This window comes from Lepidochelys kempii, chromosome 24 (assembly GCF_965140265.1).
Source record: "Lepidochelys kempii isolate rLepKem1 chromosome 24, rLepKem1.hap2, whole genome shotgun sequence".
In the NCBI taxonomy this organism is placed as follows: domain Eukaryota; kingdom Metazoa; phylum Chordata; order Testudines; family Cheloniidae; genus Lepidochelys; species Lepidochelys kempii.
The window spans coordinates 645,265-779,004 of record NC_133279.1 but is presented as its reverse complement, the minus strand read 5'-3'; the positions used below and the strand labels follow the sequence as shown (position 1 = coordinate 779,004).

The 133,740-nt window shown below is 63.5% G+C and overlaps 7 protein-coding genes across 14 annotated transcripts; 4 read left to right on the top strand and 3 right to left on the bottom strand.

Annotated features, from left to right (window-relative positions):
* The first annotated feature begins 28,043 nt into the window (after positions 1-28,043).
* Positions 28,044-49,698, top strand: EFNA3 (ephrin A3). Its single transcript, XM_073322941.1, has 5 exons — positions 28,044-28,263; positions 46,643-46,932; positions 47,288-47,353; positions 47,586-47,663; positions 48,595-49,698. Exons 1-5 carry the CDS (start codon positions 28,148-28,150, stop codon positions 48,714-48,716), a joined length of 672 nt encoding a protein of 223 aa, XP_073179042.1. The 5' UTR covers positions 28,044-28,147; the 3' UTR covers positions 48,717-49,698.
* An 8,324-nt stretch (positions 49,699-58,022) lies between these two features.
* EFNA1 (ephrin A1) lies at positions 58,023-63,949 on the top strand. Its single transcript, XM_073322943.1, has 5 exons — positions 58,023-58,157; positions 60,712-61,007; positions 61,570-61,635; positions 62,024-62,074; positions 62,513-63,949. Exons 1-5 carry the CDS (start codon positions 58,066-58,068, stop codon positions 62,626-62,628), a joined length of 621 nt encoding a protein of 206 aa, XP_073179044.1. The 5' UTR covers positions 58,023-58,065; the 3' UTR covers positions 62,629-63,949.
* Positions 63,950-67,617: 3,668 nt separating this feature from the next.
* On the top strand, positions 67,618-72,370 carry SLC50A1 (solute carrier family 50 member 1). 2 transcript variants are annotated; one of them, XM_073322940.1, is made up of 6 exons: positions 67,618-67,725; positions 69,303-69,380; positions 70,372-70,495; positions 70,686-70,847; positions 71,196-71,315; positions 71,656-72,370. In XM_073322940.1, the coding sequence occupies exons 1-6, from the start codon at positions 67,652-67,654 to the stop codon at positions 71,755-71,757; spliced, it is 660 nt and encodes a 219-aa protein (XP_073179041.1). In that variant the 5' UTR covers positions 67,618-67,651; the 3' UTR covers positions 71,758-72,370. The 2 variants fall into 2 exon arrangements, with proteins under 2 accessions (XP_073179041.1, XP_073179040.1); XM_073322939.1 differs by lacking the exon at positions 67,618-67,725 and adding an exon at positions 68,502-68,977.
* Positions 72,371-74,374: 2,004 nt separating this feature from the next.
* Positions 74,375-76,803, bottom strand: DPM3 (dolichyl-phosphate mannosyltransferase subunit 3, regulatory). 3 transcript variants are annotated; one of them, XM_073322946.1, is made up of 3 exons: positions 76,546-76,622; positions 75,383-75,465; positions 74,375-74,769 (listed from the first exon to the last, which is right to left on the bottom strand). In XM_073322946.1, the coding sequence occupies exon 3, from the start codon at positions 74,734-74,736 to the stop codon at positions 74,458-74,460; it is 279 nt and encodes a 92-aa protein (XP_073179047.1). In that variant the 5' UTR covers positions 74,737-74,769; positions 75,383-75,465; positions 76,546-76,622; the 3' UTR covers positions 74,375-74,457. The 3 variants fall into 3 exon arrangements, with proteins under 3 accessions (XP_073179047.1, XP_073179046.1, XP_073179048.1); XM_073322945.1 differs by lacking the exon at positions 75,383-75,465 and having other exon boundaries at positions 76,546-76,803; XM_073322947.1 differs by lacking the exon at positions 76,546-76,622 and having other exon boundaries at positions 75,383-75,502.
* Positions 76,578-101,478, top strand: TRIM46 (tripartite motif containing 46). 5 transcript variants are annotated; one of them, XM_073322892.1, is made up of 11 exons: positions 87,890-88,028; positions 89,746-90,001; positions 90,645-90,988; positions 91,502-91,645; positions 92,535-92,630; positions 92,830-93,083; positions 93,424-93,545; positions 95,957-96,256; positions 98,963-99,260; positions 99,633-99,831; positions 100,485-101,478. In XM_073322892.1, the coding sequence occupies exons 1-11, from the start codon at positions 87,966-87,968 to the stop codon at positions 100,602-100,604; spliced, it is 2,196 nt and encodes a 731-aa protein (XP_073178993.1). In that variant the 5' UTR covers positions 87,890-87,965; the 3' UTR covers positions 100,605-101,478. The 5 variants fall into 5 exon arrangements, with proteins under 5 accessions (XP_073178994.1, XP_073178995.1, XP_073178996.1 ...); XM_073322893.1 differs by lacking the exon at positions 87,890-88,028 and adding an exon at positions 76,578-76,661 and having other exon boundaries at positions 99,633-100,578; XM_073322894.1 differs by lacking the exon at positions 87,890-88,028 and adding an exon at positions 85,831-86,007 and having other exon boundaries at positions 99,633-100,578.
* Positions 83,114-85,957, bottom strand: KRTCAP2 (keratinocyte associated protein 2). The gene is made up of 5 exons (XM_073322948.1): positions 85,847-85,957; positions 84,501-84,655; positions 84,323-84,386; positions 83,815-83,881; positions 83,114-83,310 (listed from the first exon to the last, which is right to left on the bottom strand). Exons 1-5 carry the CDS (start codon positions 85,848-85,850, stop codon positions 83,190-83,192), a joined length of 411 nt encoding a protein of 136 aa, XP_073179049.1. The 5' UTR covers positions 85,851-85,957; the 3' UTR covers positions 83,114-83,189.
* A 16,391-nt stretch (positions 101,479-117,869) lies between the features above and the next one.
* On the bottom strand, positions 117,870-129,244 carry LOC140902877 (mucin-1-like). Its single transcript, XM_073323468.1, has 7 exons — positions 129,178-129,244; positions 125,919-126,151; positions 125,329-125,402; positions 124,175-124,320; positions 123,551-123,675; positions 123,321-123,429; positions 117,870-118,422 (listed from the first exon to the last, which is right to left on the bottom strand). The coding sequence occupies exons 1-6, from the start codon at positions 129,242-129,244 to the stop codon at positions 123,346-123,348; spliced, it is 729 nt and encodes a 242-aa protein (XP_073179569.1). The 3' UTR covers positions 117,870-118,422; positions 123,321-123,345.
* Between the last annotated feature and the right edge of the window lie 4,496 nt (positions 129,245-133,740).

Here is a 133,740-nt window from a genome sequence, read left to right as displayed (position 1 = left end):
GCTCTGAACCGAGCCCCCATTTCCCCCCCCCCAAGTCTGCCTGCCAGAACCCCAGAGCCTTGGCCCCATGCTGGGAGTGTATGTCAAAGGCCTCAGGCATCGGGGGGGGGGGGGGCGCTCTACTGAGGATGTGGGGGGGAATCTCCCAGGACCAAGGACAGGGCCCCAGCACTGGGGGAGGGCCTGTGAGCTGGGGCAGGTTTCGAAGCAGGGATGGGCCCAGCACTGGGACACTATTTGCCAAGGCAGAACCCCAGGCCGTAGCCGGTCCTGCCCCAGCCTCTGGGCATTTCCCGTCTGTGACACCCCCGGGCTCAGCTGGCGCTGGGTGAGGATGCCCGTCCCTCTGCCATGTCCCAGGCCCTGGCACAGGGCCCACTCTGCCACCTCCCCACCCCCTCTCGTCTAACCACCCCTTGTCTGTCTGTCTGTCTGGAGCCTGTGGCGGAGGCTCTCGGGCAGTGATGTGGGAGTCAGGGTCCCCAGACCCTGCAGGCACCTGGTCCTAGGGGGAGGTCTCCTGGCTACCCCAGCCTCTCCCAGCAGGGGGCGCTGTGGGGGGGGGCAGGGCAGGAGCCCCAGCTGTGGGGGGCTTTCCCAGCTACTCCAGCCCTGGCCTCTCCCAGCAGGGGGTGCTGTGTGGGGGGGGGCAGGGCAGGAGCCCCAGCTGTGGGGGGCTTTCCCAGCTGCTCCAGCCCTGGCCTCTCCCAGCAGGGGGCGCTGTGGGGAGTGGGGCAGGAGCCCCGGCTGCGGGAGCACTCGCAGCTCCTCGCCTCTCCCAGCTGCGTGGCACAGGATGAGAACAGCCCCGGGCTGTGAATGGAGACGGGGCAGAGCCGACTGGCGCAGTCCCTGCTGGAGGTTCTCACGCCCACACAGCCGCTCACTCCTGGGTGTCCCTGATACCCTCAGCCCAGGCTGTGCCAGGCGGTGTCCCCAGCCCCATCTCCGCTCGGGGCCCCACAGATGCTAACTGCGGCCTGGTCTCTGCGCGGCTGGAGCGGTAATGCCGCCTGTCATCCACTGTCGGATTAACCCTCACTTAGGCGCCGGCGCCGGGCAGCTCACAGAGCTACAGACTGGCACGGAGCAGGGCTCATGGCACAGCTGGGGCTCCAACTCTGCAGGGCTTGCTGGGGGTAGGGGCTCTGTGTTACAAGAGGCAGGGCTCAGTGTCTGGCCCCCCTTGGAGTTGGTGTCTGGGGGGACTGGTCTGCAGACACCTGCTGCGGTGCTGTGCTCACAGCTGTGTCCGCACAAGAGCCTGAAGCATGTTCCCAGAGTCCCCAGCCCTGCTGGCAGCCTGAGTCCCCCGCCCGAGTGCTAGCAGGGGCTTGGTGGTTCATGGAAAACTGTGTTAAAATTACAGGCAATTCCCCTTAAATTGTAAGGGGATTCCTGGTCCTGCTTGCAGGCTAGGGTGCTCGTAGGGAAGCCCTGGGCTGGGGCAGTCTGCAGAGGGCCAGCCTGGAGCGAGCTGGGGCGAGTTGGGAGCAGCCTGCTTTGTCTCTCTCTGTTGGCCTTGTGAATTCTCGATCTGGATAAAGACAGATTCTGTTGCCACCTTCAAGCAGAGCATGTGGGGATTTTTTTGTAATTGCTGTTTGTACGCAGTGCACAAAACAGGCTTGAGACCAGGAGTCCCCCAGCTCTTCTTGTCCTTTGTGTCAGATCTACCCTCAATCCTGACCTGCTGACCCCTGCTACGCTACCCCAGCCCTGCCACTGCCCCTCAGTCCTGCCCCGCAGCCCCCTGCTGCCCAGCATGGCTGCCCCTGGATGCTAGTCCAGAGACGCCCCGCTCTCTCAGTCACTCCTTGCTGGGCTCTGCAGCGGGAGGGTGATAGTCTGGGAGCTGGTTATGTGTCAGAGAGGGAGGGCAGCTCTCAGGGCACCTGCCAGGCAGCTCCGGACTCTTTCCCTCACTCTTCCTGGCAAGCCCAGCCGAGTCCCTGCGGCTTCTCCAGCGTGGGTGCTGAGGGAAGCTCCGGCTGCGGCTCCATCACTCTTCACACCTTGCCTGGCATTTCCTTGGAAGCGCTCACAGCTGTGTCCGCCCGGCACCTGGCCCTGCGCCTCCCCACCCCTCCTGATGCCTGCTTCAGCTTCAATCTCATGCTTGTGGGGCGGTACCCACCAGAGACAGTGCGGGGGCGCTGGCCCTGGGGGACACCAAGCTCTGATCCGGCTGGAGCAGGGGAAGGATCCGTCTTGTATCTGGGTGTCATGGAGTCCCCAGGCGATGCTCTGGACCTGCTCCCTACGAACCCAGGCAGGACTCTGGGGAAGTCTCCTCTCTGGGAGCAGCCTGTCTGCAGGGCAAAAAGCTCACCCAGCTTCCACCTTCCTGGGTCTGACCTCGGAGCATTCAGCCTCCTCTGCCCCTCCGTGCGCTTCCCACAGCGAGTCCGCCCAGGCGGGGTCCTGGGGAAGCCAGAGGGTCCTGTCCCCCAACTCTGCAGTCAGACGTGACTCTCAGCCAGCCAGTAACACAGAGGGTTTATTAGACGACAGGAACAGGGTCTAAACCAGAGCTTGTAGGTGCAGAGAACAGGACCCCTCAGCTGGGTCCATTTTGGGGGGCAGTGAGCCAGACAAGCACGTCTGCCCTTCACTCCATGTCCCAGCCAGCCTCAAAACTGAAACTCCCTCCAGCCCCTCCTCCTCTGGGCTTTGTCCCTTTCCCAGGCCAGGAGGTCACCTGAGTCCTTTGTTCTCCGACCATTTAGCTCTCACCTTGCAGGGTGGAAGGGCCCAGGCCATCAGTTGCCAGGAAACAGGGTGTGGACCATTCTCTGTGTCCAGACTTGTGCACACCCCTGCCCTCTAGGGCTCTGCAATGATCATACACCCTTATCCCACCCCCTAGATACTTAAGAACTGCCTAGGGGAAACTGAGGCACCCCCACACTGTTCAGAGGAAACATTAAGAACAGTCCCGCTTCGTCACACTGGGATACCCCTGCTCCCACCATGTGGCCTCGTACAAGTCAGGACTCCTGATTCCATTCCTGGTGCTGCTGGACTTGGCCTGGGACCTCAGGCACATTTCTCCCCCTCCCCCCCAGCCTCTCCATCCCAACCCCTCCAGCTGGGGGGCGGCAGGACGATGAGCTGGAGGGCCTGGGGCCCGCACGGGGAGGAGGCGAGACTCCAAAGGGCCTGGGCCTCTGTCACGGAGTCCCTGGGCGATGCTCTGGAACTGCTCCCTATGAAGCCAGTCAGGACTCTGGGGTAGTCGCCTTTCTGTGAGCAGCCTGTCTGCAGGACACACAGCTCACACAGCTTCCACCTTCCCGGGTCTGACCTCGGAGCATTCAGCATCCTCTGCCCCTCCGTGCGCTTCCCCCCAGCGAGTCCACTCAGGTGGGGCTCCTGGGGAAGCCAGAGGGTCCTGCACCCCAACTCCGCAGTCAGACGTGACTCTCAGCCAGCCAGTAAAACAGAAGGTTTATTAGACGACAGGAACATGGTCTAAAACAGAGCTTGCAGGTGCAGAGAACGGGACCCCTCAGCTGGGTCCATTTTGGGGGCAGTGAGCCAGACAACCACATCTGCACTTCACTCCATGTCCCAGCCAGCCCCAAACTGAAACTCCCTCCAGCCCCTCCTCCTCTGGGCTTTGTCCCTTTCCCGGGCCAGGTGGTCACCTGATTCCTTTGTTCTCCAACCCTTTAGCTCTCACCTGGCAGGGGGGAAGGGCCCAGGCCATCAGTTGCCAGGAAACAGGGTGTCGGCCATTCTCTGTGTCCAGACTCCTGCACACACCGGCCCTCTAGGGCTCTGCAATGATCATACACCCTTACCCCACCACCTAGATACTTAAGAACTGCCTAGGGGAAACTGAGGCACCCCCACACTATTCAGAGGAAACATTAAGAAGAGTCCCACTTCGTCACAAGGGGAAACTGAGGCACCCCCACAATATTCGGAGGAAACATTAAGAACAGGACCACTTCGTCACATCTCTCCCCCCTTCGAGATCGAACTGAGCGGGGTCACTTTACCCGGTGACCTGGGGAAGTTCGAAGCCACCAATGTTCCCATGGATGCCCCAGCATCTCTCCCATTCCTTGGTAGGAGTTACACCAGGCCCTTCCAGTTTCACGCCCTCCCTTAGGTCGGGGGTGGTCGATAGCACTAGCAGGCTGCATGTGGGAAGGTTTCTGCAGCCCATGCCCTTTGGCCACCCCAAAACCCCAGGGGGTCAAACTGGGATTGGGTTTTCTCCCAGAGCTCCAGTCTGGAGGGCTGCAATTCGGGCTCTCTTGGTTAAGGGCCCCCATCTTGACCTGGGCCACATACTGTTCACTTACAGAACTAGAATGGAGACATCCCTTTCTCCACAACCTTGTCTCCCCCACAAGCTGGCCAAACACAGCCACTTGGTTATAGGACGGTATACCTTTCTTAACAGCTTTCACTCCATCTGAGACCTTCTCAAAGCTATCCACACTGGATCTTTCAACAGGAAAGTCAGTGGATCCATTCACAACAGAAAATTTCTGGCTGTTAGGAACTGAAACTTTCTTGATTAAATCATTTTCACACCCTTCAGTTGCAGTAAACTGCTTGCAAAGACTCCATGAGGATTCCTTTCCCTAGGGCTTTTCTATGCAACAATTCACCCCTCACAGAAATTCTGCTCTTACCCTCTTTACCTAGGGCTTGCTCTAGGGGAACACTTTCCTGAGCAACAACAGACTCTTTCTGGGTCTCCCTTACATCCAGAATCACCTCTGGCCCATCCAGTGGATTCCTAAACAATCCCCTTTCAGGCAAACTTACAGACTTCCTAGATAAAAGGTTAGAAGCATTCTCCTTCCCTTTGCCACACACAAGTTCAGGAATCTTTTCCTCCTTGCTACAGGTTTCCACACCCTCAGTAGGTAACACAATCACACACCTTCATGCTCTCCTTGTGCCCTGGCTAGGATCTCACCCTGATTAGACAGAGTTGCTCCACCCTTTCCAACAACACACTAGCAACAGGCAAAATACAAGCACCAGAATTGTCTGGTCTCGGGGATTTTACATAGACCCTAACTGGATGCGACCTAGTTACAGGGCCATTCTCCCGAGCAGACACAAACTTAGGACCCTTCCCTTCCTGGGCTTTAGCTGAATCCAGAACCAGCTCTGAGACAACTGCACGACCCTCAACCATCACAGGCTGAAAGGCCCCTTCTGTCTGCTCCCCAGACCAAGAAGAGCCGGACACACTTTCTCCTTTACCAGACACACAGGTTGGGATCTCATTCCCTTTGTCCCAGCACACAAGGCTGGTCACAGACAACTGCTTGGAGATCAGGGTAGCTCCCTCCATAGGCAAGTCAATACCCCTGACAGACAGAGACCCATTTCCTTCACTGTCCCAATTCTCCACCCAGCTAACAGGTAAGGTCCAGGGACTCTCATCTTCCACTCTCCTCGCCTTCCCACCCTGCTGATTGGACACAGCCATCAGATCACAAGGCTGCCTAGGCTCATCCAAACTTTCCTTACCAAGCACCTTGCCACTCCCCACAGATCCCGTGCCCTGCCTGTGTCTCCCCCCACTCAGCTGGGGTCTCAGCTCCCACTGTGCTCAGCACTGCCCTTGCTGTCCCAGTGGGAGCAGGCCACTGCTTTCCTCAATGTATCAGAGCCAGCGAGAGTCCCCACTCTGGTGTGCAAGGGGGCAGGGAGCATCTCTCTGTCCCACCCAGCCCCAGGGGTCTGGTTACAGGCAGGCAGGTAGCCTGAGCCTAGCGGCTCCTCCCTGCTGCCAGCCAGGTCATCTGCATTTTCACTGACCATTTCCCTCTCCACCGATTGGTTCCCTGGATTCAAATTCAAACCCTTGGCAGTTACAGGAACAGGGCCTGGATCGTGTCCCAAAGAGACACAGTCACCCCACAACAGGGTCTCGCAGCTGGTGTCCTGGGGCACCCCAACGACCAGCCAGCCCCACTCCTCCTGGGTCTGCACAGGGATCTGGGCCATAGGCAGGGCGAGGGGCTTCGTCCCTGGGACCCTCACCCAGCTCACACAGCCCCTCAGCATCTGAGGCTGCACCACCCAGGGCCTGACACCAGTTCTCTCTGTCCCAGGATCTCGCCACCCCAGGAATGTCTCCCCATTGACCATCACCTTCCGCTCCCACTGGGGGTCCGAGGGGCCTGGCCCCAGGAGACTCCACACAGACATATAGGTTGGGGTCAGGAGTGGGAGCCTGTCCACCTCCCCACCCATCTGGCTGAGGGAGTCTGTGGCCTTGGGACCCAGCAAGGGAGCTAGACACCGGGGCTTTTCCGCAGGGTCCCCTTGGTTCAAATCGCCAGCCTGCTCAAAGGCAGTGAGGTGGGCATCCACCCCCCCACTCCTTAACCAGGGGCAGCAATTTAGTCTCGAGGTTCCCTGCGGAACTGGCCCCCCCAGGATCTATCCCCACTCACCCCGGGGAGGTCCCCTAGGCCTCTCCGCTCCCCCACCGCCAGTTCATGCTGCTGCTGCTGCTTCTGCAGCTCTTTCTCGGGCTCTCGCTGTCTCTCACAGTCCTCTTGCTCCCTCGGACTCAGCTCCAATCCCGTCCGTCTCGATCCCCCGATGGGGAACCCGATCGTGAAGACCCCCGTCTGGTCGGGGACAGGAGTCTTGGCGATGCCTGGCTACCACTCCAGCTGCTCCCAGATCCTGCGATAGCCCCATTTGGGGTCAGGAATCTGTTCCTTAGAGCGATCATCCTCCTCCAGCTGCACGATTAACTCTGCTTTGGTGAACTTTCCAACGCTCAAACCTCTCTTTTTGCACAGGGTTACAATGTCCTTCTTAAGGAGACGGGGACAGGCCATCACTCCGCTCCTCCCAAGTTGTTGTGGACTCACAGGCCCTTGTGTTCTCAGCTCCCCACGGTTTCCAGGGAGAACCCCTAGTGTGCCAGCCCTTCTCGAGGTCACCACCTCTTTGCCAGGGTCGAGCTGCAGACTCCTCCGCCCCTTGGACTGCTTGCTGCAATCCCCAGGGGAACCCTGTTACTGCAAAAGTCCTTCTCTCTCCCCGCACCAAGCTGCAGGCTCCTCCGCCCCTGAGACTGCTCACTGCAGTCCCCAGGGGGACCCCATTACTGCACAGTCCTTCTCGCTGGTCACACACTCCCAGGGGTTAACCGCCCCCCGAAACCGCTCCTCTCTGACCCTTCAGCAGGCCTGGTCCTCGGCGATCCCCCTTCGTGTTACTGCTCCCCAGTCACTTACTGCAGGAAGCGCCATCCACGGGGTGCAGTACATCCCACCGCTGCCACCAGTTGTCACGGAGTCCCTGGGCGATGCTCTGGAACTGCTCCCCATGAAGCCAGTCAGGACTCTGGGGTAGTCGCCTTTCTGTGAGCAGCCTGTCTTCAGGACACACAGCTCACACAGCTTCCACCTTCCCGGGTCTGACCTCGGAGCATTCAGCATCCTCTGCCCCTCCGTGCGCTTCCCCCCAGCGAGTCCACTCAGGTGGGGCTCCTGGGGAAGCCAGAGGGTCCTGCACCCCAACTCCGCAGTCAGACGTGACTCTCAGCCAGCCAGTAAAACAGAAGGTTTATTAGACGACAGGAACATGGTCTAAAACAGAGCTTGCAGGTGCAGAGAACGGGACCCCTCAGCTGGGTCCATTTTGGGGGCAGTGAGCCAGACAACCACATCTGCACTTCACTCCATGTCCCAGCCAGCCCCAAACTGAAACTCCCTCCAGCCCCTCCTCCTCTGGGCTTTGTCCCTTTCCCGGGCCAGGTGGTCACCTGATTCCTTTGCTCTCCAACCCTTTAGCTCTCACCTGGCAGGGGGGAAGGGCCCAGGCCATCAGTTGCCAGGAAACAGGGTGTCGGCCATTCTCTGTGTCCAGACTCCTGCACACACCGGCCCTCTAGGGCTCTGCAATGATCATACACCCTTACCCCACCACCTAGATACTTAAGAACTGCCTAGGGGAAACTGAGGCACCCCCACACTATTCAGAGGAAACATTAAGAAGAGTCCCACTTCGTCACAAGGGGAAACTGAGGCACCCCCACAATATTCGGAGGAAACATTAAGAACAGGACCACTTCGTCACAGCCTCCCAGGGCAAAGATCCCCCCAGAGTTCGGGCTCAGCAGAGCACGGCCATTACTGGCCGCAGGCCCCGGCCAGTGTGTGGAGGTGGCAGGGGGAGGTCTGGGGGGGCCCTGGATGGATGTACCTGGGACAGGGATAGGTCTAAGGGCAGGGTCCTGAGGGGGCGCAGGTCGGGGGGGGAAGGTCTGGGGTGGCCCTGGATGGATGTACCTGGGGTGGGGATAGGTCTAGGGGCAGGGTCCTGAGGGGGCGCAGGTCGGGGGGGGGAAGGTCTGGGAGAGCCCTGGATGGATGTACCTGGGACGGGGATAGGTCTAGGGGCGGGGTCCTGAGGGGGTGCAGGTCGGGGGGGAAGGTCTGGGAGAGCCCTGGATGGATGTACCTGGGACGGGGATAGGTCTAGGGGCAGGGTCCTGAGGGGGCGCAGGTCGGGGGGGAAGGTCTGGGGGGGCCCTGGATGGATGTACCTGGGACGGGGATAGGTCTAGGGGCGGGGTCCTGAGGGGGCGCAGGTCGGGGGGGAAGGTCTGGGGGGGCCCTGGATGGATGTACCTGGGACAGGGATAGGTCTAGGGGTGGGGTCCTGAGGGGGTGCAGGTCAGGGAGGGGGAAGGTCTGGGGGTGCAGTCCTTGTCTGGGGGGGCAGGGTTGCAAACAGTCACCTTCCCCGTCTGGCAGTAGTGGGCATAGAGCTGACTCAGCCAGGTGCTGCAGGGGGATCGGGGGGTGGGGGGTAGAAGCTGGGGTGGGGGTGTCAAGGACTGATCTGGCCCAACCCCACTGAGCCAGGGATTTCCCTCCCCTCTCCCCCGCGACCTGTAGCATGAGCATGGGGGGCAGCTGGGGCCCCAGCCTGGGCTCCCCTCCCTCAGGCGTCCCCCAGCCCGGGCTGTGCAGAGCCGCTGCAGGGCTGGGGGGCCCCGGCCTGGCTGTGAACTAGCTGCTCCTGCGCCCGGGGCTGCGGGAAAGCCGCAGGGCCGTGCGAGGCGCATGCTGCTCTCGCTGTGCCGTGTTTATGGCTGCTCCTGGCCCAGCTGCGCGGTGCCCAGCCCCGGCAATCCGTCACTGCTCGATCCACCGCCAGCCCCGCTCCTGCGAGACGGCCTAATTGGCTCCTGAGTGCTGAGCCCTGGCAAACACCCCACTCGTGGCCTTGCCCTGCTGGGGGCCGTGCAATGTGGGACAGGGCGGGTGGTGTCCTGCCCTCTCTGCAGGGGGCGCTGGCTGCCCTCCCAGCCCCTGGCAGCATTGGGTCACCCACCGCCCGGGTGCTAAGCCTGCCCCACCCAGGCCCTGTCCGCAGCACCCCAACCCTCACGTGATCCTCCACTGCGGCTCCCCTGCCCAGGCCTGGGGACGTCAGGCTGAATGGCCGGAGGAGAGGGGGTGGCAATCGCTGTGCCAATGGGGCAGGAAGGGGTGGTCGAGCTGGGGCCGTGGGGGCTGCGCTGGGCCTGCTGCGTGGGGTGTACACGCACAAATAGAGTGACGATGAAATACATGCCTCCTCCCTTTGACCCCCATCCGCCCCACAGCTCCCTCCGTCTGTCTGTCTCGCCCCTGTTCACCCCCTATGCCAGGCCTCTCCCATCACACCCACGTCCTGTGCGGGGCAGTGCCCTGTGGCCATGGCGTGCCCATGCTGGGGGGGCAGTGCCCTGCGGCCGTGGTGTGTCTGTGCTGGGAGGGGCAGTGCCCTGTGTCTGTGCTGGGGGGGCAGTGCCCTGCGGCCGTGGTGTGTCTGTGCTGGGAGGGGCAGTGCCCTGTGTCTGTGCTGGGGGGGCAGTGCCCTGCGGCCGTGGTGTGTCTGTGCTGGGGGGGGCAGTGCCCTGTGTCTGTGCTGGGGGGGGGCAGTGCCCTGCGGCCGTGCTGTGTCTGTGCTGGGGGGGGGCAGTGCCCTGTGTCTGTGCTGGGGGGGGCAGTGCCCTGTGGCCGTGGTGTGTCTGTGCTGGGGGGGGCAGTGCCCTGTGTCTCTGCTGGGGGGGGCAGTGCCCTGCGGCCGTGGTGTGTCTCTGCTGGGGGGGGGCAGTGCCCTGCGGCCGTGGTGTGTCTGTGCTGGGGGGGGGCAGTGCCCTGTGTCTGTGCTGGGGGGGGCAGTGCCCTGTGGCCGTGGTGTGTCTGTGCTGGGGGGGGGGCAGTGCCCTGTGTCTGTGCTGGGGGGGGCAGTGCCCTGTGGCCGTGGTGTGTCTGTGCTGGGGGGGGGCAGTGCTCTGTGTCTCTGCTGGGGGGGGCAGTGCCCCCCTGCACGGCTGTCTGTGGTGGGGGCGACGCTCCCAGCCGGCGGCGCGGCTGATAATCATCTCACACGCGCTCCCTTCCCGGACCTGTAATTTAGGGCTGTTGTCAAAAATCAAATTAGCAGCAGCAGCTGCTCGTGTTGCGGGGACAGGCTGGAGCCGGGCGCCGTGTTCTCCGCTCTGACAAGGCCCCGCACCCCCCCTCATCCATCACCCGCCTCCCCCCCGCCCTTCGCCGCTTAAAGGGGCCGCGCTGCCCTGCCCACCCCGTGCCCCCCAGGCTGTCTGGCGCAGGGCGTGTGCGAGCCTGGTCCGTATTGCAGGAAGAGCCCACGTGCGATGAGCACTGATGCGGACGCAGTGCGGGGCAGGCTGGGCAGCGGGGGATAGTGGGGGCCGAAGGGGGACGGAAGGGATAATGGAGTTAGCAGGGGGGAGTGAACTCTGTGCCCCCCTCTGTCCCCCTCATCCCCTGCCCCCCTGGAGCTGGGTCGGTTCATGTCCCTTTCTCCATGTGCCCCAGCTCTGCTCCTTGCCAGCCATGCATGGCACTGCCGGCGGGACTGGGTGGGCGGAGATGGGCCGGGCGGGCACGGTGTAGCAGGGCGTGCAGGAGTGGCTGGGTGGAGCCGGGTGGGTAGGGTGGAGCCAGGCAGGGCTGGGGGCTGGGGGCTCAGCGGGGATGGGGCTGCCAGTGGATGATAATGGGGCTGGGCCGGAGGAAGCAGCCACTGCCCGTGTACCAGACGGGCTGAGCTGGCTGAGGCCCGGGCGCTCCTGGCAGGTGGCCACAGGCCACAGGCCCGTGCGCTGCCAGGGAGGAGGGACATGCTGAGAGAGGGCCGGGCACTCTGCCTGCAGAGCCAGCCACCCACAGGCCTCCACGCCTGCATGGCTAGCCCTCGCCAGTCCGGGGCCACTGCACTTGTGGGCAGGGCAATCCCAGCCTCCCCCCCAGGCATAGCCAGGAACATACTGCCAGGCAGCTGCCAGGTGTATAGTGTTTTTCTTGCCCCCAGCTGGGGTCCACCACGGACAGCCCCTGCCCCAAGGCGCTTGCAGTCCCAGTAGCAAGGGAGAGGGACACATGCACAGGGCTTGTGATTGGTCCTGGAGCATGATGACCTGTGACTGGCTCTGCCCAAGGGCCTGGTGGCCTGTGATTGGCTAGTCCTGGGGGCGTGGTGGTCTGCGATTGGTTATAACTACAGTGATTGTGGGGTTGATGGTGTTGGCTTGGGGGCTCCTGCCCCTGTGACATGGGCACAGGCCCCTGCCATGCAGAGGCTCCTCCCAGCCCTCGTCCCCAAAGCATTGGTGTGAGCAGTCTGGGGGGGCTGGCTGAGTGGGGTGTGTTGGGACGGAAGCCCCTGAGCGGGCCGCACTGGGTTCTTCAGGGCTGTTACCTTGGGTGAGATGGTGCCAAGGGGCCACTGGAGCCAGGTTACCCCCATCCATGCTCCAAGGCTGGGGATGGGGCTCTTAGTGCATGGGGCAGGTGCACTAGTGAAAGGATCCCTGCGCACAAGTGGCTCATGCTGCCCTGGCCTCCCAGCTGCAGCGCCTCTCCCCCCTGAGGAAACAGAAGTGGCTAGATCCTGGTGAAGAACCTCCCGGCTCTGCAGCGATTCTGGAGTCAGGAAAATATGCATGATTGACTCCCAGAGCCCTGGCGGAGACTGATCTCCTCTGACAGGCCGGCACGCTGGCTGCTCTGCCACCCGACAAAGGCAGCGCTCGCATGATGGGTGCAAAACCGGCAGGGCCGTTGGTAGCTTTTTTGCATCATTAATTAACCCTCCTCTGTGATTCTGCACCATTAAACTCCCCATCAATTAAGTCAAATCAGCGAGACGCTAATTAAGAAATCAACCCGGCTTTTTCTCCAGGAGCAAAGCTCACCTACAGCCCGACCCACATACCCAGCCCCACCAGGCAAAGCCGGCTTCTCCCTCTGCTCAGCAGAGCTGGCCTGCACATGGCAGGTCACAGCCTGTCAGAGCTGGGGGGCAGGCTCCTGCCTGCAGCCCCCGTGGGGAAAAGAGCCGTTTCCCATGCACTGCTGGGTCAGCTGGACGTGGCCCCCAGTCCACAGGGACACATACCCAGGTGCTGGGTGCTGCTCGGTGACACTGCGGTGGGGCCTATGTGAACCCCCCTCCTGCTGGCCCCACACACGTCCTGCAGAGGGTCTCGAATTCGGTGCAAGGGGCATTAGTGACAGGGCAGGCCGGCACGGCCAAGGTGCAATGGCCCCAAATCCTCTGCGTGGGGCCTGGGTCTGTGGGGCTGGTGCCTTGAGGCTGTGTGTGAGTAGCATCCATCCCTCAGCCAATGGCGGGGCCCTCTCTTGTAGCCTCCCAGCCCTGGCGGTACCTAGGGCTTCTCCTGGCTTCTGCAGATCGGCGAGCACCCTGCCCTGGTCAGGCTTCAGCCCCTGTGGACAGACAGACGGACACCTCTGCAGAGTCTCCGTGCCTCCCGCTCGCTCTCCAGAACCGTCGCTGCCCTCTTGAGTCTGCAGGCAGCTCCCGAGGTGCGAGTGGCTCCTGCCCACTCTCCGGAGCATTACGCTGCACAAGTCAACCCAGAAATACCCCCCAGCCCCTCGCCGGGGTCCCCACATCTGAGCTGTGCCAGTGCCCCAAGACATCGCACCCCCAGCTCAGCGCCCCGCCAGGGTTCCCGCTGTCACGGCGTCCCCGGGCGGGCGACGCTCTGGGACTGCTCCCCATGAAGCCAGGCAGGACTCTGGGGCAGTCGCCTTTCTGGGAGCAGCCTGTCTGCTGGACACACAGCTCACCCGGCTTCCACCTTCCTGGGTCTGACCTCGGAGCATTCAGCATCCTCTGCCCCTCCCTGCGCTTCCCCCAGCGAGTCCGCCCAGGCGGGGTCTTGGGGAAGCCAGAGGGTCCTGCCCCCCAACTCCGCAGTCAGACGTGACTCTCAGCCAGCCAGTAACACAGAAGGTTTATTAGACAACAGGAACATGGTCTAACACAGAGCTTGTAGGTGCAGAGAACGGGACCCCTCAGCCGGGTCCATTTTGCGGGGCCGTGAGCCAGACAACCACGTCTGCACTTCACTCCTCGTCCCCAGCCAGCCCCAAACTGACTCCCCCTCCAGCCCCTCCTCCTCTGGGCTTTGTCCCTTTCCCGGGCCAGGAGGTCACCGGATTCCTTTGTTCTCCAACCCTTCAGCTCTCACCTTGCAGGGGGGAAGGGCCCAGGCCATCAGTTGCCAGGAGACAGAGTGCCGGCCATTTTTGTACACTGGCCCTTTGTTCTGGAACAATTACCCCCCTTATCCCACCCCCTAGAGACATAAGAAATACCTAGGGGAAACTGAGGCACCCCTACGGTATTCAGAGGAAATATTAAGAACAGTCCCACTTCGTCACACCCACACCTGTGCTGTGGCAGTGCCCCCCCCACTGCTCCCCCCAGCCCAGCCCCTTGCCCGGGTCCCCAGCCCCACACAGTGCTGTGTCCCCTACGCACTGTCCACACCTGCTGGGGCCTTCCCCTCCCCTCCAGTTTGCATCTGGTGTCTGTCAGGAAATGGCTCTGCTGTCTGGGCTTGCACGCTGCGCCGGGCGCGGGGCTAATGGAGCGTTCTGGATGGAGCTGACGTGCTCAGAGATTTCAGATGCTTCCTGATTTGCATTCTCGCTAAATCGCTCTGCAAAAACGTCCCTGCCAGGTGAGGGTGGTGCCTGTGGAGGGAGCGGAGGCGGCAGGGCTGGACTTTGGGGACCCAGGTCAGAGCTGCCGACACCACATGGTCACCTGGCGAGTCTCCATGCAGCCCCATGCGCCCAGCGGCCTTGTCCAGCCACCCCATCTCTCCTTCAGCCTGGCATGGCCCCACCCCCACCCAGCCCAGCCCCCGGAGCCCAGCTGGGCCGGCACAAATGCCCTGGTGCCCTCGGAGCACCCCAGTGCCCTGGGTTTGGAGGTGCTCCTGCCTCGTGCCCTCCGTCTCTGGGGCAGGCAGCGAGCAGGTCAGGCGGGGCGGGTGTGTGTGTGTGACCAGAGCTGCAGAAATGTGAGGGGAGGCTGCAGCTGGGCACTGGGTCCCACTGGCTGGGTTGTGAAGTGGCAGAGCTCCAGGCTCCTCTGGTCAGCTCCGGAGCTCCCGGCCCTCCGCGGGCAGCTGCATCGCTGCCGAGAGTGTGTGCGCGGAGGAGTCGGCACCGGTTCAAGGTGCAGCCAGGATGGGGCAGCGCTGGGCTCCGAGTGGGTCTGCGCTGCCCTGGGCCGGGAGCAGCATCATGTCCCCAGCCACCAGGGTCCCACACAGAGCGCTCGCCCAGCACTCGCATGCAGCCACCTCTGGGGTGCAGCATGGGAGCTTACCAGGTGCTGAGATGCAGCCATGTCTGGGGTGTGGCATGGACTGGGGTTCATGAGGGACTGGCTTTGCTCTAGAGTCCCAAGCTCTGGGGCTGTCAGGGGGCTGGGAATAGCCCTGGCTCATCCTGGGCCCCTGGGGATCCAGAGGGCTCCTGGATAAGGGGTCCACCCCACAGGGGTCCCAGGGCAGAGTCTGCAATGGGCTTACGGGTAGGAGGGCTCATGCGGCCCAGGACAGCCTCTGCAGGCCTGAGCTCATAAGTAACGGGACAGCTCAGCTCTAGAAGCCTGCATGTCCCTTGTGAACCTTGCACAACTGCCTCTCGCACGCTCTCCTTGCACACCTGTGCCAGGCGTCTCTGGCTCTGGTTGGACCTGTGCTGGGGAGTCTGAAAGGTGCCTGAGTGGCTGGGCTCAGGGTGTTCAGCCCTTGCCGTGCTCAGGAGCAGGGGCCCCGTGGCCTTGAAGCCCTTGTGAGACGCCTGCCTGGGGGAGTGACCAGGAGGTTCCTTTACCCCGCGTAGCTCATGAATGCTCTGAATTGACCTCAGCGATTTGCTCTCTGGGGGCTATCGATTGCGCCCCTGCCAGCGGCTGCAGCTCAGGGCTTGGCTCCGCTCCGGTGGCCTCTGCAGATAAATGCTCCCCTCCGCCCGCCTCCGTTCTGGACTCACGGCCACAGGCCGGATGGGAGTTGAATGTCCCAGGCCTGCACGTGGGGCCCAGGGAACGAGCCACCCTCACCCCAGCGCTTCTGGTTCTGCCAACGCACTCCCAGTGTCCCTCGCTCCAAAACATCCTGCCCGGGCTTCCCCAGGCTGGGCACCACCCCTCCCAGCCCTGTGCTCTCCCTCGCCGAGCCTGCCACGCTGCTGCTTGGGGAGCTCTGTGGCCACAGCGCCACCTCGCCCAGGAACTTCTCAAATGGGGGCTGGCGCCAGCTGCTTTGGAGGAAAGTGCCAGAAAGGTGGGGATGGGATACCCTCCCCTGGGGAAAGTTCCCACCCACCAGTGCTGGCTCTGGCCCCTTCCAATAGGCCTGGGTCACTTTCACCCTTGCCATTCCCCTTTCCCTTAGAAAGGTTTGAGCCTTGTTTTGAGTCCTGCTGAGCTCTTGGCCTCCATAAACCCTGTGGTCATGAGTTCCACAGGTCAATTGTGGGCCAAGTGATGAAATCTTCCGTTTCGCGGCGCTGTGCTGGGTGTCTCTCCATGGGAACATTCCCGTTGCTGCTCCTTGCACCAGCGTTCACCACTCTCTTGGGTTTTCACCGGGGGGGGGGGGGGGGCTGGGCCAGCCCCAGGGTTTGCTCCTGCATTAAAGGTACCTCCTGTGGAAGCTCCTTGCAGAGAATGCTACTGACCCGGCCCTGCTCCCCACAGCACAGCGCCCCCTAGTGCCGCACTGGGGTCGGCACTGACTGCCAGGGGAGAGCGCCCCCTGCTGACCCGGTGCTGTACCTTGCAGTACTGTAGCTGCTCTTGCAGATCTCGAGGGGAAGCAGCAGGGCCCAGAGACCCTCTTTAGCCCCACCCCACGAGGGGTCTGCCTCTGTCCATCTCACCCTCAGAGCCCCTAGCTCCGGGCTGTGCCCCCGCCCTCCTCCCACGTGCTGGTGGGTCGGGGTGCTTGCAGGAGGGGCCGGGGGTGGGGCTGAGTGGGAGCAAGCTGCGATGGGCTTAGCTCTGGGGAGGAGCGGTGCCCTTGTGGCTCTGTTCAGTGTGCCAGGCTGGGCGCTCCTGATGCTGAGGAGCTCTGTGTGGCGTTATGTGTGTGCCGCGCTCCCTCTCTAATAACTAACCCCATTGAGATGCAGATTCCCTGGGCGCGCTCTCAATGCTCTGGCTATTGAAAGAGAACAGAGGAGCTGGGGCACCCCAACGGCCCCTGGGACATAATCCCCGACCTCTGCTCTGCTTTCCATAATCCCCTTTGATTGCTGGGCTCGGTCGGGGTGGCGCTTGGCTCAGCTTTCTCAGGACAGCCTGTGAATCCCCGCGGCCAGGCTGTGGGGTTGCGGGGAGCGAGCCCAGCTGGGCAGGGTGCACGGGACTGCGGACTCCCCATCCCATGCCCGTGCAGCGGGCTGTGTGCTCCCACGCTCTCAGCTGGCCTGGTGCAGAGATGCCCGGCTCCTCCCAGACCCAGCAGTGACAGGGACATGGGAGAGCAGTTGCTAAAGCAGGGGTGCTATATAAAAAACAGAGATGGGTGTGGTCAGGACTCCTGGGTCCTAGCTCCGGCTGTGCGGGGAGGGAGCATCGGTTAGCATGGGGGTGTGGGGGGGAGACGGGATCATGGGTGCTGCTGTCCGCAGCTGTGGAAGGGAGTCTCAGGACGTTCCCAGGCCTGAGGACTTGGTGGCCGGGGTCCATTCCCCTTTGCCAGGTGTTGGAGAGAGCCAAGCCCCCAGTGCTTTGGCTGCTGGCCCGCCGGCCAGCTCTGAGACGCAGATGCAGCACGACCAGCCGTGAGGCACATGGAGAAAAAAGGGCCCAGGAAGTGTGGAGGTGTGACGAAGTGGGCCTGTTCTTAATGTTTCCTCCGAATATTGTGGGGGTGCCTCAGTTTCCCCTATGCAGTTCTTAAGTATCTAGGGGGTGGGGTAAGGGTGTATGATCCTTGCAAAGCCCTAGAGGGCAGGTGTGTGCAGGGGTCTGGACACAGAGAATGGCCAACACCCTGTTTCCTGGCAACTGATGGCCTGGGCCCTTCCCCCCCTGCAAGGTGAGAGCTGAAGGGTTGGAGAACAAAGGAATCAGGTGACCTCCTGGCCCGGGAAAGGAACAAAGCCCAGAGGAGGAGGGGCTGGAGGGAGTTTCAGTTTGGGGCTGGCTGGGACATGGAGTGAAGTGCAGACGTGGTTGTCTGGCTCACTGCCCCCCAAAATGGACCCAGCTGAGGGGTCCCGTTCTCTGCACCTGCAAGCTCTGTTTTAGACCATGTTCCTGTCATCTAATAAACCTTCTGTTTTACTGGCTGGCTGAGAGTCACGTCTGACTGCGGAGTTGGGGTGCAGGACCCTCTGGCTTCCCCAGGAGCCCCACCTGAGTGGACTCGCTGGGGGGAAGCGCACGGAGGGGCAGAGGATGCTGAATGCTCCGAGGTCAGACCCAGGAAGGTGGAAGCTGTGTGAGCTGTGTGTCCTGAAGACAGGCTGCTCACAGAAAGGCGACTGCCCCAGAGTCCTGACTGGCTTCATGGGGAGCAGTTCCAGAGCATTGCCCAGGGACTCCGTGACAACTGGTGGCAGCGGTGGGATGTTCTGCACCCCGTGGATGGCGCTTCCTGCAGTAAGTGACTGGGGAGCAGTAACACGAAGGGGGATCGCCGAGGACCAGGCCTGCTGAAGGCTCAGAGAGGAGCGGTTTCGGGGGGCGGTTAACCCCTGGGAGTGTGTGACCAGCGAGAAGGACTGTGCAGTAATGGGGTCCCCCTGGGGACTGCAGTGAGCAGTCTCAGGGGCGGAGGAGCCTGCAGCTTGGCGCGGGGAGAGAGAAGGACTTTTGCAGTAACAGGGTCCCCTGGGGATTGCAGCGAGCAGTCCAAGGGGCGGAGGAGTCTGAAGCTCGACCCTGGCAAAGAGGGGGTGACCTCGAGAAGGGCTGGCACACTAGGGGTTCTCCCTGGAAACCATGGGGGGCTGAGAACACACGGGCCTCTGAGTCCACAACAACTTGGGAAGAGCGGAGTGACGGCCTGTCCCCGTCTCCTTAAGAAGGACATTGTAACCCTGTGCAGAAAGAGAGGGTTGAGCGTTGGAAAGTTCACCAAAGCAGAGTTAACCGTGCAGCTGGAGGAGGATGACCGCTCTAAGGAACAGATTCCTGACCCCCAATGGGGCTATAGCAGGATCTGGGAGCAGCTGGAGTGGGAGCCAGGCATCCCCAAGACTCCTGTCCCCGACCAGACGGGGGTCTTCACGATCGGGTTCCCCATCGGGGGATCGGAGACAGACGGGATTGGAGCTGAGTCCGAGAGAGCAAGAGGACCGTGAGAGACAGCGAGAGCCCGAGAAAGAGCTGCAGAAGCAGCAGCAGCATGAACTGGCGGTGGTGGGGTGGAGAGGCCTAGGGGACCTCCCCGGGGTGAGTGGGGATAGATCCCGGGGGGCCAGTTCCGCAGGGAACCTCGAGACTAAATTGCTGCCCCTAGTTAAGGGGGGCGGGGTGGATGCCCACCTCACTGCCTTTGAGCAGGCTGGAGATTTGAACCAGGGGGACCCTGCGGAAAAGCCCCGGTGTCTAGCTCCCTTGCTGGGTCCCAAGGCCACAGACTCCATCAGCCAGATGGGTGGGGAGGTGGACAGGTTCCCACTCCTGACCCCAACCTATATGTCTGTGTGGAGTTTCCTGGGGCCAGGCCCCTCGGACCCCCAGTGGGAGCGGAAGGTGATGGTCAATGGGGAGACATTCCTGGGGTGGCGAGATCCTGGGACAGAGAGAACTGGTGTCAGACCCTGGGTGGTGCAGCCTCAGATGCTGAGGGGCTGTGTGAGCTGGGTGAGGGTCCCAGGGACGAAGCCCCTCGCCTTCCCTATGGCCCAGATCCCTGTGCAGACCCAGGAGGAGTGGGGCTGGCTGGTCGTTGGGGTGCCCCAGGACACCAGCTGCGAGACCCTGTTGTGGGGTGACTGTGTCTCTTTGGGACAGGATCCAGGCCCTGTTCCTGTAACTGCCAAGGGTTTGAATTTGAATCCAGGGAACCAATCGGCGGAGAGGGAAATGGTCAGTGAAAATGCAGATGACCTGGCTGGCAGCAGGGAGGAGCCGTTAGGCTCAGGCTACCTGCCTGCCTGTAACCAGACCCCTGGGGCTGGGTGGGACAGAGAGATGCTCCCTGCCCCCTTGCACACAAGAGTGGGGACTCTCGCTGGCTCTGATGCATTGAGGAAAGCAGTGGCCTGCCCCACTGGGACAGCAAGGGCAGTGCTGAGCTGAGACCCCAGCTGAGTGGGGGGAGACACAGGCAGGGCAGGGGATCTGTGGGGAGTGGCAAGGTGCTTGGTAAGGAAAGTTTGGATGAGCCTAGGCAGCCTTGTGATCTGATGGCTGTGTCCAGTCAGCAGGGTGCAAAGGCGAGGAGAGTGGAAGATGAGAGTCCCGGGACCTTACCTGTTAGCTGGGTGGAGAATTGGGACAGTGAAGGAAATGGGTCTCTGTCTGTCAGGGGTATTGACTTGCCTATGGAGGGAGCTACCCTGGTCTCCAAGCAGTTGTCTGTGACCAGCCTTGTGTGCTGGGACAAAGGGAATGAGATCCCAACCTGTGTGTCTGGTAAAGGAGAAAGTGTGTCCGGCTCTTCTTGGTCTGTGGAGCAGACAGAAGGGGCCTTTCAGCCTGTGATGGTTGAGGGTCCTGCAGTTGTCTCAGAGCTGGTTCTGGACTCAGCTAAAGCCCAGGAAGGGAAGGGTCCTAAGTTTCTGTCTGCTCGGGAGAATGGCCCTGTAACTAGGTCGCATCCAGTTAGGGTCTATGTAAAATCCCAGAGACCAGACAATTCTGGTGCTTGTATTTTGCCTGTTGCTAGTGTGTTGTTGGAAAGGGTGGAGCAACTCTGTCTAATCAGGGTGAGATCCTAGCCAGGGCACAAGGAGAGCATGAAGGTGTGTGATTGTGTTACCTACTGAGGGTGTGGAAACCTGTAGCAAGGAGGAAAAGATTCCTGAACTTGTGTGTGGCAAAGGGAAGGAGAATGCTTCTAACCTTTTATCTAGGAAGTCTGTAAGTTTGCCTGAAAGGGGATTGTGTAGGAATCCGCCTGATGGGCCAGAGGTGATTCTGGATGTAAGGGAGACCCAGAAAGAGTCTGTTGTTGCTCAGGAAAGTGTTCCCCTAGAGCAAGCCCTAGGTAAAGAGGGTAAGAGCAGAATTTCTGGGAGGGGTGAATTGTTGCATAGAAAAGCCCTTGGGAAAGGAATCCTCATGGAGTCTTTGCAAGCAGTTTACTGCAACTGAAGGGTGTGAAAGTGATTTAATCAAGAAAGTTTCAGTTCCTAATAGCCAGAAATTTTCTGTTGTGAATGGATCCACTGACTTTCCTGTTGAAAGATCCAGTGTGGATAGCTTTGAGAAGGTCTCAGATGGAGTGAAAGCTGTTAAGAAAGGTATACCGTCCTATAACCAAGTGGCTGTGTTTGGCCAGCTTGTTGGGGAGCCAAGGTTGTGGAGAAAGGGATGTCTCCATGCTAGTTCTGTAAGTGAACAGTATGTGGCCCAGGTCAAGATGGGGGCCCTTAACCAAGAGAGCCCGAATTGCAGCCCTCCAGACTGGAGCTCTGGGAGAAAACCCAATCCCAGTTTGACCCCCTGGGGTTTTGGGGTGGCCAAAGGGCATGGGCCGCATAAACCTTCCCATATGCGGCATGCGAGTGCTATCGACCACCCCCGACCTAAGGGAGGGCGTGAAACTGGAAGGGCCTGGTGTAACTCCTACCAAGGAATGGGAGAGACGCTGGGGCATCCATGGGAACATTGGTGGCTTCGAACTTCCCCAGGTCACCGGGTAAAGTGATCCCGCTCAGTTCGATCTCGAAGGGGGGAGAGATGTGACGAAGTGGGCCTGTTCTTAATGTTTCCTCCGAATATTGTGGGGGTGCCTCAGTTTCCCCTATGCAGTTCTTAAGTATCTAGGGGGTGGGGTAAGGGTGTATGATCCTTGCAAAGCCCTAGAGGGCAGGTGTGTGCAGGGGTCTGGACACAGAGAATGGCCAACACCCTGTTTCCTGGCAACTGATGGCCTGGGCCCTTCCCCCCCTGCAAGGTGAGAGCTGAAGGGTTGGAGAACAAAGGAATCAGGTGACCTCCTGGCCCGGGAAAGGAACAAAGCCCAGAGGAGGAGGGGCTGGAGGGAGTTTCAGTTTGGGGCTGGCTGGGACATGGAGTGAAGTGCAGACGTGGTTGTCTGGCTCACTGCCCCCCAAAATGGACCCAGCTGAGGGGTCCCGTTCTCTGCACCTGCAAGCTCTGTTTTAGACCATGTTCCTGTCATCTAATAAACCTTCTGTTTTACTGGCTGGCTGAGAGTCACGTCTGACTGCGGAGTTGGGGTGCAGGACCCTCTGGCTTCCCCAGGAGCCCCACCTGAGTGGACTCGCTGGGGGGAAGCGCACGGAGGGGCAGAGGATGCTGAATGCTCCGAGGTCAGACCCAGGAAGGTGGAAGCTGTGTGAGCTGTGTGTCCTGAAGACAGGCTGCTCACAGAAAGGCGACTGCCCCAGAGTCCTGACTGGCTTCATGGGGAGCAGTTCCAGAGCATTGCCCAGGGACTCCGTGACAGGAGGCCACTGAGCCCAGAGTGCTGGGTTCAAAGGGGACTGCAGGACAGCTAGGGTGTGGGGAGGAATGGGGCGGTGGGATTCAGGTCCCACTGCAATGGCTGGGTTCCCTGGTCCTGCTGTCACTGCAGCAGTGCAGTGTGGGAAAGGCTTCTGGGTCTCCCTCTGACAGTGTGGCGGGGAGGGGGGCGTCTCACCCCGCAAGAGGGGGACCTGGGGTCTGACACACCCAGGGTAGCTCCTTGCAGCCTCTGTTGGTGGATGGGCCGTGTGTCTGAGCATGTCATCCAGCATGCGTGCCTTCTGTGGGATGGCGGCGTGCACGCATGTTGTGGCATGCCCGTATGCATGTGTTTTCATGTTGCTGGTGTGACTGCACATTTGCACACGAGTCTTGGTCCTGGGTGTCTGCGTGTGTTGTGTCTACCTGCATGTGAGTGGCCAGGCGTGTGTCTCGACATGTTTGCACGTTATTTTCATGATGCTCTTGTGTCGGTGCGTGACCCCCTGTCCAAGCCTGCTTGGAGTGCCCTCCCCCCGGCCTGTAACTAGCATGTTTCCCCGTGTCCTGCTGGACACGCCCTGGCAGGCTGGAAAGGCCGAGCTCAGCATGTTCTGGGATTTGTGGGCGTGGCTGGTGAATATTTCATGCCCCCATTTACTGAGCCTGGTCTTGGTTACACTCCTACCTTCTCCTCTCGCGTTCGCTCCATGTTTATTTATTTAATGAATTATTTATCCCCTCTTGCTCCGCTGCTCCTGATCGCGGCACAGCCAGCTCCTCTGGCAGCCCCCCCGCTCCTCGGGACCAGCGCGATGATTTATTGAACGCTGTCTCTGCTTTGCCGTTGCAATCGTCTGTCACTGGAAGCTGTGGTTAAATATTAACCAGGGCAGGCGCTGGCAGCTCCCTCGAGGGCAGCATCTCCCAGGTGTGAGGGGGCATCCTGGCACGGAGGTGCCGCAGCTCCAGCCCCGCTGTGGTAATGCCAGGGCAGCCTGTGCCAGGCAGGGGACTCCCCTCTCACCCCACAACGCCAAGAGCTGAGAATCTGCCACGCGGGGGGCCAGTGGGGCCCTGCGGCCAACAGGGGACCGCTGAGCCGGGCCCAGGGCTGCTGGCCCCTCTGCATCCTCGGGCGCGTCTGCCCCCTGCTCCCGCCTGGGACTCACTCTGGCCTTGCCTGACACGGACGACGGTGCGAGCCAGGCCTGGCGCAGGCAGGAGCGGGGCCGAGTGCGGCACAGGGATGGGGGGGCAGGGCAGGGCCCTGTGGCCATGCGATGGGCTCCGGCAAGCCAAGAAGCCACACAGCTTGTTGGGTCGCCCGGCAACCCAGCTCCCCACGGGGCCAATTTGGGAGCGAATGCCACAGAGAAACAGCCTCTAATGAGGGGCTTGGAGGAGCACTCTAAGGACCCTGGCCCAGGGCTCTGTGCCTTTCTATGGCTGCCCTGGGAGATGCGGCCTCCTGGGGTGGGTGGCAGGATCTTGGCTCCGGGCCGCAGGTGGGAGGGGAAGCCCCAGGATGCAGCAGCCCCAGCACAGGGTCTCGCCCAGCCCCACCCCACCCCGAGTCCCATGTGCCCTGCCGTGTGCGGGGTGGGCCCAGTGATGAGGAGTGGGGAGAGGTTTTCTGACATCACTGACTGGCAGTGCGGGGAGCGGGGGGGGGGGAAATAGGGGAGGCTGGGAGGAAAGGAGGCAGAGGGGGAGGAGAGAGAGCCGCATTCCAAGCAGGGGGGACCCCAGAGGGCGGGCAGGAGGGGTATCCAAGGTCACCATCCAGTGGGGATGGGGAAGCCCCGTGGCTCATATGGAGAAACCGCAACCCCACGGGGCCCTGGCAGCAGCCCCTTCCCTCTGCCCCAGCTCCTCCCCAGGGCTGGACGAACTAGGGGCTGCAGGGCCCGAGGGCATGGCCAGCGAGGGGCACGCCAGAGGCTGGCGCTGGGAGCTCTCCCGCAGGAGAGGGAGCCAGGGACAGCGCCTGGAAACCCTCCCTGCACGTGGGAACGGGAGCCGCCTGCCACAGACGTGGGGAAGTGACTCAGCGCTGAGTGAGAAACAGCCTCCCCCTCACGCTGAGGCCAGACACATGGGCACCCGGGCTTCCTCCCCACTAGGTGCCAGCCGCTCCGCCCCGACCTGCAGGGACCCACCCAGGCAGTGCCCAGACGCCTCCTGCAGCCTGCCAGGGGGTGTGCTGGGCAGCGGGCAGGGGGCAGGGCTGGCCCTGTTGCCAGTGGACGTGTTTGTGGTTGGCCAGGCCTAGGGGTGCACGTGTTGTGGTGTGTGGTTGGCTTGTGTGTTGCTCTGGGTGGAGGGTGCAAGTTTGTGTGTGTGTGTGTTTCCGGTGTAGGTGTGCTTTTGCTGGCTCTCTCTCTGTGTAGGTGTGAGCGCGTCTGAGTGTGTGTGAGCCAGGAGAGCGAGTGATTTCTGTACAGACAGGCGTGTTTGTGTGTCTCTGTGCAGAGGCATGTGCAGTGCTGTGTGGGGGCGTTTCCCTGTGTGTTGCCATGCAGGGGGTTCCATGGGGAGTCGTGTTGCTCAGTGTTTGTGGCGTTTCCTTGGGGAGGCATGTGCGTCGCCATACGTGTGGGGTGTTTCTACATGGAAACACTGCACACAACAGTTCCCAGCCCCTGACTGCCAGAGGCTGGGACTGGACGATGGGATGGATCACGCAGTAACAACCCTGTTCGGTTCATTCCCTCTGCAGCCTCTGGCACTGGCCACTGCCGGACGCAGGGCACTGGGCTAGCTGGACCGTGGCTTTGACCCAGTGTGGCTGTTATGTTCTTAAGCATGTTTCTTAAGCACGTGAGTTGCCTTGTTGGGGTTGCATGCTGCTGAGTTTCCATCTATCCTGGAGTAAACATCACAGCTCCCAGAGCCTGCTTTGTGGCTGGGTGGCGAAGGCCCCCGGGTGGTGGTTCCAAGCCCCAATAACTCTGCTGCAGAGACCCCTGGGTGGAGAGTTCCTGGAGCCAGCCCCGGTCCTGCTGTCAGCCAAAGCGTTTCCGGGTACAGCTGCCATGCAGCGTAAGCCCGGGGTTAGTAGAACTCAAGTTAGCAGCCCCTGGGTTTGTTAACTAAGGGGATGTCTCCAATGCATGTCCTGGCCCGCTGCCTTGGGCTCACGGGGCACAGGCTAAAGATCTGTGCAATTGTGGCATCGATCTTCGGGCTCGGGCAGCAGTTCTGGGACCCTCCCACCGCATCTACACGCATTCGTAACCCAGGTCAGGAGTTGTTCAATCCTGGGGCCCCAGCATCTGCACTGTGATAACATGGGCCTGAGTCCAGCCCCCCATAGCCCCGACTTCCTAGCACCCTCCCAAAATGCAGTTGCTCCAGCCCTTTGTGAGAAAACTTGACTGTCCAGAGGACAAAGAAAGTTTGCCTGTGGCATTTTGGGATACTTTTGGTGGACTCTCGGAGCAGGAGTCCAGTGGGGCTGCATCTTCACAGCAAAGCAAGAGGGCTTGAACCCTGGGTTCCAGCTTGACTCAGGCTCAGACCTTCCACCCCCCGGGCCCTGGGACCCTGTGTTTAACCCTCTGTTAGCACGATTTGTGTGTAGATGGAAGGGGCTAGGCTTGAGCCTGAGTGCGACCCTGGGGCTTACATTGCAGTGTAGACGTACTCTCAGCATTCCAATTCCCAGTGCGCATGCAGGGGGAGGGCCCCTCCACCCCGTCCTGCCTGGTACCCCGTGGAGAGAGGTGGCATCGGAAGCTTCCTACCGTCACACTGCTCTCAACGAAACACCTGCCCGGCCTCCTTCATCCCCCTCCCCCAGCATCCCCACCCTGCGGGCAGACTGGAGCCAGGTCCCCCCTCCTCATGGGAAAGGTGCCCTGTCCCATCCCAGCCCCACTGAGCCAGCCAGTCCCCCTGCCCTGGGGCCAGATGGGAGCCAGAGCCCTCTACAGGGGGCCATGCAGCTGCTCCTCCCCTGACCCAGGCCCTGTTTCACAGTGTGGATCAGCGACTGCAGAGAACAGGAAGAGTCATGGGAGGTGGCGCTCCTGGGCTGGGAGCAGGAATGGCTCAGCACCCCTGGGGGCTTGGCCCAGCTGGGGCAGCCCAGACACCCTCACCCATTCCCTCCTCTCTGCCCCCTCTCTCTGCCCCATGCTCCCCACTCCCATCCCTTTGCCTTCCCTCCCGCCCCCTCCCCCCACGGCCATTGGGAGCCTCTTTGCACGTGGTATATTTTCTTCACTTCACTTCTTCAGATGAATAATTAATAGAGGCTTTTTTGGTCTTTCTTGTTGTTTCACCACCGCCCGGTGGGGGCTCCTGCCAGCACCTCACCCCTCCCCACGCCGGAGGTGGTGTGCCCTTCTCCGCTCGTGGGCTGGGGGCTCCGAGGGCTGGGGACAGAGCTGGGCTTGTGGCTCTCAGCTGCTGGAGGAAGAGGTGGCCCTGGCTCTGAACGGCCGGCCATGGCACCAGCAGGAGGGTACGTCTCTCCCAGTGCGGCATGACTGACAGAGCCTGCCGGGCACCCGTGGCACAGAGTGGGGAACTGGGGCTAGGAGAAAGGCAGGGACTCGGAGGGCAGCGGAGCTGGGAACTGGGTCCGAGAGGCCCAGCAGGTGCATTCGGAAGGAAGAGCCCAACACTGGGGAGTCAAGGAACCGGCCCCACGGGGCAGCCACCCACTCCCTCGCTTGCCTGCAGCCCCATTAGACTGGGGGAGGGGGATGCAGCATCTGTTCAGCCTGGTTTCCAGGGCTCTGAGCCCCTGCGGCGCCCCGGACTCTGAATGGACTCGACTGCCCAGCACGGCACAGAACCAGGCCCCTTTGCAGTGTCCCAGGCTGGGCAGCCCAGACCAGGGAGCACTGTGGGGCAGCCTCCCCTTGGAATGGGCACAATGCACTGTGGGGGGCTGGGAAATCGCATTGGCCTTCTCAGCTGCCAGCCACTCCCCAGGGTTATGGCCTGTCAGTTGCCAATCCAGCGCTGGCCCGGGGCCAGGAAGCCTTCCTGTTGTAAAGAGGTGTCGTAACCAGGCGCGATGGGCAGCAAAGGAGGGCGGGAGAGCCAGGCACCCGGAGGAGTAAAGTGCTGAAGTTTACTTCTCCCAGTTCCACTGCCTGGCGTTCCAGGGAGCCACCGCTCCTGGGGCTCGCTGGCTGGCTCCGGAGCTGCCCACGGCCACGCAGGGCTTGGATCCTTCAGCAGCAAAGGGGCTTATTACCTTGACATTAGTTTTTGAAGCCGGGATTTGCAGCCTGTGATGGAGCCTGGGACAAGGGATTGGGGGAAAGAGGCAGCCTGAGCCATTGGGCAGGGAACTGGTCTGGGACTCAGGACACCTGGGTTCTAGTTCTGCCACTGCCCTGCTGGATGCCTGGGGAAATCACCTCCCACTCTGGGCCGCCCCTCAGCCGTCTGTCTGTTCGGGTAGAGGGTGAGCTCTTAGGGGCAGTGGCTGGCTCCCCTCTGCCTGCAGCAGCCAGCACGATGGAGCCTTGGAGCCGCTGCATGACAGATGATTAAGAATAAAGTGTTGCAAACGAAGCCGTTATGGAATCGGGCACAAACCTGGCCAGGAGGGAAATGTGTGAAGACAAACAAATGCCTCTCTCTCCTCTCTCCTGTCCCGCAAGGGAAAGCACCTGTGGGAGCTGCAGTGGGATGTGGGGAAAGCAGTGAAGAAGACTAGAACCCAGAGCATCCTGGTGACCTGCTGCGGCCCAGGGACCATCCCTGTTTTACAGATGGGGAAACTGAGGCAGTGGGAGGGGCCATGGTTCACCCAAGGCACAGCTCAGGCCATCAGCTGCTGCAGGCCACGGCCCAGAGCAGGGGGCTCAGAGGGACCCTGAGGTGGGGGGCCAGGAGGGTGCAGTCAGCATGCCCAGCAGCTGGCCCCACGCTGAGCCAGGCCCTCAGGCTCCGTCCCAAGGGGCGCCCCATGGGGGGGGAGAAGGCAGAACTGTGTGAAGAAGGCGCCCCGCTCTAGGGGGGAGGGGGCAGCACAGACCAGCGCGCGCGGGGGCCCCCCGCCCGTGAACGCGCCACGGGAGCGCGCAGGGAAGGGGCGGGCCCGGGAGCGCGCGGGGGGGCGGAGCTCGGCGCGGGGCTCGCGAGCTGGCGGCTCCGGCTCGGTTCCGTGCATTGGGTCGCGCTGGGCTCCGCGGAGCAGGCGGGGGTTGAGCGCCGCTGCAGGGGCAGGATGGCTGCTCGCCTGGCCGCGCTCCTGTCTCTGCTCCCGCTGCTCCTCCTCAGCCAGGGGCCGGCGGGGACCGTCTGCAACCGGCACGCCGTGCACTGGAACAGCTCCAACCCGCAGTGAGTCCCGGGGGCCGGGGCGGCTGCAGCGCGGGGCTCTGGGGGGGACCGCGCTGGAAGGGTCCTGCTCCGAGGGCGTTGCTGGGGTCCGTGCGCTGGGGGGTGGCGGCTCTTGGGGGCGCGTTATTTGGGGAGTGGCTGTTGGGCACGCCGGGGGGCTCCGGGACCCCCCCTCCGGTGGAGCTGGTAGCAGGATGGGGGGAGCCGTCGGGCTGGGGGGAAGCCTCGGGGTGCCCGGAGTCGCCCCCTGTCCCTGGCTGGCCCCTGCCCTGCCTCCCCCCCCCCCCGTTGCTCTTAATACTGCCCCCCTCCCTCCTATGAAGGGGCCGGAGCCCGGGGTGGTGGGGGCCGTGCGCGGAGAGGCAGGAGGCGGCCCCGCAGCGCCCGGGCACGGTGCGTGGCGCGCCCCCCCCCTCCCCCGAGGCTATGGGCTTGTGTCCCCCACCCGGGCCTCGACGTGAACTGTCCGGGCAGGGGGCGTGGGGGGCTGGTCTGGGGCGCCCCCCGCGGGCGGGAGGAGGGGGCCCGGCGGCGCCGGTGGGTTTAGTCGCCGCCTGTTCTCCGCGGTGCTCGGGGGCGGGGGGGGTGTTTATTGCAAACGGAAGGTGTCTGGGGAGCCGGTGCCAGAGGGCCCGGAGCATCCGCGGTGTCTGGGGAGCGCGGGGTGTCACTAAACGGCCTCGCTTCCCAGGGGTGAGCTGGGGCTGGACTCGCTGCCCCCTGGCTCTGGCCGTGCTGGGTGGACCTGTCCTGAGCCGTTCCCCTGGCTGGGATAGAGCCCAGGGCCGGGGGTCCCCTCCGCTGGGCTGTCACTGAGCCCTGCCTAGCATGGATGGCCCTGTCTGAACATGCCCCGCGAGGCTGGGCTGCGTGGATCCCACAGGTGAGTCAAAGCCACGCGCCAGCCCACGCCTGCCTGGGGGAGTCTCTGCGCCCGTGGCCGGCCGCCTGCCCCCTGTGCGCACAGACAGAAGGCGTCTCGCTCCCTGACTGTCTGGGGCGGGCGCGGGGGGCGACACCCACTGGCTGCAGGCGGCCTGGGAAGGGGCCGGGGTGCCCACTGGCCTGTTTGCCCTGCGGGCCGGGCAGGGCACTGGAGGGGTCCTGGCCTCCACAGGGCTGCTGGCGTGGCCCCCGGGTAGCGTAGGCAACACCACTAGGGCGAGACCCTGGAAGCGAGCTGTCCGCAGACACCAGCTGCTGGAATGGGGCCTGGGGGCCGCCCCCACTCTCAGCTGCTCTGGGCTGTGCTGAGGCTGGCTGCTTCCCTCTGCCCTGCACAGGTGACCTTTAGGCTCGACTCCTGGGGCCCAGCTGCCCTGTCCCCCAGACGTGGCTCCGTGGGGCGGGGTGCAGGCGGCCCGGGCGGCTGGAGAGGTCATGAAGCCAGCGCTTCAGAACAGTCAATAGGGTTTGTAAGTGAAGATCTGACGATTGTTGGTGTGTTCGGAGCTTCAGGGAGCCCAGCTGATCGATGGCCAGGAGCGAAGCAAACCCCCCCCCCCCCCGCGGTATGGTTCACGCCCTGTCGCTCGGGGCTGGTGGGCAGCTGGCAGGTTGCAACAGGGAAAGCCCGGGTCCAGCACTCCCATGGTAGAGCCAGTGGCTAGTCCAGGCCCAGTGGTGCAGGGATGGGCAGTGCAGCGGGGGCTTTGATGGAGATGTGAAATGGGCACAGGCTGGCTGGGCGTTTGGGGTGTCCCACCAGCCTGGCCAGGGAAGGGGCTGGAGGTGCACAGACCCAGCCACCTTGCTCTGCACTGGGGGGGCAGGAGGGGACACTGGCTCTTAGCGAAACGCACCCTCCGCCATCCTGGTTCCCTTTGCAGGGGGACTCGACAATGAACGGGAGAGGGATCCGGGTCCAGCCGGAACGTCTCTCTGCTGTGCCGGTTCTGGGGGTGCGCCCCCCCCCCCCGTCTGTCTGGCACTCCCCCGCTCTCTGTGTCTCTTTGTCCGAGGAGGGAGCGTTCCCTGGGTAGCGCCTTCCCTTCCCATTCAGATTGTGTCGTGAGGCGGAAGCGCAGGCCCCATAAATTGCGCGTGTGTGTGAGACGTGCAGAGCTGAGGAGCAGCACAATGGCGAAGTGGCTGGCTCACACCGGCACGGGCGCCTTTCACAGGGACCTTCCCGCTAGCCCCTCCCTTAGCCAGGCCCCTGTGAGCCAGCCCCGGGGCTAATGCCAGGGCGCCCAGCACCAGATTTCCCAGCTCTGCCCGTCTGATGTCCCTGGAAGTTCCCTTGCTGTGACAGGCTCAGCCTGGGGCATCCTCGGTGGGGCTGTGCCCGTGGGTTTCTCCCTGTCTCTCAGCTGCCTGGGCTGGAGGGATCTGGGCTGTCCACCTCGGTGATGACATGCCTGCCAGGAGAGAGAGCGCTGGTCCTTCTGCCCCTCCGAGCCCCGGGGGAGGGGGAGGAAGGAACCCCAAAGCGAGCTGGTCAGCCCCTCTCTCTCAACACCTGCACCCCATAGGACCCAGCGTGGGGCACGACAGGAGCCAGCTCCCAGGCTGGGGTGGCTGCGGCAGGCCCATCCCTGGGCGTGTTGAAGCACTGATATTTATGGCCAGGCAGTGCAGCCAGTTGGGCTTGGTTACCACTGTGCGGCAAAGCATCAGGATTAGAGAGAAATAATGGGGGGCGTTTGGCTGCCTGGGCTGCAGTGCACAAACCCTGGCACCCCCGGTGGGATCAGCTCCTTGGGGGCCTGCAAGCCCCTCCTTCCAGGGGAGCGTGCCAGCCGCAGATGGTGCCCTGCTATCCTTCCAGCCCCCTGGTCCTGGCGCACCAGGGCTGCCGCGGCTCCTGCATCCCGGGTTGCCGAGGGGGTGAGCTGTGGGGTGTGACTCCCCGAATGCAGCACTCGTCCCATCCCGAGGCTCCTGGCTTTTCAGATCACCAGCAGCTGTGTTTGTGTGTCCTTTGGGGGGGGTTTACTCCCTCTGCTCCTCCCCCTGCCCCCCAGGCTGGAGTGTCTCCCTCCACAGGGGCACGAGGGGGTTATCAGTTTCAGCATCCAATGCCCTGCCCTGCCCCCATCCTCAGCAGCATCTCAGGCCCCCGGGGCATCAGCTGCTCCCTTCGGGTCCTGACCACGCCCGCTCTCAGCGGGACCAATTGCTCATACCCCGCTGGGCGCCTGCAGCCCTCTCCTCTGCTCACCCACTGGATCCAGGTCCAGGAGTGGCCAAGCCAGAATCCAGCTGCTCTCGGCTCCTGGGCAGGGCGGGCTCTGCTCTGCCTGGTCCCTCTGCTGGGGCTGCCCACCTCAAGGGCCCACCCCTCAGAGCCCCCAAGGGAGAGGGGCTGACTCCTCACTGCACTTCCCCCCAGCCGCCTCAGAGCCTTAGCAAACAACGCTGGGGACCCCGCGACAGGGTTTGGCTTGTCTGTCCCCCACCCTCCCCGGGCAGAGGCGCAGTGCTGGGCAGGCTGTGACTGCAGGTGCAGAACGAGCCTGGAAGCTGTGGGGCCACTCCTGAGTGTGGAGGGAAGGCCTTGCGGGGGAGGGGGGATGCGCACCCCTGCCCCCCCCCCCCGGCCATCATGCCAGCCCGGTCCTCGCGGACACAGGTTCCCACCCTGTTGCCTCTGCTGGGGGTTGAACCCATCGTGGGGGGTGGAGTTGGCCCCTGGGGGCTCCTCCTTTTGCAGCGTTTCTGGGGTCCTTGGTGCAGAGCAGTGGGGAAGAGCTGCGCGTCACGCAGCGGCTGGGTCGGACCCGGCTCTGCCACGTGGGGAGCGGGGTGCGGCTGCCTGGGGGCTCTGTCTCTGGCCAAGGCAGGTGTATGCTCCCGGGGGCAGTGGTCAGGGCCAGGCAGGGGATAAACGCAGCTGAACCCTGTGAGCGGCCGGACCGTGGGGGGCTCGATCCCAGTGCAGGGAGCAGACACCCCCCCCCAGGCCCCGAGCAGGCACCAGATGGAGCTGGATGAACTGGAGAGTGTAATGGGAGCCCCTGGGGACTAAAGGCCGAGCCCCAGCCAGCCGAGGGGGGCAGCCCATGCTAGACACAAATATTGGGGTGTGGGGATTCCAGCCACTGGGGGGCTGGGCTGCGGGAGGCATCTCTCAGGACACAGGAACCCCAGTGCTGTGGGCTGGGGCTGAGCTGGGGGAGTGGGTTCCCAGGGTTTGCGATGCAGGGATGGCGGGCTCTGGCACATAAGGGTGGGTGTCTCTCTTGCTGGTGTCCTAGAGGACCCCAAAAGGCCATTGAGTGCAGCTTCCGCGCTGAGCAGGGCCACGGAAACCTGGAGCATCCCTGGCAGGGCTTTGTCTGGGGGTTGGGGGGGGTGTCCCCAGCCTCCCTGCTCCAGAGCATAATTCGCCTTCGAGCCTGATGCCTGCCCTGCATCTCCTTGGCTGCTGGTCAGCACCTCCCTGGCATGTCCTAGCTCTTCCGAGTGATAGCCCTTCCTGGATCTGCAGGCTGCCCACCCATCCCCCCCCCCCCCAGCCTGCCCCATTTTCTTGTCAAGGGCCCGGGCCATTGGGCCCATCTGTCAGCCTCGCTCCCTGCCTCAGGCGTGTGTGGGGGGTGGGGGGTGGTGCTGTCATAGGCAGAGCAATGGGGCAAAGGTGGCCATTGGGGTCGGCCTGTGGGGTTCTGGGAAGGGGACAAGCTGTGCTGCCAGGAGAAGGGGGGCACTGCCCCAGCAGGCTGGGGGGTGCCCTAGCTAGGAGTACATGGCATGCCCGGAGCCCAGAGGCTTCCCCGGGTGCGTCTGGGTCAGCCGAGTTGCTGTCTCTCTCACCTCCTGGCACCCCTGGCTCTGGCCATTGGGACACACCCCTCTCCTCCCCCGGGTGCAGCCCCTGCCTGCCCCATACTTGCTTGGGGGGTCGCTGTGGGGCTCTCCCAGCCCCGCCCCGCAGTGAGAGCACAGGCAGCCTGCGTCCAAGGCAGCTGTCCTGGAGTGGGTGCTGTGCAGGACTGGGGGTCCCTCTGCTCCAGGGTGCTCCTGAGAGCAGGGCTGGGCCAGCCCCAGAGCCAAGCTTTAGTCTCCCCTTGTCTAGGCTGCCAGACGTGGCTGCATCCGCCCCACAGACAGGGCTCGGGGGAGTCAGTGGACAGCCCGTCTGCACCCCCCCAATATTTCCATCATTTCACCCCCTTGGGGGAGGGGAACCAAGCTCACCCCAAATGGCCACTCGGGGGGGAGGCCTGGTGCAGGCAGGGACTGTCCCCATCTCCCTGTGCAGCCGGGTCCCTGGGGCTCCCCACCCCAGCCGGCTGCGTGGAGCCCCCTGACAGCAAAGCAGCCTCTCCTGCCCGTGTCTGTCTGTCTGGGCTGTTCGTACCCCTGCAGTGACCGCTCCCCCATCTGCATGGTGCCCTGGGCAGACTCCTCCCCTCCCCCATCTGCATGGTGCCCTGGGCAGATGCCCCGAGTGCTGGGAGGCAGCAGTGCATGGCGGGTGTCGATCCCGCCATCCCGAGGCCCATGTGAGAATGGGGGATGGGGATCTAGCTGCGCAGGGCCAGGGGGCAGACACATGGAGGGGGAGAGCCCAGTGACCCTGGGTATCCAAGTGTCGGGTGGCTTGAGCTGAGCAGGAGGCTGGTCGTGGAGTCCTGCCAGGCAGGGGGGGGCGGGGGAGGGCTTGGGCCTTGTGTGCAGCCCCCCAGCAGCTGTTCAAGGCAGCTTCTCTCTGGCTGGTTCTGTGCTGAAGGCAATAGGAGCGAGCGAGGGAGACCCAGAGAGAGCCCTTGAGAGCAGCAGCCTCTCTGCCCTGGGGGTGGGAGGGGGCTGTGCTCCCTGCTAGCCCCCTGGCAGCACTGTGCCCGCTGGGGGCAGGGGGGCTCCTCTACTTGGAAATGGAGCTCGTGGGTCAGACCAGTGACCCGGGAGCCAGGACTCCTGGATTCTATTCCCCAGCTTGGAGGAGGACGTGGGGTCAGGGGACTCCTGGGTCCAATGAAGGTGCAAAGCATCCTCCAGCCTGAGCCCCCAGCAGATTGGGTTGGCCAGTGGCTCCAGCCTGGAGACCGTCCCAGCGGTGGAGGACAGGCGCCGGGGAAGGGCCAGTGAGCGGATCCCTTCCCGGTGGAGGGGCACGGGCAGGCAGCCAGAGTTACCGTCACAGTGGCTGGCCATGCACCCTGCATCACAGGGACCCCTGTGGCCCTAGGGGGGAACTAGGGGTGCCAGGGGGCTGCTGCACCCCCTGGCTGGAGTGAGAGACCCTCTGCCCCTTCCTGGGCGCCGGCCTGCCCTATACTCCAACCCAGCGCCACAGATCACTGCCCTGTGTAGCACCAAGGGATGTGGGGACAGCTATGGGGGGAGCTCCTGGCTACTCCAGGGTTGGCCTTTCCAAGTGGGGAGTTGGGTGGAGGTGCTGGCTGTTGGGGGGAGCTGTCAGGAGAGGACCTGCTGGGCAGCAGAGTGTCCTGGCTGTGGGGTGGCTGTTCCCAGCCGTGGGTCCTGTGGGGCGGGGTACTAGATGTGGGGTGTGCTCCAGCAGGGGAGGGGGGGCTGTGGGGCACACTCTAGTGGGGGAAGCCTGTGGGGAGATGGCTGTGGGATGTCTGCCAGTGGGGGGGGCTGTAGGGAGTGCTCCAGCAGGGGGAGTGGGGGGGCTGTGGGGCGTGCTCCAGTCGGGGGGAGCTGTGGGGCGTGCTCCAGTCGGGGGGGGGGCTGTGGGGAAAACTCCAGTGGGATGCTGTGAGGTGCTGGCTGTGGGGCATGCTCCAGTGCGGCAGGGGAGGACTCTAGTGGTGTGGGGGCTGGCTGTGGGGCACGTTCTAGCAGGGGGGCACTGGCTGTGGGGTACGCTCCGGCGGGGAGGGGGGCTGTGGGGTGCTGCTGTGCAGCCCCAGGCAGGGGCGGGTGGTGATTTCCACGTTACAGCCTGTAATTACCTTGCCTGGCCTGGCCGCGCGGCCCATCCCTGGGATCCCACGCACGGTGGGTGTGGCTCGGTCCTTGACTCAGGGCAGCTCCGGCATGGAGCCAGGCTCCTTTCCCTTCCCGGGCTCCCACAGCTTGGAGAGGACCGAACGGCGCTTGGCGTAGTGGGCAGCTCTGAGCAGCCTTATGCTGGCATCCCTGTGGGGCACAGATCCCTTCCTGAGGCAGCCTGAGTGCTCCCTCCCGTGGCCGGATCCAGGGGCCGTGGGGCCCTGGCTGCTCTGGTGCTGCCTGGCCTGACAGGTGGGAGTGGGGGTGTGCTGGGTGCCAGGCTCTGGGAGGAGCTGGTGCCCCTGGGGTTAAGGGTGTTCACCGAAAGTGCCCAGTGAGTCACGGCATGTTTGCAGGGCTTGGTGGGGGGAGAAGGTTGCTGCTGCATGGCAGGGGGTGGGGTCCGAGACCAGGGCAGGCTGCAGGCTGATGACCCCTGGGGTTGGGGGCATCTTATGCTTGGGACTGGTGGGGAGGGGCTGGTGTCACACCTGGGAGGGACGTCCTTGCCTCGTTTGGCGGGGTGCAGTGGGCGTGGGGCAAGCCGTGAGGGGGCACATGGTGCCAGGATGCTGTGGGCATGGGGTGGGTTGCGAGGGGGCGCACTGTGCCAGGATGCCATGGGCAGGTTGCAAGGGCGCCTGTGCCAGAGTGCCATGGGTGTGGGGTGGGTTGCAAGGGGGCAAGTCGTGCCAGGGTGCCATAGGCATGGGGCTGCTTGGGAGAGGGTGCACAGTGCCAGGGTGCCATGGGCGTGGGGCGGGTTGTGAAGGGGCACGTGGTGCCGGGGTGCCATGGGCCTGGGGCGGGTTGTGAAGGGGCACGTGGTGCCGGGGTGCCATGGGCCTGGGGCGGGTTGTGAAGGGGCACGCGGTGCCAGGGTGCCATGGGCGTGGGGCGGGTTGTGTAGGGGCACGCGGTGCCAGGTGCCATGGGCCTGGGGCGGGTTGTGAAGGGGCACGCGGTGCCAGGTGCCATGGGCCTGGGGCGGGCTGTGAAGGGGCACGCGGTGCCAGGTGCCATGGGCCTGGGGCGGGTTGTGAAGGGGCACGCGGTGCCGGGGTGCCATGGGCGTGGGGCGGGTTGTGTAGGGGCACGCGGTGCCGGGGTGCCATGGGCGTGGGGCGGGCTGTGGAGGGGGCACGCGGTGCCGGGGTGCCATGGGCGTGGGGCGGGCTGTGTAGGGGCACGCGGTGCCAGGGTGCCATGGGCCTGGGGCGGGTTGTGAAGGGGCACGCGGTGCCGGGGTGCCATGGGCCTGGGGCGGGTTGTGAAGGGGCACGCGGTGCCAGGGTGCCATGGGCCTGGGGCGGGTTGTGAAGGGGCACGCGGTGCCGGGGTGCCATGGGCCTGGGGCGGGTTGTGAAGGGGCACGCGGTGCCAGGGTGCCATGGGCGTGGGGCGGGTTGTGAAGGGGCACGCGGTGCCGGGGTGCCATGGGCGTGGGGCGGGTTGTGTAGGGGCACGCGGTGCCGGGGTGCCATGGGCGTGGGGCGGGTTGTGGAGGGGGCACGCGGTGCCGGGGTGCCATGGGCGTGGGGCGGGTTGTGGAGGGGGCACGCGGTGCCAGGTGCCATGGGCCTGGGGTGTGTTGTGAAGGGGCACGCGGTGCCAGGTGCCATGGGTGTGGGGCGGGTTGTGGAGGGGGCACGCGGTGCCAGGGTGCCATGGGCGTGGGGCGGGTTGTGTAGGGGCACGCGGTGCCAGGGTGCCATGGGCGTGGGGCGGGTTGTGGAGGGGGCACGCGGTGCCAGGGTGCTATGGGCGTGGGGCGGGTTGTGAAGGGGCACGCGGTGCCAGGGTGCCATGGGCGTGGGGCGGGTTGTGAAGGGGCACGCGGTGCCAGGGTGCCATGGGCGTGGGGCGGGTTGTGTAGGGGCACGCGGTGCCGGGGTGCCATGGGCGTGGGGCGGGTTGTGGAGGGGCACGCGGTGCCAGGTGCCATGGGCGTGGGGCGGGTTGTGAAGGGGCACGCGGTGCCAGGGTGCCATGGGCGTGGGGCGGGTTGTGGAGGGGCACGCGGTGCCAGGTGCCATGGGCGGGTTGTGGAGGGGCACGCGGTGCCAGGGTGCCATGGGCGTGGGGCGGGTTGTGGAGGGGCACGCGGTGCCGGGGTGCCATGGGCGTGGGGCGGGTTGTGTAGGGGCACGCGGTGCCAGGGTGCTATGGGCGTGGGGCGGGCTGTGAAGGGGGCACGCGGTGCCGGGGTGCCATGGGCGGGTTGTGGAGGGGCACGCGGTGCCAGGTGCCATGGGCGTGGGGCGGGTTGTGGAGGGGCACGCGGTGCCAGGTGCCATGGGCGTGGGGCGGGTTGTGGAGGGGCACGCGGTGCCAGGGTGCCATGGGCGGGTTGTGGAGGGGCACGCGGTGCCAGGGTGCCATGGGCGGGTTGTGGAGGGGCACGCGGTGCCAGGTGCCATGGGCGGGTTGTGGAGGGGCACGCGGTGCCAGGTGCCATGGGCGTGGGGCGGGTTGTGGAGGGGCACGCGGTGCCAGGGTGCCATGGGCGGGTTGTGGAGGGGCACGCGGTGCCAGGGTGCCATGGGCGGGTTGTGGAGGGGCACGCGGTGCCAGGTGCCATGGGCGTGGGGCGGGTTGTGGAGGGGCACGCGGTGCCAGGGTGCCATGGGCGTGGGGCGGGTTGTGGAGGGGCACGCGGTGCCAGGGTGCCATGGGCGGGTTGTGGAGGGGGCACGCGGTGCCAGGGTGCCATGGGCGGGTTGTGGAGGGGCACGCGGTGCCAGGTGCCATGGGCGTGGGGCGGGTTGTGAAGGGGCACGCGGTGCCGGGGTGCCATGGGTGTGGGGCGGGTTGTGGAGGGGGCACGCGGTGCCAGGGTGCCATGGGCGGGTTGTGGAGGGGGCACGCGGTGCCAGGTGCCATGGGCCTGGGGTGTGTTGTGAAGGGGCACGCGGTGCCAGGTGCCATGGGCGTGGGGCGGGTTGTGGAGGGGCACGCGGTGCCAGGTGCCATGGGCGTGGGGCGGGTTGTGGAGGGGGCACGCGGTGCCAGGGTGCCATGGGCGGGTTGTGGAGGGGGCACGCGGTGCCAGGGTGCCATGGGCGGGTTGTGGAGGGGCACGCGGTGCCAGGTGCCATGGGCGTGGGGCGGGTTGTGAAGGGGCACGCGGTGCCGGGGTGCCATGGGTGTGGGGCGGGTTGTGGAGGGGGCACGCGGTGCCAGGGTGCCATGGGCGGGTTGTGGAGGGGCACGCGGTGCCAGGGTGGATCCGCTTGCTCCTGTCCAGGCCAGTAATTGAGTCGCTGCCTGTGGATTGATCGTTTAATTAAAACCCAATTAAAAAGCTCATTGATCTTGTTAGCGAAGCCGGGAAGGTTTGGGCTTTACCAGAGATTAAAAGGATTGTAGGGCCATGGGGGAGGAGGTGCGGGGAGCTGGGGGAACCGGTGGGCTCTGGGGAGCTGGGTGGGCGGGCGGCGCTGCTCTCTTCACACCCAGCCTTGACCCCCCACCCCCAGCACCTCGGCCAAGTGTCGGGGAAGCCTGGGATGTGGCGGCCGGGGGCCCCGGGGGGGCCTCGCCGTTCATGGTGTGCATGCGCGGGGCGTGTGACTTGCAGATGGGCCAGGAGCGTGTCCGTGCGCTCGCGGGGGGCTCTGCATGTGCACGGCTCTGCGGTGACAACGCGTGTTGCACGCACAGCGTGTCTGGAGCACCGTGCGCGTGTGGGGCTCTGCCTGCCCCGGGTGTGTGGGCAGAGGGCTGTCTGGGGGGGCTGCTCCCACGGCCAGGGCGGGGCGGGCTGCTGGCGACGGTCTGGGCGGCACTCCCCGGTGCGGGGTGTCTCTCCGGCTGTCTGGCCGCTGCCGGCTTCACCTGGCCCTGTCGGTCGCTGCGGCTTTGCCTCTGGCTGCCGCAGGACACGGCTGAAAGGGGCACGGAAATCAGTGGCACGTCTTTGTTCACCAGCCAATCGATGAGCCCTGGCTGCAGCGGCAGGGCCCGGCTCCCAGGGCCGGACAAAGGGGCCGCCTGGCTGGGGAGGAGCCGCCCGGTGTCTCCAAGGGGCCTGAGCTGGGCCCTGTGAGAGGGGGGCGCCCGGGGTCTCCTGTGCCACCCAGGCCCCCTCCTAGCTGTGCTGCTGCTCCTTGGCTTCAGTGAGTAGCCGCCACCGGGATGAGACACCAGGGCCAGCGGGGTGCGTGGGGCTGGCCCGGTGCCCGGGCTGGTCCCGCTGGGGTGGCCTGGCTGCGGGGAGCCCTGCGCTGCCCGCGTTGATTGCGGCGGATGGGAGCGGAGCAGCCGCCAGGCTGCGGCTTGCTGGGTAGCCAGTGTCCTGTCAGGGCCGGGCCGGGAAGGGTCCACCAGGGGAATCCACCTGCCCGGCTCCGACGGTGACGGAGGGCTCCGCTGCCTCGCAAAGCTCTGGTCTAGAAACGCAGCCGTGCAGAAGGGATGCAGCCCATTCCGCTCCTGCGCTTAACCCTGTGGGAGCCACGCTCTGGGAGCTGGCAGAGCCCGCGCTGCCTGCAGCTCGGCCAAGGTCGATCATGGCCTGGGGGGCAGGCCCTGGAATGGCAGCCGTGGTTCGTGCAGTGTCTGGGGCTGCCCGCCCCGAGGGTGGGGGTCCTGTGTGGGAAGGGGCTGGGGCACCTTAATCCCGTAAATTCCACACCAGGCCAGGAGCCGGAGCAGGATGGGGCTGAAAGTGGAGCCTGTGGAAGCTGCCTTCTCGGATTGGGGCACCCTAGGCCCTTGGCTGCCAGGGCTGGGCCAGGCTCTTGCTGAGTGTGTCTGTCTGTCCCATGCGCTCCCCAGTCGTGCTGTGGGTGCAAAGTCTGAGAGCAAGTAGGGGAGAGCTCGCCGCTGCTGGGGCAGCTCACAGAGCCTGCTCGTCCCAGATTCCCGACCAGCTGGTTCTGCTTCTGGCCACTCGCCTGCTGGGGCTCAGGGCGCGGGGAGATGGACCAGTGCGGGAGGGGGGCGAGTCCCCTGGTGGGACCTGTGGTTCCAGGGACGTAGGGCTGTGGAGTCGGAGCCCAGCTGGGGCTGCTGCGTTCGTGGGGGCAGACGGTGGCTGGGGCAGCAGCAGCTTCTCAGCGTCTGTGCAACGTGCCCGGGATGCGTCACCGAATGTGGTCCCAGGCCGGGTGCTGGCGGGGAGCGTGACGTGCCCCCTAGTCCGTGCCCCCAGCAGGAACAGCAGCCTTAGTGTGAGCCACTCAGCGCCAAAAGACTGACCCAGAACGTGGGGCAGGGGAGATCCGGGCTAGCCGAGCCCTTCCCAGCAGAGGGCGCTGTGGGGAACGGGGTGGGGTGCGTGGCTGCAGGGGGCGATCCCAGCCCTACCCAGCAGGGGGTGCTGTGGGGAACGGGGGGGGGGCGTGCTGGCTGCAGGGGGCGATCCCAGCCACTCCCAGCAGGGGGTGCTGTGGGGAACGGGGGGGGGGGGCGTGCTGGCTGCAGGGGGCGATCCCAGCCACTCCCAGCAGGGGGTGCTGTGGGGAACGGGGGGGGGCGTGCTGGCTGCAGGGGGCGATCCCAGCCACTCCCAGCAGGGGGTGCTGTGGGGAACGGGGGGAGATCCCACTGCCTCCATTGTGTGCAGGAGCTCTCACCCTTGCTGCCCCATTGAACCCCAGCGGACACTCCCCAGCCCGGTGAGGGGCTTGGCCACGGGGAGGACCACGCCGTGCCGGGGCGCTTGGAAGCTCCCCAGCCTCGCGCCGGTGCACCATAGCGGTGTTGTCAGCACGGAGCCAGTGGGACGCCCGCCCCCCCACGCCTGGCAGCCCGTCTCTCCAGCAGCCTCAGCACCCGGGAAATGCCCCCTCCCCCTCCAGGGGCTAGCGGAGGGGCTCCTTAACGAGGCTGTTTATCAGGAGCTGGCTCTAATGGGCCCCTGTGGGAGAGGCTGGGCTGGTGTGGTGCCATCCCCCCGGGGCAGCCCAAGATGAAGGCGGCTGTTCCTGCTCACAGTGGCTCCGTCCTGGGCTGTGGGGCCCTGGGGGCTTGTTCCACGGCGGGGCCCAGGCAGGGGCCCTGGGCCCTGGGGGCCGCCAGCCAAGACGTGCAGTGAACCCTGTGGGGAGCGGGGCTCCGTGAGCCAGGTGGTGTCAGCCCAGGGGGCTGATCCAGCAGGACCCCCGGCCGGTCAGTTGGGCTCCCGCCTGCTGCCCCGGGTCCCACGCGGAGTTAATGACACGATTTGCTCCGGGCTCGGGGCTGTTTCTTTAATAAGGAGCCTTTTTCTCTCCTTTCACACCACATCAAAGGCAGCACTTGAAAGGTCTCTGGCTCCACGCTGGGGCGTCACCTCGCTGGCTGGCTGGCGCTGGGGGAGGAATTACCCGTCCGCCTGGCTTCGGGCCCTCGCTCAGTGGGACTGGCAGGGTTGTACAGGCAGTGTGCGGGCGGGGCTGTGGGGTCTTTGCACCGTGTGGCGTTCACAGGGCCAGGCCCTGCTACCCAGCCACCCCCTGGTCCCTATTGCTTCGCTAGGGACTGCCCCGCTGCTGGGCCAGATGGGGTCGCACCGGGTAAGCCGAAGCCCCCCTGGTCCCCCCCGCCCGATAACTGCTGCCTGCCGCAGTGCCCCCTGCTGGCCACCTTCCCTGGAATGAGCCGCTTCTGCTGGGGACGGGGGGATCTGCCTGAGCCCCGGAGGGGAGCCCCCAGGGTAACCAGGCACTGCCATGGGAGCTAGGGGAGATGGGTGATCGATGACGGGGGGGGGGCGTTGCTTGGGAAGTTGGAGGGGGGTACAGCTGGGTCACTGTGTCTCCCCAGAGCTCCGGTGTGTCTGGGGCAGGGCACCCATCCAGCGATGTTGGCATGAGTCTGGCCTCCACAGGCCATGGCTTGCTACTGAACACACAGGATTCCTGGCTTCTCCTAATGCCTCCTGTGCTGGGGGGGTGTTCACCATCTGCCCCCTTATATCTGTAGTGGCTTGGGGCCCGCATGAGATCTGGGATGGGGGAGGGGATCCAGCCTGGTGCCTGTCTCGGGGTGTCAGGCCCCAGCTCTGGGCTGTGCAGCCCATGGGGCGTGGCTCCCAGCTAGGCCACTCCATAGCAGTCAGCATCCAGCATGCTGGGTTTCGGGGAGCAGAGATGGGCAGGGATTGCAGGGGATGGAGCCATCAGTTTGGCACTTGGCATTGCTGCTCAGAGAGACTTTCTTCCCCACTCCCTTCACGGGCTCAGGGAGATGAGATAACGGCCATCCTGGGTCCAGCTAACTCCGGGTTCTGTCTCTGACAGCGGCCGGTGCCAGATGGTTCCCAGGAGTGAACAGAACAGGGCATTATCCAGTGATCCATCCCTTATCGTCCAGTCCCAGCCTCTGGCAGTCCCAAGTTGAGGGACTCCCAGAGCATGGGGGTGCGTCCCTGACTGTCTTGGCTAACAGCCATTCATTGTCCTCCAGGAACTTGTCCAGTCTTTTCTGAACCGAGTTGTACTTTAAGGCCTACACAACATCCCCTGGCAATGAGTTCCGCAGGTGCGTTGTGTGAAGTACTTCCTTGTGTGTTTTAAACCTGCTGCCTGTTAATTTCATTGGATGACCCCTGGTTCTCATGTTAGGTGAAGGGGTAATTAACACTTCCCTCTTCGCTTTCCCCACACCAGTCGTGATTTACAGCCCTCTGTCATATCCCCCTTAGTCGGCTCTTTTCCAAGATGAACCAATCCCAGATTTAATCTCTGCTCATACGGAAGCTGTTCCATCCCCCTGATGGTTTTTTGTGGCCCTTCTCTGCACCTTTTCCCATTCTAATGCATTGTTCTGTGATGGGATGTGCCTTCAGGGCATGGAGAAGGGCTCCAGGTGGGCTTGGCCCGGGTGTTCCTGGGAGGGGATGAGCTGGCGGTTCGAGGTGGGGACCTGCCTTGATGTCCATTGCAAAGCGCCAGACCCTGGCACTGTGATACAGTGATCGCCCTGGGGATCAAGGGGGTGAGGGCAGTTCTGCCAGGGCCAGAGGCAGCTGGTCTGTTGGGGGGGGGCAGAGAGGAAGGAGCATGAGGGGTGTTTGGGAGCCACTGCCCCGTGCCAGCTGGGCATGGGGTATGGAGGTTCAGCCCCTTTTGTTTGAGCTGCTAGGGGCCTGTGTGCATGTCCCTGTCGATGGCCAAGCTGCGTGGAGGGTTCTCCCCATCTCTCAGTGGGGCACGGGGACCTGGGCAGGGGCTGGCAGAAGCATGGAACCCCTGGGTGCTGCTGGGCTCAGTGCCCTGCCTGCAGCCAGCCTGCGCCTCCAGATGGCAGGCCTTGGCCGCGGGAGGAGAGTGAAGTGAGAGGGGCTGGAAGCATGTGCAGCGGGGCTGGCCGTCCAGGCTGAGCAAAGCCCTGCACCCCCGTCTCCATGGCAGGGCAGAGCGGAGCTGGGGAATGGGGAGCCCTGGCCCTGCACGGCTCCGCGTGGGGTAGGCGGTGGATGCACCGTGGCTCCTGGGACGAAGTGGGAGGGCGGAGGGGGAGGCTTGCAGGGACCCGGGGGCCGTTTGCAGCAGCCAGATTGACAGCTCCGGTGTCCCACTCCTCTCTGCTCCGTGCGCCCGGGGAGCAGCAGGAGCAGGGAATGGAGGGGTGGGGACACAATGGGTGAACCAAGGGTAGGGCTCTGACCATACGCTGGGCACGCCACCTGGCAACACCTCCAGGAACAGCCAGCCTGGCCCCCTGCTTGCATGTGCAGAGCAGGGACACACGGCTAGACGCTGGCCGGCTGGACACACCCTGCTTTGTGCCCAGTGCTGCCTAGAATATTCCCGTTCCTTTCCAGCCATCTCGCTAGCAGGGCGACAGAGACAGAGTGGGAGGCGCTGCGATAAGAGCCAGGGCTAGAGCGATCCCACGCCGGGGTGGTGAAGAACCCAGGAGCTGCCCTGAGCTAGACACCGGCTTGGGCCGATGGTCAGAGTCCCTGTGAGCTGCGGGGGGCCCGGTGCTGGGTGGGATGAGACGTAATTCTGGCGGTACCGGGGGGCATAGCCTGGGCAGGACGCGAAGGAGCTGCTTGGAATGGGGAGAGCGTGGGGGTTGTGCCAGCATCTCCTCGCCTGGCCAGGAAGCCTCACCAGCAATCCAAGCCCTGGAGCAGGGCCCTGCTCCGTGGGGCAGCATTGAGGATGGGGGCATCTGTGCCCCCCAGGATCTGGGCTTTGTGGACTCGGTCCCCTCTATCCTTGCCCCATTTCTGGCAGCCCCTACTCTCAGCTGGGCCGGGTGGTGCCCGGCCATGCGCCAGCCTGCAGGAGCAGATTGCCGTGTACTGGGGGTCAGTGCCTGTCAGAGAGATGCGGAGCCGTGACGGGTGGATTTGAAATTCCATTGCACGGCCTGGCTCTGTTTGGGACTTGGATGCAGCCGGGACAGAGCGCGGGATGGGAGTGAGCGGGTGGGGGGCAGGGGGAGGCAAGCAGCAAATGCTCCAGTGTCCCCAGATGGGCCCCAGGGCAGTCAGGGCCGTGGTGTAAATGAACCGGCCCTCGGCCCCATTGGCCGTGCTCCCAGGCTCCTGCCGGGACTCAGCCAGCATGCGCTGCAGGACTGCGGGGTTCCAGCCGTCTGGCCCCCGCTCAGCCCAGAGCAGGGAGCGGGATCGTGGCCTGAGCCCAGTGCCATGGCTCCCGTCGGTGTGCGGAGCCGGCACCTCGCATCGCCTGTGGCGGGTCAGCGGGTTGGCTGGGAGGATTATCACCGGCCGGGGTTTCAGTCAGGCCTGGATTAGGAGTGCCGGAGTCTCTCCTGAGTGGATCTGAGGGGATTGCCGCTGTAATCGATGTAAATGAGGCTCCCGCAGGGCCACCCTTTACGGGATTAACACAGTAACAGGATTAGCTGGAACAGGGTGAAAAATCCTTTCTCTGAGCCGTGGCGTGTGGCAGGGCCCGGGAAACACCCCCCCCCCCGCACCGTGCTGCACTCCAGAGTGGGGGCTGGCAGCCGGGGGCCACCCTCCACGCCTCACCAGCTCTTGGGAGTGGAGGTGCTGGGGGAGGGCAGGAGAGGTCTGGGGTGTAGCCCGGTGGGCTAACGTCCCTTTATGTTCCCTGCTTTGCATTCTGTTCGGGCTTGGTTTGGTTCTGTTCAGTAGTGATGCAAGGCACCTCCAGGCCTGGCTCCTGGCCGCATCAGTTAGCCCCAGGCACGAGGCCTGTACGGCCCAACAGACACCCCAAGTAGTGGGGAGCTGGGAACAGAGGGTGTCATTCCTCCGTCATCCATAGACTGGGCTCCAGGGTAAATGGAGGGGGCAGCCCCAGGCAGGGGCAGGGGTGGGGGCAGCGGTGCCTGCTGGGGGACACTGAGCTGGGGCTGGATGGGCCAGGGGCTTTGGGGGGCTTTGATACCCCTGCCCATGACTAGGTGGGCAGATGCTGCCTGGGGGTGTCCCCTGGGCACAGACAGAACCTCCTCCCCAGAGAGCCCAGCTCCATTCCCATCCCTCGGCACCTGCTGCAGGGGGCTGAGGACCCTCCAGCCTGGGCGGGGGCTGGGAGACGGGGGGCTGGATGGAGCCTGCACTGTGGGGTCTGTGCAAAGGACTGGGGGGCCTGGGAGGTCATGGCATTGGGGGAGGGGATCACTTCTGGCACCGGTGCCCAGCGTCCCTCCCTCACGTGGTGCTGGGCCGCGTTAATCTCTCTTCCGGGGCAGCCTGCAGCGAGACCCCGGTAGCCGGGGCACCACGGAGGCAGCCCCTGTCGGTCTGGTGGGGGCGGGAGGGGGGCTGTGTGTGGATTTGCCTGGGGGAGTGGCCTGGTAGCTGCTTTAGTGTGGGGGGAGCCTCACCGAGACCTTGGTCTTCTGCTGTCAGAGCCGATGCAGGGGGGCAGGGAGGGATTGTACAAACTCAACCCCCGCCAGTCTCTGGCTGCCGGTGCCCCTCGATTCCGACCCCGGCTCCCCTCGACAGCTCTGCCGGTGCCCCTCAATCCCAGCCCGCAGCCCCTCTCCTGAGTCCCCGCTCAGACGGCTCATGGTAGTTTTGAGGCTGATTGTGATTCAGTGTCTGGAGGGGCAGGCAGGGGCCCGAGCCGCTGCCCCCCCTTTGCTTGGGGGGGGCTGGGGGGGCGTTTCTCAGCTCCATGAATGTGAGGATCGGTGCTGCCTCCCGTGGCAGCTGGGAAAATGGCCCCCATGCAGGCCCCCCCCTTCTCCACCCTGCCCTGTGGCCAGGCCCGGACACGGGAAGGGCGAAGCCCTGGCCTGGGAGAAACCCCTGGGGCCTTGTGCAAAGCCAGGGGTCTGGGCAGCTGCAGTTCCCAGCTGGGTCACTGCCCCCCGTCTGAGGTCTGTCTGGGCGGAGGTGGTTTGTACAGACTGCGGGCGGGGGGCACAGGGATGTGGCTGAGGGTCCCTTCCCTGCAGGTGTGGGGCAGGGCCCAGGGCGGCGCACCTGGAAGCGAGGCCAGGGGCCCTGGGGGGGGGGCAGTATGGCAGGGTGGGGGTCCTGAGGGGTCCTGCCCGCCCCCTGACGCTGACGCTCTCCCCCCAGCCTGCACCGGGAGGGCTACACGGTGCAGGTGAACGTCAACGACTACCTGGACATCTACTGCCCGCACTACAATGGCTCGGTGCCCGTGCGCAGGACGGAGCAGTACGTGCTCTACATGGTGAACGCGGAGGGCTACCACGCCTGCAACACCAGCCGGGGCTTCAAGCGCTGGGAGTGCAACCGCCCCCACGCGCCCCACAGCCCCATCAAGTTCTCCGAGAAGTTCCAGCGCTACAGTGCCTTCTCGCTGGGCTACGAGTTCCACGCCGGCCAGGAGTACTACTACGTCTGTACGTGGGGCCGGGCTCGGGCGGGGGGCCGGGGCCGGGGCCGGCCCTGCAGCCCACAGGGCAGGGGGGTCCCCTGGGCAGCCGCAAGCCCAGAGCTGCCTCTGCAAAGCAACGGGGTCTGCATGTTATTCAGCGCTCCCTCCCCAGCCTCAGCCTGCAGCCCCAGGGCACCGGGGGGGCGGCCCCTGAGGGTGGGAGCGAATCCACAGCTGCGGTGTGGCCCCGTGGCACCCCGGCAGCCTCCCTAAAGCCCTGCCAGGCTCCCCCTGGGGGCAGCAGCCCCCTGCCCTGGCTGGGGGGGGGCCCTCGGGGTGGGGGAGCAGGTGTGATCTCAGGGCTCCTCGTTCTCTTGCAGCAACCCCGACGCACAATCACCGCCGGGCCTGTCTGAAGATGAAGGTGTTTGTGTGCTGTGCCTCCAGTGAGTACAGCCTTGCACGTGCGTGTGCGAATGCCCAGGGGGGTGGGGGCGGGTGAAGGGGCAGCGTGTCCGTGCCCAGCAGGGGCTCTTGGGAGGGGGTTTCGGGAGTGGGGGCGGCCCCAGGGGCAGCGGCTCCCCTGGCTCGTTAGTGTAGGGGCTGGGGGTGGGCCCCTGAAAGCTCCCGGGGTGTCCCCCTGGGCTGTGACCCATCTCCTCTCTCTCCTGCCTGCAGCCTCGCACTCCGGGGAGAAGTTGGTGCCCACCCTCCCGCAGTTCACCATGGGGCCCGAGGTGAAGATTGAGGACTTGGGTGAGTGCAGGGCACCAGCGCAGCGGGACAGCACAGGGCATTGCCCCCCAGAGCCAGCACCCCCGGGCCACCTAGGGGGTGAGGCCAGGACTGGAGTAGTCAGGAGCTCCCCCAGCCATGGCTCACACCCTGTCTCCCATACAGCGTTACACACACACACACACACACAGATCCAGTGCTCACACCCGTCCCCAGTGCAGCGTCTCACACACACACACACACACACACCCACGCAGCCAGTGCTCACACCCTGTCCCCGGTGCAGCGTTACACACACACCCACGCAGCCAGTGCTCACACCCTGTCCCCGGTACAGCGTTACACACACACACACACTTACACACACACACACAGCCAGTGCTCACACCCTGTCCCCGGTGCAGCGTTACACACACACACACACACACACACACAGCCAGTGCTCACACCCTGTCCCCGGTACAGCGTTACACACACACACACACTTACACACACACACGCAGCCGGTGCTCACACCCTGTCCCTGGTGCAGCGTTACACACACACACACACACACACACACACACAGCCAGTGCTCACACCCTGTCCCCGGTGCAGCGTTACACACACACACACACACACACACACACACAGCCAGTGCTCACACCCTGTCCCCGGTACAGCGTTACACACACACACACACTTACACACACACACACACCCAGTGCTCACACCCTGTCCCTGGTGCAGCGTTACGCGCACACACACACACACACACACACACACACACACACACACACACACACACACACACCCTGAACTCCCTTGTAGGGTCCCAGGCCCGGTGGGAACTCGTCCACGCTGCGCGGAGCTCGGCTCTGCATCCTGCCAGCTGCGGGGGGTGGGGGGGGGTTGACTGCCCCATCCTGTGTGGCCCCTGCCACCCCCCCTCACTCTCTCTCTCTTTTCACAGATAACTTTAACCCTGAGAACCCCAAGCTGGAGAAGAGCATCAGCGGCACCAGCCCCAAGCGGGAACACCTGCCGCTGGCCGTGGCCGCTGCGTTTTTCCTCATGTCGCTCTTGGCCTCCTAGCCTGGTGTCGGCCGGCCTGGGGGCCTGGGCGCGGCTCCGCACAGCAGCTGCCCTGGCCCCTGGCGCTGGGACTCTGGCAGCGGCCGTTTGGAAAAGACAGAAGGGGGCAAGTCGGGGGGGAAGCGGGCCCCGCACCGCCTGGGCACGGAACCGTGGGCCCTGCTGCAGCCAGAGAGCCACGAGAGCCCCCCACCATGCGGGGATGCAGCAGCAGACACCAGCCTGGGTGCCGGAGGGATGTAGCCTGGCCTGGGAGCTGCTGCGTGAGGACAAGGAGGGAGCCTGCCCTGCCTCCTGAGCACGGGATCTGCCCCCGGACTCTAGCGACTGGCTCCTGTGGAGACTCAACTCGGCCCTTCCGGGAGTCGGGCACCCTGCATGGCACTGTCCTCCAGCACCGAGCCTCCGTGACACAGCCCCCACCGCGTGCACCGTGCCCTGGCTGCCTCCTGCCCCAATGGCAAATGCACGGGGCGTCTGTGCCCACAGCCCTGTTGAGCCGTCCCATCGCCTGGTAGCTCCACGCGGCTGGGCCGGGGGCTCTATGGTGCCAGCAGGCCCCGGACGTGGTTCAGGAGCGCCCATGCTACGGGCTCCCTCCAGACGCTGGGCCTGGTCTACGTAGCCAGCCATGGGCAATGGACGAGCAGCGCTGGCCCCAGGGCGTGGGCTGTGGGGGTCAGGGCTCCCCAGGCCTGGGGGTGTACATACCTATATAGAGATATATACATCCTGTACAGAGAGCGGCTATCAAGAGAGATCTGTCTATAAGGCCCGTAGGCAGCAGCGCGGGCCCTGGACCGGCCTGTACATAGTCAGAAAGTGTTGGATTCTCCTTGTCTTCTGTGAAGACCCAACCTATGCAAACGCACAGACACTTTTTGGGGCACAAAAAAGCAACTTGCCCTTTTTTCAAGTGCTTTGGCTGGTGATTTTCATATTCTGCTCTTAGTCTATAAAAAATAAAAGGATAAAAAACCCATCCCTGGGCTGCTTGGATTGGGGCCGCAGGGTCAGGCGCCCTTGGGCGCAGCTGGCAAGGGCCTTTGTCAAGCACTGCCAACTTCCTAGACCCAAGGCATGCCCACCCCCCTGGCTGGGCCCTCTCACCTCTACAGCTCCCCTGGCACACTTGTGTGTGACAGCCCTGGGCACGTGCCCTCCTAGTGCCTCTGCCAGGCCCTCCCAGCTTGCTTGGGGCTCAGAGCTGGGTCTGACCCCTGGCACTCCAGGGTCTGGATGCCCTGAAGTCTGAATGGGTCCAGGAGGTGCTATTGCCCCCCAGCCCTCTGGGGGCTCTTGCTGGCTGCATTCCCTGGGCCCTGCCAGGGGGAGCAGGTTCAGTCCAGGGGAGGGCTCTCCCTGTGCAAACAGCAGCTCAAAGGGCTGCCCACCTGCTTTGTCTGTGCACAAAGGGGCCATTCATGCCCCTGCACTCTGTGCTGGGCGCCTGGGGCTGGCTGGCAGCGGGAGGTGACTCCACCGCCCCGGTACCTGCTCTGCTCCTTGCTGTGCGGGGGGCGGGGGGCGCGTGCCTACTCCAGCTGCCTGACCCCCTTGGCTCCTCCCCAGTGCAGGGGCTGGGGGTGTCTCCAGGCCTGGGGAAGGCAGGAGTGGGGGCTGCCCTGGGCTCCTGTGGGCGGGGGCTGGGCTGGCTTGGGGCAGAGTGGGCTTGGGGCAGGGCACTCATACCAAGCGCCCAGGGTCTCCTGTCACCAGGGACTTGGCGATTCCCGGCCCAGGAGCCCAGAGTCCAGCATGGGAGCACCAGCCTCAGGTAATGCTGGGGGGCAGGGAAGGTGGGGCTGGCCCCCCAGGTAATGGGGAGGGAGGCATAGGGTGTGGGTGGGGGCTGGGATGGTGACCCACGGCACCTCCATAGGGCCCGTGCTCCATCCTCATTACCCCAGATCCTGACATGTGGCAGGGGTGCTGGCTGGTTGCAGGGTACAGCAGCCTGGGTGGGACTGGCCCCGGTGCCCCAGGACAGAGCTCCCTTGAGCCGTGCGGCTGGTGCCAGGCCGGGTGCCATGCGTTGTGGGTGGGGCTGGCTGATAATGGCAGAGCTGGGGCCCAGGCAAACCAGGCCCTTCGAGTCCAGCCCCCCAGCCCCTGGCCTGGAGAGCTGGGGGGAGGGGAGGGGCAAAGCCAGCCTAAGACCTGCCCCCCTGCGGGGGGGGGGGGGCGCAGTCCCATGGCAAACACAGTGGGCGGAGTCCTGGTTAGCCCCTGGGTATGTAAGTGCTGACACGGGGGGGGCGGGGGGTGCTGCAACCCCGGCTTGAAGCGGTTCCCATCGTATCCAGGGTTCCTTTGGTTCAGTGGCTCTCAGCGCCCCTGGCTAGCTATGTCCGTGCGTGTGGCCACTCATCTGGCTCTGCGTGTGAGCATTATGTTGTCATGCAGAAGAGCATGTGTGTGATTGCGTGTCCCTGCACAGGACCAGTGCTCTCCCTCATCCAACCCCCTCCAGGGACCCCAGGCCTGGCAGAGGCAGGAGACACCCCCTCTGGATAAGAGCTGGCACCTGGGGGTGCCCCCAGGTAAGTGGCCCCCCCACCCCAGAGGGGCTCAGCCCAGCTGGGGTTGAGGGAATGCACCAGGCACCTCCTCCCGCTGTGTTTGGGGGTCCTGGTGCTGGCAGTCCCATGGCAGAGGTGCCCAGGTGCTGACTCGCAGCTGCATGCCTGCTGTACCTGGCACCCCTCGCTGGGGCCAGTTGGGTCCCATGGGGAATCCCAAACTCGCCACCAGCCCCCCCACCCCCGCTGGCCACAGTCCCTGTCTGGGCCGGTCTGTTGAGCTCCGGGGGGGGTCTTGCTCCTCCCTGGGTCTGGGCAGCAGCATTCTCCCCATGCCCCAGCTTTTCCCCGATTTCCTGCTAGCACAGGGCCCCCTGCAGTCAAGGGACCTCTGAGTAAGACATGCTCAGCCTGGCCAGGGCTCCCTACCTCCTGGGGGGGCGGGGGCAGGAATGGGAGGGCAGGGAATGGATCTGGGTTTATAGTTTGCAACCCAAATCCCTCTTCTTGCTCTTTGCCTGGCCAGTGTGTGTGGGGATGGCACGGGGGGGAGCTGCCACCATGCTCCCCTTCAGAATGGCTTGGGCAGGAGGGGGATTGGGCCAGGTCCTGCACACCTGGCCCTGCTGCCCCAGCTGTCTCCCTTCGGGACTTAGCACCAGCTTGGTCCAACCTGTTTAAACTCCCCCCTTGAATGCAGATGAGGCCTGGAGGGGCGGGGGCAGGGTTCAACCCCTGGGGGAGCCCTGGACCCCCAGTGCAGGCCCCCATTCCCAGCTGCAGCTCTAGGGGCTCCCAGCCAGCTGCCTTGGCCAGCCCCACAGCTCTGACACCCTCCCCTGTGCAGGGCAAGGGCATTCGAGGGACAGCAGCTGCTGGGGGCATGGCGGGAGATTCCCTAGTTTGCAAAAGCCTCTGCTGGGAAGTTCAATCCAACCCCAGGGTCTGAGCCCTGCCCCCCACAGCACCCCCTGCTGGGAGAGGTGATGGCTGGAGGAGGCGGGGGCTGTGGCTAATGTGTCCTGACACTGTTCCCCAGTAACACAGTAACCTTGTGGGAGGAATCTCACATCACACCACTGGCTGACACAGACCTGGCAGGATGCTGGGCCCCTGCTCCTGTGCCGAGCCCCCTGCAGCCCCCTCCACGGGCTGACAGACCCTGGAGGGATGCAGGGCCCTGGCCCAGGGTTGAGCCCCCAGCAGTCCCCTTGGGCAAAGAAACTCGGTCAGAGCAGCAGATGGGGGCGGGGGAATCTGGTTCCAGGATCCCAGCTCCTGCAGTTGGTAATTCACTGAGACTACAAAACCATTACTGCATCCAACCAGCGCCTGGCTGGCATGGGGGCAGTGCTGGCCTGGCTCGATCCCAGCTGGTATCTTGGGGCAGAGGGTGCCCAAGTGCTGTCATGGGTGCCCCGTGCTGCCCAGTGGGCTGTGCTCTCTGGATCCTGCCACCCCATAGCTCCCCTAGCTCCCCACCTGCAGCAGCTGGGTGTGCAGGCAGCTGCCTCCATGGAGCTGGTCTAGGCTTGTCTGGGGCGTGGGGAGGAGCCAGCAAACCTGCCAGACAGGTCCTGCGGGCGGGTGCTCCAGCCACGAATGGAGTTTACCTCTGGCTCAGCTGGGGAGCAGTGGCGTTTACTCACACCTGGCTGCATGGCCACCCCGCTTGCCCTGGGCCTCCTGGACTGGCTCGGCCTTGCAGCCGGCGCAGGCCTTGTGGCCTGTAAAAACCTGCACCCAGCGAGGAGGTGCTGCGTCAGGCCTGGCTCGCCTGACGCGTTTGCCAGCCATAAAGCACAAGGAGTTTGTTGTCTGCACCTTTACATACTAGCCTGACCCAATTCCCAGTTAGGGGGTCTCTGCATCTTGGTGCTGGCCAGGCCTGGAACCGCACAAACGTCTTTCCCACCCCTGGCTCCTCCAGCGAGTAGGCGCTGAGCGTTGCTGGGGCCTATGAGTGTGGGGCACACCCCAGCCTTGCTATGGGGCTGGGGGCTTTGCTGCCCCTGTTGCTCCAGTGAGCCTAACCCCGTCCCTGCCCAGAAGCGCCCCCTCCCGCAAGCAGGCTAGCCCTACTGCTCCCTGCCCCGTGACAGGGAGAGCCTTGTGCCTGGGAGCTTAGTTATAGCTGGGGGGTGCCCAGTGCTCAGCAGGGGAGCAGCCTGTTGAGGGTTCAGAAGACCCGTCTTCCCCTGGAAGCAGAGTCAAAGGAGCAAGTGTGGCCCCAGGACCCCCCAAGCCAGCCCGTTACCCAAGCCAGGCTGGGCATGCAGCCATGTGTCCGTCCACGGGCCAGGCTGGGAGCTGCTGACGTAACTGGGGGGTCATTTCACAAAGGAGAGGCAAGCGCTCTCCTCCCTGCTGCCGGCCTCTCGGCCTCCGCCATTCTCTGCTTCCCGTCTGTCCGTCCCACCCTCCTCCTGGCTGGCATGGGGCTCCCCTTCCCTATTCCCACCTGGCCTGCGGTGGAGAGGCCTCCCAGGGGGAAAAGCCAGGCGATTTGCAGTGTGTGTGTGTGGGGGGGTTGCCTTGGTGCTGGGGGGTGGGGGGAGGTGAGTCACAGGCCCTGGGAGGAGTAGCAGCTCCACTTGCAAAATCCCTTTTGCAACATGCCTGGAACTTGGCTCCTTTCCCCAGCCTGGCCTGGCCCAGAGTCCCCCAGCCATGGGGCAGCCCCATGCGCTCTGCAGGACTCGGGACTCCAGGGCAGGTTCCTGGTAGGGCCAGTGGTAGGGCCCTGCTGGGCTCCGTGGCCTCCAGGAATTCAGTGGGACTGCACCCCTTGTATGGGTATGAGCTGGGTATGGAGAGCGCTGGCCCTTCCAGACCAGGGGCTGCATGGGAACTCCAAGGAGTCACCGCCCTAAATGCTGCGCCCACTGGGAGAGGCCCAGTGGGGCCCTGAGGAGCTCTGAGCCCCCATGGCACCATGCTGGCACCGTGCACACATGCCCAAGCCTTGCTCTCATGGGGAGGGGCAGCCCTTGGCTGGAACCTGCCGTACCTGGAGCCTGAGAGAAGAGCTGGGGGGAGGGGGCCTTGGGAAGCTGGTCCCAGGTTCCTCTCTGGTTGTGGGGGCAGGAAGCCACAGACCCACCCAGCCTGGGACCCTGGCAGGGGATGAGGAAAGTTTTGCACAAGGGCCTCGCTGGTACCAGGCTGGCAGCAGGGCCTGTAGGGCAGCTCGGGCACCAAGCCGCCTCTTAAACCTCCGGCACGCCAAGGAGCCTGTCCCCGCCCCGGGCCCCCTGCCTCCCTGGGCCCGCCCCTTGCACAGGCTTCCCTGTGGTGCCACCCCCAGGTCTCAGCTACCTGCCTGGCTGCACGGATCACACAGCAGCCCTGGCCTTTGCTCCCGAATTAGGCGCTGGGCCAGCCGCCCCCGCCATGTTCCCCAGACCCAGTCACGTCACCGCTGGCAGGGGCCAGCTCCCACCTGGGCACTCTACTCTACCTGCTCAGCCATAAATAGCCTGCAAGGTGTGGGTCCTGGCCCCTTGGGCACCGCCCACTGCGTGCGCCACCCACCGTGTTTGTCTCGCACCATGTTTACACCTTGCACGCTCACCTTTGTCCTGCACACGTCGCCTAGCATGTGAAGGGAGAGTCATGCCTGAGTGGGCATTGCCCTGCCCTGGCACTGACCTCACCCCTACCCCTTGCCCTCACCTCACCCCCCAGCCGGGTCGGGCCCCCAGCGCAGGGGTGACCCCAAACCAACCCTACCCCCAGACCTGCCCTGCTCCTGTGCTTTGCCCAGCACGGCTTCTGCCCTGCCAGCACCGTGGAGAGGCACCCCTGCCCTGCCAGCACCTAGACTCCTGGCCCCTAGATTGGGGGGAGCTCATCATGCACCCCAAACCTCACCTGTATTGGAAATCCAGGGGCTGACAATACGATCACCCCCTTGATCTGCCAGCTATGGGGCACGGGCCTCGCCATGAGGCCCTGAGCTCCCACCCCATATGGCCATCCCAACTTCACTTGGGGCTTTGTCCCTCCACCCCCAGCCCTGAATCCTTCATCCCCACAGAGCAAATGCCGAGGCCCCTGGGTCGCCAGCTCCCCCACCGCCACCTCCAGCAAGCGTGCACGGGGTGATGTCCTTGGAGTGAAATCATAGCCATAAATCCTGTTATCACCAGGCTACTGCTGGCCATGGGGGAAGGTCGCCCCAGCGCAATTGGGGGAGGGACAGCTGGGAACCAGCAGGGCTCTGCCTAGCCTCAGCTCACCCGTTGGTTGTACCTGTGCTGGTGGGGGCCTGGCTGCTCCTTGTCCCAGAAATGGGGTGTCCCGGGGGCCTTCAGGCGGGAAGGGGCCTGTCCTGGCTTGGTGTGTCTGGCTCTTTCCTGGGGCAGAGGCCCAGGGAGCTGGGCAAAGGCTGGCATGACGGGTCGTCTCACAACTCCCTTTGCCCACTGCTTCAATTCCTGCCAGGCTCGGCAACTCTGGAGCCTGGGGCGGGGGGGGTCTCTGAAGGTGCCTCATGAGCTGTTATCACCACCAGGGCATCAGGGCTGCCAGTGGTTTGTGGGGAGGAGCTGGGAGTCAGGACTCCTGGGTTCTATGCTTTATTGTGACCCTGACTCTCTGTGTGATCCTGTCCCCACTTTCTGCCTCAGTTTCCCCTGTTAGCTGTACAGTGGGGCTAACCCCACCTTCGCCCTGGAGGGTGTAGGATTAAAGCATTTTGTGCCCCATGTGGGCCACCCCAAAGGTCACTACTGGGAGATTACAAATGCATGCAAGCAGTGGCTGCCCAAGCCAAGCCAGCTTGGTGGGAGCCGGAGTCCTGCTAATGCAGTAATTAGAAGTTATGGGCTGGCTGTGAAGAGGGAAGATGAAAGAGGCCACGGTGAGGGCCCCCCACCACCACAGGAAGCAGCAGCCAGCAATGGTAGCTGGGTGCAGATGCAGATGGGGCAGGTGCTGGGGTCTGGGCAGGCTGTGGGGGCCTATCTGGGGGATCTGGCACCTTGCTGACCCCAGTGGACCTGGGGTAGTGGAAGGAAGGCCTGGCCTCGTTCTGTGGTCATCGCATCCAGCTGCCCATGTGACATGCACATTCGAGAGATGCCCTGGGGGGTGTGGGTGCTTGACCCTGACCGGCACATGGCCCAGTGGTAGGTGACTGGTGTGGGAAGGTGTGTCAGGACCCACTGCTCTAGGGAGCCCGGTGACAGCCACCATGCCAGGACTCAGAGGTGAAGTTGTCTTACCAAGACCTTCCAGCGGCTCCAGGGACCAGTCCCAGTGTGGCTGCAGCCAGCTCCAAGCCTGCGTGGGGCATGCAACATTACCCACAATCAATGGCTCATTATGTAATAAACAAGGGGAAAGTTGTTTTGCAAACGTGGCTGAGTTATCAGCTCACGAGACTCCGGTGAAGCGTCGCTCGGCAAGGCTTAACAAGAATGGATCGGTGTTCGGGGCAGACGCGAGGCATAGCCATGCGCCGGTCAGCTGGCTAAGGACACATGGGTCTGGCCTGGATGCGGGAATGGCTCTCCAAAGGGCCCCAGCGCTGCAAAGCCCCAGCCCCAGGCTGGAGCAATCTCCCTTTGGCAAAGCAATTCTACTGGGAAGGTATTTCACAATATCAAACAAACGGAGAGCAAATAGGAGTGGGGGTGGGGGAGCTGGGCATGTTTGTGGCTGGTGCAAAGCCCTGGGAGAATAGACATGGCTGATAAGGGGGAAAGGAGGCGGGTGCCTGTTATCCAGCTACCTGCCTATCAAAATCTCGCTCTGTCCCCTACACCTCATCAGCTGCTCCCCAAGCCCCACTTGCCCAGATGTTTTTGATGTCCCCAAAACACACCAGATAAAGCAGGTTCTCTGGGAGGTGTGTAGGGACAGCATTGCCTGCAGGCCAGCTGGCCGCTCTCCAGGATCCCTTCACCCATCACTGACACGCAGCCACCTCAGGGCCAGGGAGGGGTAGCCATTCTAAGGCCGCCCGCCTGCAGTCCACAGCTTAGCCGAACCACTGGCAAAACTCCCACTGGCTTCAGTGGGGCAGGAGATTGGTCTTCATCTGTGCCCAGCACCAGGCCAGGACTCTTTGGCCAGGAAGTGAGGAGCCCTGTATCCCTGCAGTGAGCAAGGGCTGCCAAGACGCCTCAGAGTGGGTGCTCAGCCCTGGCTGAGTGGCTGGCAGGCTGCCCGCACCAGGACAGGCTCGTGCCCAGTGACGCCAGCATGAGCCAGGGCTCACTCGGGTGCTGTCTAATAACACAGGGGAGCCGTGTGGGCACCAGTACAGGACCCAAAGCCACCCCCAGAGACGGGACCCAGCTCCTGGGGCAGTGTTCCCAGGTGCCTGGTTTGTGTTGCTGTGTGGCCTTGTGCTGTACTGTGTGTTATCATGGTACCGCTGTTTGTGTGTGTCACTCTCCAGGTTGTTTTGCCATAGGTGACAGTGTGTGTTGTCCTTTTGCTATTTGCTTGTTGTCTAGTGTGATGCTGTTCTTTAGCTGTGTGTGTGACTCGGTGCATTGTCATTGTGTTGTGTGTGCTGTGGCTGTGCCTGTGTGTTGTTATGTTGCTCCATATTGTGACTGTGTTTCTCCATGGGCTATTGTGTTGCTCTGTGTGGTTTTTGTTTTGCTCTGTATGGGTCTATTGCTCTGTGGTGGTGTTGTGGTTCTTTGTGTAGCATTGTGCTGCTCTGATGGTACAGCCCCATGTGTTGAACCGCCCCGTGTTGTTGTCTCTCGCTGGGGGCGGGCCGGCTCCTCCCGCCCAGGGCGGGCCCGGTACATAAGGCGGAGGCTGGGCTGCCGTGCCCGGCACACAGCGACCCCCTGGCCAGCCCCATGGCGCTGCTCTGGGCGCCCCTGCTGGGGCTCTGCTGCTGGCTGGCGGCCGCGGACCGGCACCCCGTGTTCTGGAACAGCTCCAACCCCAAGTGAGTGCGGCGGCCCCGCATCCCGCCTGCCCCCCTCCGCCAGGGAGCCCCGGGCAGCCCCCAGCCCTGCTCCAGCCTGCCCGCCCTCCTCCAGCGCCCGGCCCCGGGACCCCCGAGCCGCCCACCAGCCCGGGCCCCGGGGCGCTCGGGAAGGAGCCAAACGAAACTGGCCTGGGAACAACCCGAGGGTGCCCGGCTACGCCCGACCCGTGCCCCGGTCACGCGTCGGGGGATCTCGGCTCAGGCTCCGGCGGGTGCCGGGCTCTGGGACCGGCCGCCCCCGCGCCCCACGGCGGAGTTTGTAAACACATGGGGGGCGGCCCCCGCCCTGCCCCGCTGGGAGCCCCGAGGTGCCCGGGGGCGCTGCGCCCCCGAGACGGGCTGGAGGCGAACGGGGAGCCCGGGGAAGTTCGGCCTTTGTTCGCGGCGCGCAGGGCTGCGGGCTGAGCCGGGCTCGCCAGCAGGTCCCGGTACCGATCCTTCGCCCAAGCGGCGCCTCCCTCTCCCCACCTCGCCCCCGGCTGTGACCGGCCCCTGCCAGCCGCGGCTCCGCGACGGGACCTGGCCTGAGCCGGGTGGGTCCGGGGGCCCCGGGGCGGGGAGCTGAGGGCTCCCCAGTACTGGGGCCGATCCGGGGGTGCCGGGCTCACTCTCCAGACTCCGCTCTTGCATTGGCACGGGGGGAGCCGAATAAGAGCGGGCTCGCCCCACGGGCTGCGGGAGGGGGTCAGCCCTGGCCCTGCCAAAAACCCGGCCGGTGCAGCTGGCGGGGCTAAAGTTCACCAGCCACGGGGTGTTTGCGCCAAGCGCTGCGGGGGGAACCCAGCTGGCCTTTCCTTTCCCAGGACCCAGCTCCCGGCTGGACATGGGCCTCTTCCTTCCCGGGGCTGGCGGGGGGCCAGGGGAAGGCGCCAGGGGCACGGGGAAGCGCGTGCACCGGCAGGAAGCCTGTTGACAAACACATCGGTGGGGCAGCTGCAGGAGGCAGGATGTGGGGCTGGCCGTGGCCAGGCTGTGCGGAATCTGCCCCCGAGTCAGCGCCAGGTGTGGGGCTGATGGGGCAGGCGGGTCCCAGGGGGGTTGGGACCCTCTGTCCGTGCCAGGCGCTTGCCCTCGGCCCGGGTCAGCTGGGGGCCGGGGCCCTGGTGTCCCCTTCCCAGGGAAGATGGGAGCGAAGCTCTGACAGGCTGGTGAGCAGGGGAAGCCCGGACTCCGCCGGTGGAATTACCCGCTGGAGACGCGCCTGCTGGGAGCCACCCCCGAAACTCCCCAGCAGGAGGGGTCGATTCCCTCCCCCGGAGCCAGAGCTCTCCACCTGGGCACTGGGGCCAGGCAGAGGGGCCTCCCCAGCTGCGTGGGGCAAGCGGGGGGCTGTTGGTCTTGAACCACTCAGCTGCCAGCCCCAGCTTGCTTCGGGCTGTGAGGTCGCCGGCTCACTGGCCCCAGGAGTGGGCCCCAGGAGAGAAGCTGCTTCCTCCCCCTGCCCCAGCTGTTGTGCTGTCTGCTGCAGCCTGCCCCAGAGATGGCTGCAATTCTGAGGGTGTCTGTGACGTACCTGGACTCCACGGGCTGGAGCAGGGTCAGGGGCTAGCTAGTTTGGGAGAGGGGAGCTGCTGCCCCCCCCCCCGTGCCCTCTCAGGGAGCAGAGCCCAGTTCCCCCCTATGTCACCATGTCCGAGAGCCTGCCTGCAGCGGGAGGGGCAGCCCTTGTCTGCCCCGGCACGGGGAGAGGAGCCCTAATGAGGTGATGAGATGGGGGACCAGCATGGAGCAGAGACTGGCCGTCTGCCCTGGCTAATGGGGCAGCTGCGACAGCTGCTCAAACTCCTGGCTCCCAGGGGATGAGCAACAGGACACCGAGGGAGGGAGCAGTTATTCTCTGGGACATGCCTCCCCCACCCCCCCGGGGGTGTCTCCCTCCTCCACAACCCCCAGACCCCCAGGCTGCATCTCCACTGAGCAAAGACAGCGGGTCTGTGACATCATGGGACAGGTTTGGGGTGTGTCCAGTGCCCACCCGGGGGAAGAGATGGGCCTGTCTGGGGGACAGGGTGATCGGCTCCCAGGAATCTCCCCTGGCGGAACCTGGAGTTCCCAGGGCAGCATTCGGTTTTTCCCTGCTCCAAGGCTCCTGGCCTGGCACCATGGGGAGCAGTGGGCCTTGGGGGTCTCGGCCCCATGCTGGGCACTAGAGGGTTTAACAGGTTGTCACACCAGGGCACATTATTTTCCCATCTGTTTCTTCACCTCATAAAATGCCCCAGACTGCGGTGGGTGGGGATGTGTGTCAGGGGGCGGGGGGGCAAGATACAGTGCTGGGAAATCAACCCCCAATTCAGTGGCTGCTCTGTTACCCCCATCCCCACAATCTGCACTGGCCCCTCTGCATCTGGGGCATCTGCCCCTTCCCTCCCTCTCCCTGGATGTCTGCCCCCCATGGTGCGGGCTGGCTGGGAGTAGAGGGCTGACTTCTTGTCAGCACAGTCTCACCCTGCCTGCATCTGCCTGCTCCGTGCTGACCGCCCTGCCCCCTGCCCACTCCTCCTGGCCCCAGGTTCCTGTTGGATGACTACACAGTGGAGGTCCGGCTCAACGACTACCTGGACATCATCTGCCCGCACTACGAGGAGGGCAGTGTGCTGGCCCGCACCATGGAGCGCTACACTCTCTACCTGGTGGAGTACGAGGAGTACGCGGCCTGCAAACCCCACTCCAAGGAGCAGATCCGCTGGGAGTGCAACAAGCCGGCCGCCCTGCACGGCCCCGAGCGGTTCTCAGAGAAGTTCCAGCGCTTCACGCCCTTCACCCTGGGGAAGGAGTTCAAGGAGGGACATAGCTATTACTACATCTGTGAGTGCCCAGGGAGCAGGGCCTGGGCTATGGTGGGGGGCACAGGGGCTGGCGGGGGTGGGGCCTGACGGGGGCACAGGGGCTGGCGGGGGTGGGGCCTGACGGGGGGCACAGGGGCTGGCGGGGGTGGGGCCTGGCTGGGGACACAGGGGCTGGAGTGTGTGGGGCCTGGCCAGGGCTATGGATGGGTGCACTGGGGCTGGGGGTTGGGGAAGGGCCTGGCTGGGGATAGGGGTGGACGCAGTGGGGCTGGGGGGTATGAGGCCTGGCCTGGACTATGGTGGCTCACATGGGCTGGGGCGGCCTGGCCAGGGCTGTGGTGGAGGATGGAGGCCAAGTGGGAAGGGGAGTGCGCTGGTTCGTGGGAGGCAGGGACTAATGTGCGGGTGACATGGTCTTTAAGGTGTTACATGTCCCCCACCCCCCAAGGGTCTGCTCTCTGGTCCCTGCTCTGATTGGCCTGGGAGAGACCCTGACTCCGTGGGCCTCTCCTGACAGCGGGAGAAATAGCCCCTGTGGGTACGGAGAGCACAGCTCTGACCCACCCGTCTCTTGCTTACAGCAAAGCCAATTCACCACCACGGGGACGGCTGCCTGAAGCTGAAGGTGACTGTGGCTGGCAAAACCAGTGAGTATCTCTGGGGTCTTGGTCCCGCCCAGCCGGGCACAGAGCGCCCCAGCAGCCTGACTGTATCACCATGCCCTGCGCGCTCTCCAGGCATCCAGGGAAGGGCAGCCTGAGTCACTGGGACCCTGGCTCCCTGCGGCTCTGGGGGAGGGTCACGGCCCTGCGCGGGTACAAAATGTGCATCCCCAGCGGATCTGCCAGCATGGTCCATGGCTAGAAAGCGGCTCCCCACAGATTTGCAGGGCTCTAGGCATGGGAACGACTCAGGCTGCAGAGCAGAGAAGGGGTGAGGCCACACCTGGGGCACGGGTTGGCTGCTGGGGCATGCGGTCAGTAACGGGCCTTCAGTGCTGCCCTTCACCTGCTTGTCTCTGTGTTTGCTTTGCAGCTGGGACGCCGCCCGTCCACACCCCGGTGCAGAAGGTGGGGATCCAGGCAGGTACGTTACTGGCTCTGACCAACAGACCCTAATGGGCTGGTGTGGTCTCTGCCATATGAGGGGCTGTGGGGAGCAGCAGGCAGCTGGGCAAAGGTGTTCCCCATGGAGCTGTGCATCTGGCAGCCTCAGTCCAGATTCTTGAGATCCCCTCCCACTAGAGTACAGGGAAGAGCCTGCTCCAAGGCCTAGGTCTGGACTGCCAGGGCTGCGGGGGGCTGCAGGCCAGGCAGAAGGGAGCAATGCGGGATTGGGGGTCAGGATGAAGGGCAGCCACAAACTGCGGGAGGGAGCTTGCACAGCATGTGCCTGGCCGGCTCGCCGTTGGCTTGCGGCTCACACGTGACCCCGGTTGCTGGGTGTCAGCCACTGGCTGCAGCTCAGTCCCCGGACCCCCACGCCCGAGAGCTCACGCGGCTCCTGCTGTCTCTCCTCTTGCAGACGACGCGGACGTGCAGGTCCTGAGGAGTGTGGGCCAGAACTCGGCGCTGCGGAGCGGCAGCCCTGTCACCTTGCTCAGCCTCCTGCTGCCCCTGCTAGTGCCGCACGGCCTGTGAGGTGGGAGCCTGGCTGAGCCACTGGATGGCTACGGCTGAGCCACTGGATGGCTACTGCTGCCGGGAATGGACCCTGTGGCCCAGAGAGATGCAGGCCCCCGGCTGGGCTGTTGCAAACACTCACGTGAGCGGCTCTCACGTGTGCGCACCCAGCTGGGGTCTCAGCCAGGCGTGCGTTGGCAGCCTAAGGACTTATTACGGGTCGGATGACCCAAAGGGGTCAGTATTACGGGTCGAATGACCCACAGCTGAGCTGAGCAACCAAAGCCGCCACAGCCCTGCGGGGAGCGGCCTCTCCTCCTTACTGCCAGAGAAGAGACTGCCAGAACTTTCCACCACTCGCTTTAAGAGCGGACGACTGCGGCTGCTGCCCTGGCCGGGTGGCCGGCCAGTGGCTCTGGACTCGGAGGGGGTGGGGTGCTGGCACCTCTGGCCGGCTGAGCCAGCCCCCGCGGAGTGCGCAGAGTGGACAGGCCTTGCGGGCTGGTGGTGTGGAAGTGTCCTGCAGGCAGAGGCACATGTGCGGCCCACACAAATGGCCCATGGACAGCCTGTCGGTAGGGCTGAGCACATCCCAGGCTGGAGCAGGACCTCCTGGAGCAAAATATTTCTTCTGGCGCAGGACCCTAGTGTCAGTGACGTGGGGTGTCGGGATTCCGGACGGTGTGACACCTGGAAAATAATGTATAGCCCTGTCTGGAGCAGGTGCCCCCTCCCCAAATTCTGACCTCCCCTGGCAGTTCTGCTGACTGCACATTGGCCAGGAGCCTGGGGCTGGCTGGCCTGAAGCAGGGAGCTGGGCTGCAGGCTCCCCAAAGGAGATGAACATGTCCTCCACAATCACCTGAGGATGGAATGAGCTGGCAGCCCCAAACCCATGACACCCCCATTCCCTCTATCCACCCCAGCCTGGCCTCTCCAGAAACACTGAGAGCTGGAGTTCCTTTGGCACTAACTCCCAGCCCCATTCCTGTCTGCCTAGGCTCATTGCCACAGTATCTCTTCCTCCTCTCCTTGCCCCACCCAGGACTGCCTGTCCTCTGTAAAGCAGCCACCTGTAAAGGAAACAGGGTGGGGCAGAGGCTGAGTGTAGCTGCTGCCTGGCTGGAGTTCCCACTACCTGCAGGTCTCTAGACTTCCTGTATTCCCATCTCCACAGCCTGTGTGCGCCTCGCTGCCTGGATGGGGTGAGGGGCTCATTCAGCCACACACCTGCTGGGCCCTGCACAGAGCAGTGTATATAATGTGTCTCGATTTGTAAAGCTTCCTTTTTACCACTGAAATTTTTATACAAATGGTCTTGAATAAATACTTTTGGATACGGCTGGGCCGCTGCTGTGGGAGAAGGGGTGGGGAAAGGTGCCAACTGCACTTGTCCAACAGGCCTGGCAGGACAGTACCGTAGCACCTCTGGGACTCCCCCAACCTGGGCAACAGGATGCCCAAGCTTCCAGCTAAGATCCAGGCCCCGCTGAAGGGGCAGCACCCAGGCCCCAGCTGGATCTCCCTGGCTAGAGCCACAGAGAAGGTGACAGGCAGAGAGAGCGACCCCTGCTCCAAGCCTGCGCTGCCCTCTCCTATCAACCAGAGGCCTCCTGTGGGTTCAAGACCCTCCCCGGGCAGCGTGCCCCTTGCCAGCCTTCTCCACTCCTGGGAAAATGGCTGGCTGGTCCTGCTGGCCAAGTGGGTTGGGCCTCTGGGGGTGAGGTGGGTTGAGCAGTGGGCTCTTGGCTACATGGCTGTTGTAATTAGTTAATTAACTGGCTGGGTTTGCAGAGAGCTTTGGAGTGGAAAATGCCAAAGCCCCTGTGGCTGACGCTATCCATTATTTCGATCTAGATTCACAAATGCTTCCCGAGCAGGGCGGAGGAGAGGGGAGGGGACTCACTCTGAAGGGGTGGGCTGAGTTGGGCCATGAATGCCCCTGACCATCTCTCCCTGCGCCCCCACCGAGCTGTGCTATGTTTCCAGGCCTCTGGCAGCTGCAGCCCCACTGGGACAGACGTGGCTGGCAGCAATGAACGAAAATCAAACAGACTCATCCAGGGCCATGCAGCATCTCTTTGACTCCCGCTCCCCAGAGCGGCCGGGCTCGGCTCCTCTCCCCTTCCCCAGCCTTGGCCTGAGGGGCGACTCCTGTCCTGGGGAGGAGGAAATGCCTTCAAAACCCTGCTCCAGGAGGCAACTCCCAGGCCAACTCCCCCTTTGTGCACCAGAGCCAGGACTGTCCTGGGAGCAGAGGTGTGAACACCGCAGCCCTGATTGTATTTATTCCCCTCCCGTAGGTACCAGGGCTGCGCTGTTACCCCATAGCAGAGACGGGAACTGAGGCCCAGAAAGGCTGAGTGCCTGTGGCAGAGCAGGGATTGGACCTGGGTATCTGATGCCCAAAGCGCTGGGCTCTCTGTCCCCTCCAGGGTCCTCCTAGCCCAGCGCTTGGATGGGTCCCACTGGCCACAGCACTTGACGCTGCACCACTAGGCAATCAACTGCTCCACAGGGAGACCCGAGTCTACAGCAGAGCCAAAACCGAGCCCAGCTACCAGGCTGTCCCTTCACGCTCACAGGCAGCAAACCCCTCGCCCCACTCAGCTGGGGAACCCCAGGAACCCTGGTTCCAAACCAGGCCATCTCTCGGTGGCCTGTGGCTGGCAGCTGGTCTGACCGGTGCAGGCTGCAATGAGTCAAGGGAGAGACTGGCACAGCCGGAGCCTAATTACCACCCGCTGGAGACAGGCCGAGATGCAACATCCAGGCAGATGTGCAGGCATCACCCCAAGCCCAGCTGATGAGCAGACACAGGTGCTGAGGCGGCCACTCACCCTGCCAAAGTCACCGGCGGCTCGCCAGTGTCCTGGGCAAGGAGGGGGGCAGTCCCCAAGCACCTGCAAGGTCCAGGCATGGCAGCCTCGCTCCTCTCTGCCCAGCTGGGAATGGGAAGGGGCCTAGGAGCCTGAGCAGCCTTCACAAGCCCTTGAGCTGGCCTCCTGAGGCAACTAGCCCGCTTCCCAAAGAGGCAGACCCCAGGAGATGGAGTTAGGCCGGAACCAAACTCTCCAGGCCCATCAGCCCAAAGCAACAGCCTCAGCCGAGCTCTGGCAGCTGGGCACAGATCGAGCAGGAAATGTCCTGCCTCTCAACGCCTGTAGCAGGTGCTGCCCGCCCCATCTCTGCCACCTGGTTAACGCACTGGCCTTGCCACAGCCCTGCTGTTCCACACCAACCCCCCGTCCTTGGGCTGGGGGCAGACGACACGCGACCGCGCCCTGCCCGTTCATTCCGTGATGTGTCCATGCACGGCCGGGGGGAAGCAGCTGGGACACCGTCACGGCAGGAATGGGGCACAGGGGGGCAGCCAGGCCCACGCAGAGTCCCGCAGAGCAGCAGCAGCCAGTGGGCCTGGGAGGCAGCCGCAGTGGATCCACGGGGCAGCGGGCCCAGGGAATGTGCAACAATGACACCAGGCCCAGGCCCTGGCTCCGGCTTCCGTTCAGGGAACCCATCTAGCTACTTTTGCGGCTCCGGGTGTGCAGACAGGGCTGCGGCTCCCAGCCTGGGAGGTAGGTGAGTCAGGCTCCACCTCCCCCACTTCAGAGACAGGCTGGGAAAGTTGGGAAAGGGGCAGTGAGTCACCCAAGGCTGCACAGGGCCTCGCAGACAGGAACTGAACCCAGGAGTCCTGGCTCCAGTCAAACACGGCCAGAGCCACTGGTGCCCCCTGCCCTGGGGACATCACCCCCTCTCTGGACCAGCCTGCACCTGGGGTCATGGGGGATGATTCCCCCACATCCCAAAGCCCAGGGCCACAAGGTTCCCCGCTGCTCCCCTCTGCCCCATGGGGACGGATCTGAGAGTGATATTGTGGGGAGGAGGGGGCTGGGATGGCAATATCTGGGAGCACCCAGGGAGGGCTGTTATGGGTGGCAGTGATTTTGGGGGGTAGGCAAGGACTGGGGGAATATCTGGGAATGTCAGGGGATGGAAGTACAGGGGGTATAAGTGGGGAGCATCGGGGTGGTAATGCCCTGGGAGAGCAACTGCAGATGGTGGTGCTGGGGGTGACAGCGGGGGGGGTGGTGGTTGCTGAGTGTGTGTGTGAGATACCCTGGGCGTTTGTGGGCAATGTTGGGTGCTGGAGGAGTGACGGGGGCTGGGTTTTGTGACAGGGGGCTGTGGGGGGATTGTTGGAGGGCCGTTATACTATGATACTGAGTGGGACTGGGGGGTATTGAGGATTGTTGGGGTGTGCCGAGGGGTGTCACTGTAGGGGTTTATTGGGGGTGACATGCAGGGTGTTCGGAGGGGCTGGAGCTTTGGTGTCATACCAAAGGGGCTGTGGGGTGACATGGGGGACTGGGAGGTGACACAGGGAGCTGTGGGGGTCCAAGGGGTGACATGGGGGCTGTGGGGCAGTTGGAGGGGCGAGGTGTGACATAGGGGGCTGTGGAGGAATTGGGGGGACGTGGACGCTGCACGGGGATACTGAGGGGGGTGCTGGAGGGGCTGTGGGGTGACTTGGGGGCTGTGGGGGAGTTGGGGTGCCCCAGGCGCTGGGCTGGGGGGCCGAGGGGGTCTGGGGGGCCCCGGGTGCTGCGCTGGGGGGCCGGGGGGGGTTGGGGGGCACCGGGTGCTGCGCTGGGGGCCGGGGGGGTTGGGGGCCCCGGGCGCTGCGCTGGGGGGTTGGGGGGCCGAGGGGGTTGGGGGGCCCCGGGCGCTGCGCTGGGGGGCCGAGGGGGGCCGAGGGGGGTTGGGGGGCCCCGGGGGCTGCGCTGGGGGATTGGGGGGCCGAGGGGGTTGGGGGGCCCCGGGGGCTGCGCTGGGGGGTTGGGGGGCCGAGGGGGTTGGGGGGCCCCGGGCGCTGCGCTGGGGGGCCGAGGAGGGCCCCGGGGGTTGGGGGGCCCCGGGGGCTGCGCTGGGGGGTTGGGGGGCCGAGGGGTGGGGCCGGCGGGCCCCGGGGAGGTGTCGGGGGCGGGTCCCGGCGGGGCCCGGCCCCAGTCTCGGTCCCCGCCGGCCGCAGCCCGGGATGGAGCCGCCGCCGCTGCCGCTGCTCTCGGGGGCCTGCGTCGCCTGCACCCTCGGCATGTTCGCCACGGGCCTGTGAGTGCGGCCGGGCCGGGCCGCTTCCGGGTCCGGGTCCGGGTCCGGGCCAGATCCGGGCGGCGGCCGGGCTGGGGGGCAGCGAGGGCCCGGGCTGGGGGGCTGTGGGTTACGGGGGGCAGCGAGGGCCCGGGCTGGGGGGGCTGTGGGTTACGGGGGGCAGCGAGGGGCCGGGCTGGGGGGGCTGTGGGTTACGGGGGGGAGCGAGGGCCCGGGCTGGGGGGCTGTGGGTTACGGGGGGCAGCGAGGGGCCGGGCTGGGGGGGCTGTGGGTTACGGGGGGCAGCGAGGGGCCGGGCTGGGGGGCTGTGGGTTACGGGGGGGAGCGGGGGGCTGTGGGTTACGGGGGGGAGCGAGGGCCCGGGCTGGGGGGGCTGTGGGTTACGGGGGGCAGCAAGGGGCCGGGCTGGGGGGCTGTGGGTTACGGGGGGCAGCGAGGGGCCGGGCTGGGGGGGCTGTGGGTTACGGGGGGGAGCGAGGGGCCGGGCTGGGGGGGCTGTGGGTTACGGGTGGCAGCGAGGGGCCGGGTTGGGGGGCTGCGGATTACTGGGAGGGACTAGGGGCTGGGCTGGGGGGGCTGTGGGTTACAGGGGGTTGGGGGACTATGTGTTACGGGGGGGACTAGGGGCTGGGTTGGGGGGCTGTGGGTTACTGGACGTTGAGGGTGTCTGTGGGTTGCTGTGGGACTAGGCTGGGAAGAGCTATGGGTTACTGGTGTTGTGGGGTGCTGGGGGTTGGGGTGCTGTGGGTTACTAGGGGGCTGCGCTGGGAAGAGCTATGGGTTACCAGAGGCTGGGGGTTGCTGGGAGCTGGGCTGGGGTGCTAGGGATTACTAGGGACTGGGTGGGCCTGGGCATCGCTGTGGGTTGGCAGCTCTATGGACACAGGAACTTACCCCTGGGGGCTCCCTCCTTTCCCAGTGGCTACCCTGCCCCCAGCCCTGTGGGGCGGGCCGTGACTCGCATGGGCAGCTCCTGGCATGGCTGGGCCTCTACAGTTTGGCCAACTCCGAGCTGTCCTCAGTCACGAGGATTTTTAAAAGAGCGACGTCCTCGGGACCGTCAGGGCTGGGGGGAGGCGGGTTCCGTTTGCCAGCATTTCTCTGCCGTCGTGAGGGCTGGGAATTTGCGCCTTGCCGGCGCTGGGAAGTTACCCCGGTTTATCCATCCCACTGCAGCTGGTTCACGCAGCCCGAGTGCGGACGCAGTGGGTGGAGGCGCTGCCAGCGCGGGACGTGTCCCGTCAGGGGCGGGGTGAGCTGGCTGGGGGGGGCCGTCACACCGGGGGACTGGCCCGTCCCTGGGGGTGCACCAGTCAGTATAAAATCCCAATGCAGCTGGGCGCTGCCCCTGTTCAACACCGAGTCCAGCGCAGGCCCTACCCGCCATGTAACCACCTGACACCAAGGCTGAAAAATGGCAAACGGCACCACTGCTTCTGGGTGTCACCCTTGTCACAGCCACTGCGGCAATGCCCTCTTAGACTCGGAGGGGGGGGGGGGGCTTGGGCCGGGATGGGGGGTTGGGTCCCCTCAGACTTGGGGGGATGGGAGGCATTTCTCCCCTGTCTTATCCCTAGGACTGACCTGCGCCAGATGTTTCGCACAAGGAGTGTGGAGAATATCCAGTTCCTGCCCTTCCTTACCACCGATGTAAAGTATGTCCAGCCCCTGCTGACATGAGGGGGACAGAGGGGGCGCAGGCCGGAGGGTCATGTGGCTGTTGGAGTTGGGGCTCAAGTGGAGGGGTGTCACGGAGTCCCTGGGCGATGCTCTGGAACTGCTCCCCATGAAGCCAGTCAGGACTCTGGGGCAGTCGCCTTTCTGTGAGCAGCCTGTCTTCAGGACACACAGCTCACACAGCTTCCACCTCCCTGGGTCTGACCTCGGAGCATTCAGCATCCTCTGCCCCTCCGTGCGCTTCCCCCAGCGAGTTTGCTCAGGCGGGGCTCCTGGGGAAGCCAGAGGGTCCTGCCCCCCAACTCCGCAGTCAGACGTGACTCTCAGCCAGCCAGTAACACAGAGGGTTTATTAGACGACAGGGACATGGTCTAACACAGAATTTGCAGGTGCAGAGAACAGGACCCTTCAGCTGGGTCAATTTTGGGGGTAGTGAGCCAGACAACCCCGTCTGCACTTCACTCCATGTCCCCAGCCATCCCCAAAACTGAAACTCTCTCCAGCCCCTCCTCCTCTGGGCTTTGTCCCTTTTCCGGGCCAGGAGGTCACCGGATTCCTGTGTTCTCCAGCCCTTTAGCTCTCACCTTGCAGGGGGGAAGGGCCCAGGCCATCAGTGGCCAGGAAAGAGGGTGTCGGCCATTCTCTGTGTCCAGACCCCTGCACACCCCTGCCCTCTAGGGCTCTGCAATGATCATACACCCTTATCCCACCCCCTAGATACCTAAGAACTGCCTAGGGGAAATTGAGGCACCCCCACACTATTCGGAGGAAACATTAAGAACAGTCCCACTTCGTCACAAGGGGGGCTTGGACAACAGCTGGGCAGGGCGCACGCTCCAGCGGCTTGTACAGTGGTGGGGAGCATGTGCTCCGGGAGGTTCACGTACAGGGACGTGCTCCAGTGCTGGAGGGCTCCCCAGACCAGAGACAGCAGTACTGGTGACTACCCAGCCTGGTCTCCCCTTGCAGTAACCTGAGCTGGCTGAGCTACGGGTGCTTGAAGCAGGACTGGACACTGATCACCGTGAACGCCATCGGGGCGGCGCTGCAGACCCTGTATATCCTGGTGTACCTCTATTTCAGCCCCGAGAAGGTGGGTGGAGAGCAAGTCCCTCCCGCCTGCCAGGCTCCAGGGGGAGGGGGGAGCTGCCCTGTTCGGAGGGATACCTGTGAAGGGGCGGAGTTGGCATGAGGAGGGAGGTGCCTGGGGTGGGCATTTCTTGGGAGGGGGTTTCCTGTGCCATCGTGGTATCGGCCCTGACTGCCCTCTTCCTGTCCCCCAGCGCCGGGTTCTGCTGCAGAGCACGGCCCTGCTGGGGGTGTTGACCCTCGGCTTCTGCTACTTCAACCTCCTGACCCCAGACGTGGACGTGCGCCTGGCACACCTGGGGCTCTTCTGCAGCGTCTTCACCATCAGCATGTACCTCTCGCCCCTGGCTGCCCTGGTGCGTGGCTCCCTCGCGGGAAGCATGCGGAGGGGAACCTGTCTAACTGGGGCGCTGGCCTGGGGCATGGGCCATGTCACTGGCCTCTGGGGGGCGTTCTGCTGGTTTGGGGCAGAGCAGTGCATGCTGGGGCCTTTGGGTTCCTGCAGGTGAGGTGCCCAGTCCCTCAGCTTGGAGGCCTTGGGGTTGGGAGCCCAAAGGAGACCCCAGTGGGCCGTTCAGCTCTGGTTCTTCCTTGGCCCCACGGGCTCGCAGGAGACAGCTGTCACTCTGGGAGGGGCCCTGGCTGGGATCTGCAGGAAGCTCCCCTCAGTGCCCTGAACTTAGCCCCTTCTGTGTTCCCTGCAGGCCAAGGTCATCCGGACCAGGTCAACCCGGTGCCTGTCCTTCCCACTGACTGTGGCCACCTTCCTGGCCTCAGCCAGCTGGACGCTCTATGGCCTCCAGCTCAATGACCTCTACATCATGGTGAGTGCCATTTGGCGGAGGGCTGGGGCCCCTCCCTTCCGCTCACTGCCACATGGGGGGGGCTGCCCTGGGAATCGTGGGGTGCAGGCCCAGACCCCCAGCGAGCGCGGGGCGCTGTTCCCGAGCCATCCCGTGGAGCCCCCTGTGCTGCCTTGTGACCCGCGCTCAGGGCGATGGGTCCTGATTTTAATTAATTGGCTGGCAGACAGCCAATACAGTGTTCCCATGACACGTGCATGGACATGGAGCAGCTTGTGAGGGGAAGGCATGGGAACAGTAAAACTGCTGCAGGATTTATAGCTCTCCTGTCTCTGTGCCCCCCCGTTCCCTTCCCACTCAGGTCCCTAACGTCCCCGGGATAGTCACCAGCATCCTGCGGCTCTGGTTATTCTGGCAGTTCCCTCCGGACCAGGACAAGCTCTACAAGCCCCTGCAGGCCTGAGGCCTGGGACCTGCCATCTCCGCCGTCCTGGGGCAGGAAGAAGCATCACTGAGCCCTTGTGGTGGGGAGCCAGCGGCAGGTGCAGACCCAGCTCCTCAGCCCGTGGGTCGAATGATTTCCCTCCCCCCAGTACCTTCACTGACCGATGAAGGGAGGAGCCAATGCTCACACTGTTATTCTACTGCCCTTGCCCCTGCCCTGGTGGCGGCCCCTGCCAGCCGCCCCTTAGGCCTGCCTTAGCCAAAGAGCCTTGCACGGCACTACACGGGTACTGCCCCCTGCCTGGGGCTCTGCTGCTCCTGGGGGGCTCTGAGGAGTCATGGCTGCCTTGCCGCAAGGGATGCCCCCACACCTCCAGCCATTTTCATTTTTCTTTGGTTTGCTCTATTGGGAATAGTGCCTTTGACACTTCAGCAGTGCCCCTGCACCAACCCCCATGCACCTGGCCAGCTCTGGGGACTCTCTTCCTCCCTGCTGTGCTCAACCATTCTAGGGGGGCTGTGGTGGGAGCCAAGTGCGGTGCTGGGGGGCTGCCCTCTTCTTTGTTGGATGCCTTGGTTTGTAGTGCTGTTTTGTATGAGCATAAGTGCCTTTTAAGAAATCAAAGCCAGAGCATGGTGCCTGTTTCCTCAGCTCGGGGCGCCCCCAGGCACAGAGAGCAGGCCGGGGCTGTGGAGGGCCTGCACCCCCTGGTGCCCCAGAACTTGGTGGGTACATGTGAGGATACACCCAACAGCCCAGGTGCACTCAACCCCCCCAGCTCTGGTGGCGTTACTGGGAACTGGGGGCCCTTCCCAGATCTGTTTGAGGCAGAGGAGAAAGAGCAAGAGAGGGGCTACCCTAGGGCCTGATCCTGCAGGTTCCCCTACCCCCCAAGTCAATGGGTGCCCTGTCCCAGGAAGAGTCACACAGGGCATCATGTGCAAACACGTGGACAGCACCTGACAAACAGCCTGCTCCCACTGGGGGCTGAAGGGACAGCCACATTTGGATCAACCTGCTCCAAAGAGCAGCTCCCCCTCCCCTCAGCCCAATGGGGGTGGGGCTGTTCTGATCCTGGCTGTGTCCCCAGGGAGCTGAGAGGATGGGGCGGCTTCTGGCAGAGCTGACCTCCTGTTACCTCGTAACACGCAAGATGTGCAGGATCATCCTGGCGAGGGCAGCTCTTCTCTGCCCTGGGCTGGGGCTCGACAGGGTGGCCTGCTACTGGGAGTCTCTAGTGGGCTCCATCAAGCCCCCTCCCTCAGTATCCACCCTGCAGGGCCCCAGCCAGGGCCATGCTGGGAGCTGGGGAGCGTCCCTCAGCTGAGCCAGCTGCCCAAGGCCATGGCTAGGCGCTGCCGGGCCATGACTGGCCACGCATGTGCATGGACGAGACTGCAACTAACTGGCTGTCCCGCCTTCCTTGCTGCCACTGTTGCTCAGGAAGCAGCTAATTAGTCGCTCCTGCTAATTAGCCCCATTCCTGCCTTTGATATCAACTGCTCCTTTTGCAGAAGGATGCGCAGCCAATAATTAAGAACACGAAAGTCCTTTGGCTGGTATGCAAGGAACCCAGGGAGTCTGCCAGGGAGGCAGGCCCCAACATGTGTCACTCAGGCAGCAGCCCGGCCCTTCTGGCTGCAGGGAGCCCCATGGGCCCTGTAGCAGGGCCTGTGCCAGCCAGGGAGACAGCCCATGGATGGGGCTGTTGGGTTGCTCAGGAGAAAGGGATTCCCTGAAGGAAGCAGCCTCCGCATTCACCTTCTGGAGGGCAGGGGTCTGTACAAAACCCTGCTGAACTTGCTCATCATCTTCAACCAGCGTGTGAAAGTCACTGTGCCATGGAAGCAAGGTTCTCGCTAGCATGGCCTGGCCCAGGCCACCCTGGAAATGACAACTCTTCCCACGTCCCTGGGCCAGCAGTGTCACCCACCACCTAGACAGCATGCTGGAGCCTGAGCTGGGGGGCTGCAGCCTTAGCATGCGGTCTGGTTGATAGCCCCCCACTGCCCTGATTTAATGCCCACTGGCTGCTGAGAGCCAAGGAGGGGCCCTGGGGAGAGGGGAAGGTAGAGGAGTCAGAGGCAAGACTAGATCTCTGCAGCTTCCCACTACGAGTAACCAGGGGAGTCGGTGGGTGAGGTGTAGGCAGCTTGGGCTCAGATAGCTGCCTGGGGGTGGCTAGCCCGAGCAGTGCCACGCTCAGGGGACTGAAGGAGACAGTACAGAATTATCCACCTCGCTTGCACCTTGCATCTGACACAGAGCAGCACAGTGTTCCCTGCCGCTGACTCAGAGGGAAGAGCAGCAGCCAGTGAGTCACCCCTGGCAACACATGAGTGATTCCTGGGACTCTCTCATCCAAACCCTGGCCCGGTTTGCTTGTGAGAGCAGCTAGGAAACGCACCAAGGGGGCCTGGCTGCAGGAGTGAAGGGAGTCACCTAGCAGCAAGCTGCTGCACTGACCACTTCTAGTTACCATCACCATCGAGTCCCCACCCGCCTTGTGCACTCAGTGCCACATGTCACCTGCCCCTGTTCTCCTGAGGGGATGGCCCAGCTCCCTGTCGCAGCAGGAACCCGCCCAGAGCCCACTCTGTGACCGCCCTTCCCCAGGCTGTCAGCAAGGCTCAGCTACATACACTGATTCTTTATTGTGCTAATCCAAGTGAGGTGAGCGGCCCAGCTCCCTGAGGTGCAGCCTCCCCACCCCGCAGGTCAGAACTTCAGCCCTCGCCGGCTCAGGTCCGCTCGGGCCTCTCTGATCTGCTCCTGGAGCTCCTTCGCAGCAGCCTCGCAGTCATTGAATGTAGCCAGGCGGTAGCCAACGGTCGCCAGGGAGTAGCAGCCGAACGCCACCAGCAGGTACACGGGGAACGGCCAGAGCACCTGCTGGCAGGGCAGAGGGAGGTGGAGGCCCAGGGGGTCCAAGGCCAGGGTGGCCCAGGCAGTGCCCAGCAGGGCCAGTCCGCACAGCCACTGCACCAGCTTGGTCATGGTGCGCGTGGCCGGGTCTCGGCGCAGGACAGGCTGCAAGAGAGGCGGGGAGAGCAGGTCAGCAATGGAGAGCGGGTCGCGGCTGAGATGCCGATACCCCCCCAGCCCCGATAACCCCCCAGCCCCGCTGGGCCCCACTACACCCCCCCCAGGACCCGATACAGCCCCCCCAGCCCCGCCGGGACCCGATACAGCCCCCCAGCCCCGCTGGGCCGCACTACACCCCCCCAGCCCCGCCAGGCCCCATTACACCCCCCCCCAGCCCCGCTACACCCCCCCAGCCCCGCTGGGCCCCACTACACCCCCCCAGCCCCGATACACACCCCCCAGCCCCGCCGGGACCCGATACAGCCCCCCAGCCCCGCTGGGCCGCACTACACCCCCCCAGCCCCGCCAGGCCCCATTACACCCCCCCCAGCCCCGCTACACACCCCCAGCCCCGATACACACCCCCCAGCCCCGCCGGGACCCGATACAGCCCCCCCAGCCCCGCTGGGCCCCACTACACCCCCCCCAGCCCCGATACAGCCCCCCAGGCCCCACTACACCCCCCCCCAGCCCCGCTGGGCCGCACTACACCCCCCCCAACCCCCCCCGGCCCCATTACACCCCCCCCGGCCCCGATACAGCCCCCCCAGCCCCTCACCGGCCTCCCCGCTCAGCAGCCAGCGGCCTCTCCCGTCGCGGAGCTGACGTCATTCTCAGGCGGCGTGCACGGCCCGCGGCCTTCTGGGAGTTGGAGTTCGGGAGCCTGGGCCGGCCTGAGCCACTAGGGACCGGGCGCTCCCCCCACCCCACCCGGGGCAGGGCGCTCCCCTTGCCCCGCCCCCCGCCCCAGCAGCCCCCCGCCCCCGGGACCGGGCTCTCCCCTTGCCCTGCCCCCCACCCCAGCAGCCCCCCGCCCCCTTCCCCGGGCTCTCCCCTTGCCCTGCCCCCCACCCCCGGGTGCTCCCCTTGCCCTGCCCCCCACCCCAGCAGCCCCCTGCCCCCGGGACCGGGCTCTCCCCTTGCCCTGCCCCCCACCCCAGCAGCCCCCCGCCCCCTTCCCCGGGCTCTCCCCTTGCCCTGCCCCCCACCCCCGGGTGCTCCCCTTGCCCTGCCCCCCACCCCAGCAGCCCCCTGCCCCCGGGACCGGGCTCTCCCCTTGCCCTGCCCCCCACCCCAGCAGCCCCCCGCCCCCTTCCCCGGGCTCTCCCCTTGCCCTGCCCCCCACCCCCGGGTGCTCCCCTTGCCCTGCCCCTCACCTCTGGCAGCCCCCTGCCCCCGCCCCCGGGCTCTCCCCTTGCCCTGCCCCCCACCCCAGCAGCCCCCTGCCCCCTGGACCGGGCTCTCCCCTTGCCTGCCCCCCACCCCCGGGTGCTCCCCTTGCCCTGCCCCCCACCCCAGCAGCCCCCCGCCCCCTTCCCCGGGCTCTCCCCTTGCCCTGCCCCCCACCCCAGCAGCCCCCCGCCCCCTTCCCCGGGCTCTCCCCTTGCCCTGCCCCCCACCCCAGCAGCCCCCTGCCCCCTGGACCGGGCTCTCCCCTTGCCTGCCCCCCACCCCCGGGTGCTCCCCTTGCCCTGCCCCTCACCTCTGGCAGCCCCCTGCCCCCGGGCTCTCCCCTTGCCCTGCCCCCCACCCCAGCAGCCCCCCGCCCCCGGGACCGGGCTCTCCCCTTGCCTGCCCCACACCACTGGGAGCCCCCTGCCCTGCCGCGCTCCACCCCTTTGCACTAGGTGCCACCGCACTGGACTCTGCACTCCGTGGGCTGGGTGCCCCCCCTTTCCCCATCACTGGGACTGGGTGCCCCCCTCGGATCAGGTGCCTCACCTGGTGCCCCGACCGGTCCGCTTTTGCAAGGAGCTCCAGGTAGGGATGCAGTGTTCGCGGGAGCCCCACGCTGGACCGTGCTGGGAAACTTGGCAAATGCTGCAGGCTCCCAACGGGTAAGTCAGCGCGTTCCATCCAGGGGCGCCCGGAGGGCGCTGGGCACCTTCCGCGGGGTAAGCAGGTGACGCTGGCACTGCACGAGACCGGCCAGCCGACCGCAGAGACAACGACCTGAGGAAGAAGGCTGAAGTGACTTGGGCAGGTTAAAAAAAAAAAAGTGTATTTCTAGACAAGGCCTTGAATGGGTACCGCTTGGGGGGGACCGAAAAGAGGAGGACAACAGGTGACATAAGGAACCTGGGGAGAAAGATGTCGCTGTCATGGAAACAGACTACAAGAGAATTACAGAACTGGTCTGAAATCAACAAGCTGAAATTCAGTAAAGACAAGTGCCAAGTACTTCACTTAGGAAGGGAAATTAAAATTCCCAGCTACAAAATGGGGACTAATTGGCTAGAAGGCAGGACTGCGCAAAGGATCTGGGGGTCAGTGGGGGTCACAAATGGAAGGTGAGTCAACAGTGTGAAGCAGTTGCAAAAAGGCTGCTTCTATTCTGGGCTGTATGAACCAGAGGTAATTGTCCTGCTCTCCTCAGCACTGCTAAGGTCTCAGCGGGAGAACTGCATTCAGTTCTGAGCACCACACATCAGGAAAGATGGGGACAAATTGGGGAGAGGCCTGTGGAGAGCAACAAACCTGACTGAAGGTTAAAAAAAACCGGACCTAGGATGGAGGAAAGATTTAAAACGGGGCCTGGTCAGTCTTGGGAAAAGCCAACTGAGGAGCGGGACCTGAGAACAGCCAGCATCTCTGTTAAGCCAGGAGCGCTCAAACGGGGTCGTAACCCACAAGGTGGTTACACGGGGGTCACCAGCTGTCAGCTCTGTGGGGCTGACAGCCCCAAGCCCCCATTAAATTACCCCCCCCATTTTGAATTTATAAGGGGGGTCACACTCAAGAGTTTTGCTGCGTGAAAGGGGTCACCAATACAAAAAGTTTGAAAACCACTGTGTTAAGGGCTCTTATAAAGAGGTGGGAATGGGCGACAGGGGATGGATCACTTGATGATTCCCTGTTCTGTTCATTCCCTCTGGGGCACCTGGCAGTGGCCACTGTCGGAAGACACTGGACTAGATGGACCATTGGTCTGACCCAGTAAGGCCGTTCTTATCAATTGTTCTCCACATCCACTGACGGTACAACAAGCAGTGATGGGCTTAATCCACAGCAAGGGAGATTTAGGTTAGCTAGGAAAAACTTCCTAACTCTCAGGGGAGTTAAGCTCTGGTACAGGTATCCAAGGGGGGTTGTGGAATCCCCATGACCGGGGGATTTTAAGAACAGGTTGGACAAACCCCGTCAGGTATGGTCTAGGTTGACTTGGTCCTGCCTCAGCGCAGGGGCCTGGACTTGATGACTTTGTGAGGTCCCTTCCAGCCCCACATTTCTATGGGTCTATGAAAGGAGCAAGAAATGTGGAAACACTGGGTTGTGTCGTGTCACAAGGCACTGGACCACCTAATCTAATAATTCCCCCACCTCTGGAACTGGGTGCCCAGCCTTGCCCCCACAGGTGTCCCACCCTACCCCTCCACCCTGGAATTCGGTGCCCCACACTGGCCCCTCCTGCCTCACACTGCCCTCCCTTTCCCTGGCACTGGGTGACCCATCCTGCCTCGCAGGTCCCTAACGCAGGACTGGATGCTCTTGCAAGTACCAGGTTTATAGCCTGAGCTCAGGGTCCCGCAGCCCTGCACAGAGGCTGCCTGGCTCCTTGGCACTGCAAAGAGTTGGTGGAGCTGCCTGGCACTGGCTGTGTGTGGGGGTGGCTAGCACCCTCCCTGCCCACCTCTCCCTGGGAAGCGAAGCCAGGCCCCGGTCACAGGGCACTGGGAACGGGTGCCTTGCGTGTTCTCACTGACACAGGGCAGGGTGACGCACAGGAAGGTCTGGGAGCCAAGGGCAGCAGCCGCCGCCATCCCAACAGCAGGAACTGCAGGGAGAGCTGGTCACGGGGTACAGAGCTCCACGGCTCCTGCCCCTGCACAGACCCCACGGGGGCAGCACAGCCCCCGCCAGAGACCCCAGCCCTGAGACCCTTTGGCGGAGAGATTGGTGGGGGTTGCAGCAGTGCCCTGCACCTGAGGCCCCGCCATGCCCAGAGTGCTCGTGATGCCCTGGACCCACGAGATCCTGCCCTGGGTTGCAGTGGTGGCCGTGCCTCTGGGTTCGGGGGGGGGGGGACGACAAAGGGGGCCCTTAGCAGGACCCCTAGCTGCCTCCCCATTCCACGTTGCCTGTTTTGCCTGCTTGTTTCCTGGGGTTCCCAGCCAGCCCCAGAGGAAGCAGCCAGATTCCTTGTTTGTCACACTGGGAGCAAAGAGGCAGCAGCAGCAGGAAACATCTGGTTTCCTCCTTGTCCGGTGACAGCCAGGGATGGAGGGGACAGCAGCCATGGGGTGGGGGCGTGCACACCTGACCTGGGAGAGGGAGGGAGTCCTGGCAGGCAGAGACAGGGTGTTGGGATGGCGGCCCCTCCCTCCTGCCTGCAACTCACTGGTACAGATGCAAAATGTCCTCGGGGTATGTGGGTGAGGGCCCCCCCACCCCCACCGCAGTGCAGGGATGGGCCTGGTGCCTCCAGCCCTGATGGCTCCAAGGGTGCGTGTAACCCCCAGGCAGGGGGACTGAGTGGCTCACACATCATCCAGGGCAGCAATGAGGGGGAGGAGGAGGGGAAGGCTCCATCAGCTGCAGCCTGGCCCCAGGGCATCTCCGCAAGAATGTGCAGCTAATTAGTGGGACAGAGCCCAGCCTCCCAGGCCAAAGGCAATGTCTCCTCCTGCAGCCTGGGACCCCCACTCACCCTCTGGCAGAGAGCAGAGCACAGATTCACTCATTCCTCCCCCCTCACACACTTACTGTATCCCCTCCTGAGCCCAGCCAAACCCTCCAGCATGAGGCATTCCTGCAGCTCCCCAGCCTGCCTTGTGGGGCCCAGGCAGAGGAGGGGGATCTCCCAGCAGCAGGTAAAGGGACTGCCCCTCCCTGCTGAGGTATCGCTGCAGCACTGAAGCCCCAGTCAGGGTCCGGCCCCGCTGTGCCAGGTGCTGCACATGCAGCGGGAGACAGTCCCTGCTCAGAGAACTAGGGGCACGGCCTAAAGTCCTGCTGGCTCTTGGCCCTCTCCCCCCACACTCCCTCCCTTTGAGCCACCAGCACCTGGAGCTGAGCCTATTGCCCCTGGGGCACGGCAGACCTCCCATCTGGCTGCATCTGAAGGGACTAGGGGGCTTGGATGGAACAACTGCCCTCAGTAGGACTCGGCTGCAGCTTGAGTGCCACTTGGCCATGCTCAGGGAAGGGCACAGCAGGGGCCTGCCCCCATTCTCTCTGTTGCCAGCTGATAGCTGCCTGGGACTGGCTGGGACCTCTGCTGCCCCATCACCAGCCCCTGTGTAGGGGTCAGGTTGCCATAACTTCCCTGTTCCAACAGCTCCCCTGAGCCCCGGAGCCTGGCCCAGCCCAGACTTCTGACAAACCAAACACGGGGGAGCGTGTCCCAGAGAGCAGGCCCAGGCCTGGATCTGCTGTCTCTACACACCAGGCCTGGAACTGACACAGGGCTGCCTCTCCCTTGGCCCGGGGGCTCTGCTGGTGGGCCCGAGATAGGATAGCAGGGGCCTGCGTCAGTGACACCCCCCCAGCATTGCTCCAGTTCTGCCCTAGGGCCTGCAGCACCCACTGGGCCTAGGCTGGAGTCCCTGTCCCCATCACTCAAACCCCCTCTCCCAGGCACTGTGGCCCCAGCCCAGGCGGGGAGAAGGACTGTTGGGTCTCTGCTCTCTTCCCCCTCAGCTTCAACGCCAAGCAAGAAGCCTCAGAGTAGGGGAAGTGAGCCCGTCCGCAGGGGAGAATGTTGAGGCACAAGGCCCCTGGCTGAGCTGACTAGCTTTGGGGGGGCGGGGAGGGTCAGCTCCAGCCAGGCAGGGACACCCCTACTACCTGGAGAGGCCAGGAACAGCTCCATGATCCCAGGACTGACAGCAGCTTAGGGCCTGGCAGTCTCCTGGCCTCCTGGACCCACCCTGCACAGGGAGAGGCTCCCATCTGCCCCTGTGGGCCAGGGATATGGCAGGGCTGGGGAATGTGCTGGGAGGAAGGGGGTGGGAAGGTGCCTTTGTTCTCCTGCCAAGTGCTGGCACAGGAGCCTGAGTAAATGCTTTGCCTCTTGGAAGACGCTGGCATACCAGCATCTCGTGGGCCTGGCCCAGCAGCTGGAGCAAAGCGGGACCAGGGACAGTGAGCGATATGCTCCTGAATAGGGTGGGGCACCTGGCCAGGGCAGGGAGATGAGGGTCAGTCCCTCCTAGCCGATGGCCACACCTCTGCCCCGCCAGAGAGGCTCTGGAGTCATCGTCCTGTGGCCCTGGAGGGACCCCAGCTCCTGGGGCCGGCCTGGAGCTCCTGTCCCCTGGACAAACGCAGGGGGCAGAGGCTCTGGGGAGCGACAGCTCAGCCCTGGGGGAATGGGCTCTCCAGGCGACTGGGAACACTCGCCCACCCTCTACCAGCTGCAGCCGTGACCCACTTGGAGACGCTGCACATATGCACCAGCCACATACTAAACCCCGGCTGGAGCCAGGGCATGCGCCTACCTGCCCAGCCCTGCTAGGCTCTTCCTCGCCTTGCAGGTCTAGACAGACAGCGTCAGCACATTGACACTACCTGCAGCTGGGCAAAGGGGGGCTGCCAGGCTCCATCCCAACCCAGACAGCACTCAGCAGGACAGACCCGCTCTCCTCCCCCAGCTGAGTCACAGCCTGTCTGGGCTGTCCCAGGCAGATAGACTCTTTGTCCAGCAGTCAGATGCCCCCCGCACCTCTCTGACTCCAAGGGGAGAGGAAGGTTCGGCCTTACGCTGCCCTCTGCAAAGAGCCTGACTTGCAGGAGGCCACCCACCGGCTGCTCCCATCCCAGCCCCTCTGGAACAGACCGTTAATCCCTACAGCCCCCCCCCCCCCCCGGGTGAGAGCCTGTGATCACTGCAGGTGGGTAGCAGACACAGGTGCAGCCAAGGCCTGGGGCCACACACTGAGTCAGCAGCAGCCAGTAGGGCTCAGCTGTTCCCAGCTCCCCTCGGGCACAGTAAGTGTGATTTGGCTCCCATCTGCGGAATGGTTTCAATGCAGTTTATGGTACACAGCGTCTCTGCTACACCCCTAGGGTGACCATACATCCCATTCTGGCTGCCACAGGCCCTTCTTGAAGACCTGTATCAGCCATCCTGACTTTTCTGGCAAAAGTGGGCATTTGTCCTATTTGCCCTTGACAACTGATCAAGTGTGGAGGATCATGCCGGGGGGAGGGAGCAAATCCAGCCCTGCCTGGGGAGGAGGCAGGGCTCGGACTATCGGCTCAGGCCAGCCCCGTGCAGGGAGAGGAGATCAGGCCAGCCCCACCCAGTGTCCCATTTTCCCTTTGGGAAACATGGTCGCCCTATACTAGGGGTGCTCAAACTTTTGTACTGGTGACCCCTTTCACACAGCAAGCCTCTGAGTGCGACCGCCCTTATAAATTAAAAATACTTTTTTATATATTTAACACCGTTATAAATGCTGGTGGCAAAGTGGGGTTTGGGGTTCAGGCTAACAGCTCGTGACCCCCCATGTAATAACCTCCTGACCCCCTGAGGGGTCCCAACCCGCAGTTTGAGAACCCCTGCCCTATACACACTGTTTTGCAGAGGCTGGTAACAAGAAAGGGAGATGTCCCTAGAAGAGAACTGGAGGGGGAGGGGGCTAGGACTGCCAATGGGTTTTGCAGCTGTTGGCTCAGGGCTGCTGCTGGGATCCTAAACATCACAAGCTTGGAGCTAAAGATGGGGCAGCCCATCCTTGCTCCTGGAGAGGCGAGTCACGGGGGTGGTGCTGGCTCTTGGGAAGGTCCCAGTCATAAGGAACTCCACAGCCCGGGGCCCCTGCCTGCCTCCCAGGTAGGAGTGCTAGGTCTGTTAGAGAATAAACAGAGCAGGGACTGGATTCCCCCGGAATGCGATTAATTGCAGCCTGGAGGCAGTGACCTCCGCTGACCCCTCTTCTCCTGAGGAATGAGCTGTTCCCAGGGGGCTGGAGGATTCATGGGGGGCAGGCCGAGCAGCCTGGGGTTTGCAGGGTGACAGAAGGCAGCACCACCCAGTGGCCGTGGCCTGTGCTGCCCATGTGTTCAATCCGTGTTTTGTGTCACCTCCCGGACACGCAGAATTACTGCCAAAACCACAGTGCCCCCTGCTGGACACTGCTGGCTATTGCACAGGATGAAGCCACCACACTGTCAGCCGTTTGTGTAGAGTGGCCCCTGCTGCCTGTCGGACACAAAGACAGACCTTACCCGGCCACCCGCGGCCAGCACCTCGCCCTGGCGTGAACGTGCAGGGGAGCTGGGCCCTGGGCAAGGGGAGCAGGCATGCCCAGTCACCGAGGCCAAGGAACCCACAGGAGCTACTGACCAGAGGTTACAAAGAGACCGTTTTATTGGGTACCCCAGAGTCCCGGGCAGGCTGGATGGGAGGGTTCATGGGGGCATCAATTCCTCTTCTTGCCTTTGCCAATGGCCTTGGCGGGCGCTGCCATGGGTGCTGCAGACTGGTAGAGCGTGGAGGAAATCTTATTGATGTAGTAGAGGGCAATCATGGAGAAGATGAAGCTGGGAGGAGAGAGGAGGGCAGGCCAGTCAGCACCATCCCTTGCCCATACCTGCTCCCCACATGAGCTCCAGCTATTAGAGACCAGGCGGGCGCAGCTTATCCCACACCACCTTCCTCTGAAGCAACTGGCACTAGCCTGGTGGAGACAGAATCCTGGGCAAGATGGACCAGGAGTCAGAGCCAGTCATGCAATTCTTATGTGCTTTGTTACCAGCCGGGAAATGGACCTGCCACCCCTCGCCTGGCACAGTGGCAGCCCTGCCAGCCCCATGCCCAGCCGGGGAGCAGCCCCGCTGGCCCCGCAACCCCTTGCCTAGTACAGGGGCAGCACCACCAGCCCAGGAAAGGAGCTCAGTAAGGCCCAGCAGGTCTCTTCAGCCCTGACAGCACCTTCTTAGAGGAGGGGCTGGATGTTGGTGCTCCCCAGGGCAATGCCCTCCCCCCACTCCAAGACTGAGGGTACCTGTTCCCTGCTACCACCCTGGGATAGGCTTTCTACATACCAGGTGGTCACACACACTCTGTGGATGAGGCCTGATGCAAAGAGAGCGAGTAAAAGACAGACGAGAACTGGAGCAAAAGAGAGAAGGGGAGAAATGTCAGAGGCAGTGAGTGTCTGCCCTGGGCATGCTGCATTGGCCGGCCAGCATCCCCCAAGGGGAGGAGCAGCAAGTGGGAACCCTCCCCCAGTAGAGCAGGGTTAGGGTTCCTTGGCGGGGAGCAGCACGTGGGAACCCCAGAGCAGGGTTAGGGTCCCACTGGGAGTGCAGCATGGGGAGGATTTTCCCAGGGCAGGGCTGGGGTCCCAAAGGCGGGGCAGCGCGTCTGCTCAGTGCAGCAGTGGACTCTCAGCAGGGCAGCTCCCTGCAGACCCAGCGTCTCAGGAATAATCAGACCCCCCTGCCCCCCCACTTGCATCCTCTTGGATCTTGCTGTTTCTTTTAATTACCTGGGAGCTATGGATGTGACACCCCCTCCCCCTCCCCCTCCCCAGCAGGGCTGGGCACTTACTCTCCGGGAATATTTTGGCTTGGAACCCTTTGCCGAAGACCAGACTCTCCAGGTTGTTGAAGGCCTGGAGCCAGAGTTAAGGAAAGGAAGGGAGGCAGCTGCCCCTGAGGAGGCAGCGCAAGGTCCGCCCCAGCTCAAGTCTCCCCCCATCCCATCCCCCCCATGTCCCAAAGGATACGGTGAGGGAGAAGATGAAGAGCGCGGATCCCAGCAGCCCGCCCTGGATGGTCAGCCACTCGGTGGAGGCCAGCTGCTTGCTGTACATCTGCATCCCGGTGAAGAGCAGCAGGGAGAGGAGCGAGGAGAGCGCCAGGGACGTGCCTGTGCCCACGGCTGGGGACAGAGCAAGAACCACACAATGGGGCACTGGGCCACTGCCGGGCCCTCCCCAGCAACCCGCAGCCACCCGCCAGCTCACGCTGCTGTGTGAAAGGCCACGCGGCGCCCGGTCGCCAGGGTGATGGGTGCCACACGAGCTGTGTGCTGTGCAGCAGCCCTGCCCCTAGTGCCCGGGCAGCCAGGTGCCAGCAGCCCCCTGTGAGCGCGGGGGGCACCATGGGCACGAAGCCTTGGGGTGATCCCTGCCCACCTCTCCTGGCGGGCACCCCTAGACCCCCCTGCCTGGGGCACCTCACTTCACCCCCACTGTGCTCCCCCAGGGCACCACACTCCATCACCCTGCCCACCCTGGGGCACCTTCCCAGCGGGCACCTCATCCCCTCAGGGCACCATACTGCCCCACCCTGCGCCCCCAGTCCCCCCCCGGGCACCTCCCCTGGCAGGCACCCCCAGCCTCCCCCGCCTGGGGCACCAAACCTCACCCCCCTGCCCGGGGCACCTCACCCCCCCGCCCTGCACCCCCGCGCACCCCCAGTCCCCCCCGCCTGGGGCACCAAACCTCACCCCCCTGCCCCCCGCAGGGCCCCCCGCCTGGGGCACCTCACCCCCCCCGCCCTGCACCCCCGCGCACCCCCGCCTGGGGCACCAAACCTCACCCCCCTGCCCCCCCTGCCTGGGGCACCTCACCCCCCCACCCTGCACCCCCGCGCACCCCCAGTCCCCCCCCGCCTGGGGCACCAAACCTCACCCCCCTGCCCCCCGCAGGGCCCCCCGCCTGGGGCACCTCACCCCCCCCACCCTGCACCCCCCGGGCACCCCCAGTCCCCCCCGCCTGGGGCACCAAACCTCACCCCCCTGCCCCCCCTGCCTGGGGCACCTCACCCCCCCCGCCCTGCACCCCCGGGCACCCCCAGTCCCCCCCCGCCTGGGGCACCAAACCTCACCCCCCTGCCCCCCGCAGGGCCCCCCGCCTGGGGCACCTCACCCCCCCCCACCCTGCACCCCCCGGGCACCCCCAGTCCCCCCCGCCTGGGGCACCAAACCTCACCCCCCTGCCCCCCCTGCCTGGGGCACCTCACCCCCCCCACCCTGCACCCCCCGGGCACCCCCAGCCCCCCCCGCCTGGGGCACCAAACCTCACCCCCCTGCCCCCCCCCCAGGGCACCTCACCCCCACCCCCGTTACCCATGGTGCCCCGCGAGACGCCGCCGCCGACCCGTCCGCTCTGAGACCCAGACCCGCCGACCCGGTCTCCTGCGCACGCGCGGCCAACCCGGCACGGAGAGCCGCACTGCGCACGCGCGAGGCCGAGGCTGCTCGGGAAGGGACGCGGCAGTGAGCGAGTGGTGAGTCTTTTGCGCATGCGCAGCCCTACGGCGTTCCAGTGATCTCTGAGTCCGCCTGGCGGCCGAGAGCCGACGATGCAACCCGCGTTGTGCGATTTCGTGCGCATGTGCAGAGCCTTGTAATGCAGCGCCCCCTGGAGGCTGGACGTAGACATTGCAGTTATCCTAAAGCGACCCCAGTCTACCAGCCTGGCAGGAGCTCCCTCCCCTCCGGCCCTTATGGGTGTAGGGGCTGGACCGGGGGTGCCGCACCCCCCATGCCTTGAAGTGGTTTCCAGCATATCCAGGGGAAGTTGGTTCAATGGCTCAGCACCGCACTGTACACATTGCTCCAGCACCCTGCTCTTGCGGGGAGGGGTCTGGGGCTGTGGGGCCCTGGGCACTGGGGTGGGACCTGTCTGTGCCCACCGAGGCGCAGTAGGGACAGACAGACATAGACCGAGGGGTGGACAGACGGGTGGATACAGAGACCTGTCTGCACTAGCCATGGTGGTGGAGGGGGCACAGCAGTGGGGCTAGGAGCAAAGGGGGTGGGAGCAGTGGGGCTGGGAGCAGCAGATCACATGTCTGGTGCCTCCCACACTGTGGCCAATGCCCTCGGCACTGAAGTGGTTTTCACCAACTCCCCATCCCCTCCCCTGTCCTCGTTTCCCCCCTTTGGGCCCTTTCTCAGGGTCTGGGTGTTAACTGCTGCACTAAGAGGCCCATTAGGGCTCTCTGGTGACTCACTGTTCTAGCAGTGCCCCTCGGTGCTGGCATCTTCCAGCCCAGACAACTCAGCTATAACATGATTCAGAGGAGCAGCCGTGTTAGTCTGTATTCGCAAAACGAAAAGGAGGACTTGTGGCACCTTAGAGACGAACCAATTTATTTGAGCATGAGCTTTCGTGAGCTACAGCTCACTTCCTCGGATGCATTCAGTGGAAAATACCGTAACATGGAGCTCGTGCCATGACGTCTGGACCCCAGAGCGTGCCTCAAGTTTTCAATCCTCTCCTTTCCGGGCCTGGGCTGCCAGTCACAGGGCCTTTTTCCTTCTGCTCTGGCTCTGCACAGCCCGGGGCTGGAGAGACACACAGCCCAGCAGCTTGGCAGCCCCTAGGCCATGTCCACATTGGCAAACAGTGTTTAGCTTGTATCACGTTCACAGTGCGGACAGACAGTCGTCGAGTGGGTCGAGGGAAAGCCCAGGGGGAGCCGAGGGCTAGGCACCAGGGGTTAAAACACACCTTTTTCCTAGGGAAGACAAGGCCTGTGGAATCAAGAGAGATGAGGTGGGGGAGGGAATATCTTTTACTGGACCAGAGTCTGTGGGTGAGAAACAAGCTTCTGAGCTGCTCAGAGCTCTTCGACAGGTCTGGGGAACAAATCAGACCGGCTCCCAGCAAGAGTCCCCGTTGTACGCAACCCCCACGACAGCAGGCACTACCCAGCGGCCGTGCTGGCAGCCAAACTCCCCTCTCCATTGGTGCGAGATCCCCAGCGGGGATGGGGGAGCCTGGCTCTCAGGTCATACGTCTGGCGTTGCACAGGGGTGTGGACCATGCAGGGAGGTGCTTTCACGGGGCCCCAGATCCCCAAAGGGACTGAGCTGAGGGGGTGGGCGTCCTGGTGTCAGGGGGTGTGCAGGCAATGGGCCAGTCTCCATGATGCTGGGCTAGTAACCCCAGCCAGGCTGCCTCTGTCCCGCTCTCCCCTCCCCGGCACTGGCTGTTGCCCCCTGCCACACGAGGGGCAGCCCTGACCCGAGGGTGCCAGCCCCCCTCCTCTGTCTGCAGGAGCAGGGGGGCAGCCCTACCCCCCCTCCACGTGCCAGCCCCTCGCCCCTACCCCGGGAGCATGCGCACCGCTCCCTGCCTCAGCTCGGCTCCTCCGTGCGCCCCCCCGCCGCAGCGTGGGGTGTTCGCCGCCGCCGCGCTGCCGTCGGGACCGGAGCCCGGCCGGGGGCGGCCGGAGCCATGGCGGAGGGCGAGGAGCTGCAGACCTTCACCTCCATCATGGATGCGCTCGTCCGGATCAGTGTGAGCGGCTGGGGGCTGGCTCCTCGGGCGGGGGGGCACGCCCCGTGATGGGGGGTACGGGTATGGGGCGCACGGGGGTGTGCAATGCACGGGGGTGATCGGTGTGCATTGCACGGGGATGGGGCGTGCAGGGGCCGGGAGGATGATTGTGCAGTGCAAAGGATACTCGGGTGTGCAATGCACGGGGATCACTGGGTGTGTAGTGTGTGGGGGATGGGCGTGCAATGCACGGGGTGGGGTAGATGATGGTGGTGGCATGGGAGGGGGGTGAGCAGGAACCAGACCAGCTGCTTCTGGGGGTGAGAGGCCCCCGGGGCTCCCCATTCGCCTCCATCCCTGCCCTGGACCCGCCTTCCCCAGGGGCTGAGAAGGATCCCGAGCATCCATGCAGCTCTCAGTCTCCATGGCAACCCTATGCAGGAGCGCCCAGGGCTGGATGCCAGGCAGCAGCAGCAGGGCCCAGTCCAGCTTCTGTCTCTGCCCTGCCCCCTTCTCCCCCTGCCCCTCCCTTCACCACCTCCCCTCCTCCTCCCTCCCCCCCCTCGCTTTGTGTCGTCTGCGCCCCTTCTCCGGAGGCAGAGATGGCATCCAAGAGATGCAGCAAGGTGAGCGCGGGCCCTGGCCAGCTGACAGCTCGCCCGCCGGGGGTCTGGGAGCAGGGGGACTGTCTGGGCTTTGTCCTCGGCCCCTGCGGGCCAGAGATGGATGGCCTGGCAGGCTGCAGGCTTGCTGGCTGCCTCGATCCCCAGTGGCATTGTGCAGCAGCGAGGTGGGGGGGTGTGTGCATGTCTGCGGTGTGCACCGAACTGGGCAGATGCACCTGGCAGGTGCCAGCCACACAAGGGGCAGCCGCAGGGGCAGCCTAGCCAGGAGCGGAGGGCCCATGAATGGGGCTTGGGGCAGAGGGAGCCGTGTGTTTTGGGCCGGGGGGAGGCTGTTTGCCCCACTGGGGGAGTTGGCAGCTTGTGGGCTCCTCAGGACAACGCACTGGGACTTGGGGCCTGCCCTGGGACTGGCTCCGGGGCCCGCATCAGGCCCTTCCCTTGGTCGCTTTGGGCCACAAGCAGAGCCGGGATTTCGCTCTTTCTGGGTTGGAACTGGACGGGTTTGGGGGCTGGGTGGGCGATTGCAGAGCAAACCCGCAGCGAACAGGCCCGGTGTGTGCAATGGGGGCGGGGAGGGGGCGTTTAGGGGGAAGCAGTGTGCCCCAGACCCTCTAATGAAGCAGCAAATTCTGCCATCGTTCCGAATGCAAAGCGCAGTGTGGAAACCAGGGTCCTTCTGGAAAACGCCCCGAGCTCTGCTCTGAGGGCCGGGGAATGGAGAAGGAGCAGCCTGGGGAGCTCGGGTCAGAGCCCACGGGAGCGCGTGGCAGGCTGGCCAGACTGGAGGAATCTGGGACCATGCACCTAGCTGGGGGCTGGCTGGGCAGGTTCTGCAGCCAGCTGGGCACCTGCAGGGAACCTGGCACCTCTTGTTACCTGCTGAAAGCGGCCAGTTGGCAGCTGTTTCTGGGGCGAGCGGCTGTGAGACTGGGGGGATGGGAGGGGCCCCCCTGGGGAGTGGCTGTAATACCTGCCCAGCAAAGGCTCCCCCATGTGGCTGCCAGCATGGCGCTCCCGGGTCAGGACTGAGCCCCAGCACCCCCTCTGGTGGGGGTGGGGAAAGGCAGTTCCTAGGGGGGCAGTTGTGACCTTTCTCCTTGGTTCCTCTCCAGACCAGCATGAAGAACATGGAACGGGAGCTGATCTGCCCTGTCTGCAAGGAGATGTACAAGCAGCCGCTGGCCCTGCCCTGCATGCACAATGTCTGCCACGTTTGTGCCAGTGAGATCCTCGTGCAGCATGGCTACATCTGCTGTGACCCCAGTTCGGAGCCCACCTCGCCTGCCTCCACACCGGCCACCCGCAGCCCCCGCATGGGCCGCAGGGTCGTCCCCAAACCCGATCGCTTGGATCGGCTCCTCAAGTCAGGTGGGGTCAGAGCAGCACGTCCTGGGATCCCCAGCCCTGCCACAGGAGGACCCTGCTTCTAGGGTCTGGGGGATGCAGCTTCCACATCCTCTGAGCCCTGGAAAACCCCCAGAGTGCATTGGGAGCAGAAGGCTCCTGATCCCCCTTGGCAGAGTGGGAGGAGTCTGTGCATCTCGGTGCAGGAATTCACTGGGGAAGCTCAGTCAGGGGCCGGGAGGAGGCTGCGGGGCCTGGGAGGGTAACCAGGCCTGAGGTCTCTGTGCAAGGGGCAGAGGGCGGGGGTGGGTAGGTGACGGCCGTGGCAGGGGGGTGACGGCCGTGGCGAGGGTTCGTGGCCGTGGCAGGGGGATGGCGGCCGTGGCGGGAGGGTTAATGGCTGTGGTGGGGAGGGTTCGGCCGTGGCAGGGGGGTGACGGCCGTGGCGAGGGTTCGTGGCCGTGGCAGGGGGATGGCGGCCGTGGCGGGAGGGTTAATGGCTGTGGCGGGGAGGGGTCGGCCGTGGCAGGGGGGTGACGGCCGTGGCGAGGGTTCGTGGCCGTGGCAGGGGGATGGCGGCCGTGGCGGGAGGGTTAATGGCTGTGGCGGGGAGGGGTCGGCCGTGGCAGGGCTGAGTGTCATGTGACAGGCTTCTGGGGTCCCCCAGGGTTTGGCACCTACCCGGGCCGGAAGCGGGGGGCCGTGCACCCCCAGACCGTCAGCTTCCCGTGCCCGTCCTGCCAGCGGGATGTGGAGCTGGGCGAGCGGGGCCTGGGCAGCCTGTTCCGGAACCTGACGCTGGAGCGGGCTGTGGAGCGGTACCGCCAGACCATCAGCATCGGCACCGCCATCGTGTGCCAGTTTTGCAAGCCCCCCCCGCTGGAGGCCACCAAGGGCTGCACCGAGTGCAAGTCGAGCTTCTGCAACGAGTGCTTCAAGCTCTGCCACCCCTGGGGCACCCAGAAGGCCCAGCACGAGCCCACGCCGCCCACCCTCAACTTCCGGCCCAAGGTAGGGGCTGCCCAGGGCGTCCCGGGCCAGGCTCCAGCGAGGCCCGGACGCGAGCAGTCCCCAGGCTGGGCCCTGGGCATGGCTGGGGAGAGGTCTGGGCGCTGGGACTCGGTTGGGGAGGGGGTGGTGTGTCTGGGCCCGGCGTCACCCGCCCTGTGCCCAGAGCAGGGGCCAGTGGGCACCTGAACATGGCTCCGAGGTGAAAGGGCCTCTGGCCGCTGCTGCATGGGCGGCTGGGGTGGGGGCAGGCGGGGGGGCTCCATGCATCTCGTCCATCTGGAGGCGTGCAGGGCGATGCCAGCCCCGGTGTCACACCCCTGCATGCTGGCAGGGGGCCTGATGCCAGGGACCCTGGGGGGGGTGCCGAGATCAGGGGGCACGTGGATGGAAGGGGGATGCTGAGGCAGCTGGGGGGGGCACTGAGTGGGGTGCTGACACCCACTGGCGGGGTGGGGTGCTGGCTGGAAAGCAGGGCGCCGGCCCCTGTTGCTGAGCGTGGGCCTTGCTGCGCAGGGTCTGATGTGTCCGGAGCACAAGGAGGAGGTGACTCACTACTGCAAGACCTGCCAGCGGCTGGTGTGCCCTCTGTGCCGTGTGCGCCGCACTCATGCCAGCCACAAGATCACACCTGTGCTGAGCGCCTACCAGGCCCTGCGGGTAAGGGATGCACCGGGCCTTCCCAGGCCAGAGCTGGGGGGTGCAGATGGAGTATGGGTGGTGGGGAGCTTTGTGCTGGCACTTGGGGCATGGGCAGGGTGGGGCGTGGGTCTCCATGGCAGAGAGGGTCAGGTACAGATGGGGGATTGGCAGGCCGGGAGGACTGTCTCTCTGTCAGAGCTGGGCAACACAAGTGGGATGTACCCTGAGGGGGGAATCCCAACCCGGAGCTGGGGGTGTGCAGATCAATAGGGCATGCACAGGGTGGGGGTCCAGTACCAGCAGTGGAGGGTGCAGATGAGACATGCAGTGAGCAAGGTGCATGCAGTGGGGGGGATGCAGTGAATGGGGTACATGTCGTGGGGGGAATCAGTGAACGAGGTGCATGCAGAGGGGTGATGCAGTGAGCAAGGTGCATGCAGAGGGGTGATGCAGTGAGCAAGGTGCATGCAGTGGGGGGGATGCAGTGAATGGGGTACATGTCGTGGAGGGAATCAATGAACGAGGTGCATGCAGAGGGGTGATGCAGTGAGTGGGGTGCATGCAGTGGGGATGCAGTGAGTGGGGTACATGTCGTGAGGAGAATCAGTGAACGAGGTGCATGCAGAGGGGTGATGCAGTGAGCAAGGTGCATGCAGTGGGGATGCAGTGAGCGGGGTGCATGCAGTGGGGATGCAGTGAGTGGGGTGCATGCAGTGTCGGGGGGTCAGGTCCCTTTGTAAACCTGCCGCCACCCTCATGGACTGTGCATGTTGGCCCAGGCGTGGGGCCCGGCTTGTTCAATGTGCACAGCCAGGTGGCTGGGTTCAGAGCCCTCCCCCCTCCCCGTGGACTGGACGGTGCGAGGTGAGCGGCCTGTGTGTCTCTTTTGCCCACGCTGCCTGTGTAGGAGAAGCTGACGAAGAGCCTCACCTACATCCTGAGCAGCCAGGACACGGTGCAGGTGCAGATCGCGGAACTGGAGGAGACGGTGAAGCACACCGAGGTGAGCGGGGGTCGCCAGCAAGGGGCACTGCCAGGGCCGGGGGAGGGGACGCTGCTTCACCCCTCTGGGGTGAGGGCAGGAGGTGTCCCGGCACTGTGCTCCATCCCCAGGGCACCCCCAGGCCAGGTGCCAAAGCCCCAAGGCAGCGGGGCCCCTGTGTGGAGGGAGGCCCCATGGTGAATCTGCTCTGGTCGGGCAGGTGAGTGGGTCCCAGGCCAAGGAGGAGGTTTCCCAGCTGATACGGGGCCTGTGCACGGTGCTGGAGGAGAAGCAGACGGCCCTGCTGCAGGCCATCCAGGAGTCCCAGCAGGAGCGGCTGGCCAGCCTGCACCACCAGATCCAGGAGCACCGGGCCATGCTGGAGAACTCAGGCATGGTGGGCTACGCCCAGGAGGTGCTGAAGGAGACCGACCACCCCTGCTTTGTCCAGGCAGCCAAGCAGCTGCACAGCAGGTACCGTTCCCTCTGATTTCGTTGGGGTGGGTCCTGCTTTGAGCAGGGGGTGGGACAAGAACCTCCTGAGGTCCCTTCCAACCCTGATCGTCTGTGGTTCTGTGGGCGCCGCAGGGGATCTCCCGGGGCCAGGGATCTGGCTGATGCGCTGTCCCCATCTCCCAGTGCAGTGGGACACATGCAGGAGGAGCCTTCCACCCCTGTGGGCTAGCGGGAGGGACTCGGGGTTCAATTGCCGGGAGCCCCCATACTGGTGCGTGAGTAGGACTGGGCACTGGTGCCACTGGGAGCCCCTTACCGGGGCCCGTTGCACCGACGCCTGAATCTCCCGTCGTCGCAGGATCGTCAGGGCCACAGACTCGCTGCAGAGCTTCCGGCCTGCTGCCACTTCGTCCTTCAGCCGCTTCCAGCTGGACCTCAGCAGAGAGATGAAGCTGCTCGCGGACCTGACCTTTATCAAAGGTAAACATGACAGCCGGAGACCTGCGGCCAGCCGCAGGGGCGGAGCTCTGGGCTGAGGGGGAGGAGCTTCCTCTGTGGCTTCCTTTAGGGGGAGGAGCTTCCTCTGTGGCTTCCTTTAGGGGGAGGAGCTCTGGGCTGTGTGGGAGGAGTTCTGGAATGAGGGGAGGGGCTTCCTGGATGGGGAGGAGCTCTATGCTGAGAGGGCGGAGCTTTCTCTCTGCTTTCCTGGAGAGGGAGGAGCTGTGTGCAGAGTGGAAGGAGCTTCCTGCCAAGCACCCTGCGGCGGGAGAAGCAGGGGGAGGAGCTCTGGAGGGGGAGGAGCTCCCTGCCTGGCAGCTGGAGTGGGAGGAGCTCTGTCTGGAGTGGGAGGAGCTCCTGTCTGGCAGCCTGACCCCCACACCTCCCTTCTGTGTGGAGCTGGGTCAGGGGCTGGCAGCTGCTGGAGAGAGACCTGTGGGAGAAGTGGCCTCATGGGCTCCCGCAAAGCCTCCCACACTTCGGGTCCTGCCCTCAGCTACCGCGTTGTCCTGCCCTACCCAGGGGGCCCCTCCTGGCAGGAAGCTGCTCGCTCTCGGGGCAGGCAGGGTATGTGAAATACCCAGGGGGGCTCGGGGCTCCCTATAGAGTCAAGAGACGGGTCCCCTGGCCCAGCAGCCCCCAGAGTCCATGGGGCTCAGCCAGCGTCAGCCCCCACCCTGTGCTCCAGGCTCCCTGCAGGCAGGGCAGGGGCGGAGGGTAGGAAGCTGGGGGTCAAGAGCCTGTGCGGTGGGACTTGGATGTGAGCAAACAGGACCAGGACCCTGTGCCAGATGCAGAAGGGTGAGTAGCCAGCTGGGCCAGGCTGGGCCAGGACTCCCTGTGGGGGAGCGCTCCCATGGGAAGGGCAGGTGCCCTCCCCCACGGGCAGGTGCCCACCCCGGGCCCTGCACTGCACCGGCTGGGGACTCTTTTCAGACTCGCTTCTACCTCTGTTTGTTTATAGGCTATGGCCGCTGCTGAGTCGTCACTGAAGTACCCGAGGCAAGTCACGCTCCCGCCCCTAGAGCTGCCCCTGCTCTCTCTCACCAGACCTCTGTCCTCTTCCCCCATTCATCCCCCCATCCCTCGCTTCTGTGCCCATGCCCCATCTGCCCCCCATCCCTCGCTTCTGTGCCCTTCCCCATCTGCCCCCATTCCTCCATCCCTCGCTTCTGTGCCCGCCCCCCACCTGCCCTCCATCCCTCGCTTCTGTGCCCGCCCCCCATCTGCCCTCCATCCCTCGCTTCTGTGCCCGCCCCCCATCTGCCCTCCATCCCTCGCTTCTGTGCCCGCCCCCCATCTGCCCCATCCCTCCATCCCTCGCTTCTGTGCCCGCCCCCCATCTGCCCCATCCCTCCATCCCTCGCTTCTGTGCCTGCCCCCCATCTGCCCCATCCCTCCATCCCTCGCTTCTGTGTCCGCCCCCCATCTGCCCTCCATCCCTCGCTTCTGTGCCCGCCCCCCATCTGCCCTCCATCCCTCGCTTCTGTGTCCGCCCCCACCTGCCCTCCATCCCTCGCTTCTGTGCCCTTCCCCATCTGCCCCCATCCCTCCATCCCTCGCTTCTGTGCCCATCCCCATCTGCCCCATCCCCCCATCCCTCAATTCTGTGCCCTTCCCCATCTGCCCTCCATCCCTCGCTTCTGTATCCGCCCCCATCTGCCCTCCATCCCTTGCTTCTGAGCCCATCCCCCATCTGCCCCCCATCCTTCGCTTCTGTGCCCACCCCATCTGCCCTCCATCCCTCGATTCTGTGCCCATCCCCCATCTGCCCCCATCCCCCCATCCCTCGCTTCTGTGCCCATCCCCATCTGCCCCATCCCCCCCATCCCTCGCTTCTGTGCTCGCCCCCCATCTGCCCCCATCCCTCCATCCCTCGCTTCTGTCTCCATCCCCCCATCTGCCACTCCATCCTTCTGTGCCCATCCCTCACTTCCTACCCATCCCTGTCCCTATTCCTCCATCCCTGTGTCTCCATCCCCCACTATCCTCGTCCCATCCCTCTGTCCTCTCTCCCCTCTGTTCCAGCTCCCCACCCCTCACCGCCCAGTCCCCGCCACCACCCTCCATCACGCTGTGCCCGGTTCCATCCCCTGCTCCATCCTTCAGTTCCCTGCTCCCCCTCATCCCCTCCTGTGTCTCCAGCCTCTGCTCCCTCCCTGCCTCTCTCTCCCCACACTTGCACTCAGCCCGCCTGGTCCCTGGAGCCTCTCAGCAGCCCCTGGCCCCGTCTCCCTGACTCTCCCCCTGGTGCTCACACAAGCTCTCGGCAGTCAGAGTCCCCTAGCCTCCTGCTGGTTGTTCGTCCGTCCGGAATGCCCCCGCCCTGCGTCTGGCCGCTCGCCTGCCCCCCAAGTGGGGCCTGCTCGCTTAGCCTGTGTCTCTCCCTGCAGCCCCCGAGGCGCCGGTGATCGACACGCAGCGCACCTACGCCTACGACCAGATCTTCCTCTGCTGGCGCCTGCCCCAGCTCTCGCCGCCCGCCTGGCACTTCACTGTGGAGTACCGCAAGAGCGACGCCAAGGCCAAGGCACTCAAGCTGTGGCAGCGACGGGAGGAAGTGCGGGGCACCAGCGCCCTGGTGGAGTACCTGGACACGGACAGCGTCTACGTGCTGAGAGTGAAGGGCTGCAACAAGGCCGGCTTCGGGGAGTACAGCGAAGATATCTACCTGCACACGCCGCCAGCACCAGGTGAGGGGGGATCGACCTGCACACGCCGCCCGCACCGGGTGAGGGGGGATAGACCTGCACACACCGCCCGCACCGGGTGAGGGGGGATCGACCTGCACACGCCGCCCGTACTGGGTGAGGGGGGGATCTACCTGCACACGCCGCCCGCACCGGGTGAGGGGGGGGATCGACCTGCACACGCCGCCCGCACCGGGTGAGGGGGCATCGACCTGCACACGCCGCCCGCACCGGGTGAGGGGGGAATCTACCTGCACACGCTGCCCGCACCGGGTGAGGGGGGATCGACCTGCACACGCCGCCCGCACCGGGTGAGGGGGGATCGACCTGCAAACGCCGCCCGCACCGGGTGAGGGGAGGATCGACCTGCACACGCCGCCCGTACCGGGTGAGGGGGGGATCTACCTGCACACGCCGCCCGCACCGGGTGAGGGGGGGGATCGACCTGCACACGCCACCCGCACCGGGTGAGGGGGCATCGACCTGCACACGCCGCCCGCACCGGGTGAGGGGGGGATCTACCTGCACACGCCGCCCGCACCGGGTGAGGGGGGATCGACCTGCACACGCCGCCCGCACCGGGTGAGGGGGGATCGACCTGCAAACGCCGCCCGCACCGGGTGAGGGGGGGATCGACCTGCACACGCCGCCCGTACCGGGTGAGGGGGGGATCTACCTGCACACGCCGCCCGTACTGGGTGAGGGGGGATCTACCTGCACACGCCGCCCGCACCGGATGAGGGGGGGGATCGACCTGCACACGCCGCCCGCACCGGGTGAGGGGGCATCGACCTGCACACGCCGCCCGCACCGGGTGAGGGGGGGATCTACCTGCACACGCCGCCCGCACCGGGTGAGGGGGCATCGACCTGCACACGCCGCCCGCACCGGGTGAGGGGGGGATCTACCTGCACACGCAGCCCGTACCGGGTGAGGGGGGGATCTATCTGCACACGCCGTCCGCACTGGGTGAGGGGGGGGATCGACCTGCACACGCCGCCCGCACCGGGTGAGGGGGGATCGACCTGCACACGCCGCCCGCACCGGGTGAGGGGGGGATCTACCTGCACACGCCGCCCGCACCGGGTGAGGGGGGGGATCTACCTGCACACGCCGCCCGCACCGGGTGAGGGGGGGGATCTACCTGCACACGCCGCCCGTACCGGGTGAGGGGATATCCCCTCCTGTTCTGCCTGCACCAGGTGTGGTGGGACCTACCTGCACACACCGCCTGCACCAGGTAAGGGATATTTATATGAGGGAAGATTAATAAGACTGGGAATTTTCAGCTTGGAAAAGAGACGACTAAGGGGGGATATGATTGAGGTCTATAAAATCATGACAGGTGTGGAGAAGTGAATCAGGAAATGTTATTTACTCCTTCTCATAACACAAGAACTAGGGGTTGCCAAATTAAATGAATGGGCAGCAGGTTTAAAACAAACAAAAGGAAGTATTTCTTCACACAGCGCACAGTCAACCTGTGGAACTCCTTGCCAGATGATGTTGTGAAGGCCAAGACATTACCAGGGTTCAAAAAAGAACTAGATAAATTCATGGAGGATAGGTCCATCAATGGCTATGAGCCAGGATGGGCAGGGATGGTGTCCCTAGCCTCTGTTTGCCAGAGGCTGGGAATGGGCGACAGGGGATGGATCACTGGGCGATTCCCTGTTCTGTTCATTCCCTCTGGGGCACCTGGCATTGGCCACCGTCGGCAGACAGGACACTGGGCTGGATGGACCCTTGGTCTGACCCAGTCTGGTCGTTCTTATGAGATTATAGGAATTTCCTGTTTTCACAATATTTTTCTGAAACTTTTTAAATCAACCTTTCATTCACTATATACTGTACTCCCTCCCATCCCTCCACCTGCTTTAACCCAAAACCTGAGTTTTTTCGAAGTGAAATCATGGAATTATATTTTTTGCGAAAGACTTTGATATACATTTAAACATCTGATGGGCCCCACCCCAGAGATAGCTGCATGTCAGCACTGGGTGAGCAATTGCCGCACAAGGTTGCTATCTGGCTATCAACCAGCTGCTGCACCCAACCCCAGAGGTGGTTGCATTTCATGCCCTGGGGCTGTGATACACGACAGGGATAAAGAAAGATGAGGACTCAGAAGCAGGCCTAAAACCTCAGTATCTAGATACTATGGGAACTGATGATCTCCCTTCTGTTTGCCAGAAGCTGGGAATGCGCGACAGGGGTTGGATCACTTGGTGATTCCCTGTTCTGTTCATTCCCTCTGGGGCACCTGGCACTGGCCACTGTGGAAGACAGGACACTGGGCTAGATGGACCCTTGGTCTGACCCAGTCTGGCCGTTCTTATGTTACCCCCCCAGCGCCGTCTGTGCCAGGTTGGGGGGACCTACCTGCCCACACCTCCCACAGCACACATCTGTGACCTGCAGACGGAGGGCTCTAAGCCAGCCCTGGGGATCTCCATGGGGATGCACCTTGGGAGTCACCCCAGCCCCAGAGCCGCAGCACGGGGAAGTGCTGTGAGTGGTCAGTGTCTGTGAGTCCCGTGCACTCGACCCAGGGTTGTGGCGACTCCCAGCTAGGGGGAAGCCCAGGTTGCTGCACCCCTGAGGAGTCCCACGTGTCCCTGCGTCCCGCCAGGAGAGGAGCCTGTGGGGGTGTGGGGCCCCCCCTGTCTTTCAGCCCTTCCCCACTCTCTGTTCTCTCTCGCTTCTCAGTCCTGAGCTTCTTCCTCGATAACCGCTGGGGCTTCAACCGGGAGCGCCTGGCCATCAGCAAGGACCAGCGGGCCGTGCGTAGTGTACCTGGCCTGCCCATGCTCTTTGCCGCTGAGCGCCTCATGACCAGCTGCCACCTCTCCATCGACCTGCTCATCGGCGACGTGGCCGTCACGCAGGGCCGCAGTTACTGGGCCTGCTGCGTGGACCCCAGCTCCTACCTGGTCAAGGTGGGCGTGGGGCTGGAGAGCAAGCTGCAGGAGTGGTTCCAGGTGCCGCAGGACGTGGTGAGCCCCAGGTGAGGGCAGAAGCTGGGCCACCCACGCTGGGGGTGGGGGAGGCAGGGCCCAGCAATGCCCCCAGGTCCGTGGGCCTTGGGCTGGAGCTCCCATCACACCGTCAGGCCCTTGGGCTGGTTCTCTGGAGCTCCCAGCATCCCCTCGGGCCCCTCCCTCTGTCACACCCCACACCCGGCTAAGCCCTTGGCATGCTTTACTGCTCCCTGAGGGAGGGGCCTGGATGCTAACCGGGCAGAGGGGCAGAGACCGTGGGGGGCTTCAGCCCCCTCTGTCTGAGGCTGCCGTGCCCCAGGGGATGGGATCGTCTCAGGGCGGATCCATCTGTGTGTCTGTCCACACCATGCACTCATGCTCCCCCTCCTGCCGGGCAGGTACGACCCAGACAGCGGGCATGACAGTGGGGCGGAGGACGCCACCGTGGACGTGCCCCCCCCATACGCCTTCCTGACCATCGGCATGGGCAAGATCCTGCTGCCCCATGGCTCGGCCCTCACCTCCCGCGACCCCAGCGGCTGCACCATCCCCCTGCCCCCCCGCATCGGCGTCTGCCTGGACTACGAGCGGGGCAAGGTGAGCTTCTACGACGCTGTCTCCTTCCGTGGCCTGTGGGAGTGCGGCGTGGACTGCTCGGGCCCCGTCTGCCCGGCCTTCTGCTTCATCGGGGGCGGGGCCCTGCAGCTGCAGGAGCTGGTGGCCAGCAAACAGGAGCGCAAAGTGACCATCGGGGGCCTCTCCAAGCTGGACTGAGCCGGCCATGGCACACGCCGGCCGGGGATTGGCCCCGGGGCCAGCTGCCGGCAGTGGGATTGCACGCCACGGACATGCCACCAGGAGGAGCCGCCTGAGCCCTGCCCTCCGCCCGGCGTGGGAGTTTGGCTCTGGGGACCACTGAGCTCTGGCCAGTGGGGTTAACGAGGGGGGCCTCAGAGCTGACGGGGAGCGGAGCGAGGCTCTGACATGGGGCCAGTTTAGGGCCTCAGCCCCCGGGCCCGGAGCGCAGGCTGCAGTGACGGCAGAAGGGCGGCGTAGGGCAGACCCCTGCCAGCGTGGGACCCAGCCATGAGCTGAGGCCTCGGGGGCCAGGAGAGCCCGGCTCTGCTCCCCAGCGTCTCCGTGCTGGGCTTGTGAATCCTTCCTGTTCTGGTGGATTGTGGGGGGAGGGTTGGGGCCTGCTGCTCCCCCTCACTGCCCTCCCACCAAAACCTCTCCCCTCCCACCCCCAGCTCCTCTCCACGGCCTGCCAGGGGCTCCCACCTGAAATGATGCCCTCTCCAGCACGTTTAACTATGGAGTCTGAGCTGTGGGCGCTGAGGACACTGGGCAGAGACTGGCAGTGCCCCTGAACCAACCCCCATCCTGCCAGGCTCTGGCCTGAGGATGGGCCGGGCCTGGGTGAGTGTCACGTTCCCGAGATCCTCCTTCCACATGGACCAGGGCGCAGCAGCCAGCTGCTGTGCCCGGGCCTGAGAGGGGGAGCTGGGTGGGGCCGAGCTGGGGAGCTGCCTGAGCCCCGGGCTGGGCCCTGGGCCAGGGGAGGTTGGGCTGGGTTGGGCAGAGGGTGATTGTAGACGTGGCTCATTGACCCAGCCAGTCCAGCTGCTGCCCAGAGCCAGGGCTCGTCCTGCCCCCTGCATCTGGGCTCATCCTGCCACTCCCTCAGCGCGGCTCTGCGGAGGAAGCGGGTGACGGCGGAGGGGTGCAGAGAGCCCTGCTCACTGGGAAGGCACCAGGCTGCAGAATGAAGCTCCCTCCCCAGGCTGGGGCCTGCTGGAAACATCCCGTCAAGTGCGAGGGAGGATGGGAGAGCACGGAGGGGGTCTCACCCCGACCTCCACGCTGCCATGCGGGGAGCTCCCCACGTGGGTCCAGCCCTGCCCTGCTGCACCTGTCCTGCGAAGCCCCTACGGCACCGGCATGAAGTGTCCGCACTCGCTGCCCTGCACGCGCCTCCTTCCGGGGGACAGGGGGGCTAGTGCAGCTTCACCTCCACAAACAGCAAAGCGCCAAGGAGCAAATCCACCCGCTTCTATTCTTCCCCAGCCTGTGCCATGGGCAGGGGGCAGGCGTTGGGCTGGCTGGGGATGGCAGGGCCAAGGCCTCTCGGGGCCTGGGCTCCGGCACTGGGAGCTCCCAGAATTTCTGTGGGGTCTCATGGGGTCTGTACTGTGCAATCGCTGTATTTTCATGGTTTCCTACAATAAACTGCAATGCCAGAGACTCTAGGAGCAGCGATTCTCACTGGGCTGCGCCACCCCCGCGGTGGGACCCAGCCCTGGAGGAGGCACCCAGGCACACTCTTGCTGGCTGTACGCATCTGGGCACCTCTCCCTCGTACAAATCTTTGGCCTTTGTGTAGCACCTTCCAGCAGCTGCCCCAGAGACCTTGGACATCCCAACCGCCCTAGGGAGAAGCCCGTGGGGGTGAAGAGATTTGCCCAAGTCAATCAGTGGCAGAAGGGGAACAGAACCCACAACTCCTGACCGCTGCTCTCACCACTAGGCCATGGTGCCTGCTGAAGAATGGCTGGTAGCTGCTGGGGGAGTGTCCAGAGCCCACGCCTGGCCTGGGTTCTGCTACGCTGGCCCGCCTCCCCCCGTTAGCAGGGGGCCTGGCCCTGGGGGGTGAAAGTGGCTTTGCTGGGGTCACAGCTGCTGCTCCCCGGTCTGTGCAGTCAGGCGTCCACCCGAACAGGCCTGTGGGTGGCAGACACGGGGCTGCACCACGACTGACGGCTGGCAGAGGGCAATGCCAGCCCAGCGATGGACACCGGGAGCCAGGGGAGGGGCTACTGTGCAGACAGCTCCATGCGCTGCCGTGCCAACCCTACACTCTGGCCGTGTGTCCCGATGCCGTGGGCAGCAGGGGGCCGCCTCACGCCCGGGCACGGTGCGGGGCTGAGGCCCAGGGGCGTGCAGGGCTGTGGACACGTAGCTGGGAGGGCGCTGCCTGCTCGCCCGGCCCTCGGACGGCCCCAGACACGGGCTCTGCAGGCAGCGGCTGGGTGGGACGTCTGGGGCACCACTTCCTCGTCCCTGCCCAGCCTTCCCGTAAGGAGGTGGCATGTCCTTGTGGTGGGGACTGTAAAGGTTTATGAATGGTGTAAAGGGTCATAAAAGATCATTGTGTTGCCGGCACCCAGTGCCAAGAGGCAAAACAACAGCAGGGGTTCGTTAACTGGTGTGCGTCACCCAATAATCACAACGGGGTGGAGAAGCAGAAAAGTTTATTTGCAGCTGCAAACAAGGTACAGGGAGAATAGAATCTCAAATCCTGCACCCAGAGCAGGAAGTTACACAGGCTTTTATATATATATATATATATTTAGCATATTTATTTAATAGCAAGCTGCTTTAAGTATTTACATAGCCAGCTAATCCAGTTACCAGCTAGTTTCCTTGTTTTTTGTATTATTTGTTAAACTATACATAAAGCTGCTTTATTCAGCATTGTTCTTCCATATCTGCCCTGTTTGGCCTTGTTTAGTTTCAGGCAGTCGGACTCTGCAACATATTGTTGCAGATCCTCAGCATGACTGCTGCGAGTGCCTCCAGGCGGGCTGGGGGGGCCAAGAACACCTGGGCCTAGTGCGAGGGGGCTTCATTGACACTCGTGGTCTTCCATCCCCTCGAGTTACCTAGTGGCCATGTCCCAGTGTCCCCAACAACTCCCTCCTTTGAGAACACTCAACAGCCTTGGCTCTGAGTTTTCTTACTTGGGCTATTTATGTTTTTACAATAGGACTTTGCATAAGCACTTTGTGATAGCCCTGAAGAGAACGACTTATTAACTTTTGCAAAAGGGCCCTGACACATAATACTGCACAGCATAATACCATTAATACAAGCAATACAGGAAAGAGAAGTTTCAATAACAAGCTAAATAAACCACCAAGCCAAAACGACAAACCCCAGCCTGAAAACAAGGTTTGCAACCAATCGCTCTCGGGGGCAGTATAGGCAACCTGTGCTGCGGCTCGGGCATGGGCCTCAGCCTGTACCACCTTGTCATAGATTTTATAACTGCTATCGTTTACATATACACAACATCAGGGCCCGACGAGGGCACAAACCCCTCCTTGGGATGCCAAGAGATAGTCCAAAGCCAGCCTGTTTTGGAGGGAAAACGTCCTGAGCTGCTGTACCTCTTTATTTAATGTTTTTATTGCTGACCTTAAATTACTAACCTAGTTTTTTAACTTTAAGGCAACTTTTTTAAGTACCATTTGCAGCCTTACAGTATAGCGGCCTATGCCTGCCATGGCTGGCCCGGTAAACAGTGGTGCTATTCCCAGTACAGAGCACCCTACAAGTTTCTCGGGTGTGAGGGAATTCTTCATCTTGCCCTCCAATGCCGTAGTCAGTCGCCGCAGGGTCTTTTCTCGTGACTCAACAGAGGTGTCTCGGGCATTTCTAATCTTTCCTTTGGGCAGTGTGGCAGTTATGGAAAGATGAGGAACTCCATGAGCTATATAACAGCAACCTGTCCAGTTGGCTGGCAGCACCTTGTAAGCCTTTCGGCCACATACAAAATAGTGACCCTGTAGGGCCCAGTAAGGACTGTTTCTTAAGGGGATTCCTGGGATATTTAAGGCTGCTTTTTTAAACAGTTCATATGCCCCTAGGGGGGCATCCCATTCTCCTGATTGGGTACAAGTGGGGGCGTTTCTAATTGTGCCGTTCAAATTACACTCGCCATAGGGACCACTACAAACCCACCATTGGCTTGCTACATTGGAGATATTAACTGGATGGCAAGTTATATTTCTAAACCCTTTTTTTGTGGTAAGATTATTTGTAAGAGTTTCCCTAAAAGGGGAGGAACCATTACACCCCCACTGCTGGCCTCCCCTTTTGGTCTTTATCCAATACCCATCAGCCCACATGTAATAACGCAGGAGCTCTTTCCCACAGGACGCCCATAGTGATCAGATTGGCTTCGGGTAAAACATAACACTCCCTCAGTGAGTACTGCAACTGAATACTCCTGGTCCTGATAGGTGGCCTGCTGCAAAGAGGTCTTGTTCCAGAACGGCGAGTCCGTTCTTTCCTGCTCTTTGGTGGTGGCTAATTCTGCTAGGGTCAGGGGCAGCATGTCAAGGGGCATTCCCATTTTGGGGGACAGTGGAGTTGGAGCACATACCCAGCAATCAGTCTGGTTTGTTAAATTAGCAACATGGTGCGCAAGCAAAACAAAGGAGTTATGCTCCCGATATGCACAGTTTGGAAATACCAATACAAAGAATAACAATGTTACCCAATTAATTATTACCAGAGTCTTCCCAACCCAGGGTCTCCAGTACCTGGGTGGGCCCATTTTAGCATTAAGGTGCCCGCTATTTGTGTCTTTTAAACAGTAGCTTTAGCCCGAGATCGTCACTAGATGAGGAGTCAGCAGGTTGGACCGTCCACTGTCCTGCTGACGAGGGGGCGGGTACTGCCTTCGGACGAGAGTGATGGATCCAGTTTTTGTGTCCCTCGACCTTTGCCGCTGTATGGGAGATCAGCAGTAGAGTATAGGGTCCTTTTTACTTTTTTTGGAGAGGCTTGTTTTTCCAGGTGCGAACAAGCACGGAGTCACCAGGCTGTAAGAAGTGGATGGGAGAGTCCAAGGGGAGAGGCTGGGAATCCTTGGTGTACCTGTGAAGAGACAAGAGAACAGCAGACAGGGAACACATATACTGTGACAAAAAACCATTACCGAACTCCCATTCCCCTGACAGAACCGGGGTGCCATTCATAGGCCATGCCCTTCCAAACATAATTTCAAAGGGACTAAACCCTTTTTCAAAGGGACTAATCTACCCTTTGGGAGAACGCGGATACGGAGTAGGACGAGGGGCAAAGCATCAGGCCATCGCAGTGAGGCTTCTTGGCACACTTTTGAGAGATGCCGTTTAAGGGTCTGATTGGTCCGCTCCACAACCCCACTGGCTTGCGGTCTCCAGGGCGTATGGAGTTCCAGGGGATCCGTAAGGCATGTGAGATGCTTTGGATGATTTTTGACGTGAAGTGTGTCCCGTTGTCAGATTCCATCCACAGGGGGAGTCCAAAGCGAGGAATGATCTCCTTAACAAACTTGAGGGCCACTGTTCTGGGAGTGCAGTTACGGCATGGGAAGGCTTCTGGCCGTCCGCTGAACCGATCCACTGTGACAAGGAGATATTTGAACCCTTGGGTCCGGGGAAACTCAGTAAAGTCTATTTGCCCCACTTGTCCGGGGCCCGGAGTGGGTTCTAGGGCAGCTGGTGGCACAGGATGTCCCGGTCGGGGGTTATTCTTTTGGCAGACTAAGCAGTCCGCTTGTACCTGGGCAGCCAGGGGTCGGAGTCCGGAAGTGATAAAGTATTTTCCCATTAGTCGGATAAGTGCTTCCCTGCCAGCATGAGTGGTTTGATGTAAAAAGAAAAGGAGTACTTGTGGCACCTTAGAGACTAACCAATTTATTTGAGCATGAGCTTTCGTGAGCTACTGCTCACTTCCTCAGATGCATCCTGTGCAAACTGCAGAAGACATTATATACACAGAGACCATGAAACATGGTTTGATGTAGTTTCTGCAGCACTGGCCGGATCAGGCCCTTTGGTAAGAGGACCTTCCCTTCCGGGGAATGGAGCCATCCCTCCTTTTCCCGGAGACCGAGTTTGTCAGTTAGCTGTCTTTTCTTTCCAGAGTACTGAGGGGTTGGAAGCTCCCCTACTGATGGGATAAGGGCATGCATATGGGCGTTCTCAGCCTGAGGGGATGGCAGGGTGGCAGCATGCTTAGCCTCTCTATCTGCCCGGGCGTTACCTCTGGCCACATCTTGATCCTCCCTTTGATGGGCTTTACAGTGTACCACCGTCACTTCTGAGGGAAGTTGTACGGCTTCTAGGAGCCGGAGGATTTGGGGCCCGTACTTGACTGGGGAGCCTTGGGCTGTCAGCATTCCCCTTTGCTTCCATAGGCCAGCATGAGCATGCAGCACACCAAAAGCATACTTTGAATCAGTAAAAATATTCACCCGCTTTTCTTTTGACAGTTCAAGTGCACGGGTCAGGGCTATCAGTTCGGCAAGCTGGGTAGAGGTCCCAGCAGGCAAACCTTCAGCTTCCACAGTGTCATGGAGGGTCACAACAGCATAACCCGCCCTCCTTTGCCCATCTATTACAGTACTGCTACCATCAGTGTACCACTCATAATCTGCATTTGGGAGGGGTGCATCCTTTAAATCCGGACGGCTGGAGTACTGGGCATCTATGATCTCTAAACAGTCATGTTCCTGTTCCTCTGTTTCTGGCAAGAGGGTGGCTGGGTTAAGGGAGGGGCAAGGCTGTAGGGTGACTTCAGAGTTCTCTAACAGCTTAGCCTGGTACCGAGCAATCCGAGCCTGGGTGAGCCAAAGCCCTCCCTTTGCATCCAATAAGGCTCAGACCATATGGGGAGTATAGATTTGCATAACCCCTCCCAATGTTAGCTTAGAATCATAGAATATCAGGGTTGGAAGGGACCCCAGAAGGTCATCTAGTCCAACCCCCTGCTCGAAGCAGGACCAATTCCCAGTTAAATCATCCCAGCCAGGGCTTTGTCAAGCCTGACCTTAAAAACCTCCAAGGAAGGAGATTCTACCACCTCCCTAGGTAACGCATTCCAGTGTTTCACCACCCTCTTAGTGAAAAAGTTTTTCCTAATATCCAATCTAAACCTCCCCCACTGCAACTTGAGACCATTACTCCTCGTTCTGTCATCTGCTACCATTGAGAACAGTCTAGAGCCATCCTCTTTGGAACCCCCTTTCAGGTAGTTGAAAGCAGCTATCAAATCCCCCCTCATTCTTCTCTTCTGCAGGCTAAACAATCCCAGCTCCCTCAGCCTCTCCTCATAACTCATGTGTTCCAGTCCCCTAATCATTTTTGTTGCCCTTCGCTGGACTCTCTCCAATTTATCCACATCCTTCTTGAAGTGTGGGGCCCAAAACTGGACACAGTACTCCAGATGAGGCCTCACCAATGTCGAATAGAGGGGAACGATCACGTCCCTCGATCTGCTCGCTATGCCCCTACTTATACATCCCAAAATGCCATTGGCCTTCTTGGCAACAAGGGCACACTGCTGACTCATATCCAGCTTCTCGTCCACTGTCACCCCTAGGTCCTTTTCCGCATTTTTCTCGGCTTCCTCAAGCACTAGGACAGTAGCTGCGACCGCCTCCGGCCAACCCTTTGCAACCTGATCCAGTTGCTTAGAAAAATAAGCCACCTGACGTCTCCATGCTCCTAACAGCTGTGTGAGCACTCCTAGGGCCACCCCCTTTTGTTCATGGAGGAGGAGCCCTCCCAGGGGGCTGGAGGCTGTGATGCAGGGGGCAGGACGGCCACGCTCGGGGCAGGGGACGTGGGAGGGGTTGGGCAGCAGGGCGGGGAGGAAACATCTCGCCCTGTCCCCAGCTGTCTCCATTCCTTGCTCAGTGACTTAGAGGGAACCGGGGGCTGTGGCAGGCGGGTGATAAGCGTCTCTGTGATGTACCTGTGTCCAGGGCCGCGGCAGGGTGGGCCAGGCGCTAGGGGGCAGGGTGGGCAGCGCTGGTCCAGCTCCTGCCCAGGGCCCTGCTGAGCCTAGCGATGGCTGGGCAGGGCAGGCAGCCCTGGCGCCGTGCCCGGTCCCCAGGAATGGAAGGTGGCTCGTTTGCACATGGCAGCACCTTGACCCAGCACATGGGACTCAGTTCTGAGCCCGGGAGAGAGAAGCCCTGAGGGAGAGACCCAGGCTCCTGGCCCAGCCGTGCTGCCTGCGGTGCCCCAGGCCAGGGATCCCCCGGGCCCTGGCCCTGCTTCCCCATAGGCCCTTTGGCCCCACTGGGGTTCTTTGTCCCTACATGCAGCACTGTGCAGACGGCGCAGCCAGGTGGTGACTCAGGTGTCCCCCTGCACAGAGCGGGTGCAAGGTGCTCCTGGATTGCCCCCCACCAGCCACAGCCATTGCAGGGGGGCCAGCGGCTGAGCCCACGGGCTGGAGAGCCAGGCAGAGCCCTGCTAACCCTGGCTTTGGCTGCCCCGGGGACAGGCGCTGTGTCCAGCACTTACCTCCGGAATAGCTTTACTGCCTACCATCTTGGGGTGCCCCACACACCTACCTGCCTCAGAAACCTCCGCCACCGCTTCCCCCGAGTCGACGCCCTGCCCCAAACTGGCTGGCAATGGACTGGAGCAGTCTGGGGTAGCCGGCTTCCAGACGGCTCTAGGAACCCGCTTCTGGAATGCCCAGGGTGCCCTTGTGCGGGTGTCTACACTGCAGGGTCGGAGCAAGCTGCTCCCAAGGCTCCAGAAATGGAGCTTTCCCCCAGTGCCGATCATCCCCGGCCTGCAGGACGATGTGATCCCACCGGCCTGGGCTTCTGGCACCGGGCCGCAAGTGCCAGTCCACGTAGGGGGCATCAGTGGCTGTGCGGAGCACAGTGAGCAGCACCAGGCCGTGGCAGGCTGCCATGCCAGGGTCCTCGTCCTCCTCCTTCTGCTCCATCATAAAATCCTCGGACGGGTCAGACAACGTCGCCGAAATGTCTCAGCGGCTCACGGCTGCTCTGCGCCTTTCCTGACACAGGAGTGACAACGCAAGTGTGACGAAGCGGGACTGTTCTTACTGTTTCCTCTGAATACTGTAGGGGTGCCTCAGTTTCCCCTAGGCAGTTCTTAAGTCTCTAGGGGGTGGGATAAGGGGGGTAATTGTTCCAGAACAAAGGGCCAGGGTACATAAATGGCCGACACTCTGTCTCCTGGCAACTGTGGGCCTGGGCCCTTCCCCCTGCAAGGTGAGAGCTAAAAGGTTGGAGAACAAAGGAAGCAGGTGACCTCCTGGCCTGGGAAAGGGACAAAGCCCAGAGGAGGAGGGGCTGGAAGGGGAGTCAGTTTGGGGCTGGCTGGGGACGAGGAGTGAAGTGCAGACGGGGTTGTCTGGCTCACTGCCCCCCAAAATGGACCCGGCTGAGGGGTCCTGTTCTCTGTACCTACAAGATGTGTTTTAGGCCATGTTCCTGTCATCTAATAAACCTCTGTATTACTGGCTGGCTGAGAGTCACTGTCACGGAGTCCCTGGGCGATGCTCTGGAACTGCTCCCCATGAAGCCAGGCAGGACTCTGGGGTAGTCGCCTTTCTGTGAGCAGCCTGTCTGCAGGACACACAGCTCACACAGCTTCCACCTTCCTGGGTCTGACCTCGGAGCATTCAGCATCCTCTGCCCCTCTGTGCGCTTCCCCCCAGCGAGTCCGCTCAGGCGGGGTCCTAGGGAAGCAAGAGGGTCCTGCACCCCAACTCCGCAGTCAGACGGGACTCTCAGCCAGCCAGTAAAACAGAAGGTTTATTAGACGACAGGAACATGGTCTAAAACAGAGCTTGCAGGTGCAGAGAACGGGACCCCTCAGCTGGGTCCATTTTGGGGGGCAGTGAGCCAGACAACCACGTCTGCACTTCACTCCATGTCCCAGCCAGCCCCAAACTGAAAATCCCTCCAGCCCCTCCTCCTCTGGGCTTTGTCCCTTTCCCAGGCCAGGAGGTCACCTGATTCCTTTGTTCTCCAACCCTTTAGCTCTCACCTTGCAGGGGGGAAGGGCCCAGGCCATCAGTAGCCAGGAAACAGGGTGTCGGCCATTCTCTGTGTCCAGACCCCTGCCCACACCTGCTCTCTAGGGCTCTGCAATGATCATACACCCTTACCCCACCACCTAGACACCCAAGAACTGCCCAGGGGAAACCGAGGCACCCCCACACCACTCGGAGGAAACATCAAGAACAGTCCCACTTCGTCACAGTCACGTCTGATGGCGGAGTTGGGGGGCAGGACTCTCTGGCTTCCCCAGGACCCCGCCTGGGCGGACTGGCTGTGGGAAGCACACGGAGGGGCAGAGGATGCTGAATGCTCCGAGTTCAGACCCAGGAAGGCGGAAGCCGTGTGAGCTTCTTGCCCTGAAGACAGGCTGCTCACAGAAAGGAGACTGCCCCAGAGTCCTGACTGGCTTCATGGGGAGCAGTTCCAGAGCATCGCCCGGGGACTCCGTAACAACTGGTGGCAAAGGTGGGATGTACTGCACCCCGTGGATGGAATTTCCTGCAGTAAGTGACGGGGGAGCAGTAAAACGAAGGGGGATTGACGAGGACCAGGCATGCTGAAGGCTCAGAGAGGAGCGGTTTCGGGGGGTGGTTAACCCCTGGGAGTGTGTGACCAGCGAGAAGGAATGTGTAGTAATGGGGTCCCCCTGGGGACTGCGGGGAGCAGTTTCAGGGGCGGAGGAGTCTGCGGCTTGGTTCTGGGAGAGAGAAGGACTTTTGCAGTAACAGGGTTCCCCTGGGGATTGCAGCGAGCAGTCCAAGGGGCGGAGGAGTCTGCAGCTCAACCCTGGCAAAGAGGGGGTAACCTCGAGAAGGGCTGGCACACTAGGGGTTCTCCCTGGAAACCGTGGGGAGCTGAGAGCACACGGGCCTGTGAGTCCACAATAACTTGGGAAGAGCGGAGTGATGGTCTGTCACCGTCTCCTGAAGAAGGACATTGTAACCCTGTGCAGAAAGAGAGGGTTGAGCGTTGGAAAGTTCACCAAACCAGAGTTCATCGTGCAGCTGGAGGAGGATGACCGCTCTAAGGAACAGATTCCTGACCCCAAATGGGGCTATAGCAGGATCTGGGAGCAGCTGGAGTGGTAGCCGGCATCCCCAAGACTCCTATCCCGACCAGACGAGGGTCTTCACGATCGGGTTCCCCATCGGGGGATCGCAGACGGACGGGATTGGAGCTGAGTCCGAGAGAGCAAGAGGACTGTGGGAGACAGCGAGAGCCCGAGAAAGAGCTGCAGAAGCAGCAGCAGCATGAACTGGCGGTGGGAAGTGGAGAGGCCTAGGGGACCTCCCCGGGGTGAGTGGGGATAGACCCCGGGGGGCCAGTTCCGCAGGGAACCTCGAGACTAAATTGCTGCCCCTGGTTAAGGAGTGGGGGGATGTGGATGCCACCTCACTGCCTTTGAGCAGGCTGGCGATTTGAACCAGGGGGACCCTGCGGAAAAGCCCCGGTGTCTAGCTCCCTTGCTGGGTCCCAAGGCCATAGACTCCATCAGGCAGATGGGTGGGGAGGTGGACAGGCTCCCACTCCTGACCCCAACCTCTATGTCTGTGTGGAGTTTCCTGGGGCCAGGCCCCTCAGACCCCCAGTGGGAGCGGAAGGTGACGGTCAATGGGGAGACATTCCTGGGGTGGCGAGATCCTGGGACAGAGAGAATTGTTGTCAGGCCCCGGGTGGTGCAGCCTCAGATGCTGAGGGGCTGTGTGAGCTGGGTGAGAGTCCCAGGGACGAAGCCCCTCGCCCTGCCTGTGGCCCAGATCCCTGTGCAGACCCAGGAGGGGTGGGGCTGGCTGGTTGTTGGGGTTTTCCAGGACACCAGCAGCGAGACCCTGTTGTGGGGTGACTGTGTCTCTTTGGGACAGGATCCAGGCCCTGCTCCGGTAACTGCCAAGGGTTTGAATTTGAATCCAGGGAACCAATCGGCGGAGAGGGAAATGGTCAGTGAAAATGCAGATAACCTGGCTGGCAGCAGGGAGGAGTGGCTAGGCTCAGGCTACCTGCCTGCCTGTAACCAGACCCCTGGGGCTCTCCGGCCCCTGCACACCGGAGAGGGGGCTCCCGCTGGCTCTGATGCTGTAAGGAGAGCAGTGAGTTCGCTGCCTACCCCACTGGGACAGCAAGGGCAGCGCTGAGCAAGGGGGGAGCTGAGACCCCAGCTGAGGGGGGGACCCACAGGCAGGGCAGGTCGGCTGCCAACCAGGTTTGCCTGGTCCAGAGGCGCTGCTGGGAAGTGATCCCACGGCAGGGAGGGAGCGACCAGGGACAGGCCTCAGCGGGGCTGTGACCCCAGGCCCAGCCCGCGAGAGGAAGCAGGTCCCACTCCCTGCCCCAGCAGCTGAACTCCAGACCGAGCTGCAGAAGGATCCCCCCTTGGAGGAGCTGAGGGGACTTGCTGGCCACAGGCTGCAAACCCCAGTGGGGAAGGCTGCAGGGACAGATTCCCGTGGGAGAAGGGATTCCTGTACCGGGAAGGGGCTCTCCCAGGGGAAGTAGAACTGCGGGGGATCAGGAGGCCGCTGGGGGTGCCCCAGAAGTGTCACCGCCGGCTGTCGTACCTGGCCCACGATGTCCCTCTCTCGGGACACCAGGGGATCCAGGCCCCAGGCAGCACCGTGACTGGCCCGGAGTCTGGGATGCGGCCCAGTGGCACGGCAGGTCCTGCGACCCCAGCCAGAGGGGGGGAAAGCCGGGATAAGGGTGAAGCTCCCTTGAGACCTCTGCCCATCATAGAGGAATCTTTCCAGAAGGGGGCTATGGACATAGTGGGGCCCCGCAGGAAGGCGACCCGGACAGGGAAGAAATACGTCCTGGGGGTGATGGATTTCCCCACCCCCTACCCAGGGGCGGGGGCTCTGTACTCCACCGAGGCAGACACCAGGGCAGACGCGCTGCTGACCATCTTCAGCAGAGGGGGGGGTCCCCAGCAAGGTCCTTACAGACCAGGGGTCCAATGCCCTGGCAGCCCTGCTCCGGGGCTGGTGAGAGAAATGGGGGGTCTGGCCCACCTGGGGCTCTGCAGGTCACCCTCCGTCCCACGGGGTGGTGCAGAGAGTTTATGGGGCCCTGGGGAAGATGCTGAGGACTTCTATGAATCAGCATCCACAGGACGGGGACAAGCACTTGCCCCACCTGTGGTACGGGGAAGTGCCCCAGAAATCCACTGAGTTCTTCCCTTTCAGGCTGCTGTGTGGGAGGAGAGCGAGGGGACGCCTGGACCTGGTAAGGGACAGTCGGGAGGAGAACAGGGAAGACCCCCATGGTGGATCTTTCCCCTGAGATGGGGGCCAATCCTCCCATCAGGTGTCCCCCGTTCAGAGTCACCGGGAAAACAGCCCAGAACCTGGAGAGGGAGGTCAAGGACATGCTGGCTTTAGAGGTGAGCCAGCCGTTCAACAGCCCGTGGGTCTCACCCGTGGGGCTGGTCCCCAAGGAAGACGGGTCGATCTGGTTCTGTGGCGACTATCGGAAGCTTAAAGCCATCACCGTGACTGATGCAGGCCTGGTGAGATTCTAGACAAGCTGAAGGGGGCTGCAGAACTTGGCCCTGGCGTCCGTTGAGGACATCGGTAACTTTAGCCAGACCTGGGAGGAACACGTGTCCCAGGTGAAGAGGGGGCTGGGCTGCCTCAAGGAGGCAGGACTGACCATAAAAGCTGGAAGGTGTAAGGTGGGGATAGCAGAGGTGTCGTACCTGGGCCACAAGGTGGGGAGCGTCTGCCCAAGCCCAGAGCTGGCCAAGGTCAAGATGGGGGCTCTTAACCAAGAGAGCCCGAATTGCAACCCTCCAAACTGGAGACTCAATCCCAGTTTGAACCCCAGGGGTTTTGGGGTGGAAAAAGGGCATGGGCCGCATAAACCTTCCCACATGTGGCCTGCAAGTGCCGTCGAGCACACCCGACCTAAGGGAGGGCGTGAAACAGGAAGGGCCTAGTGTAACACCCACCAAGGAATAGGAGAGATGCTGGGGCATTCATGGGAACGTTGGTGGGTTCGAACTTCCCCAGGTCACCGGCTAAAGTGACCTCGCTCAGTTCGGTCTTGAAGGGGGGAGAGATGTGACGAAGTGGGACTGTTCTTAATGTTTCCTCTGCATACTGTAGGGGTGCCTCAGTTTCCCCTATGCATTTCTTAAGTCTCTAGGGGGTGGGATAAGGGGGGTAATTGTTCCAGAACAAAGGGCCAGGGTACATAAATGGCCGACACTCTGTCTCCTGGCAACTGTTGGCCTGGGCTCTTCCCCCCAGCAAGGTGAGAGCTAAAGGGTTGGAGAACAAAGGAATCCGGTGACCTCCTTGCCCGGGAAAGGGACAAAGCCCAGAGGAGTGGGGCCTGGAGGGGGAGTCAGTTTGGGGCTGGCTGGGGACATGGAGTGAAGGGCAGACGTGGTTGTCTGGCTCACTGCCCCCCAAAAGGGACCCGGCTGAGGGGTCCTGTTCTCTGCACCTACAAGCTCTGTGTTAGACCATGTTCCTGTTGTCTAATAAATCTAGTGTTTTACTGGCTGGCTGAGAGTCACGTCTGACTGAGAAGTTGGGGTGCAGGACCCTCTGGCTTCCCCAGGAGCCCCACCTGAGTGGACTCGCTGTGGGAAGCGCACGGAGGGGCAGAGGATGCTGAATGCTCCGAGGTCAGACCCAGGAAGAGGGAAGCTGTGTGAGCTGTTTGTCCTGCAGACAGGCTGCTCACAGAAAGGAGACTTCCCCAGAGTCCTGCCTGGCTTCATGGGGAGCAGTTCCAGAGCATCACCCGGGGACTCCGTGACAGCAAGTGAGAGGAATTCTTCCAACAGCGCCTCCTCCATGTGGCTGGCTCCGGCAGCTGGGCGCACGCGGCCCAGAAAGCCGCCCGGCAGGCTGTGCTGGGGCTGCTCAAACCTTCTGGGCCGTGCAGGGTGGAAGCCAAGTCCCCCCTCAGCGCATGGTGGTCACGGGGCTGGAGCGGCCCTATTTCGGGCGGGCGCTGGGGAGTCGGGCTGGGCTGACGCAGGGCTGCAGGGGGGCGTTAGGGTTTACATTTTATTAATTATATACAGGGTTTATAGTTTGGTTCAGTGGCTCTCAGCACCCCTGCCATGGGCTGAAGGGGCAGAGTAGGGGGCGAGAGAGGCAGGGCAGCTGACTAGGGGTCCTGATGGGCAGCAACCTGGGAATCACTAGGCTCCCCAGCACCAACCGCCCGCACATCCCCCTCCCTCTACACTTAGCTTTGTTTGAACTGGGATATTTTTAATTGTTTTATTGGCTTCTCCACTCATCCCATCTGACTGTTCATGGGCGGAATTGGCTTCAAAACATGCCGTTGGACAGGGCAGGTGTGACATTGTCTAATTAAAATATAACCATGCAAATCATTATTGCTACCACTGCTATATAATTACAGCAAATCTTATACAAAATATAACTCGTGGTCGAGCGGCAGACTCCTCCGCCCCTGGGACCGCTCGCTGCAATCCTCCGGGGGACCCTGTTACTGCAAAAGTCCTTCTCTCTGGTCACACACTCCCAGGGGTTAACCGCCCCCCGAAACTGTCTCTCTCTGAGCCTTCAGCACGCCTGGTCCTCGTCAATCCCCCTTCGTTTTACTGCTCCCCAGTCACTTACTGCAGGAAGCACCGTCCACGGGGTGCAGTACATCCCACCGCTCCCACCAGTTGTCACGGAGTGTGGGGGAGTCCAGGCCCTGCCCCCCTCTTCCTGGGAGTCACCGCAACTCTCAGCCAGCCAGTAAAACAGAAGGTTTATTGGACCACAGGAACACAGTCCAAAACAGAGCTTGTGGGTACACCCAGGACCCCTCAGTCAAGTCCTTCTGGGGGAGCAGGCAGCTTAGACCCCAGCCCTGGGGTTCCCCGCGTTCCTCCACCCAGCCCCAAACTGAAAACTAAACCCACCCAGCAGGTTCCCTGCTGCAGCCTCCGTCCACATTCCTGGGCACAGGTGTCACCTCCCCCTCCTGGCTCAGGGGACAGGCTCTCAGGTCTCCCAGTGAAACTCCTCTGGCCCATTCCCAGGTCAACACTCCCCCGTCCCTGCTGGGTCACAGTTTGTCAGCCCCATTCTCTGCAGTTCACCCTAATTGAGTGACCTCGGCTGGTTCCCCACTAGGACCCTGGTCACAGCAGCCAGGGCCAGGTGTTCATGGACCCATGGGGCAGGGTCTCACCATAGGCCGCAGCCCCTCCTGGGCAGGGAGGGTGGGGTGGGCTCTGGGTCAGCAGACTGGGTTCATACCCTCCCTGGTGCAGCAGGGTTTGGGTTTGGGGCTGTAGCTGCAGCTTTCCTGAGCCAGGAGTCGAGGAGCCCAGTAACCTGCCTCTGGGAGCAGGTTAGGGAGCTCAGGGACCTGAGGGTCTGGCTGGCACCATGCACCTGGCTGTGCCCAGGGGGTCTTGATGGGTCTGGCTGGCACCATGCCAGGGCCCTGTCTGGGGGTTCCCTGGCCCTTATCTGGTGGTGCTGCCTGGCCCTGTGCCCTGGGCCTAGCCCCACAGTCAGTTCCTTACATAACTATTCACTTTTGTTTCCTTGTTTTCTGGCGTTTCTGTGTTTGCCCAGTGCCTTGCCCAGCCCTTCCCATGAGTTTCAGCTTGTCCCAGGCTGGGCCCCTGGACACACCTCTGCACACAGCCGGAGGGAGGAGGGCAGTGGCAGGCGGTTTCTCCCCATCACACGCAGTGAGCCAGTAAGAAACGGCACTAAAGGGCGGCTCCGCCATAGGCCCCGATCCCCAGCAAGAGCCCCTGAGAACTCCAGCGCCCTGCAGAACGAGAGCTCAGGGCTGGCACAGCTCCACCCAGCCCCATCCCAGGGCCAGGGCAGCCACTGCTCCCACCCTTCCCCAGGGACTGGCCTGTGAGCCAGCGGTGCCCAGTGCCAGGAACAGGGCTGGATCAACGCCTATGCACACTAGACATGCCTGGGGCCCACATGTGGGGGGAGGGACCTGGGGGCCGACAAACAGCCAAACGGTGCACTCTGTGGCCTGGGAAATTTGAGTGGAGGTGCGACACCCCCCCCAGCCATGATGAGCAGCAAAAGGACGCACAGCTGGTCCCAGAGCAGCCACAGCACGGCCAGCCCAGCTGCAGGGAGTGGGCTGTCTGATGCCGTGCTGTTATGCATCACTGGGTAGGGCCCCTATGTGTGTTTTGCCTAGGACCCCAATGGGTTAATCCAGCCCTGGCCAGGAAGTCTGGCTACCAGCTGTCAGCTTCCCTATGTGTCTGTCCCTGCCCTCGCCCACGACACTGCCCATGCCCGTCACAGGAACAAGCAGCGCTGCCCAAGCAGGCCCACGACCCCAGGCCATGGAAAGGCATCTCAGCGTCCGAGCATCAAAACAGCTGGGTCCTGGGCAGCCCTTGAAGAGCTCCCCTGGAGACGCCGGGCTCAGGAAGATCAATGCACTAGCTCAGTTAAAGCAAGGGGCAGCTGGGTCTGTTCTGGCCCCTCGTGATGGTTTTATGGCCCCCGCCTCCTCTCGTCCAATTTTGCCTTTGGTGACATTGCAGGTTACGTGTGGCTGCCGTGAAACCCCATTTCCTGCAGTTCAGTCCCACTGAAATACCAGACAGAGCTTTGGCGCTGACGAGAGGGCTCTGGGTAACACCCGGGGGGATTCTGGGCACTGCCAACGTGCTGCCCCTCAGGATTCTGGGCACTGCAGGGCTCTTGGTCACACCGAGGCCAGTCTCAGAGCCAGACTTTTCTTTGAGTCCATTTTACACCTGCACAGCCATTTCCTTGCTGCGTTTTTGCTGCCCTCCTGCTCTCACCTGGCTGGAGGGGAGGAATTTTCAGGGGCTGAGCTCCCCTTTGTCAGAGCAGGAGAGGGCACCGGGTACCCTGGCCCTAGATGGCAGGATGACTTGCTGGGCTGTTAGCTGTGTGCTGGGCGGTGCTGGCTCTGAGGGATGCCGGTCCCACAGCCCCCTGCGCATGAACCGTGGCGCTGATTCGCCTGCCCTGCGGGCAGCGTTGCCAAAGCAAACGTCCGAGAGGTGCAGGAGAAAACCAAGCAAGAGCCTGACTCATCACAGATCCCTTTATTGTGCACCCCTATAAATACAGACCTTCCCAAGGACATTGTGACCCCCACTTCCCCGTCACAGCGGGGCGGCCATCACAGAACGGCGTGGTTACAGATCACAGGTACAAAAACAGAGTCCCAGGCCAGCGGTGCAGGCCAACGCAACCCCTGGGGAGTCCCTGCCCCACTCCCTGCACTGCCCAGGCTGGTTGGCTTGGGGGGGATATATGGGGCAGCCCCTTTGCCCTCCCTTGTGGAGTGGGAGAGGAATTTGCCCCATTAGTGCTTGCCCCATGTGGCCCAATCGCAGGGCCAGGGGTTGCAGGGTCGGGGGGGCAGTCACCCCCTCCCCAATTGTGAATCCAACCCCCTGTGCGGCAAACCCCTGCCCGGGGCTGCCTTGTCGCCCTGCCCGGCACCCTGGAGTCCAGCTGCAGGAAGCACGCGGCGATGCTGGGAGCTCTGCTCCCGCCGGTCCTCGGGGTGGCCCCCTAGAGATTCTCTGACGTGGCAGGGTTGGCGTAGAAGGCGTTGGTGCCTTTGCTGGCGGTGATCTGGGAGGAAGCAGAGGGGATGGGGTTAGAGCCAGGCTGGGCCAATCCACCCCCAACCAGGCAACCACCATGTACCCCTGTCGGCATGGAAACCGGGGCTCTGGGGCTGGGGAGGGGCTCACTGGGCCGAGCCCTGGCGAACAGATCCCAGTCCTGTTCGATCCCGGCCACCCTGTCCCCGCTCACTCCATCACCCCTCTGTCGCTCGCTCTCCCCGACCCTCACTCACTTATTTTTACCAGGCTGCGGCAGGGGGTTGGGGTACAGAGGGTGTGAGGGCTCTAGGGTGGGGCCAGAAATGAGGGCTTCAGGATGCGGGAGGGGGCTTCAGGCTGGGGTAGGGGGTTGGGATGTGGGCTCTCGAGTGGAGCCTGCGATGAGGGGTTTGGGGTGCAGGAGAGGGCTCCAAGTTGTGGGGTGGAGGCGAGGGGTTCACAGTGTGGGAGGGGGCTCCGGGCTGGGGTAGGGGGTTGGGGCGTGGGAGGAGGCGCCTAGGAGCTAAGGGGTATGTCTCTGCTTCCGGGGAGCTGCGTGGAGCCGGGCAGGGATTCTGCAGCCCCACTGTACCGCCAACTGCCCTTTAATGGACCGGCGAGCAGTGCTGACCAGAACCGCCAGAGTCCCTTTTCAACCAGGCATAAAACTGGATATGCCTGGCCACCCTCGCTGGGCCTGGGGCTGGCCTGGGCCGGACCTGGGGCTGGGGCTGGGGCTGGTCTGGCTGAGGCCATTGAACAGCAGAGTGACTCAGTGCCCTGACAGCCCCCCCTGGTCCCTGGCCAGCGTCCGTCAGGGCAGGCATCCCCCAGCCAGGAGCCTCCCACCGGGCGTGAGAGTGACACTAACCCCCCGTCCCAGGGCAGGAGTGGGGCCACCTGGGATCCATGGGCAAGGGGCCCAGCCAGCGCTGCCAAGGAGGCCATTTGTAGAGAGCCTTGTCTCAGAGCCAGGCATTGACCCACCTCCACCCCCCTCCCTGCCTGCCCCACCACCTCGCTCTGCGACCCCACCCCATCCCACTACCCCACCCTCAACCTCACCCCCACTCCATCCCCCCACCCACAGTGCCATCCTCTGACCCCACCCCCCTCTCTCCCTGCCCCACCACCCCACCTCCTCTCCATCACCTCACCCTGCCCCTACCCACACTACCAAAGCCACCCTGTGACGAAGTGGGACTGTTCTTAATGTTTCCTCTGAATAGTGTGGGGGTGCCTCAGTTTCCCCTAGGCAGTTCTTAAGTATCTAGGTGGTGGGGTAAGGGTGTATGGTCATTGCAGAGCCCTAGAGGGCCGGTGTGTGCAGGAGTCTGGACACAGAGAATGGCCGACACCCTGTTTCCTGGCAACTGATGGCCTGGGCCCTTCCCCCCTGCGAGGTGAGAGCTAAAGGGTTGGAGAACAAAGGAATCAGGTGACCACCTGGCCCGGGAAAGGAACAAAGCCCAGAGGAGGAGGGGCTGGAGGGAGTTTCAGTTTGGGGCTGGCTGGGACATGGAGTGAAGGGCAGACGTGGTTGTCTGGCTCACTGCCCCCCAAAATGGACCCAGCTGAGGGGTCCCGTTCTCTGCACCTGCAAGCTCTGTTTTAGACCATGTTCCTGTCGTCTAATAAACCTTCTGTTTTACTGGCTGGCTGAGAGTCCCGTCTGACTGCGAAGTTGGGGGGCAGGACCCTCTGGCTTCCCCAGGAGCCCCACCTGAGTGGACTCACTGGGGGGAAGCGCACGGAGGGGCAGAGGAGGCTGAATGCTCCGAGGTCAGACCGGGAAGGTGGAAGCTGTGTGAGCTGTGTGTCCTGAAGACAGGCTGCTCACAGAAAGGAGACTGCCCCAGAGTCCTGACTGGCTTCATGGGGAGCAGTTCCAGAGCATCGCCCAGGGACTCCGTGACAACTGGTGGCAGCGGTGGGATGTACTGCACCCCGTGGATGGCACTTCCTGCAGTAAGTGACTGGGGAGCAGTAACACGAAGGGGGATTGCCGAGGACCAGGCGTGCTGAAGGCTCAGAGAGGAGCGGTTTCGGGGGGCAGTTAACCCCTGGGAGTGTGTGACTAGCGAGAAGGACTGTGCAGTAATGGGGTCCCCCTAGGGACTGCAGTGAGCAGTCTCAGGGGCGGAGGAGCCTGCGGCTTGGCCCGGGGAGAGAGAAGGACTTTTGCAGTAACAGGGTTCCCCTGGGGATTGCAGTGAGCAGTCCAAGGGGCGGAGGAGTCTGCAGCTCGACCCTGGCAAAGAGGTGGTGACCTCGAGAAGGGCTGGCACACTAGGGGTTCTCCCTGGAATCCGTGGGGAGCTGAGAACACACGGGCCTGTGAGTCCACAACAACTTGGGAGGAGCGGAGTGATGGCCTGTCACCATCTCCTTAAGAAGGACATTGTAACCCTGTGCCAAAAGAGAGGGTTGAGCGTTGGAAAGTTCACCAAAGCACAGTTAATCGTGCAGCTGGAGGAGGATGACCGCTCTAAGGAACAGATTCCTGACCCCCAATGGGGCTATAGCAGGATCTGGGAGCAGCTGGAGTGGGAGCCAGGCATCCCCAAGACTCCTGTCCCCGACCAGACGGGGGTCTTCACGATCAGGTTCCCCATCCGGGGATCGGAGATGGACAGGATTGGAGCTGAGTCCGAGGGAGCAAGAGGACTGTGAGAGACAGCGAGAGCCCGAGAAAGAGCTGCAGAAGCAGCAGCAGCATGAACTGGCGGTGGGAAGTGGAGAGGCCTAGGGGACCTCCCCGGGGTGAGTGGGGATAGACCCTGGGGGGCCAGTTCCGCAGGGAACCTCGAGACTAAATTGCTGCCCCTGGTTAAGGAGTGGGGGGATGTGGATGCCACCTCACTGCCTTTGAGCAGGCTGGCGATTTGAACCAAGGGGACCCTGCGGAAAAGCCCCGGTGTCTAGCTCCCTTGCTGGGTCCTAAGGCCATAGACTCCGTCAGCCAGATGGTTGGGGATGTGGACAGGCTCCCACTCCTGGTCCCAACCTATATGTCTGTGTGGAGTTTCCTGGGGCCAGGCCCCTCGGATCTCCAGTGGGAGCAGAAGGTGATGGTCAATGGGGAGACATTCTTGGGGTGGCCAAAGGGCATGGGCTGCATAAACCTTCCCACATGCGGCCTGCGAGTGCTATCGACCACCCCCGACCTAAGGGAGGGCGTGAAACTGGAAGGGCCTGGTGTAACTCCTACCAAGGAAGGCTGGGGCATCCATGGGAAGGTTGGTGGCTTCGAACTTCCCCAGGTCACCGGCTAAAGTGACCCCGCTCAGTTCGATCTCGAAGGGGGGAGAGATGTGACGAAGTGGGACTCTTCTTAATGTTTCCTCTGAATAGTATGGGGGTGCCTCAGTTTCCCCTAGGCAGTTCTTAAGTATCTAGGTGGTGGGGTAAGGGTGTATGATCATTGCAGAGCCCTAGAGGGCCGGTGTGTGCAGGAGTCTGGACACAGAGAATGGCCGACACCCTGTTTCCTGGCAACTGATGGCCTGGGCCCTTCCCCCCTGCAAGGTGAGAGCTAAAGGGTTGGAGAACAAAGGAATCAGGTGCCCTCCTGGCCGGGAAAGGGACAAAGCCCAGAGGAGGAGGGGCTGGAGGGAGTCAGTTTGGGTCTGGCTGGGACATGGAGTGAAGTGCAGAGGTGGTCGTCTGGCTCACTGCCCCCCAAAATGGACCCAGCTGAGGGGTCCCCTTCTCTGCACCTGCAAGCTCTGTTTTAGACCATGTTCCTGTCGTCTAATAAACCTTCTGTTTTACTGGCTGGCTGAGAGTCCCGTCTGACTGCGGAATTGGGGTGCAGGACCCTCTGGCTCCCCCAGGAGCCCCGCCTGAGCGGACTCGCTGGGGGGAAGCGCACGGAGGGGCAGAGGATGCTGAATGCTCCGAGGTCAGACCCAGGAAGGTGAAAGCTGTGTGAGCTGTGTGTCCTGAAGACAGGCTGCTCACAGAAAGTAGACTTCCCCAGAGTCCTGCCTGGCTTCATAGGGAGCAGTTCCAGAGCATCGCCCAGGGACTCCGTGACACACCCTCTGACCCCCCTCTCACTCCGTCCCCCGACCCACTGTTGCACCCTCTGATCCCAGCCCCACTCCAGGCCCCCGCCCCTCTGGAGCAAGGCAGGGGGCTCATTCCCCACAGACAGCAACAGGAGTCACAGAGTCTAGGTTGGACTGTCCCAGGCCGGCCGGCCCATGGTGACCATCTCGTCTGACCAGAGACCGGCCCGGAGTGAATTGCTGCCGAACTAGGGCCGAGCGTTCAGCAAACGCCCTGTCTGGCGCAGGACCTGCAGGGGCTGCAGAAGCCAGCGGGGCCGGGGGCTGGTCAGGGGTTACTCGCCCCCAGCCACACCTAACGCTCTTCCCAGGCTGAGGCGGAGGAGCCGGTGGCTCCTTCTTTCTCTCCCCAAACAGCCCTGCTGAGGGTCCCGCTGGAGCCGCGCCGAGCCCCCATGGGAATGGAGAGCGATGGGGCGGGGGTACGGACCATCCGAGCCCTGGTCCCAGGGCAGGACCCGGGCAGAGCCGTGGGGGCAGAGCGGGCAGAGCCATTAGCTGCTGGTTTCACATCAGCCAGGAGCTGCCCTGTTAGTGATTAACTCAGTGAGGGGGGCCAGGGGCAAGGTCAGAGGCTGCCCCACGGGACCTGGGCTGCAGCCCCTCCCTCTCCAGCCCAGGGTTTGTGTTCTCTCTGGTGAGATTTTCTGGGATGAGCTGACCAAACCTCTGCCCCCTAAATCCCCCACCCCTGTGAGCAATGTGGGGGGCATCCACCATCTTCACCAGCCACTGGCACCTGCAGCGTGTGCCAGGCAGGGCTGCCATGTGCCGGGCACTGGCGTCCAGGGGTGAATCCAGGCAGTGTGCGGAGACAGGCATTGGGGCAGGACCAGGCCCCAGTGCTTACCTCATCATAGGGGGCACGCTTCATGCTACTTGCTCATGGTCTGGTACGAGGTCATTGAGCTGAACAGATCCAGGCTCCCTTGGCTCCTCCTGCAGCACATGGAGATGATCTAGAGGGGCGAGAGGAGGCTGGTGAGCGGGGGCGTGGAGGGGATGCAGGGGTCAGGCAGGGAGAAGGAGAGCGGCTGGAGGGGCCTGAGGCCGGAGGGATGGGCAGCGGGGGGCACTCACCAGCAGGATGAAGAGGAGAATGCTCAGCACCAGCCCAATGCAGACCAGGACCAGCAGGGCGATGCCCCAGCCGGGCACCAGGGGTGCTGGCGCCGAGGTGGGCGAACTTGTACCGATAAAACTGGCTGAAACACAAGTAGGAGCAGTCAGGGCTGGGGAGGACCCGGAGGGGAGGGATCCCGTAGAGGGGCCCACGCCAGGGGACGCAGCTGGCCAGGCAGAAGAGCCAGGGAAAGGGGCTGTGGGAAAGGGGCTGGCCCAGGGGTGCTGGGAAGAGGCTGAGTTGATGGCCGGGGGCCCAGCCGCAGGGTCAGCGAGGACGGCTCTGAATGGGCGCCCTGCCAGGGGGCCCAGAAACCCTCGCTCCCTCCCTGGGACAGATACAGGCTGGGCCGGGCTGGCAGGGCAGGGCAGGCACCCTCCACAGACACGCCCCAAAGCAGCCCAGCCAGGGGGCTCTGCTGGGAGCTGGAGGAGCCCCCGAGGGCAGCCCAGTCTCCACAGAGCTCTGCACAAGGGCCAAGGACACCAGCCCTCCTCAGCCATGGGCTGAGCCCCCCAGGACAGGGACCCCCAGACACGTGGCTGTCGCCACACTGTGGGGCCCGGCTGGAGCCTGCTCACCGCGGATACTGTCCAGCTGGAGCCCATCAAAGCTGTTATTCCTGCCCAGCCTTTGTCTCAGCTGCTGCTCAATGTCAGCGGCGCTGATGCTGGTGTCGTCGCTCACTCGGTACAGCAGGACGGACTCTGTCACCACCGAGCCCTGGCTGCCGAGCGTGCCGGAGAGGGGGCGTTAACTGGGTCTGGCCCCGGCCCTTCCCGTCCCCCTGCACCAACCTCCCCTATTCCCACCTGCCTCTGCCCCAACCCCCCCCTTCCCACCTGCCTCTGCCCCAACCCCCCCCTTCCCACCTGCCCCTGCCCCAACCCCCCCCTTCCCACCTGCCCCTGCACCAACCTCCCCTATTCCCACCTGCCTCTGCCCCAACCCCCCCCTTCCCACCTGCCTCTGCCCCAACCCCCCCCTTCCCACCTGCCCCTGCTCCGGCTCCTCCATTCCCACCTGCCCCTGCACCAACCTCCCCATTCCCACCTGCCCCTGCCCCAACCTCCCCCCTTCCCACCTGCCCCTGCACCAACCCCCCCCTTCCCACCTGCCTCTGCCCCAACCCCCCCCTTCCCACCTGCCCCTGCCCCAACCTCCCCCCTTCCCACCTGCCCCTGCCCCAACCCCCCCCTTCCCACCTGCCTCTGCCCCAACCCCCCCCTTCCCACCTGCCCCTGCCCCAACCTCCCCCCTTCCCACCTGCCTCTGCCCCAACCCCCCCCTTCCCACCTGCCTCTGCCCCAACCCCCCCCTTCCCACCTGCCTCTGCCCCAACCCCCCCCTTCCCACCTGCCCCTGCCCCAACCCCCCCTTCCCACCTGCCCCTGCACTGGCCTTCCCACACCATTCGTCTGCCCCCCACCTGCCACCTAGCCCTGCACCAATTTCCCCATACTACCCACTGGGCCCTGCACCAGCTGCCCCACCCACAACCCCCTTGAACCGTCCCTCCTTATGTCCCCATCTGCCCCTGCCCCAGCACCTCCGCCCCCTCCCCAGGGCAGCACACCTGCCCAGCACAGCCTCAGGCAGCCAAAGCTCTGGGCTGCTCAGATGTGACCCCCCAGGGTCACATGCTCACAGATTTAGCCTCTCTCTCCTCACCTTTCTCCCCCACCCCAGCCCTCCCCTGCCCACAGCTGGGGCAGCCCCATGGCACACACTGTACCTGAAACGCAGATCAGTCAATCCCAGGTAGTTCTGCCCATTCGGGCACGTTGGGCAGCCATAGATCTTGCCGTACTGTCACAGACAGAGGGGAACAGGGTCACCGCCAGCACCCAGCCAGCTCGGGGAGGCTGGGAGCACCCAGCTTGGCGGATCTGCCCCGGCCCCTGCCAACCTTCCTTGTTCTTCTTTGTGCTCTTCGCTGGGGTGCAGGGGCACGGGGTGTCTCCCCACAGCTGGCTGGAGAGGGGCAGAGGGGCCCAGAGCTGAGGGCAGGGTCCCGGGGAGGGGGCTCCCCAGACAGGATTGAGGGTCTGTCCCTTCACTGCTCCAGGACAGGAGACTCTGGGGCTGAGGGGCCTGGTGCCCAGGGCTGGGCCGGGGGGTGGGGTGGGGGTGTCTCCCCTCCCTGCTCCATGGGGTCTCTGTGTGTGGAGCCCGAACGGCAGCAGCCACCAGAGGCCCGAAGGCTCATTGCACGGCAGCTCGATGGAGCTCCCCGCGAAGCCCCCAGCCTGGGCCTGGCAGCCACCCGCAGCTGGCAGGCCGGGGCAGGGTGCCGGGAGGGGAGGAAGGGGCTGCTGTGCTCACCATGATCTGGATAGTGACTTGCAACTTCAGGTAGTTAATGGAGTTGGGGTCGAGAAGAGAGTTGTCGAAGATCCTGTTCACAATGCGGAACAACAGAGAGATTCGGATCACGACTGTCGTGGAGGGGCTCCGGGTTGAGGTTGTGTTGGTGCTGCCGGGGGGAGTGGTGTTTGCAATTTTGGTGGCGGTCACATCACCAGGGACGGTCGTGTCGCCAGGAGGCCCGGGGGTGGCTGTGTCACCGGGGAGTGTGGGGGTGGTTGTGTCACCGAGGGGGGCCGGGGTGGTTGTGTCACCAGGGGGTGCCGGGGTAGTCGTGTCACCGGGGAGTGTGGGGGTGATTGTGTCACTGGGAGGCCCAGGGGTGGTTGTGTCCCCTTGGGGCATGGGGGTGGTTGTGTCGCCAGGAGGCCCAGGGGTGGTTGTGTCACCGGGGGTAGTCGTGTCACCAGGAGGCCCAAGGGTAGTTGTGTCGCCGGGAGTCTCAGGGGTGGTTGTGTCGCCAGGGGGTGCCAGGGTGGTTGTGTCACCGGGAGGCTCAGGGGTGGTTGTGTCGCCAGGGGGTGCCGGGGTCGTTGTGTCGCCAGGAGGCCCAGGGGTGGTTGTGTCACCAAGGGTAGTCGTGTCGCCAGGAGGACTGGGGGTAGTCGTCTCGCTGGGAGGCCCAGGGGTAGTCGTGTCACCGGGGAGTGTGGGTGTGGTTGTGTCACCAGGGGGTGCTGGGGTCATTGTGTCGCCAGGAGACCCAGGGGTGGTTGTGTCACCGGGAGGCTCAGGGGTGGTTGTGTCGCCAGGGGGTGCCGGGGTCGTTGTGTCGCCAGGAGGCCCAGGGGTGGTTGTGTCACCAGGGGTAGTCGTGTCGCCAGGAGGACTGGGGGTAGTCGTCTCGCTGGGAGGCCCAGGGGTAGTCGTGTCACCGGGGAGTGTGGGTGTGGTTGTGTCACCAGGGGGTGCTAGGGTCGTTGTGTCGCCAGGAGACCCAGGGGTGGTTGTGTCGCCGGGAGGCTCAGGGGTGGTTGTGTTGCCAGGAGACCCAGGAGTGCTTGTGTCGCCAGAAGGCCCGGGGGTGGTTGTGTCACCGGGGGTAGTCGTGTCACCAGGACGACTGGGGGTAGTCGTCTCGCTGGGAGGCCCGGGGGTAGTCGTGTCACCGGGGAGTGTGGGGGTGATTGTGTCACTGGGAGGCCCAGGGGTGGTTGTGTCACTGGGAGGCCCAGGGGTGGTTGTGTCCCCTTGGGGCATGGGGGTGGTCGTGTCGCTGGCGGTTGTCATGCTGGCTGTGGCTGTGTCGGTGGTCGTGTTTCCTAGGAGAGAATCGGTCTGTTCAGTTCAGAGAAAACAGAACAAAATGCGGGGTTCAAGTGAGGAGCAGAAACCCCCAGGGCCATCAGGCGCCCACGAGTCAGGGGCAGTTATTTTACACAGCACGTGATGAGCCTGGGGAACTCACTGCCACAAGGTCCCAGCGAGGCCGAAAGCTCCCAGGGCTCAGCCAAGGCCTGGCCTGTCACAGGGACAAGGGGGGCAGCCGGTGACCCCGAGGGGATGAAGTGGCTCCTAGGCAGGGGTCAGACAAGGAGGGGGCACGTCACTGTTGCCTGGGGGTCCTGCAGGAGCCGGGGGTGGCCTGTGGGGACAGGTCCCGGGGCTGTGCTGATGATCCCCGTGCTGGTTGGATGGGAGCAACTGGAGCGCCTGGGGCCGCAGACTGACACATCGAGTCCCCCTCCCACCCCCGAACTCGGAGAGGGGCTGCGCTGCTGGGGCTCCAACACCCCGATGTGGGGTCTGATGTGGGCCCCGCCCAGCGATCCCTGGGCTCCAGCACAGCTCAGCCCCGCTGCGTATCAGGCACCTTCCCCGAGCCCCGTGTCTGGAGGCCGGACTCGGTGCGTGGAGCCGGGTTTCGGGAGCCCTTGGGGTCCCACCTGGAGCTGCCCGATGTCCCTCGTAAAGACAAGCCCTGCAGGGTCCCCGGGGAGCTGCCCCCACCCCTGGGTTCCCTGGAAAGCTCCCCAGACCTGTGTGCCCCATGTGGAGCGAGCCGTGGGGCGGGCTGGGCTGGACTGGGCTCTGCGTTCTGGCCCGTTGGTTTGGATTTTGACTTGGCTCCTTCCCCAAGTGGCTTTCGTTGGCGACGGTAGCCGGGGGTCCAGAGCGGGGGCCTCGCAGCGCCAGCCTGACCAGAGTGTCCTGCCCACAAGGGGCTCCAGCAGCCTCTGCCTCCCTCCTTGCTGTGGAAGGTGCCTGGAGGAACGGCGCTGACCCCATGGGCAGGGCCCTCCCTGCCTCTCCTCCGCCTGCCGACACCCCCCAGGCAGTGCGGGCGGCCGGGGCTCCAGCCCTGGAGCGCTGAGGCTCTGACCCCATCCTTCCTGGGCCTCGCAGCGCCCCGCTGCGGCGTCCCGCTGAGCAATTCCTGCCGCTAACACAGCAGCCCACCCCGATGCCCAGAGCCCGGCCGGCCAGTGGGCAGCACTGCCCCGCTCACAGGCGGCCCATGGGCCACGCAGTCCTGGGACTGATAAAGACGCCCTCGACCTGAGCCCGCAGCTGGGGCCTGTCCTGCAGCCAGCACCAGCCTGGGGCTAACATCCCCCCTTCTCTTGGGGCGCGTGTCCCGGCCTCCTGGCAGGTCACTCGGGGCGTGGGCTCCCTGCACTCTCAGGAAGGGACCCACATGCTGCCCCCGGGGGTCCTGGACCGGACGTTCCCTGCTGGGCTTCCCTGACTGGTCCTGGGCCGTTAGCACTGGGCTCAGCCAGACCGACACAGTCCAGACACACCTGCGTCAGCCCCTGGGGAGTGTCGGCCAATGGCTGTCGGCCAACGCCCTCCTGGGTCCCAACCCGGGAGTTCCTGGGCACCGTCAGAAAGGGGCTCGGGGGAGGAGAAGGGGCTCCCCAAAGCACCCAGCCCAGGGGAGAGGGGACCCCATGAACACAGAGCCCTGGGTGGGGCTGCGCAGAGGGCACCCTAGGAACACTGCGCCCTGGCGGGGCCTGGGCAGAGGGGACCCCAGGAGTGACAGGTGCTGCCCATGGTCCTCTGGGTCACTGGGCATCTGGGACGATCAGGCCCCACTCGCCCATTGTCCCCCTGTTGAGGGGCAGATCAGCAGTGAAACCAGCCCCGTGTTGGCAGCAAGAGCTGATAGGCCCCATCTGAGCAGCCCAGTGCCCTGGGGTGGGTCTGAGCCCACAAGTGCTGCTCAGGCCCGATGGCCCCCTCCCAGCAGCTCCTGGAGACTAAGGCTCACCTGTGGCCAGCAGCAGCAGGACTAGACCCAGCCGCAGGGCATCTGTGCTCAGGCTTCTGGGCTTCATGGCGGCTGGTGGGGTCGGGGCTTGGCCCCAGGTGTCCCAGCACCGGGCTCTGTCTCTCTCTGCCTCGCCTGGTGGGGCTGCGCCTCCCGTTAGCCCGCAGGGCTCTCGACAATCCAGGAATTGGGAACTGGGAGCGGCTTTGGGACTGGAGCTTTATAGCAGCACCTGCGAGCAGGTGGGGAGGGAGGGAGGCCCCACCCAGCGGACTGGGCTGGGCTGTGTCGCAGTGGGAATTTTTCATAATATTTTGGATGGCTATTGTCTGTGCCTCAGTTTCCCCATCCGCTGCATGGGTAACTAGGTGAGGGAAAGGGTTGTTTGCTCTTTGCAGGGACCCAGACACACAGGTATGACCCACCCAGGCTGCCTGGGGCCTGGAGAGCCAGGAAGAGTCCCAGACCACAATGGTCACTCCAATTGCCCAGAATTTGGCACCCAGGAACAAAGGACCCTGGGTGTCCCCCCGCCTTAGGACACAGCTGGCGGAGAAAGGACTGGGGAGGGGCCAGGTGGGGTTGGTTAGTATGGGCTACCCAGGGGAAGCTTCTGGACTGGGACTGAAGAGGGGTCAGAGGGCTCTGGGTTCTGGACTAACCCAGCTGGTCTTTGCTGTAACTTTCTGTTCTCGGTGGTAAGGCTATTCTCATAACCCACCGGCTGTTACGCTGCTGGCTGAGAGTTGCTGCAGTCAGGAAGTCGGGGTGCTCTGCTGCCTTTGTGGGTGCAATTCTCCCTCTGGTGTCCAGCTCGGGGAAACTCGGTGCAGGAAGCTCACGGTGTGATCCAGTGGGCTCCTCCCCTCCTGCCCCAGCCCTTCCCACATCCCTGTGGCCCCTGTTGGGCGGTGAGGGCAGCTCATTGCTCGAGCGACGCTGCCTCCTGCTGGGCATGTCTGTGTTCGCAGCAGCTCCCCTGGCCGCTCAGAGGAGGCGCCTGACGCTGCGCTGGGGTCTCTGAAGTGCAGCTGAGTCTGAGCCTGAGCGAGGGTCCCCAGGACAGGACAGTTCGGGGCCCGGCCCCTTGCTGAGCACCAGCCGCATCATCGTGCCTGGTTCTCTGGAAACGTGCTCAGCGTGCAGCGGCTGGCTAAGTAGAGGACACGGTGCTAGGCCCTGCTAGGGAAGGGGATAGACAATGAGACAGTAAATATCGTAATGGCACGATGTAAACCCCTGGTATCCCCCGCCCGAACACGGCCTGCGGGGCTGGTCGCCCCCTCTCCGAAAGACGTATTAGCCTTGGAAAAGGGGCAGAGAAGGGCAACAAAAACCGTCAGGGGGCTGGAACAGCTTCCGTATGAGGAGATTAAACCTGGGACAGCTTCAGCTTGGAAAGGAGCCGACTAAGGGAGGCTATGACAGAGGGCTGTAAATCTTGAGTGGTGTGGGGAAAGTGAAATGTCATTTACCCCTTGAAGTAACACAGAGACTGCGGGTTATGCCACCCCCGCGGTGGGACCCAGCCCTGGAGGAGGCACCCAGGCACACTCTTGCTGGCTGTACGCATCTGGGTCCCGCTCCCTCGTACAAATCTTTGGCCTTTGTGTAGCACCTTCCAGCAGCTGCCCCAGAGACCTTGGACATCCCAACCGCCCTAGGGAGAAGCCCGTGGGGGTGAAGAGATTTGCCCAAGTCAATCAGTGGCAGAAGGGGAACAGAACCCACAACTCCTGACCGCTGCTCTCACCACTAGGCCATGGTGCCTGCTGAAGAATGGCTGGTAGCTGCTGGGGGAGTGTCCAGAGCCCACGCCTGGCCTGGGTTCTGCTACGCTGGCCCGCCTCCCCCCGTTAGCAGGGGGCCTGGCCCTGGGGGGTGAAAGTGGCTTCCCTGGGGTCACAGCTGCTGCTCCCCGGTCTGTGCAGTCAGGCGTCCACCCGAACAGGCCTGTGGGTGGCAGACACGGGGCTGCACCACGACTGACGGCTGGCAGAGGGCAATGCCAGCCCAGCGATGGACACCGGGAGCCAGGGGAGGGGCTGCTGTGCAGACAGCTCCATGCGCTGCCGTGCCAACCCTACACTCTGGCCGTGTGTCCCGATGCCGTGGGCAGCAGGGGGCCGCCTCACGCCCGGGCACGGTGCGGGGCTGAGGCCCAGGGGCGTGCAGGGCTGTGGACACGTAGCTGGGAGGGCGCTGCCTGCTCGCCCGGCCCTCGGACGGCCCCAGACACGGGCTCTGCAGGCAGCGGCTGGGTGGGACGTCTGGGGCACCACTTCCTCGTCCCTGCCCAGCCTTCCCGTAAGGAGGTGGCATGTCCTTGCGGTGGGGACTGTAAAGGTTTATGAATGGTGTAAAGGGTCATAAAAGATCATAGTTTGGGCTGGGAACACCAGAGTCACACAGGTGGTGGGGGAAGGGGAAGGGGGGGCAGGGTGGGGGTGGTAGAGGGCTGCACAGATTCCCCCGGGGGAGGGGGGTCTCATTCCCACGCGAGAGCCAGACGCGTGTCTTGGGGTTATGGACCCCCCAGTGCCCCGCACAGCCCACAAACTCCAGCCCGGCTCAGCGATGGGCCCGCTAGGAGCCAGCTGCTAGCACTGGGCCTCCAGCTCCCTGAGCAGGGCCTGGTTTGGGGCCCCAGGGGCTGAGTGTGACTGGCTCAGTGCCCGGGGATTCCCAGCTGAGCCCCGGGGAGGCGAGGAGGCTCATGCCCCTGGGCAGGGGCTAGCTGGCACCCCAGGGAGCCCATCCCGCTCTGATGCCTGGAAGCCCCTTGGGCGAGAGGAGCAGGGGCCCTCCCAGGGGGTGGGGGACTGTGATGCAGAGGGGCACACACACCCCCGCCCATCCCCTTGGCTCCTTTCATCTGGTGCAGCCAGGTCAGGGAAGAGTGGTCGGTGTAGACGGTGAAGTGTCGCCCGAAGAGATAGGGCTCTAGTTTCTTGAGGGCCCACACCATGGCCAGGCACTCCTTCTCGATGGCCACGTAGTTTTGCTCCCGGGGTGGCAACTTCTTGCTCAGGTACACGATGGGGTGTCTCTCCCCCTTTTCATCCTTCTGCATTAACACCGCCCCCAGTCCCGTGTCTGAGGCTTCGGTGAACACCACAAAGGGCTTGTCAAAAAAAGGATTTGCCAGAACTAGGCCACTGACCAGAGTCTCCTTCAGCGCCCGGAAAGCCTCCTGGCACTGCTCGGTCCAGACCACCTTGTCCGGCTTCCCCTTCTTGCATAGCTCAGTGATGGGGGAGGCTATGGTGCTAAAGTGGGGTACAAATCTTCGGTAGTATCCTGCCATCCCAATAAAGGCTTGGACCTGCTTTTTGGTGTGGGGAGCGGGCCAGTCTCTGATCACCTCCACCTTGGCTGGTTCCGGCTTTAGGCGGCCGCTCCCCACCCGATGGCCCAGGTAAGATACTTCAGCCATCCCCACCTTGCACTTCTCCACTTTTACAGTCAGCCCAGCCCCCTGGAGTCGGTCCAGCACTTGTCTAACCTGGGACACGTGGTCCTCCCAGGTCTGGCTAAAGACACAGATGTCATCAATATATGCCACGGCAAAACTCTCCATCCCCCTCAGTAGCTGGTCCACCATGCGTTGGAAGGTGGCCGGCGCTCCCTTGAGGGCAAAAGGCAGGGTCAGGAACTCGTAGAGACCCAGAGGGGTGATAAAGGCCGATTTCAGCCGGGCATCTGCATCCAGCGGCACTTGCCAGTAGCCCTTTGTAAGGTCCATGGTGGTAAGGTACCGGGCTCCTCACAGCTTGTCTAGGAGCTCGTCAGGCCTGGGCATGGGGTAGGCATCCGATACAATGATGGCATTGAGCTTCCGATAGTCCACACAGAACCGGACCGACCCGTCCTTTTTGTGAACCAGCACCACCGGGGAGGCACAGGGGCTGGCCGATGGCTGGATCCCCCCCAAAGCCAGCATGTCCCGGGCCTCTCTTTCCAGGTCCTGAGCAGTTTTCCCTGTGACTCGGAAGGGGGAGCATCTTATTGGTGGGTGCGACCCTGTCTGCACCCGGTGGACAGTCAGCCCTGGTCTACACTAGGACTTTAGGTCGAATTTAGCAGCGTTAAATCGATGTAAACCTGCACCCGTCCACACGATGAAGCCCTGTATTTCGACTTAAAGGGCTCTAAAGGAAAATCGATTTCCTTACTCCACCCCTGACAAGTGGATTAGCGCTTAAATCGGCCTTGCCGGGTCAAATTTGGGGTACTGTGGACACAATTCGACGGTATTGGCCTCCGGGAGCTATCCCAGAGTGCTCCATTGTGACCGCTCTGGACAGCATTCTCAACTCAGAGGCACTGGCCAGGTAGACAGGAAAAGAACTGCGAACTTTTGAATCTCATTTCCTGTTTGGCCAGCGTGCCAAGCTGCAGGTGACCATGCAGAGCTCATCAGCAGAGGTGACCATGATGGAGTCCCAGAATCGCAAAAGAGCTCCAGCATGGACCGAATGGGAGGTACGGGATCTGATCGCTGTTTGGGGAGAGGAATCCGTGCTATCAGAACTCCATTCCAGTTTTCGAAATGCCAAAACC

What these genes read in the sequence shown, in the direction of transcription:
- EFNA3 (XM_073322941.1), top strand. Translation starts at nt 28,148, where the DNA reads ATGGCTGCTCGCCTGGCCGCGCTCCTGTCTCTGCTCCCGCTGCTCCTC. An exon ending in CCAGGAGTACTACTACGTCT is followed by an intron (nt 46,933 to 47,287) that starts GTACGTGGGGCC and finishes GTTCTCTTGCAG; the next exon opens with CAACCCCGACGCACAATCAC. An exon ending in GGTGAAGATTGAGGACTTGG is followed by an intron (nt 47,664 to 48,594) that starts GTGAGTGCAGGG and finishes CTCTTTTCACAG; the next exon opens with ATAACTTTAACCCTGAGAAC.
- EFNA1 (XM_073322943.1), top strand. Translation starts at nt 58,066, where the DNA reads ATGGCGCTGCTCTGGGCGCCCCTGCTGGGGCTCTGCTGCTGGCTGGCG. An exon ending in TGGAACAGCTCCAACCCCAA is followed by an intron (nt 58,158 to 60,711) that starts GTGAGTGCGGCG and finishes TCCTGGCCCCAG; the next exon opens with GTTCCTGTTGGATGACTACA. An exon ending in GAAGGTGGGGATCCAGGCAG is followed by an intron (nt 62,075 to 62,512) that starts GTACGTTACTGG and finishes CTCCTCTTGCAG; the next exon opens with ACGACGCGGACGTGCAGGTC.
- SLC50A1 (XM_073322939.1), top strand. Translation starts at nt 68,502, where the DNA reads ATGGGTTACCAGAGGCTGGGGGTTGCTGGGAGCTGGGCTGGGGTGCTA. An exon ending in TCTCGCCCCTGGCTGCCCTG is followed by an intron (nt 70,848 to 71,195) that starts GTGCGTGGCTCC and finishes TGTTCCCTGCAG; the next exon opens with GCCAAGGTCATCCGGACCAG. An exon ending in TCAATGACCTCTACATCATG is followed by an intron (nt 71,316 to 71,655) that starts GTGAGTGCCATT and finishes CTTCCCACTCAG; the next exon opens with GTCCCTAACGTCCCCGGGAT.
- DPM3 (XM_073322945.1), bottom strand. Translation starts at nt 76,680, where the DNA reads ATGGAACGCGCTGACTTACCCGTTGGGAGCCTGCAGCATTTGCCAAGT. An exon ending in CGGACCGGTCGGGGCACCAG is followed by an intron (nt 74,770 to 76,545) that starts GTGAGGCACCTG and finishes CCTCTCTTGCAG; the next exon opens with CCTGTCCTGCGCCGAGACCC.
- KRTCAP2 (XM_073322948.1), bottom strand. An exon ending in AGCCAAAATATTCCCGGAGA is followed by an intron (nt 83,882 to 84,322) that starts GTAAGTGCCCAG and finishes CTTTTGCTCCAG; the next exon opens with TTCTCGTCTGTCTTTTACTC. An exon ending in AGAGTGTGTGTGACCACCTG is followed by an intron (nt 83,311 to 83,814) that starts GTATGTAGAAAG and finishes CTCTCCTCCCAG; the next exon opens with CTTCATCTTCTCCATGATTG.
- TRIM46 (XM_073322895.1), top strand. Translation starts at nt 87,966, where the DNA reads ATGGCGGAGGGCGAGGAGCTGCAGACCTTCACCTCCATCATGGATGCG. An exon ending in GGATCGGCTCCTCAAGTCAG is followed by an intron (nt 90,002 to 90,644) that starts GTGGGGTCAGAG and finishes GGGGTCCCCCAG; the next exon opens with GGTTTGGCACCTACCCGGGC. An exon ending in GGACCTGACCTTTATCAAAG is followed by an intron (nt 93,546 to 95,956) that starts GTAAACATGACA and finishes CTCTCCCTGCAG; the next exon opens with CCCCCGAGGCGCCGGTGATC.
- LOC140902877 (XM_073323468.1), bottom strand. Translation starts at nt 129,244, where the DNA reads ATGAAGCCCAGAAGCCTGAGCACAGATGCCCTGCGGCTGGGTCTAGTC. An exon ending in CCTGCTGCTGCTGGCCACAG is followed by an intron (nt 126,152 to 129,177) that starts GTGAGCCTTAGT and finishes CCGGTGACACAG; the next exon opens with CCACCCCCGGGCCTCCTGGC. An exon ending in TTCTCCTCTTCATCCTGCTG is followed by an intron (nt 123,430 to 123,550) that starts GTGAGTGCCCCC and finishes TCGCCCCTCTAG; the next exon opens with ATCATCTCCATGTGCTGCAG.